This window comes from the organism of the source record quoted next, unplaced genomic scaffold (genome assembly GCF_019419815.1).
Source record: "Pyrus x bretschneideri cultivar Hongxiangsu unplaced genomic scaffold, Pyrus_bretschneideri_v1 Contig5, whole genome shotgun sequence".
Classification (NCBI taxonomy): domain Eukaryota; kingdom Viridiplantae; phylum Streptophyta; class Magnoliopsida; order Rosales; family Rosaceae; genus Pyrus; species Pyrus x bretschneideri.
The window spans coordinates 7029387-7149071 of record NW_025999787.1 but is presented as its reverse complement, the minus strand read 5'-3'; the positions used below and the strand labels follow the sequence as shown (position 1 = coordinate 7149071).

Sequence of the window (119685 nt, the reverse complement as noted above, 5' to 3'; positions counted from 1 at the left end):
CATTGGATAGTAGACATGAATAAACTATCAAACCAAACAATGTGGTCAAGAGTATTGTATTAGAGAAAGACCGTATTGCATTTGTAATCCTAAACTGAATAGGTTCTCCACCTCTTCTGATTAGCTTGGGTAACCATGATATGCTGCTAGGTGTCACTCATGGTTTGTGGAAGCCCTAAAAGTGTATTATCACTAACGGGAGAATTGAAAGTAAGTTTCAATTCACAATCGATTTGAAAGAGTTTGAATCGCCCACTGCCTCGCTAAAAGGAACCTAATGGATCGTACACCGTGTAAGGTAGAGTTTGAAGATTCAACGGAGATGAGTAAGAATAATTAAATGGTTTAATTATTTATCTAAGGCTAGGATTAATTAATATGTTAATTAATCAAACGAATAAGTTCGTTAAAGACCTCGGGTTAGTTTTGGGCCGCAAGGCCCAATGGGATTTGAATGTCAAGCCCATTAACTCAAGTTGTATGACAACTTGAATAAAACAAAGGGCTTGAAAGCCCAATAAACCTATAGGCTAGCCATGTGTAAAAGAATAGGGCTTTTGGTCCATTAGGTCACTTATTTGAAGGGACTATATAAAGGACTTTATAGCCTAAAATTTACTAAGGGTTATTTTTGGGGGAAAGGATGAGAACACAAGCTCTCCTTTCTCTCTAAAATTTTGGCCAATCTAGAGGGGAAAATCTAGCAATCTTACTTCCTCTAGGTCACTCATTTCTTCTTCAATATACCTTGGTGTGGAGACTTAGAGGTTCTCAATTTTGGGAACTTGGAGAAACCTTTTCATCCATCCAAATCCATGGATCCAAGATGCAAGGAATGAAGGCCCTCTCTTTGGGTGATTAGCCTTTGCTTATGCAAAGAGGAATCTACAAAGGTATTGATTTCTCAACTCACTTTGTTTTGAGTTGAGTCTTGATTCACCTATCTACTAGGCTTTGAATTTCATGGGTAAATGTTTTGTTTTAAGTGCATACAAGCATGATTCCGCCTTTAATTGTTAATTGCATGCTATTGATGTTGCTTAAATGAACATGTTTTTCACAAATTTTCCTTCAAGTGGTATCAAGAGCCTAAGTCTAGTAGTTGGTGAATCCTTTTGGGTTTTGTAATTCATAGTTTGTGATTTGAATGTTGTAATTGTTACAAGCTTTATTCTTGCTTCTTTGAATGTAAATTTTGTTAGAAAATTTGCCATCTCAAATGTTGTAGATGTAGTTCATATGAGCATGAATTTTGGAGCTAAAATTTGGTGCCATGTTTTTTGGGAAATTCGGCCAAATCCAAAGGGTGGAATTTTGGGTTCTTGTTTGACTTGTTAAAATTGTTTTAAAGTGACTTTTGGAACCCCTATGTACCCTAGTATGGTTGTATGTTATTTCCCTTAAGTTTGAGTGGTTTTGGTATGTTTTTGGGTGAAGAATGTTCATGGAGCTCTTATGGGTTTTCATGAATGTTCTTCATTGTTCTTGATATGTTCTTGCCAAGAACAAAAGGTTTGGTGTTTTGATTCAAAGTTTTGATTTATTTCATAAAGTTTTTGTTTTGAAATATTTCTTATGTTTAAATATATTAGATATTTATTTTGAAAAATTAAAGAAATTATAGTGGGTTTGGTGTGTAATGATTTATTCCATTACACACACCCCACTTACAAAAACTTTGAAATTTTTTTTTATTACTTTGCTTCAAAATCAGCCACCCTAATCAATTAGGGTCCTTGTGGGGCTTTCATGCAATTATATAAAGTTTTGATACTTTTGTGTATTTGCATTTTGACCCAAAAGTTTACGTTTTTACGTAAAGGTCCAAAATCACTAAAAGGACAAATTGTTTTGCTCCTTTAATGAAGTTTTATTTTTTGTTGAAAATTTTGGGTTCTAGTTGTAATTACATGAAGTAGTGGACTTTTGTGTTTTTACAAAGTGACCCCAAAAGTTTAAGTTTTTGCAAAATAGCCCAAAAGTTGAGGTTAATTGCACTATGGCCCAAACAAGTTGAGGTCATAGCATTTTGGCCCAAATTAGGTAGAGAACAAAATTGTTTTGTTTCTTTAAATGAGAATTGGATTTTCATTTCATTTAGCTCCATTTAAATCAATTCTATGGATACAAAAACCAAATGAAAATGTTGCATTCAAGTTTAATTAGTTAAAGCGTTAATTAATTAAAGAAAGGGTGATTATGAACCTTAGCCTACGATAATTGAGCTATGTGAAAGGCCGTTTCAAATTTGTTTGAACCATGGGAATGTGTAGATTAAATTTTGGTTGTAATTTGATATGATCAATTGTTGTAAAAGAGCATAAGCTCTTCTTTACTTTAAAGTAATTTGATTTGATCAATTGTTGTAAAAGAGCATAAGCTCTTATTTACTTTGAAGTACTCCTTTCTTGTTTTATTCGATATGCATGAAATTGGAGTAGTTGGGTCCAACGCCCAATAAGACAACACGCCTTAATGTGATTAAACGCGTAACTAAAATCAATCACCATCCCTAGACCGAGATTCAACACTAGGCTCGTGTTTGAATCGAATCAAAGGTTCATAGTCATCCTAAGGCCCTAAGGCAACTATATAGTCCATCAATGAATGCAAACCTTATGTTAGTAGTATCATATACTCTTGCTTTAAAAACCGTTTTAAAAGCTTAGTGGGAGTATTATATACAACTAAATCAATCAAATGGACCAATAGTTGTAATAGGATCAAAATGTTTTAATTAGATTAAAATGTATGTTTATATGTGATGAGACCTAAAACCCTCAACAAATCAATATTAAGTTGATAAGCGAGAGATGCTTTGAATATCTCTTCGTGGCCTTCCACCGTGGTAGGCTTCAATCGTTTGTGACTTGTACACCGGCTTCACCCTATCATGGGGGAGTACAAAGTGCATGCTTACACTCAGGAGGAGTCTATACGCATATGATGAGGTGAGTGTAGGCAACGAGGATAGCCAACATCGTATCATCGTGAGGTTATTCTTGAACCCCTACATAAACTAAGCATGGTGGGAATAACTTAACTAAGTGCAATAGTGCCAACATCGTATCATCGTGAGGCAATATTCTCTAGAGGCCAAACAAGATGGGTAATTACAAACGTTGTAAATGAGTAAAGCGTTATTCTCTCATCATTATTTTTGCTAACCAACATCGTATCATCGTGAGGTGGGCTTGGTAATAGTGAGCCTCCCATACCCTACTAAGAGTTTCCTCCAAAACTCTCGAATTCCGATGAGGGATATGGAATTTGCCAAAAATAGTGGGTGGTGCTAATTGATTTAAAGACCCGAATCAAATAGCTTAAAATCAATCAATTTATATTCGTTATGTATTTGTTTACCAATATATTTGCAAACGCTATCCAAAACTTGACAAAGAAAAACCAAACGCTTTAATTTCCGGACTTAGTTCTACAATCCCATAGATTGTCTTTAATGGCTTGTAGATGTAACTAAGTAGTCTCATTCTCACAATCTTCCTATTGATAATGTATCATTGGACGAATATGTTAGATAAGTCTAACATGAGAAGGACAACACTTTTAATGTCATAATTCTTCAAATACAAATGTTGTATGAAGAAATAAGAGTTGCTTTGAACAACCCTTAATCAACACAAACTTTAGTGCTTGTCTCTTTGTTACACGAATAAGGAACTTGAGAAGTAAGCACAAGGGCATGGACACTTTATGTGCCATGATTCTTCACTTACAAATTGTTGTATGAAGAAATGAGAGTTGCCTTGAACAATTCTTGAAAGTTTGTTATTATGTTTAGAACATAATGGTTGGTTGACAAAAATAGTCCATTTATATGGACTTATGATGATTTTGAATCATTGAGTGTTGAAGTGTTAAACCACTTAACGAGACGGAAACTAGGCAAGGACTTTACCTTTGTGTCCCTATCCTAATGGTTCACTAAGTTTATTGTAAACTATATAGTGAACAATAACCGCACGCTCTCCAAATCGTTTGATGTGTATAACACATTTGAAATGAGTTTCAAGAGAGATAGTGGGAGTTTAGGGACCATGACTATTGTAGTCAAAAGGGAAGTCAAATGAAGAAGGCAAAATAACTCCAAGGGAACAAACTTTCTTTATGAAAGGATGGACATTGGAAGGGGTATTTGCAAGAAATGTCTTGCAAGTGTCAAGAACACACCTTTCGAAGGTGTTGTAATATGTTCTTGAAATAGTTCAAAACAGTTGGTTCTTCTACTTGAATGCTTGATTCCGTATTAGTAACTATGTTTTACAATTGTTGTAAAAGTGTGCTAATAAGAAGTAGAAGATTAATGAGAGAAGAGAAAGTACTTCACATTCGGAAAGTGAATAAAATATAGATCTCTGCGAAAGCGGATTGCACTTACTTCCTCATATGAACTACCAAAGAAATTGGAAAATACTAAAGATTGTCTTTACATTCCAATTTTAAGGAACTTAAATCCGTCACTATAGTAGAGATGGATAAATGTTTTGTTTGACAAAAACATTGTTCTTTATTAATCAATAATTAGATTATTGTAATTTAATTGGTTGTCTCTATAGTAGAGATGATGTGGTAGTTTAACTGTTTAGAATACGATGATGCTTAAAACCCAAAAGGTTGCAAGGTAGTGACTAATCCCAACTGAGTTGTGATACCTCTAAAACATAAGTTACGAGTTGGTCATAGATGGATGCTTTGGATCGTTAGATCCGGATCCAATACCTTCTTGTTAAAATTGTATAGAGGCGAAATGTTCGAATCTTTATTCTTTTGGAAAGAAGAAAGAATCACAAAGTTGTTGAGGTTAATTCACTTAGATGTTAGTGGCACTTGTCCACAACATAATACTACTCATGTTGTATGACATTCACCGAAGATCACTCTCGGTTGGACTATAGTTTATTTTGAATAAACACAAGTCCGAATACTTTGCAAAAGGTTTCAAAGAATTCAAGAAATGTAAGTAGATGAGTAAGACGTCTAAAATATTTACCTCCTTAGATTTGATCCAAGGAAAAAGTAACACTTTAGATTAATTTCCTTGAAAAACATCAAGGAAAGTAGCATCATAAGATAATGAATTTCTCCATTAGGAGAAGAATGAACATAAATAAGATTTAGTTCGTTGGACACTATCAATTACCCATATATATATGATATATACTTCTAAGACATGTTAGTTGTAGAGATCCATCCATCATGGATCTTAGCAAGCTAGTGGGAGCCATAAACGTCTTATGAGAAAAGATCAATTGTTTGATTTCTCATAAAGATGTAAATGAATCTTTTGTTTACTAGGTTTACAAAAGATTAGTGGGAGTTGATTATATTCCTAAATTGAATATATATACATGATATATATTAATTTTGAAAATGAAAGGAATTCTTCATCGTTAAAGTTATGACTTTAAACATTCTATAATGATAGAATGTATATGGGAGACATAGTCTATATACATGGGATGGAAATCTATAATGATAGATTTCAAGATATAATTGGATTATATCAATCCCTAAAATAGACAAGAGATGCTAGGAAGTTTCTCATATGATGATAAACTTCAATTAGAATGACAATTCTAGTGAGACTAGGAAGTTGTTCTTCTCAAAGGGAATGTACCCTTTGACTCCCAAAGAAATAATGCGTAAATAGAATCCTTTATGCATACGCAGAAAGGTGATTTATGTATTTCATATTGTATGAAAACATTGATATAAGTCGTACCTAGAACGGTACAAGATGATATCAGTGCAAGCCCAGGATCAGAACCATGGCAACTGTCAAGTGAATCCTTAGGTATTTAAGAAATATTAAGGATAGATTCCTCAAGAATGAGGAAGAATTAGAGTAACGTAATGGAAGCGTAAATGTATTAGATTATGAATCTAATCCATCATAGAATATCTCTTCATTATGACTAAAGAGATATTTGGGTGGAAACGTTAAAAGTAAATGACTTTAATGTGTTCCATCATGTATGCAAAATATATTGCCATATAGAAGCTTACAACATTGTTGTTTGGATGGGAAAGTTCATTCATGAACTCTTCATTCGGTTCCAACCAGAAAGTGTATGACACTAATGGGGCGATAGCTCAAGCCAGGGAATCAAGGTCTCATCAAGGTCCGAACTCAAATGAGAGACTGAACCACATGATTGAGAATCATGTATAATGGTGACGTCGTTATTCTCAAAGTTGCTTCTATGGATAACATATAGATATCCATTGTCTAGGCCTACTACTCAGCCATTTATGAAATGAATTACAGAAGAGGTATCATCAATGATGACTAAGCTGATTGGCTCTAGTGCAAGTGGGAGATTGTTGGAAATGTGCCCTAAAACCAATCATATGATGATACTTTACGGACATTTCAAACTAATGTAGTTTAAAGGGCAAACATTATTGTTTGAGCCGTCTCATATAAATGTTATATGCTTAAACGATAAGTCCAAGGAATATGTGATTGGAAGAATGCGATCTAAAGAAGTTAGATTCATGAGACCATTCTTTCGTTGACACATCCTAAACGTTCCTGATCATAGGATTGTCAATTGGGCATTGACAGTCCGTTAAGATCAGTACGTGCTATGTCTTCTCTCAGGGAGAGTGACTAGTCTCGAGTCATTGGTGTGTGTGACATCAAGACAAGTACGTAGGTGCTCAATAGAGAATGAGTTCACTGAACACGATCAACGAAGAGTTCTCATATTCATGTCACATGAGAACTCATGGTTGGGATAATGCAAATTAGTCTTTTGACCTGAGGCATCACAGTTGTCTTGTGGTTAGGTCCTTAATCTTTGATTATGTCAACGTCACTCTATCAGGGTGTCCACGGCATCGTTGGGGTTAAGCCACTTAGCCATGGAGGCAAGTGAATGCGCAACAAGGGATCTCTAACCTTCAAACTGTTTGAGGGAGAATACTCTATGATATGATTTAGAATCTCTGGCCAGAGTATGAATGAAATGTTGGAATGCGTTCCAGATCACATTCAAGGTAATCATATAAGCACAAGATTCACATTGGATAGTAGACATGAATAAACTATCAAACCAAACAATGTGGTCAAGAGTATTGTATTAGAGAAAGACCGTATTGCATTTGTAATCCTAAACTGAATAGGTTCTCCACCTCTTCTGATTAGCTTGGGTAACCATGATATGCTGCTAGGTGTCACTCATGGTTTGTGGAAGCCCTAAAAGTGTATTATCACTAACGGGAGAATTGAAAGTAAGTTTCAATTCACAATCGATTTGAAAGAGTTTGAATCGCCCACTGCCTCGCTAAAAGGAACCTAATGGATCGTACACCGTGTAAGGTAGAGTTTGAAGATTCAACGGAGATGAGTAAGAATAATTAAATGGTTTAATTATTTATCTAAGGCTAGGATTAATTAATATGTTAATTAATCAAACGAATAAGTTCGTTAAAGACCTCGGGTTAGTTTTGGGCCGCAAGGCCCAATGGGATTTGAATGTCAAGCCCATTAACTCAAGTTGTATGACAACTTGAATAAAACAAAGGGCTTGAAAGCCCAATAAACCTATAGGCTAGCCATGTGTAAAAGAATAGGGCTTTTGGTCCATTAGGTCACTTATTTGAAGGGACTATATAAAGGACTTTATAGCCTAAAATTTACTAAGGGTTATTTTTGGGGGAAAGGATGAGAACACAAGCTCTCCTTTCTCTCTAAAATTTTGGCCAATCTAGAGGGGAAAATCTAGCAATCTTACTTCCTCTAGGTCACTCATTTCTTCTTCAATATACCTTGGTGTGGAGACTTAGAGGTTCTCAATTTTGGGAACTTGGAGAAACCTTTTCATCCATCCAAATCCATGGATCCAAGATGCAAGGAATGAAGGCCCTCTCTTTGGGTGATTAGCCTTTGCTTATGCAAAGAGGAATCTACAAAGGTATTGATTTCTCAACTCACTTTGTTTTGAGTTGAGTCTTGATTCACCTATCTACTAGGCTTTGAATTTCATGGGTAAATGTTTTGTTTTAAGTGCATACAAGCATGATTCCGCCTTTAATTGTTAATTGCATGCTATTGATGTTGCTTAAATGAACATGTTTTTCACAAATTTTCCTTCAGTGTGGCCTTCTCATTAAGAATGTTTTGTTTGGTCATTGTTCCTCATCGAATAGAACTATTTGTTTGTCAATTATTTTTCCCAAACATTGTATCGGTGTCACTCTCTGACTCATTAGACAATGTTTCGTTTGCAGGATTTTGAGAATATATTAATTAAGAAATCTCAAATTACTTTTGAAATGTCTAAACTGAAACAACATTGGTCCTTCAAAAGAATTAAGTGCAAAAAAACATTGATTAAGTAAATATAAGCTGATGAATTTTCTTCACAAAGTGCAATTACCACAAGTATTTACAAAAAGCAGTTTCATTGCAGAGGATAAGAGCTCGTTTGGATGTGCTTTTAAAATAACAAAAAGCGCTTTTTGTGACATCCCACATCGCCTAGGGAAGTGATCCTTATATGTATATTCTCATCCCTACCTAGCACGAGGCCTTTTGGGAGCTCACTGGCTTCGGAGTTTATCGGAACTCCGAAGTTAAGCGAGAAGGGGGCTAGAGCAATCCCATGATGGGTGACCCACTGGGAAGTTGCTCGTGAGTTCCCAAAAACAAAACCGTGAGGGCGTGGTCGGGGCCCAAAGCAGACAATATCGTGCTACGGTGGTGGAGCGGGCCCGGGAAGTGATCCGCCCCGGGCGGGGATGTGACACTTTTAGTGAAAATCTTTTTGGAAACAATCCTTAGAAAAAATGTTAATAAATCCTGAAATGCACTAAAAGTGCTTCCTGGAAGAATTACATAACCGGTGCTTCTTTGAAACCCAAGAACATTTTATTTAAAAACATTTTCAGTCATTTTAAAAGTACATCTAAATGAGCTTTAAAACACAAGACAAAGAAATTAAGGTGGGGGTGGACCGCAGAGAAGTAGTAGAGATCCAGTTGTTTTGTTGTTGTTTTTTTTTTTTTTAAAATCAACGGATGATTTTGCTACAACAATACATCTTTCCAAGAGTCAAAAAGACTTGAAAAGGCATTTCAGTATCTTCCGACAACCATCGTGTAATTCAATAGTACTATAAATCGAACCCAATACCTGATATATTACCGTGTAAAATACGAACCTAAAATTTATATTCAAATGCTGATCTAGTCGTTTAAGTCGTTTAAGTGACCACTATTTTATTCCTTGCTTCCTTCTAACACTAATCCCATCCCAAATCTCTCTCTCTCTCTCTCTCTCTCTCTCTCTCTCTCAGATCTAGAAATGGTTCTCCTCGAACACGGATCCGAACATTCATCAAGGGCGTATCAGTCATTTAACACCATCGTAAATTGTTAAGCATGCGTTAATCTTTGTTGTATTCGTCGGAGCAGTTATCCCGATAAGCATGTTGCGCGCTTTATTCATCGTTGCCAAGAAAATTAAATCAATTAAAAAAACAAAAAAATAGAACCGGGGTGGGAGTGACGTAAGAGGGAGACCCCCGAATCCTACGTGGCGAAAAGGGAGGTCCCGATTGGTCGCTTTTCGGCGAGTGTAATTATCTCCACCGGAGAGGGAGAGCTGCATACGCGAAAGTTTAAATTTTTTGAAACGAGTGGGACCCGGGGGAGGATGTGACGGAGAGGAATCTCCGCTAGACGCGACGGCGACGTGGCTTGTGGAGAGCCACGATAGGTAACGGCGTTGAGTTCGGAGGATAAGGAGGGGGTCGCGGGCTCCGCTGAAAAGAAAGGAGCTTGAAGTTTTTTTGACGATTAATTGAAACATCGTGTGGAGTCGACGCGTGGCGAACGAAAGAGTGGGAAGCCATGGACAAGGCGCTTCTCTTGTGTTGTACGGGAACGTGGGGCTTATCGTCACATGTGGCGTGGAGGGAGTGGCTGGAACTAACTCGTAGAGAAAAACAGGGTTCTGTTTCCTCGGTTCTTTGTTTAGAAAGTGGTGGTTTTTTTTTTTTACCAAAAAATTAAAAAAAAGAGAAAGTGGTAGTTAGGAACACTAGGTGGGAAGGAGTTTGGTTCCAATGTTTTTCCCCCACTTTTTTTAGGGTTTAAAAAGGCGAAGAAGATGGTGAAACGAGTGTCTACAACTAGGTTTGGCAAATGAGTAGTATTTGTCTCGTTCGTGTATTTTCATGTCATGTCAGTTATCTTAACGAGTCGTATCGTGTCAAACTTGTTATTTTAATCATTAAAAACAATCGATTGAAGAGTTAAAAGGTGTTTCGAAAATGAGGGTTTCATCCAAAATAGGGTAGTTACAGAATGTGAGTAACTAATCAAACAATAAAATACAATCAGCCGACTAACTATTTATACCCCGTAGTGGACAAATTTTGTTTAGAAATATTAGTGGACGAATTAAGTAACGTGGTTGTTTTCAAATTTAACAAGCGGTGAGAAATATGTCGATGGGATTAGCATTTTGTAGTGATATATCGTTTGAAAGTGTTTTTAAAATGACTGAAACCGTTTTTATAGAAAATATTTTTAGATTCCAAAAGCACTTGAAGTTTTTTTTTTTAAGAATTCATTTGTATTTTTATTAATGATTAGTTTAAAAAAAACGTTTTCAGTTATTTTAAAAGTATTTTCAAATGAGCCCATAATTGTTAGTTAACTTAGTTCTAATACAACATATCAAATGCATATGTGTAGCTTTTTAAAAATATAGAACACGCCTCATTGGGTGCCCCCATCTTTTCATCCCAAGTCCTGCCCTACTCACCTCCCCTATCACCTCCAACCCCCACCTGCCCTTCTCATCTGGCCTGCCTCCGTCGCTATCTACCAGAAATAGTAGTATGGATAACAAATAGGTTAAAGTAAGAAAGCATTGGAGAGCTCACAGCCTCACGCAAAGGAAGAAGCTTCACCTTCTAGCTAGCCGCATCTATGAATGCATGGTTAGAAAAGAACGTGTGGGTGTGAGGTTACCAAAAAGGTAAACAAAATTTGTAAACTTTGTTTGGCCTTAATAGTTGTGTCGATAGATAATCCAAACTGCAAAAGACAAAGTGTTAGGGAATGAAACATGCAAACGGAACCTTGTTGAGAAAGATATGTAAAATGGGACCACGTTACACGAAGTCCTACATATGTAGATGGGAGGGCGAGGCGGAGCATACGTGGTATTAGCAGTCTGTTGCTTTTCAGGGGGTCTCATTAAGATTTTTTAGCGAGGCCTTTAGTCGAGGCGAGTCCCTCCTAATTTCATTAAAATTAGTTCTAGCAAATATGGGATTACAGTACCCTTTAGTCCAATTTAATCCAGTTAAAGTGAGAACAAACAAACGCACCCCTAAAGTACAATTAGAGCATCCCCAATAGTAACTTGAATAATATGTTTGTAAAAAATCTAATTGGCGATCAAGATGAACTCAAAAAAACTTTAATTGATCAAGAACACCAGTTCAAGTAGCATGGAGACAGAGTAGAGACGTGCACGTACAAGATCCTAAGTTTAAACCCTTAATTCGTCGCATGTAATATGTAAATTGCTGTTTATTGACTACTCCACAGCTTAGAGGACCAATAAAAAGGGAACAACCAGCTTATTCTAAGTCTGGCAAATGAGTGATCATGATGGGTCAAGATTTGTTTTTCACTTGTAATTAACGTAGGTTTTTATTGTATGATCATGACGTTTTGCTGAATGTCGACTACCTTATAATCTACCAAATTTTATGCAGTTAATTAATGAAATAAACAAATAAAAACAATTGACTTCTCTTATTTGTGTCCAAGTTTAATTAATATTTTTGGTAGTACTATTTAGTATATGTTAGGTACAGGACGCTCTTTTTCTCTTCGATCGGATTGAAAATCTCCGACAAAATTTTTATCGAAACCCATGTTATGCGCCATATCCTCATTATTGTACTTTTTCTAAATTTCATTAATGAATATCGTACTGTAAAAAAAAAAAAAAAAACATTTTTGAGTTTCTTACCACGCACCGGAGTTTTAGACGCTTTGATTCTTGGGACTTTTTTGACCCAATATATAAGGAAAACATATTGACCCTCCATTGCAATACACCCATAACAAAATCCCAGATATTTTGGTAATGAATTTTGAATATTACTATATATACCCGAATATAATAAAATGTCGGATATTTCTTATTGCTAGTTTATTGACCTTTATAATTTTTAATCAATTTGATTAGCAAAAGGCCATATACTACTTTTTCATTGTGTTGCTAACATGCTACCTTATGAACTAAACCCCTCATAACGTGACAGTTGCTTAAAACACAGTTGCTCATAGTTAACAGACACAACCAAATCACATTTTTTAGTTAATCTTTCTTGACATAAATTCACATGCTATTTTTGCATATAAAATTGGCATCTTAAAATTATGGTCGTGTTTTCTTGCTGATATATTTGATTGCCAGCTAGATTACCGTTTGGAAAAAGAAAATGTTAGCTAGATTACCAACTTGTCATTTGCACTCTGTATTTATATAAATAAAAAAAATCACAAAACAAATAGTTTAATGGTCTAACGAAGTAGAACATAATATTTATTATCGAGCAATACCTAATTCATGCATTAATCAACGCATATTAGTGATTTAAGTATTCTAAATGTTATATATATATATATATATATATATTTCCTGTAAAATCCTTTCGATCTGGTGGAACTGGAAAGAAGATGTTAAGGTCTTCGGTTGAGAGAGAGATTGAGATAATGATATGCACATAAGGGATGTAGAATGCACATGTCAAAGTAAGACGGTTTTGCTTTGGCTGCTTGCTAAGATAAGCTGGCCCATGCATGCATGCATCATGAGCAATTGCGGCACGCGTTTAAATAATAAGGCTAAAAATGCTGCCCCACGAAAGCTGGAAAAAGTGCATGCAGATAGCAATTTGTAGTTTACTGGATGTATAAAATCTGGGAACAGCAAATAAATCTGTGATTCCAATTAAATTAAATTAATAAATCAGAAGGAAAAGGAAAATTCGCAACGTAAGGTCTTTTACATGATGCTGGTAGTGGTAGGCTGTTCGAATTAAGATTATGCGGTTGATTGTTCTCGGCCTTGTTCAACTGCCAGCTGATCATCTAATATTTACCCATTGGAATTCGGAGTCCCCAAAATATTAAATGGGACCACAAGCTACCTGTCGGTTTATGCCAATGAATTGTGTACTCCTTTATATATATAGGAAACCTTAAGAAGGGATCCCCATTTTTAAAAAAAAAAAGGATTAGGTGTGGGGCTCACTTCATATCGAACTTTAACGATCCGAACCGTTTATTTTTCAAGTTACACCTCATAGATCATCCTTGCAAAGCATTAGCCAAATTAGAAATGTTTAAAACATCTCATTGAGTTCAAAGAAATTAACCAATACTTTGTTATATAAGAAACAATGAAATTTTATCTTAATAATTAAATAGACAAATAGTTTCAAATTAATTGAATTTTTGTAAGGATGATCTATGAAACGAGACTTACAAAATAAACAGTTCGGATCGTTAAAGTTCGATATGGAGAGGGCCCCATACCTAATCCCCATTTTTTTCAAAAAATGGGGATTCCTTCCCTTAAAAAGCCTGTATGTATATATATTGGTTATTTTATGAGAAATCTGTTAATATCTTCGTTAAATTACCACGTGAACAACTACGTGACCTCCTTTATAAAGGTATTTTTGTCAAATCAACTCCTCTGCTTAACAAGGATATTAATAGTTTTTCACAGTTTTATGGTGAACGAACTCATGGACTATTCCTATTGATTTTCATTGTTAGGGACCAAAGTGATGAGTTATGTCAATCATAGAGACCATTTTAGCTTAAAAAGCCCATAATAATGTGATATGTAGAGAAAAAAATTACACATTGTATTATTGAATAGAAAAATCATACTTGCCCAAAAAAAGCTTGATCTTTCTGTATCAGGTTTATGTCATAATTTATGTGAATGAGTTACACTAAACACAATACTTTAGGTACATAAGCGATCGTAAACTCTTAAGTCAGGTAAATTCTATTCAAATCAAAATTCATCGACACTTATTAATGTTTACACATACATAAGCGACTCATGCTAGCCGTTTCCTACTTGAACAATGACGGTAAAATATAAAGCACAAAAGAGTACAAAACACACCAGAATTCTATATATCCCCAATGTTCTATGCAAATAGGGGAAGGAAAAAAAAGTGTTCCATTCCATGTTTCTTTTAATTCAAAGCGAAAGTTTGGAGGATTGAAGTTAAATTGAAGTTCACGTAACATGAAGGGGTTTCTTGACGTAAAAGGGAGCATCAGATTTCATTCATTTGTTGAGAGGTGGGTGGGAAGGATGAATGGTTGGAGAAATTTTTTAGTGTACCGATAATACAACTTTGTATATCAAGTGTTATAATACAAATGGTTAGAAATTTATCTTTAAGTATCCAATCACTTATATTTTAACATTTGATATACCTAGTCGTATTCTGAAACATAAAAATCTCTCGAATGGTTGAAGTGGCGGTTGAGAAACTCTTTGCTACTTGCTTTCTTGTTCCGGGGAGCCTTTCAACCGAGACTTAGTAACCCAACAATATTATTACACAATTATCTACTAATCATTATTAGTTTCTTATAATTAAGTGGCAGCAGATTCTATTTGGTCAACAGTATATCAGAAGAATATTAAAAAGAACAAAACAAGGCATTTTTAAAAGATATATTCATTGGGTTGGTTTACATTACACGCTACTCAAACTTATATCTTGTTAAACTTCATCTTGTGGTTTTTGACACAACAAAGTTGATGTTAGAAAAAGTCGAGTAAAATTCACATATCATGTCGTTATTCATACAAAAAAGCAAAGCTTTTGCACAAATAATATAATTGTCGAGTTTTTTTTTCCATGCAAATTCAGATTTCGCATACTTTTAGGAGGGAATAATCAAGTTGCTGGTTGTTTAGCCAATTATTAATCACCTCTGTGTTCTTTAGGGGGATTCATGTACTCCTGCGTTGCATCGGCTTATTCTTACATAACATTTCTCAACTTCCTTGTTATAGGTTTTGTTCAAAGTGAGTTTGTTTTTTTTATTTTTGTTCATGACTTCTTTCAAGGTCACATTTAGGCTTCTATATCTTTTAAACTTCAGAAAAATTAACAAAAAATCCAAAAAAACTTTAGTTTTAATGAAAAATGACAAATAAAGGTGTAGTGAATAGTATCAGAAAAACATAAAAATATAATTTTTCGTTCAAAGTGAACAATATCAAAAATGTTTGGTTAAAACTTCTCTTTAACTTTTTGTTTATTCTACGCAGGAGACTGCGTAGACTGAAAAACAAAGTAGAAAAGAAAATGAATTAGCCAAAAGACCAGATGGACGGAAAGAGAGAGTTCTAAATAGCAATGTGATTTATGACCTTTTTATTTAGTATTTAAAATATAGTATAAGAGGTACTTTCCAGTTCCAACCAAGCATGAAATAGTTGACTGTGATATGTCATCACCACATAGGTTTAAATTCCAATCAAGAATTCAAACTATTATTTCCTTGCCAAAACAATCCCCAACAATTATTCCCACGCGCATTGGAGATGGAGAACTTATTCGGATTTGCTGGGACTAGAGTGGTGCAACAACCCAAGTTGTACAAAATTTCAGAGACATTGAAATGATGCTAAAATTATTTATTTAAAGTTTAATTGGATTAATAGTTTCCGGTGATGGGTTGTAGAAATATAGCACATTTGATAAAAAAGTTAGGATTTAAATCAATGTTGTGAAGTTTGTTAGGATTTACACTCAAAATTAAAAGTTTTATCAATTATCTGTTAATTGTTAACACGTGAACCTCCAAACTAAAAGTTTCGTTTTAGCCTCACATGTATGGCTCACGTGCTAACAATTAACGAATAGTTGATGAAATTTTTAATTTTGGATTTAAATCCTAACAGACTTCATTTCATAAGTTTAAATTCTAATTTTTTTATCACATAAGTTATATTCCGATTACCTTATCACCATGTAGACTAATAGTTCAATTATACCTTTATTTAAAATTGAACAATATTTGGTTACTCAAAGATGAGTAGGGACTCCTACTCAAAATTTCTCAAAATTGTTTGTTGTCAATTTATAGAACCTCATGTTTTATAATTAGAACTGTTCATATTATAAATCACCATATAAAGATAGCCTTTGCAAAAAAATCAATTAAAACTAAGGTCATTTAATTATCAAACTGTTTAAAAACAAATGAATGGTATTGGTAAAAACATTACACACTGTCTATGTATTTGTTACAATAGATTGACTAAACGACCTTAGTTTTAATTTTTTTGTTTTTTTGCAGAGATGATCTTTACAGTGTGGTTCATAGTATGAACAGTTATGATCACAAGCACAAAGCTCCGTGATTAAAACAATAAAATTTTTATGTAGAAGTTCCCACTTATTTTTGAATAGCTAAGTATTTTTCTTTAAAATTTTGCAAGACTTTATGACCACTATCGTCCAAGAAAGTATGGCCCGACTAGCATTGAGAATTACTGATGAATAGAAAAAATATTGTGTGATTACGACGTGTATCCTAATCTAACATTTTGAATTTAAAACTTTTTTGGTTACTGTATTAGAAGTCAAAATTTATTTTAATCACTGCATTTTTAATTCAGTCAATTAATCGCTATGCTGTTAAAGTTAACAATTTTAGTCACATCCTTTAGTATGCAGTTTATATATTATCCATTAATTGAATAAAATTAAGAAAAAAATAATTTACAAAAAACTTAAAATTCATTTTATAAATAGAAATATTGAAGAAAAAAAAAAGAATTAAGAGATTGGGGGCATGGGGGGAAACTTACAGAGGATAGAGTGGAAAGCATTTTGGCTCGGATTTAACTTTGTTGTTGAAGAATTCAGCAGCAGCTAAGTCCAGTTCTTTTGGGTCACCGACATATAATCAAAGCAAATCCATTGAGTTAAAAAAAATGTGGCCTTTATATTGAAACCCAATACGATATAACCTTTATTATTATTTTTTTGGTAAAAAATCCCAATATAATCAAATTAAGGCTCATTTGGAAATATTTTGAAAATGACTAAAAACACTTTTAAAGAAAATGTTTTTAGGTTTCAAAAACACTTGAAATGCTTCAGCAAAAAGTTTCAATTATGTGTTTCTTGTAGGAAACACTTTTAAGTGTTTTTTTTTTCTCTCTCTGCAGAATTCACTTGCAAATTTACTAAGAATTGGTTCTAAAATATTTTTGTCAAAAACGCTTTCAACCATTTTATGAGCATTTCCAAACCAGCCATAACTATAAGATATTTGATTAGAATAGACATATAAACCTAACAAGCAAGTAAAGTGCAAGTGCAGTAGAAATGTTGGGGGAGGAGTGGTAGGACCACCACTCTTTGTCTAATGCATTGTACAGGAAGAATCTGGTAAAGTCGCAAAATGTATATCCAATTGAGAGAAGGAAATGATGAGACCCTCCAATTTGGAAGTACCATTTTTTCTGCTGGTTTTTCAAGTTTTAAATCCAGAGGGCGGAAAAGCTTGTTGATGATCATGAAGCCGACAAAGTTGTTCAATTGGTTATCTCTTCACCCGGGCCCATAACTGATGGGGACATTACTGTATTAACACCCATGGGCCATTGATTTGAATTGGATGTGGGGCCATGATTTCTTGGGCCCAAGCTGCCACTGTGCACGAGCTATATGGTATTCGAGTTGCAAGTGGAAGCCATGGTTTTTGTAATTTTTGTTCAGTAGTCTGGACTACTCAGTAGTACAAAAAATGAACGGTTATAATTGAATTAAGAAAATATTATTTTTAAACTACCAAAAAATATACCTTTTTTTATTATTTTCCAATCAAATGGATATAAAATTGGACTACTATTCAGTAATACGAAAATGAACGATTATAATTGAATTGAGAAAATACTATTTTTAAACTACCAAAAAAACATACTATTTTTAATTCTTGGCCAATCAAATGGATATAAAACTGTACCACCCAATACTCCGGACTTTTGAAGACTTACTCCGATTTTCGCATGCAATGGGGAATGAATGTAAAATGAAAATTCGACAAAGTTGCCTAACTAAGACAACTTTCATGTAGGAGAGCAATTTACATAGAGCATCATGTTTTAGTTCAATAATATGATGATGTGAAGAAAAAGAAAATTACACATAACATTGCATTATTGGACCAGAATGTCAAAATAGCGATGAACACTTTCGCATGCAAGTCCTCCAAACACTTGGTGGGATGAGTGTATTTCGTATCCCGCGTAAAGTGATACACATCAACTTAATGAAGAGAGAAGAAACATGGTCCATGTCTAGTAGGGAAGGGTGAAACCACTACCAGTAAGATAACATGACACCAACTCTTACTTTAGGCTCAGAGCAGTGATGTTGCTCCATGCACATAGCTGTAATACCGCACGTCAGAGGAGCTGGCAATGCATCACCAGGATATCATAACGTAATGCATCACCGGGATATCATAACGTTTGCCAGAAACTCACGTAACCTTTTCTACGTCTTAGCTTCTTTCTTTTGTAGACTACAAGATCTTAGTAACAAACAAGAAAATATTTGGGGGAGGGGGAATGAACATAGAAGAGCAAATACCTCATTCTGCAGATAGGTTTCCATACTGCCATGGGTTGAATTCAATTGATGTAACATCAACCGTATCAATGGAGTCAGAGCTATCAATTGTGGCTCGGTGTTCAGTGTATTTATTGTTATATTGATAGACTTCCAAGTCACCCCAAGGTGTAGGTGTAACTTCCTCTGTCAAGTCAAACCATCTTGGCCTAAACTGATGCTGCTTGGCCTCTCGCTCTCTCTTTTCAGCTCTCTGCCTCTCCTCCAATCTGAAAAGAAGAAAACTGGTAATCAAGGGACAACCAGTTTTTCGGGGGAACAAAGACTCAATATGCATTATGACCAATTATGTTAAATTGAAACAAACTGATGGAAGTTTTGCTAAAAAGTTCCAACATCATCTGATTCCTTAATGGAAATAACACAAAATCCTTTTTTGTTTACAGAGAGAGAGAGAGAAAGCGAGACCTGCCCTTTTCTGCACCAGATTTGGACAGATCCCCCTTCTCAAGTGCATATCTATCAGGCCGCAAACGAGAGTCTGATGCCAACAACTTTTTAGGAGCAGTGTCAAAGCTATTTATTTTATGTGCAAAATAAGTGTACTGAAATTTGTCATTCTTTGGAACATCGGCAACATGCCAAACCTGCAGAAAAGATAAATGTATACTCTTCAGCATCTTGCCCAGCGAACTTAATTGAAATCATAAAAGGTATGATCCACTTTAAAATAAGGTTCCAGAAACAGAGAGCCTAGCGAACAAACTACTCATTATCTTATTGAAACTTTTGTTTCTGTACCAAAGGACGCAGCTGAAACCTGACATACAAATACTAGTGACGACTTTCACTAAGCATGAATAAGTAACACGCTTTTACCACACTGGTGGGACACTAGTTGTCTTTAATTAATCACACACTAACTATAATTGGTCATCCAAGAAATAATAGCATCAAAATCTCTTAATTATGGTCAATATATGCATGCGTGTGTGTGTAATGTGTATGCGGGCGTGTGTGATTTAACTCCAAGAAAGTAAATGTACATGTTGCAGATTAAACTTAAACCGCCTGTATAAAAAAAAAATGTCACGGCCAGAGATTTCACCCTTTCCACAGCACCTACTCGAAAAATTAGTACAAAATTTCAATAACAGACCAAATTATACAACAAAGACAGATTCCATGAGCAACCTCTTTTAATTCTGTGCCTGGAAGGGGTTCCCCTTCCAAATCACATGGTTGATAACTCAATGACTCGTTCCATTTCCCAGTCATCAATATCTGAGGTTCCTCTGCAGCATTATAAACATATCCATCCACTTCATAGCGGCCAGCTCTGCAACCAAATATAACTTTTAATTGTACACCACTAGCATGGTGACAAGTGACACAAAAGAGAATGGATAACTACTAAGATGGTCGTATTCACTAATTTTGGGAGCTACCGATGGACATTAAAAAAGTGTAACAAATCTTTTCTAATTGTAGTTGATTGTATTGGGATAGATTATTTACAGATCCAATAAATCATTTAGAATGAAGCAGCCTTCTTGACCTTGTAATTTATAGTGACATTTGAAGCCATACATTAAGAGAAAAGGCAGGGTCCGAAATCTATAGAACATTGTAGATAGTTCTAATCCCTCTAGACCAAAGAATGTACCAGCAAGAATTAACAAGGCTACAAAACAATTGAATAATTCATGGACAAACGAGCAGATGTTTCATGGAATTCAAAGAAGAAAATATACCCAAACCAGCCACATGGCTGAAAATATATCACAACTTTGTCCCCAGTCGTCAGATTGGTCATGACCATCTCCCCTGGTGAATCAACCCACGTCCGGCCAAATATTAAGTTGTTTACCTTTGTGGGAGGTGGCACTAAATCTAAGACAACACCATTTCTTTTAAGAGTCACACGTGTTCTGCAAACAAACCAATAGTACGCAATTATATATATTTTACCAAAACTTCCAGCTTAAAACGATTAACAAGATATAGGAAACATGATGATGGAAAATAAAAGTACACTTGAAATTAATAAAGTTTCACAAAACAAACCATCTGCATCAACAAAAGTACAAACCAACAAATCGAATCGACAAACAAATGTCCATAATAAAAAAACAATTCACCTAATCTCTTGATATATGAGTCGCCATGTATTGATATAAAAATACAACTCTTATAAGAGCAAAGCTAAAGCAGGTCAATCCCTCACTAAGAATTAGCTTTAGAAATCGCTCAAAAAACGGAACAAGAGGGATAAACGAAAACCCTTCTATTCACACACGGTAATGGCATCCAAAATGCAAACTACAATGTTTGGGAGAACATAAAATAGGTTCACAACTAAATATTTGTTAAAGGAAACATGAAAGCTGCATATTACCTTCCAACAGGGTAAACATCCAGCGAATTCCCTAAAAATTTAGTTTTAAGTTTTGAAGTCACATCATAAGTGAAATGCTCATTCTCTGCATGCCCAGCACTCATTGGTGGATGATGACTCACCTGGAATAATGATGTATGATGAATCATTTAACATTATTTATAGTGTTAAACGGAAGACAGAAGAACATGCAAGAAAAACTAATGAGGAAGCACTTGAAATTCTACAAATGATTACTCAGACGTATAGAATAGCTTTAGGGTTGGTCCATCTCTTGAAGGTTCTCCCAAAATATCTTTTGCAAAGTTCTCGCAGAAAGGGTCTTTTTAGAGAGGTTCTGAAATCAAGCTTCTCCAGGAAGATGGTACTTTTGCTTATTGAGTAGGGCAAAGGTCTAACGACCTCAAAACTCTCAAATGCTCATACTCAGGACAACTAAAAGACTTAGGACAGTGGTATCCCCCAAAAGCTCACCTGCTCTGCAATAAATGTTACCCCTGAGTGATTAACCATTTCATAAGTCTCCCCAAGGATAGGGTTGAATGGCTTCCATGTCCGCTGGTAGGCATAGTAGACCGATATAGCCCATGATGCTGCAATGAATAACATACAGTCATGCAAACAGTAATACTTGCACATGAACTGCAAAAAAAAAATCAAATGAAAGGCACTCACTGGCAAACACCAACTGCATATAAGGATCCTCACATTCATCAGCACGATCCAACAAGTGTGAATACTCCATTAACTGTCACAGACATTGCACAATTTATACAATAATCAACTATAAATACAGTGTGCATAAAATCCCAGGCATACCAAACTGTGCAGATATTAAGTAGCACAAACCTCAGCCATCTTCTGCAACATTGTCATCGGCTCAAAAATAAGTACAGGAAGAGTCACCATTGATGTCACATCTGAGCCAATATACTTCTGCATCATCCTCCAGTAACTATCTCGTTCCTTAAACAGTGAAAATGCAGAGAGCTCAATGTTTCAGGATGAATAAGCCATGCAGGCTAAGAATAATGAACAGAATTTCATATTTGAAGAATAAAATCAGAAGCGATGCAGTTTATTAATTAATGTTAGGATGCCTATCACAATGGCAAGACCACCTAGATTCCACAAGCTTTGCACTTTAATTGCTGGATTAAACATGAAAATGGCAAATTACAACACCTATATATGAATATATAAAATAAAGATGACATGCCTTCCCAAACAAATAGCCAACCAACATATAAAAACACAGTTGAAATAGACAATACTTTAACTCCTAACAACCCACTTATCAGCAAGAAAATGGTAACGAAGAGCAACATATCCCTTGAAAGATAGAAAGTAGAAACAAAAAAATCATAGTACCTCCTGCTTCCATCTTCCTCTTTGAGCTTCCTCCTCTGCATCTTCTTTGCCTCCCTCTGGATTGATGACTTCCACCCCTTCATAACCAAGCAACCTAAAAGCAACAGGAAAGCCAGATTCTCAACCAACAGAACTCACTCCTTAATAACATATCATAAGGACTAGGGCATATTTTTCATAATTAGTAAAGTACACAAGAAAATGAATGTAGCGCACAAATGTACAGAAAAAGCACCCACAATATAAGTAGCACGATGACGATGAACATAAAAGTTATATATATAATGGCTCAATCAGAGAATTAATATGATGCTTACTCTCTGGTATATCAGGAAAATTCATTATAATTTTAAATGTTTTAAAAACATAAGTAAAATCGAGTTTGTACCAATATCTATAATAAGAAGAATTTCATTCCCAGTTAAAGACCTGCCTCTTTAATAACTAGTGGAGTATTATCCAAGGCACCCTTACCTAGCAAGTAATAAGCACTTCTTTGTTCAAATACTTTATAGCAAGAGAATTATGTTAACGACTATAAGTCTATAACATGGAAGAACCATCTAATACTGGCAGACTATCTGTGCATAAACATCAAAACTACATGACCAATTTTTTTTATACAAATCTAAGTTTGTAGGACCCTAATGATCTTAGATCACATGCGAACACACATACACAGAGTACTCGTTCTAAACTCCAACATAAGACGTCTCATCAGCTGATTAAAACACTAGCTCAACTGTCCCCTAGCAAGGGAGACACCTGAGGCTCGATCAAACAAAAAAACAAAAAAACAAAAAACACTAGCTCAAGTAAAAAATCCAACTTGTATCGTAATTCAAAAGCTGATACAACCACATTGTCTCTTAAACCCTTCTAAACCAGAATTCAGTATCCTGGGTATGATCACTAATCAAACCACGAAATGCTACTTGGTGAAAACCCAAAATTTCCATTCACTATCCTTGTTACGACATCTAATCAAAACCAAAACTTTCCATTCAACAATTCACTATACATCACAGTCATCAAATGCAGTCCGAAACCCCGAAAGAGTGACACATTTCGGTAAAAGAGTTGGACCGAATCCGATCACATGAAAAATAAAAAATTCACAGCTCAATCAAATTACAGAACCTAAACCAAACCAATAACTGATTACGAGTATATGTACAGAGGAAACAAACAATCAGGGTTTGACGAAGACGGCATGAGTTTAATTCCAAAGGAAGAAAATTTCAAGTGCAAAAATGAATTACGAGAAAGGAAGAAAAAAGCTAACCCGCCAACGGATCGGTGCATGGCGTTGCCGAACATGGAGAGGCCAGAACTCATGGCTGCGAAGAAGCCCTTGCTCTGATCCTTCTCTGGGCTACCCATCTCTCTCCTCTCTCTCTCTCTCTCTCTAGATTCTGTGCCAAATGTTAAAACCCTAATTCGAAAATTGGAAAATGAAAGGGAAGAAAAGTACGAAAAACAGAGGAAAAGCGTACGGAAATTTTGCCAATAGGATTAAGAAACGAGGAACCTAGAAACGGAGAGAGGGGAGGCAGGTGGGGGTAGAACTGTAATTTCAGGATAACAGCGAGGACCTGACGCATTGGCGATTACCTTTGGACGTTTGACGTGTCATTAGTTAAAAATAAAAACTCTACTAATTTATTAATTAATAATCACGTCATATAATTTTAAAATTTAATGTACATCCTAACATAATTGAAAATCAAACGGTTTTAGAAGCCTTTAACAAAACACACGAATTCTACGTAGCCATGTATATTTTTACGAAAATACTCTCAACTTATACTCGATATAAATTCATATATTATAAAATTGTAAATCAACTCAATACTATATATTGATATGGTATCAATGTATTGTTGTTATTATATCAAAATATTATTAGTATTGTATTAATATGTTGTTATTATGGTATCAATAAAGTTAGGGGTATTTTCATGTCTTTATATAACCATTTTGGCAAATTAGTACAAATGAAGTATTAGTATACTTCTAGATGGTATTGTGAAGGTTGTTAGGACTTGAACTGTTTGTATAAATTATTTTGTTAGACATTGTTCCTTGTTTAATGTTGTGCTCGAACCCATAATGTAAATATATTGTTCGTTCTATTAATAAAATTACCAAAACATTTTGCTCGGTCTTGAATCCAAATATGTAAAAAAAAGAATTAGAATAAGATCAGAATTCAATTTCTTTCATCGTGACATTAAATGGAGTTAGGAATAAGACCGAGCTTCTTAATAACAGTAAACGGTGTCGTTTTGGGCGTTGGTCTTTTAGAACAATCTGGATACCTAACTTTACCAGCAGCAGCACCGAACTACTTACTCCCAACCAAAAACCCAATCGCATCAGATCTACAGCGAAGCTCTTCCATTTTCTATTCAATTATTTATTTTTCAAATTTAATCTCTCTCTCTCTCTCTCTCCGCCCAAATCCAAAACCCTAGCGAGCTCTGATCGTCCGTCTGCAAGGTCGGCAGAAACCCACTGACTTGTGTGAAGGTTTGCGGCGGATTTTATTGATTCCAGTAAAAGTTTTGCGCTTTTTCGAAGCATGAAAGAAGGTAAATCAGTGAAATTGAACGGTCAACAGCAGCAGTCGCAGCAGCACCAGAACGGTCACTTGTCGCCGTTCAAATTCGCCAAGTTGTTGGATCCGGAAGCTACGTGGGACAAGGTACTACAACTTCCCCATGGTTGATCACTGAGATTTGTTTGGTTGCCGGGAAAGTTTGATGGAGAACGAACTAGAAAAAGAAGTTTAAATCTTGGGTATCTATTGAAGCATTGCAATTTATAATGGGTTCCCGAGATTTTGGAATTTAAGGGCAATATTGAAACGCTCAATAATGAGCAGAAACTGTTGGGGAGGATTAATAAATTCTGCTTTGGTTAATATTTCGCATGGCTTTCTGATTGCCCTGTTAGTAACTTTGACTTGAATGATTTACTTTGTGTGTTTGTGTATGTGTGCAGGATCAATTGGGAGATGTCTTGCATTGGATTCGACAAGCAATGGCCCTCGCTTGTGGGCTGCTGTGGGGTGCAATACCGTTGGTCGGAGGTATATGGTTCGTCATGTAAGTTGATGATTGCACACCTTCTTCATTGTTTATCACAGTTTCCATTTACTCGACGCCATCATTGTTTTGTGTTGCTAATCGGTGATCAGCTCGTTTGGCGAGAATACTCATTCGGATCATTAGGAACCCATCAAATCAAATCTTAGGCAGGAATTTCCCAATGGAACGTTGTTAGCCTAATGCTAAGAAATCAGTAGTAACGGACTTTAAAACTTGTTTGGGGCTGCCGTTATTTGGATCGTCAAAGATAATTACAATTACGCAGAGACTTAGATTCTCTAGGCTGTAGGTGTTACTTTCAAAACGTAAAACAATTCATTCATGATTTGTATTTAATCGTTAGGGGTGTTGAGTTCAGAAGCTTATTGCTGCTGAGAATCTTAATAGCCTAGATGAACACTAGTGGATTCTAATTTTAGAAAGTTGTTCTCCGAATCAACATATTAAATGAAGAGCTAGTGAACTATTTGAGTCTTGCCTTCTTTGGGGATTATGTGAAGAAGCCATATAATGTCATAGAGCAGTTACAGCAGCTACCTTATTGAAACGTATGCTAGAAGAGTTACCCAGTTAAACTTTAGTTTTTGTAAATCATATTGCTTGACATGGTCATGGCCTTGGTGAGTTCAACTGTAAAGCTGGAGCATTCATCAAATTGCTTCTGCAATATTGTAGTTTTCAAAAAGAGATAATTGCCATAACTTGGAACTCAGTGCAGACAGTTTTCAGTTTACTGTATCAAGTTGATAGGTTTACGCAGAGTTTCAGGCCAAGAGAAAGGAACATGTGCCCAAATTGGATGTCATTACTTCCCACATAATCGTTTTATCTTTTGATGGTTTTGAGTTTTCACTAATGTAGCATATGCTTCCACTGTCTTCTGATAACATTTTTCTTTTTCTCAAAATTATTGTCATATATAATCATTTTATGGTTTTTTTTTTTCTCTCTCACAGTTTTCTGGTGATATCAACTGGAATTATATATGGCTACTACGCAATGATACTCAAGGTTGACGAAGAGGACTTTGGTGGTCATGGAGCTCTTCTCCAAGAGGGGCTTTTCGCTTCTATAACTCTTTTTCTGGTAATTTTCGTACTTTTACGGCCTCTTTCCCCTTGAGAAATTACGACCTTGTATAAATTAAGATTAATCGGTTTCCTTGATTCATTGACCTTTTTCTCATATCCCCTTGTTTCTGTTTTTCAGCTTGCCTGGATTCTAGTATACAGCTTGGGACACTTCTGATTCGCTATCCATCCATTATCGCCATCATTTCCATTGCGGTGGTGTTCAGCTATAGGACTTTGGTTGCATGAAGAACGATAACCTTGGATACGATGAGAAAGTTCCCTTTAGAAGTCGTTAAGTCATTACTGTTTCCTCGTTTCTCTATGATTAAGCAAACGTTATTAGTATGGTGATTAGATGTTCGGGTCAATGTTCCTTCAAACGTCCACGCAATGTAGCAATGTATGGCCTGCACAGAACTGATGATAATCAAAATTGTTTTGGCAGCCTCAAATAAAAGTACCTGCAAGCATTATTCTTGTAGATTTAGCTGACAATCATTTCTGTGCTTGAGCAATTTTTGAGTGTGACGAGACGACGCGCAGAGTACGTTATATGCAGGATTTACAGTCGTTATGGACTGTATTGCTCAATGAGTAGTTTATCTTCAAACTCGGCCTAAAAAAATCGGGCCCCGGTTTCACGAAAAGCAGGAACAACTTTTGTGGTTAGTCCCAAAATTTGGATGTGAAACTTTGGGAGTCTTCATTTCAACACAAATAAACGAAAGGCATCATATTGTCAATTTGGACTACACACGCAAATAAGAATTTATGCAATCAGATCGACAATTTGATAACGTAATATGTCATATTTTATTCAAAATGAACATTTCCATTAGGTGGAACTCCCTACTGTATATACCGAACGATAATATCAGAATGCGATCGAAGAAACTCAGCTGTCGAATGACCAATGACAATAACTTGTGAGAAATACATTCGGACTGGCTCTATTCAGGTAAGATTGAGGTTTATTACATTATAATTTGGAAAGAAGATGACTTGAATGAATTGTCCTACTGTATATAAGCTTCCAATATGCATTTGTCCTTTGGAGTTCGAAGACATTTATAGCCGTCTTCGGAGTTGGCTTCTGCCTCTTCGCGAAACAAGATAGATACGGCCGTAGACCCATCTTCTACCGAGTGGTGAAACAGATTTCTGCACAAAAATAACCTCCAATGTGAGCAAAAAACATACTCAATGATTTGATTCTATAAAATGGCAATGGAACATATATCTTTTCGAACTCCTACATCCATTCAGTAATCAGAGAACCTATCAACATTTCAAAAACATAAAAACGGAAGTATCAACAGAACCAAGGATTTGACCCGGGCAGTTTAGCACCATGAGAAGAGGGAAGGAGGCACTTTGCCAAGTGAGAAAGTGAGGCCATTTACCACAAAACCTCACAATACCTAAGATACACAATGCAAGAGCGATGCTATATATATCACATTTCTGACATATCTTACATAAGCAGGATCGACTTCCGTAAGAGATATGATTAGCAATGTTTTAAATAAATGTAGTTTTATTGAAATTGCCAAGAATATTCGGTGCGAGGATACTTTCCAATCCTGCTCAGTTACCCTTTACAGAAGCCATTTACAGTAATAGGTTCTGGGTGTGTACTGGTTAAGATTATGAATCCTCAATTAAATTACTGATATTTGCTTTGGATTTTCTGATAATTGTTTTCAGACCTTTACAAAATAAAAACAAATGTTAAACATATGAATTTTCGGATGTGAGAAACAAAAGAGAACTACGTTACCTCAACCTTGGTACGGAACTCTAACAAGCATTCACACACATGACAATTTGCTCTATGCGGTGAGTTATTAGACTGATCGGATTCCACAAATGCAAACACCTACAGAAATATTATGTTGAAATCAGAAGAAGAAAACGGATGCCTAAAAAATTAATTGTTTTTAGAGTTCTCAGACTGAATCAACTGACCTCATCGCCACAATTTGGGCATACCCCTTTTAGTGCCACTAAGTCATTTCTCCATAGGCCTTTAAGTACTTTAACTGTGAAAAAGGTCACTTTAGAATATGCTGACACTTCAAACAATTATAATATCATTGAAATTTATACATATTCCTAATCGATACCCAACACCCACAGTACATAGCAAAAGAATTTGACATCATATTTGAAAGAAAAAAAAAAGGAAAGAAAAGCAAAATTCCACAACATCTAAAATTCTTAATGCTTTAGAAGAGAATGGATGCAGGTTTACTTACCGGAAGCTGATGCAATTGGGTAACCGATAACACAACCCAGTGTCATGAAGAGAATGGAATTTAGAATGGAAAGAGCAGACGCTTGGTTTATATAAGAAAATCCCGGATTGAAAGCATCTTCATAAGCTAGTCCCACAGAGTAAACTATGGGCACAAGACACGCTGAAGTGCCAAAAGCAAGAAAGACGATCCAAATGCTCGCTAATGCAAAAACCTGTGATAAATCTTCCTGCCCTACATCCATGTCACTCAATATTCAAGGGGAGAAAGAATGACAGAATCCACTTTTTCTATTCACCAAATATCATAGCATAACAAATCGTCCAATAACAAAAACAGTTTGGTTTATAACTAACGTCGCAGTTGGTAACTGAGCCACATACATGAAGGGACGATTGTCAACAACTGATGTATGTAGTTCTGCGCCAAGTCTCATGAACATACATCAATACTGACAATCATCCAAACGCACGAGCAAACACTTTGTTTGCTTATTTAACCAAATGAGTGGCAAACTATCAAATCCCAATTACCCTATCGTCAATTCGAGCATAACTATACTTTCATTTCCTCTTATCTTCCCATATTTTAAAGCAATATTCATGAATTAATGCCAAAATTAGAAACAACACTTCAAAAAAAAAAAAAAAAAACTCAATAAAAACCAATTACCTCAGCATCTGCATAAGTTGATTGTCTCCTAAGACTACAACGTGGGTATTTCATGACGCATTTCGAGCCGTACCATCTTAGCTTCAACTGTTCTTCCAATCAATTGCAAAATTTGTCAACAACAAAAACCAAAACTTGAAACAAAAAACATTGGCCTGTCAAAAATCTATGAACTCATAAGTCACAGAATCATACCTCTACTCTATCAAACATGTCATCAACTATCAAAGGGTCGCCACTGTAATACGCATCACGTGCCTGCCACGTGCACCACCAATCAATCAAATTTCAAAATTCATCCAAACCCAGAAAATTAAATTTAGTTAATTGCAGGAAAAAAAAAATATGGAAGGGGCTTACTTGGCTGTAGAGGGCTTCGAGGGTTTCCTTGCTGGCGGTTTCGATGGGGCCGACGTAGATACAGTAGGGGCCCTCGCGAGGGTATCGCGGGTCGTCGGATAGTTACCGCCGGAGGAGATTCGAACGGAGAACGGAGCTCCGGCGGTTCTAGGGTTTACTCTGGACCCCACTAAGCGCGGAGTGAAGGAGGCGCTCGTGGCCTGCCATGGAATTGGAGCTGAAGTAAGCGGTTGAGAGAGGGGAGAGAGAGAGAGTTTGGGCCACGGAAATGGTTTTGGCGCGTAAATATCTGGGTGGTTTGATTGGCTGTGGTTTGACGGCTTTGTGGTCGAAAGATGGAGAGGATGCTTTTCACGGAAATACGCGACGTCGTTTTCATGAAAGAAGGACAAAGCAAAAATGGAAAATTAAAAAAGACTGCGTTTGCCGGGAGTCGAACCCGGGTCTATTGCTTGGAAGGCAATTATCCTAACCGTTGGACTACAAACGCTTGCTGTTAAGTTCGTTTCTGAAAAGTTCCTAACCGTTAAAACTTGAAACATTGCAAGTTAAGAACTTTGCACAAAAAATTGGATTATTACTCACTTAAAAAAGAGTTTGTGTATACACAAATATTTTGAATTCCTTACCCAATGTATGGTTAGTGAGAAGGGTTAGGGCTGGTTTAGCATTGTTGAAATTATTTTAAAGGCTTTTTAGCCAAAATGGTCCCTGAGATTTGTATAACACATCATTTTGGTCACTGAGATTGAAAATCAATAGAAATGGTCCCTGAGATTGTCCACCGTCCAGTATTTTGGTCCTTCCGTTAAAAACTCCGTTAAGTGTCCCAGAAGTCTTGGCCGAAAGTTTGGGCAATTTTCAAAGCTTCGTAACTCAATCGTTTCTTAACCAAATTCGACCCATAATATATCAAAATGAAGATAGGAAAGTGTAGAACAATATTATACCTATATGGAGCCCAATGGTTGCCGGACATGGCCGGAAAATAGCCTGAAAGGGGACTGGTCCGCGGGAAAACTAGAAAACTCGCCAGAAACTGGGTAAACTTTAAATGTTCATAACTTTTTCAATACTCAACAAAATCGAGTGATTCAAAACAAAAATCATACTTCTCGACGAGACGAAGAGAATGTTACCTTTCTTGACAGCTAAATCGTAGTGGTTTGGCCGGAAAACGGTTTGAAAGTGGCAATCACTCGATTTCGTTGAGTATTAAAGAAGTTATGAACGTTTAAAGTTTACTCAGTTTCCAGCAAGTTTTCCAGTTTTCTCGTGGATCAGTTACCTTTCAAGCTATTTTTCACCCATCTTCGACAACCATTGGGCTTCCAAATAGGTATAATCTTGTTCTACACTTTCCTATCTTCATTTTGACATATTATGGGTCAAATTTGGTTAAGAAACGATTGAGTTATGAAGTTTTGAAAATTGCCCAAACTTCCATCTAAGAGCTCTGAGACACTTAATGAAAGGATCAAAATAATGGATGGTGGACAATTTTAATAGAAGGACCAAATTAATGGATGGTGGACAATCTCAGGGACCAAAGTGATGTGTTATACAAATCTCAGGGGCTATTTTGGCTACAAAAGCCTATTTTAAAAGCAACTTGTTAAAAAAGATGAGGTTCAAATTGTGTTTCGTAAATTAAGAAAATAAAAAAGTGATTTTTGTCAAAATCATGGATCCAAAACAGCAAAAAGCAGAAGCAACTCTACCTCTACTTTTGAAAACAACGTTTTTTTTCCCAAACTAGCCCTTAGAAGCTTTATTATCTATCATCACTCATGTAGGGTTATTTGTGTAAAATGCACAATGATTCTTTTTTCTAAAAGTTTGAATTTTAAATGCATGATCTTCGTTGACAGTGTGATCCAGATTAGTAAAATTCTACTCTTTTTATTTGGCAAAGGAATATGGAGTACTTTGCAATGTGATTTCAACGAGTGAGTTGTTGTTGCACTCTAAACAAGTCATCTTACACTTTCTTTGTATAAAAATACAAGGAAAAGATTGCATTGTGAGAAGTGTATGACAACTATTCTGGAGTATTAGTGACAGTTGGCTTTCGAGGAGCATGTATATTGACGATATATTGTTCTTGCCAAAGTACCAATGATGAAAGTTGAAGCTCTGTGATTCCAAATACCAATAATTTGTGAGTGAAAAAGAATAACCCTACAAAAGAAGGGGAAAAAAACTACAAAACAAAAGGTAATGCACACTACACCTCTCATCTGCCTAAGGCAAAATTTAAATACGCTGTCTCTCAAAGAAAGGATCCCACTCATGTTCCTCCACAGTCCCAAACAAATTGTACTTCCAACTCACTTTCTCTGCATAATCAAAGCTTGTGTTCTTCCCTTCTCTCATATCCTTCCTAATTGTTTCCACTCTCTCAAGAACCCCTTTAACCGCAATGTCAAATGCATCGTCAAGCGTCTCCAATCTAGACCCTGGATCTGCGTATATCACTCTCGGAATCAGCTTCACAACCTCCTCTCTCATCTCATAAACTTTCTGCCTCGGAATCTTTTGCAGTGTCCTCTCAATGCTCACCTTCCCGTTTTTTATGTCGAATGCTGGTATGAGGACTGAGTATTTGGTGTAGTCCTTAGGGAGTTGCCATACGTATTGGACGTACGCAGACCCTGGGTGGAAGAACACCGGAATGCAGCCTGCGAGGATGGAATCGAAGATTGATCTTCGGGTTAGAGAGTCTCCGGGAGGCTGTAGGCAGAAGACGGAGCCTTGGAACATTTTCATGACAAAAACAGGCTTGTGGCACTTGTCCGGACCAGTTGTGCATTCTAGGAGCTTGCATTTTCTCCTTGCTGCCCTGCATTGGTCTATGATTTCGTTGCGGATTGAATTTTGGAGATTAGGCCTAGGACCGCCTGCGAAGGAGAACAATATCCGCCGCTTCTGCCTCCTCATTCGGTTTTGCCATTGGAACACCTCATTGTCTTTTGAAGGGTGGAAGTATGTTGGATATGGTATGGCAAAGTCATTGCTGTTCCAAGGGCTGGATTCTATTGCCAACATTGTCATGTTTTTCGATTCAGGCAAAAGCATAAGCTTCGTCCCCCACTCCGAATCCTTGTCAGTCCATCTCCGAAAATCCCATGTAATTCTTCCTGCCACCATAAAATGATCTCTCCCCCACATTTTCTTCCACTCTGGTTTTTCTCTCAGCCATTTCGCAATTTCAAGTGAGCCAGAATCTCTCGTGGATATGCTCGATCCCCAAAGGTAGCGCGCCACGTCTAGGCCAGCGTAGTAAGGTACGAAAATTGCTGAAGCTAGTGACGAGTTTTTTGTCAAACAGTTGTACTGCTTCATTCGGCTGTGGAATATGACCTCTAGCAAGAACTGATTTGTAGCAAACCAACCAGTGTTTGAATAAACTTTTTCCAAATTCGAAAGACGGGGACCAAGGCCAAAGTTTGAAGCGAGCTCACACATGTCAGTCCAATTGCTAAGTGAACCACATTTCTTCAACAAGTCCTTGTTAAATTTGCTAGGGATGTCATGAACATATATGTACTTACCTGTGCATGATTCAGAAACGGATTCCGAATCCGATTCATCCCTTTTATCCAAATGTTCTTCTGGCTCAGCCTCTTCATCCCCGTTCTCAGATTCAGCTTTATTTTCTCTAGGATAGCGCTCTTGGTCATTACGGTCATGAGGCTCTGATTCCTTCTTAGATAGGTGCCCAAATTTTTCAATGCCGTGTTCTTCGATTCCGAAAACATCTTTCGTTCTCAAATTAAAAACCCCACCACTTCGGTCATGGAAAACGATGTTCATATGACCTTCATCTCTTGTTTTTGTGTTCCTACTTTCATTGGTTTCTTCAGGCAGAGAAACTGAATCACCGGAATTTTCAGACTCATTAGCAACAGTAACAGAAATGTCGATATTGTGATTACCTAACACTGCAATCAAGCTCTTTCCTACCATGAACTGCGAGTGGTATACACAAAGCAATAGAAACCATATAAGGAATGAGGCACATACAAACCAATATTGGTTGCGGCAGGCTGCGAACGTCACGAAAGGCCTTCCCATATTTTCACGAAAGGCCCTCAATCGTAACCTTTTTCGATTCGTCGTCGTAATTGTCTCCCTTGTGTAAACCTTGGATCAATGAAAATTAAGAAAACTCAATGGAACAATGTGAGAGGTACAAGAAATGGAACCAACCCAGGTAAGAAAAAAGGGAGAAAAAGAAACCCCAAGAGGAATATCAGAAGATTAATGGTGTTTTTGATTGAAAAAAAATGAAAATTTAATGTGGAATTAGATGCATTTGAGAAGCAAGAAAATGAAATGCATGGGATCCGAAAAGGTTTGCATGGCATGACTTTCTGCAGAAGAAATTAATGTCCGGTTTGCTTGGAAAGTAGACTGGAATTTCGAAGAGAGAGGGAATGAGATCTAATGGGGGACGTTGCTAAACAATTCATTGTAGCGTTCTAAATATACACAATACTCAATCAGTTTCTTGAAAAACCATCACACTTCATAGAAATTCACTTCAAACTTAATACTTTAGCAAAATTATTTTGTTCAACAATATTTTTAGAGTTTAGTTAGTTCAACATTTGGACTTTGTTATTTAGAATTAAGTATCAATCTTGCTATTTAGAAAAACTGAACTTAATACATTTTCACTTGCAAATTAAAAAAAAGAAGGTATTATTAGACTATAGCGGTATTGAATAATATCAAATGGTTAGTAAGTTAATGAGAATTGGTTAAGTTGGTAATAATAGTTTTCTTTACTAGATCAAGGCCTAAATTCGAGTCGTGCTAGTATGTCCTGACCCGAAATGGAGTAGACTCCCTTCTATATAATTTGTGTTTTTTTTTTTTCACCAAAAGAAATAATATCCAATGCCAAATGGTAAATAAATTAATAATCAATGTTTTATTTATTTTTTTATTTTTTTAACTTTTACAATGAACAACCAACATTTTAATTTTATCGAAGTAGTCAACCAGAAAAGCGGAAATACATAGTACAAATTTAGATTGTTGTTTCTCTTCTTCGAATTCTTTATCCACGCTCTATAAAATTAATCAATTTAAGTTCAAGAAAACCATGTAAACTTGCATGATAATAAACAATTCAACGTATTATTGCATGAATATTTTAGGCAACATTCAAATTAAAACCTATCATAAAATTGACTATGCAAAGACTAATTAATTAAAGAAAGTGTATGAAACAAATGATCATTTACTACAGTGGTGAAAATAAGTTGAGTCTTTGTATAAACGTCCAACCAACATTTTAATTTTATCAAAGTGGTCAACCAAAAACGCCAAAATACATGGTACAAAATTAGTTTGTTGTTTCTCTTCTTCGAATTCTTTATCCACACTCTATAAAATTAATCAATTTAAGTTCAAGAAAACCAAGAAAACCATGTAAACTTGCATGACAATAAACAATTCAACGTATTATTGCATGACAACGTATTATTGCATGAATATTATAAGCAACAATCAAATTAAAACCTATCATAAAATTGACCATGCAAAGATTAATTAATCAAAGAAAGTGTCTGAAGCAAGTGGTCATTTATTACAATGATGAAAAGTAGTTGAGTCCTTGTATGAAAGCGCTTAAATCCCGTTGGTGACTAATTTAACAAAATCTATCGTTTGATCGAGAAAAAAAAAAAAAAAGTGTCTGAAAAACTAGCATGCACGAACATTAATCCAAACAATTTAAACCACCACATATACTATAATATAAACCTATGCTGGCACTTCTGTTTTTTTCTTCTTCCTTCAATTTTTTATATTTTAACCTGAAATTCTGTGTTTTGTTTCTTAAGCCTGCAGATGCTTAACCTAAGGTGGATATATGTCTTAATCTGCAGCCAAAAACAAAGGATAAAATGATTTACATAGTATAAATAAAAATTTAGCTATAATATCTGCTGCCAGTTCTGTTTTTTCTTCTTCCTTCAATTTTTTTAACCTTAAATTCTGTGTTTTTATCTTAAGCCTGCAGATGTTGGACCTAATTAAGGTGGATTACATGTCTTAATCTGCAGGCAGAAACAAACAATAAAATAATTTATAACAAATGGAGTCTTCAACTCCAATTACTTGTTTGGTAACGTGGTTTTTCTAATTCCTAAACTATCCTCGTTTGGTAGGGTAAGTAAAGTAATGGCGTGACGTGATGGGAAGGTTTGGACATTACTTTTCCTTCCATTTCCTTCTTTGTTCAAAATTATTCAATTAATCAAATTTTGTCCTAGTACTTGTTCCACCTTAAAACCAAAAATCATTTTCCATTTTCAAACACCTTGGTATACTTTTGGAATTTCTCAATCGTCAAGTCTTGAAATTATTACCCAAAGAAGATCCGGCTCTGAGATTTTAGGTCTTGTGCAAGACTCAAACAGAGACCCTTATAAGGTCTAAAATTTTAGTTGTTATATATATATATATTTTTTTTTTCTTTGTTTTATTATGTGTAAATTGATATAACGCAAAAGAAAATAAATAAAAATGAAGCATGGCGTGGTGGTTAGGGTACCTATCTGCATCCCCTATGTTTTTGGAATAGATAAGAATTGCAAGAACTACACTAGTATCTGGTTAACAGATGCACCTTTAGGTAGAATAAAATTGTAAATCAAGAGTCTCTCGAACTAGAGGCCCTATGTGATGGCACTACTTACACACCCTTAAAGTCGGTTGTTCCGAAAGAGAGCATTTGCATCATACAATGGAATTAGTTTGGAAATTAAATATGAGGGGGTTGCCAAAAAATAAAAAACATAGCAAGTTACCAACTTTACATGTAACTAGAGTGATGTCGATGTTGAATACTCAAATGTTGAAGGTGTTCATATGCTTGATAATAGTTAATACACATTTTTCTTTTGACATCACTTGCTACCTACTCATGGAGAGTGGTGATTTAATTTTTTTTTTCCGAAGATTAAAATAATAAAACTACGTGACTTTGTTGCAATGATAAAAAAATTTATCCTCACACTCGAAGTCATAGAAAACGCTCTATTGACCAGAACAATCTACAAGGTGCAAGCACGAATTCTCTCTTTGCGCAATATTATATGTGTCAAATGATCCCTTAATTAAAATCTCAACAACAAACATAAAACTTGATAAATAAATTTACACAGCTCTTAAATAGCACCACATGGCAATCTGCATAATTACAAAAATGGCGATGTAATTAACCAACTAATAAGACAATCAAACAAGAACAAAAGAAAAAGGAAGGCAAAGTAAGAAGCAAAGGTTAACAAGACTACGTACCAAAACATCAGTTTGTTCATAACTTGGAACCAAAGCAGATCCCTCCAACCCAAGAAACATAAAAAAAAAAAAAAAAAACAAACACAAAATCTCCAGAAAGTAGAAAAAAAGAGAGGCAAAAGTAAAAACCCATTTCATTCAATTTTGTCCCACATTTTAATTTCGATGAGATTGCAATCAAAACTCAAATGGGTTTTCTGGGTCTGAATCAAAATCAATACACCGAAAAAGGGGAGATTTTTATGGAGAGCGGCCAATCTGCTGCGCCGAGCAGCTTAGATATAAAGGTGGTGCGTCCACGGCGGAGCGACAACGTTGTGCAACCGGCGGGGCAAGGTTCGGTGACGCCGCAGCCGCGGCGGTCGTTCAGCGACTACAACCCGTTCAAGAGTTGGGTGTCATGGCTGGTGCCGTTGATTGTGGTGGCCAACATTGTCGTTTTTGTGGTGACAATGTTCGTGAACGATTGCCCCAAGAACTCCGGCAGGTGCATTGGTCGGTTCCTCGGCCGCTTCTCCTTTCAGCCCTTCAAGGAAAACCTGTTTCTTGGGCCATCTTCAAACACGTAAAGCTTCACTCCTTGATTAGTTTCTATGCGTATGAATTTGTTGGGATTTGCAGTTTGGATTGAAATTTGTGTTTTCGGATTGGCTGGGTGTTTGCATGTCGAAATTTTGAAAATTTTAGTTGTGGATTGGGGTGGAACTGCGGGAAGCCACAGTGGCAGTGAACCTGTTTCATGTAAGTTGATCTCGTTTCTATGTTTTTGGTGAAATTATGATGAGAAGGGTGGGATGGTTGGATTGATTTTGATTTGAAATTAGAGTGGGATCAATCAAGGATGAGACTCTTTAAGGTAAAAGTAACTGAAAGTTATGTATTTACACTTTTTGTAAAAAACTTTTGACTTGGTGATTTGGAATTTCGGTTAGACTAGATATATTTGTAAAGAAAATGGTTGAACAGTACGAAGATTGATGTAATTCTGCTTTTAATTAATGTTGGACTTAGGAAAACTAATGAATACAGAAGCGAATTTACGATTAGTTTAGAAACTTAAAGGAGATGGGCAACTTTAGTTTTAACTTTTATGTATTTATTAACATTCAGACAATACTTGATGTCTATTTGATGTTGGCATATGGGAAATGCTTGATCAAAGAAGAAAGGTGCTCGAAGAGCTGCAAGTGTTGAGCTGCCTTGTTTGATTAGATTGTTGTGTTATTCAAAATGTCCCCTGTAATACGTTACAAGGTTAAAGTTTTACATTAGTGTTCTTTAGCAACTTACTTGCAAAATTTTTGTTCGATTTTCCTTGCCCTGTGAGGCCAATGGTAGAATGATTATGGAAAAATGAATTTTCTTTTTGTCTTAATATTTCTGGTAAGAGGGAGTATGCATTCTTCAAGGACTTGTTTGTGATTCTTTTTAGCTGTTTAATGTGCTCATTTCAGTATGCATCATCCAAAGTCTATGAATGCTAGAACTTGTAAATTTGTGATTTAAGGGGGAGGGAGCAATTGGAAATAAGAGCCATAGACATGCCCCATAAGGGTCAATAGGTCTCAGTTGCATATCTAACTTGTTTCCCATGTGTTTTCATCCTGAAGATTAGAAAAGATGGGTGCTCTAGATGTGCAGAGAGTGATTCATCAACACCAGGGGTGGCGGCTGATCTCATGTATGTGGTTACATGCTGGAGTTTTCCATGTGCTTGCCAATATGCTGAGTCTTTTATTCATTGGAATTCGGCTTGAGCAAGAATTTGGATTTGGTATGCCTCTGGATTTTCAGCTTCATGTATGTCATCATGCATGTACAGCCACATTTACAGATCTTTGTAGTAAAAGATAAAGCACAAAAGACAGTAAATTATAAAATATAAATTAGGTACCAAGTGCAAAACTTCTTTCATAATTCTAGAAGAGAAATACTTTCCGGATGTCTTTAGCTACCTTGCAATTAATCTACAGAGGATTTCTGAGCATGAATTTTGTGAATTATAATCGTAGAGTAGTGGTCAGTAGTGTTGTTTGCATTATAACTCACACCAGTATGTTGATAGGTTTGATGGAAACAAGAGGACATTTTATTTGAGCAAAGAAGAGAGTTTATACACCTAAGCTGGGGTTCAAGAGAAACCTTTTTGTGGAAGTAGCTTGGCAGGCTATTCAAACTTTAGTTTAGACATGGTATTACATTTTAGAGAATAAAATTGCTTGGAACAAAAGCTGATAGATTATTATATCCTGTACGTGTAGACATAGTGCCTCAATATTTTGAAATGTCTAAAAAAATAATAGTTTGATGCTGATCTATATCATGTACAGTTGTTTTGACGAACTTGATTAAATTTTTTGGTTTGAAACTAATGTTTTTCTGATTTGTTTTTCTGCAGTTCGAATTGGTGTTCTATATGTCATGTCCGGTTTTGGCGGGAGTTTGCTTTCAGCTCTTTTTATTCAATATGGTATTTCTGTTGGTGCTTCTGGTGCACTTTTTGGTTTACTAGGAAGCATGCTTTCGGAGCTCATATCAAATTGGACAATGTATGCAAACAAGGTAAATAAAGTTTCTGTATATTCAACGATGCACTCTTTATAGTATATGCACGACCCTTTGATCTTACAGTTTCAGATTTCTATCCGCAGTTAGCAGCATTGCTTACTCTCGTTTTCATCATCATAATAAACTTAGCAGCGGGGCTTCTACCACACGTGGACAACTTTGCTCATATTGGAGGATTTGTTTCTGGATTTCTTTTTGGATTTGTGTTTTTGATCCGCCCCCAGTTTAAATGGCTTACCCAACGGAATGCTCCCCCAGGACTTATTACTACTCCAGTTAAATCCAAACACAAGACGTATCAATATGTATTGTGGGTCCTCTCACTGATACTATTGACTGTTGGGTAAGCTCCTCCTCGATCCCTGAAATTTAATTATTTGACTTCATAAACCTAATGCCCTGCATGTGGTAGGCACAGTTGATGCGTGCGCAGTTTCTGATCGAATCAGGGTACTTGATTTTGTACAGATGTGAAGATATTATGCATCCTGTAATATTTCTTCGTTACTGTCATTGTGAATAGTCTCTGTATCTGCTTGTTTCTAATCAGAATGGTTTGGAGAAGGCCCTTGTGTTATTGCTGTTCTCTATGTTGTGATACTAATTGGTCACTCCGTTGATAGCAGGTTCTACTTTGTTGTTTTGGGTTGTATGTGTTGGCAGTACTTAGTTGTTTTGTTATTGGAAATAAAAGTTCAGTTTCTTTGTACTTGTGTAGTATCAGTATATGCGGGCATTTTCTGATAGAAGTCATGTTTTTGACAGGTATACTCTTGGCCTGATTACCCTTTTTCGAGGGGTCAATCTAAATGATCACTGTTCCTGGTGTCAGTATATGAGCTGCATCCCTATTTCAAAACGGAGTTGCAAATCACAAAATGTTTATTGTTTGGTAATATGCTGTACTTTTCTGCGCATATTTACTTCTGCCTTAATATTTGATAGTTGGAATCATAGAAGTGCTTGCTTATTTATGTGATTATGGTTGCATTCAATCCTTCTAGTTTCGGCATTCCGTTTAATCTAATGTCTTCAGGAAACTTAATTTAAGAAATGACTCGAGAAATTCTGAGTTGGAAATTGCTTCTTCAAGTTAGTACTAGAAATTGGTTTTGTACTGACATATTGTTCTGTATGTGCACCAATCTTGCAGTCGAGCCAGATAGGGAATCAACTGAACTTAACGTGCGTAAGCAATGGTAGAAATGGGACATATTCGTTGTTGGATCCCAGCGCCTCCCGGGCTCAGCAGCTATGCACTGAGCTTTGCAGTTGACCATACACGTACAAATTCCCGAGTTGATAGAACGTTGATTCATATGATTCATTCTTATATCTGTAGGAAGTATTCTTTTTTCTTTTGTTTTTTGTTGGGTAAACATAGTCTTGTGTATTCACCAAGCAATGGTTATCTTGCCATTATTCTTTTCTTCTTTTACTGCCTTTTGTACCATCTTTCTACTATTCATGACAGTTGAAACACGTACCGAAACTATGAAATTTACTTGCCATATCCAACTACTTAAACGCACAATTTACTCATCATACCTAAGCTTGTTTGAATGTGGAATGTTACCAACCCTCTAAGTTGGACCTTTGCGCTCTACTTCTCGGCTCTTCCTCTCATTTTGCAATTTCTGAAAGATGATCTGACATGTCTTATCTAGTTCACTTTCTAAAGATCAACTTTGTGAAAAATCAACTAAATCAGAAATCGTTTAACCATTTGATTTAGTTGTTTTAATAAATTTAAATCGTTTAAATTAGAAATCGTTTAAATTTAAAATGGTTAAATCGTTTAAATTTCAGAACTCATTCTTTGCACACAATTCTCGGAAATCGAAATTCTGTTGTGGCTTATGTAAATTGTTTAGCTTTGTCATGCATGACCAAAAAATTGGACAAACAAATTCCCATTATCACATCACCTGTCTCTCTCTCAAATGAGGATTCTGGTTGTGTAGCATGCTTGATTGCTTGAACAAGGCATTCAATCTCTTCCTTATCTTCCTAGAACATTACTAAAATATGAGCAGCCAAGCCTGTCGGCTTAATTATATTAGTTAAGTGGCTAATTACATCGCCCACATGTCTCCATGTTGTAAAATCTTTGATCCATCCTCAAAAGTCAAGCCTTTCCCGCCGGCCGGCTTAAATGAACTCTTCTCTTAACTTCATGCCATATATACATAAAGAGTTGCTAATTTCTCCGGTTAACATTTGAAGGCAATGAAATAATTTACGCTTTATGTGGATGTCATATGCTTTTTATCTTCTTATTCTCTGTCACTAGTTGACTTTATACACTTTCTATTTGAATTAGCCATGGGAGTCCAATTACAATACAAAAATACATTTTTGTCCCTCATACAGTTGTTATGTGACGTCCGTCTGACCAAAATAGATGAAAAATTAGATAATTTTTTTTTAAATCTAACGCCGGGTTAAAATTGACTATTTATAAAAGTTTAGGAGGATAATCGGCTAAAATTAAAGTTCAAAGAGAAATTGGCAACTAATAAGTTATCTTGTTATTGTGCGTGCTTAATGATCCAGGTTCTTCCAGTCATATGTATAAATTAGCTTAAGCTGAAATGCAATTTACCAATTTCACATCGCGCAACCGATAATTCACAATGGAGATTTTGGTTGTGAAATTTATCCTAGCTTACTTATCAGTTTGCAGTGCAGTGACTCTTGCATGCTGTGGGAGCTCCAATGAGACGGACAGGCTTGCATTGCTAGCCATCAAGGATCAAATCATGGAGGATCCTCATCAAATCATGAGCTCCTGGAACGAATCCGTTCACTTTTGCATGCGGCGTGGTGTCACATGCGGTCGACGGCATCAACAGAGGGTGACAAGGCTGGAGCTTCAAGGTCAAAATTTGGTGGGATCCCAATCCCCACACATAGGTAATCTGAGTTTCCTAAGGATACTACAGCTGCAAAACAATAGCTTTAGTCATGAAATTCCTTTAGAAATTGCGCATTTGCACAGATTGCAGGCACTATATATATATTCAATAACTCATTCACTGGCTCTATTCCAAGCAACATATCATATTGCTCCAACCTCGTCTTTTTGAATTGGGTTTCAACAGGCTGGTTGTGGAACAATTCCTCCAGAGATTGGGTCCTTGTCGAAGCTTCAACAATTGGTTTTACAAAGTAACAATTTAACAGAAGAGATCCCTCCTTCCTTGGGTACCCTTTCGTCTCTCGAGGCATTTGCTGCCTATGGTAATAACTTGATGGGAAGCATCCCTAGTTCTCTAGGTCAACTGAAAAGGTTAACATTTTTGTCATTGGGCATAAACAACTTGTCTGGTGTCATCCCTCCATATATAACCTTTCTACTCTCCAAGCTTTACACGTAGTATTTAACCGAATTCAAGGGACTCTTCCCTCGGACTTGGGAGAAACTCTTCCTAATATCCAAGTTCTTAACATTGCCCCATATCAATTTACCGGATCCATTCCTCTCTCAATATCCAATGCTACAAGTGTACCGACCTTTCATGTTGGCTTCAACAATCTAACTGGGCAGGTACCCAACCTCCAGAAGCTTCATAACCTCCAACATTTTAACATTCAAAATACTCATCTCGGAAGCGGCAAGGAAGGTGACTTGAATTTTCTCTCGGACTTGACGAATGCCACAGAGCTAATATGGCTGATTATGCCTGTGAACAACTTCAGAGGAACGCTTCCCACATCAATATCCAATCTATCACCCACGATTGAAAGATTTTGGGTTTACACAAAACCAACTAGATGGAAGCATCCCAGTTGGCATGGGGAAATGGATCAACCTGCAATCGTTGGCTATGGAGGACAATAACTTCACAGGTGATATCCCCTCGGACAGTGGGGAGCTTTCGAGACTTGCAGAATTAGACTTTTCAGCAAATGAATTAACTGGAAGCATTCCGTCCTCTCTTGGGAACTTAACCAAGTTAGGCAGACTCTTCTTGCAAAGAAATAATCTTCAGGGAATCATCCCTTCAAGCCTAGGCGAAATCCAGCGGAATTGGGATCTTTCATATAATAACCTTAGTGGCACAATACCTCCAAAAGTTCTCAGCCTCTCCTCCTTATCAATATATTTGAACTTGTCTGCAAACCATTTTACAGGTTTCCTTCCCATGGAGGTTGGAAAGATGACCAGTCTAGGTGAGCTGGACATTTCTGATAACATGTTAACCGGAGAGCTTCCGAGCAGCCTTGGTAATTGCGAGAGTTTAGAAGTTCTACACTTGCAAGGAAACTTGTTTAAGGGGTCTATTCCTTCATCTATGGCAGCGTTGAGAGCTATTCGAGATTTAGACCTTTCTCGTAACAATCTTTCAGGTGAAATTCCACAATTTTCAGATGATCTTGTATTCTTGGTGAATCTGAACCTGTCATTCAACGAGTTTTGGGGGTCCGTACCAACTGAAGGTGTATTAAAAAATGCTTCTTCAATTTCAATTGTTGGAAATACAGGGCTCTGTGGAGGGATTGCTAATCTTCAGTTGCCTAAATGCAACTCTAAAGGGTCCACAAAAGGAGGATCATCTCGTAACCTTAAATTAATAGTCCCACTAGTATCCGGACTTGCATTTCTAGGAATAGCAATGGCGCTGTCCTATTTCTTTCTTTGCTCGCCAAGAAAAAACATTGAAGAAACTCCGAGGAGGACTTTGACGAACACTTATTTGCAAGTGTCGTATTCTACTCTCCAACAAGCTACTGGTGGATTCTCTTCGACTAATTTGATTGGTGTGGGTGGTTTTAGGTCTGTATACAAAAGAGTTCTTACTGATAAGGATGATAAAACTGATCAACTTGTTACTGTGAAAGTGTTTGACCTGTTACGCCATGGAGCATCAAAGAGTTTCATAGTTGAATGTGAGACTCTAAGAAATATCAGGCATCGAAATCTCGTCAAGATTATAACTGCATGCTCAAGTGTTGATAATCATGGCAATGATTTCAAGGCTCTAGTTTATGAGTTCATGGAAAATGGGAGCTCAGAGGAGTGGTTGCATCCACCTACTGATATTGAAGCGATAGGAGATCATACACCCAAGAATTTAAATCTTCTTCAGAGGCTAGACATTGCTATAGATGTTGCTTTTGCAGTAGATTATCTTCATAATCATTGTGAAACACCAACAGTTCATTGTGACCTCAAGCCAAGCAATGTTTTTCTAAACGCCGAGTTGACGGGACATGTTTCTGACTTTGGATTAGCAAGGTTTCTCCCACCACTATCAAGTAATGTCTCAGCAAATCAAACCCAGACAAGTTCAATTGGAATACGAGGAACAGTTGGTTATGCTGCTCAAGGTCCGTATCCTCATATCCTATATGCATAATACAAGTGAAGATATTTTTGTTTTTATATATTTACAATTGTGGTCACATTGTTGTTTTCTTATATTTGTATGTAGAGTATGCTATGGGAAGTGAGGTCTCAACAAATGGAGATGTCTACAGCTTTGGCATTCTCCTATTGGAAATTTTTACAGGGAAGAGACCCACTGACAACATGTTTAGTGACAACCTGAACCTCCATAATTTTGTCAAGATGGCTGTCCTTGGACGAGTTTCCGAGATTACAGATGCACCACTTCTTCAAGGATACACAAATGAGACTCCCAATCAAAGCAGCTCGAATGTTCAAAAAATTGAGACATGCTTGAGCTCCATATACAAAATTGGAATTGCATGTTCTGTTGAATCCCCAAGGAATCGACTACAGAATATCAATGATGCTGCATCTGAACTCCAATCCATTAGGAACACTCGTCTTGCATAGAAACTTCTTTTACGAGGTTTTGTGAGAGGGAAATGGTCATGTGCTGCGTGTGAAGTATTCTATCTTGTTGGAGCTACAGTAGATGTGGTAATTTGCATAGTGAATAATGAACAACGACTCGATGAGGTTCTTGTGTGAAAACTACACTATTTCTTGTATTGCCTAGATCCCCCTATGTTACTTAAAAGGAAAAGAAAAGTCTATCACTTTTTGTTCTATTATGTATATATTCTGCATAACATTGCATCTAATTTGTTATCCAATTCAATCCAAATCTCGACTCTAACCGAGGCTTATACATAAACATAATAATTTGCTTGGTTGGGAAGCTTCTGGATTATTTCATGGAGAGTTAAACAGTCTATGTATTTGCTAGAATAGATTAACTAAACAACTTTAGTTTTAATTCATTTTTTACAGAAATGGTTTTTACAATGTGATTTTTAATATGAACGGTTCTGATCATAAGCACAAACTCTGTAATTCGAACACGAAGAGTTTTTGAATAAGAATTCATACTCATCTGTAACCAAATATTGTTCTTGTAATAATATAAATAAATTTAACTGACTTAGTTTATAAACATTTTCTTTATTCACTTTCTTGGCAGTAAGGGACAGTAGTCGTTGGAAAGAAATGTCAAAGACTCAAAGTTTAGCTCGTGCCACGAATTTGTTGATTAAATTTAAAACCAATTGATTATTCCTATTCACTCTTTCGATATTGACTCTCTGGCCCTCAAAATCTACATGGTCTTCAAATTAGACTAAAATTCTCTCCCCTGTCATTTCCTTCCCATTTTCTCCTTTCTTCAAAATCTACATGATCCCACTCCCTTCAAATTTATTACCGCTTGCATTTCTCTTCAAGTTTAGTAGTTGTTCAATGTTCAGGGCCGACTTGCTTGACATCTATTTTCCAGGATGATATTATGTTTGGTTAATTTCTGGAGTCAATTTGCTTCCTTGTCCCGTTTTGGAATAGTACATCTTGGTCCTTGGAGTTTATAGAAAATTCGGACCTGCTGTTGTCAACATTGTAAGCATGCATTTAAGTTTCGTCTACGGAAGAACAAGTCAAAGTGGTTGTCATTTGAATTTTCACGAACCAGAAACTGCAATGTAGGTTCCTCTTATCTTTCTACAAACTTTTCTTGTCATTTGCATCTCAAATGAAACTTACCAATTTCACAATCCAATTCAGAAATGAGGGTTTTCATTGTGAAATATGACAAAATAATATACAACTTATACATGGGATATTCCAACCCTAATATTATCAAGGTTTGTTGTGATAAAACTCAACATCTAGCAATATGAGGTTAAGTTAGGACAATATCGGTGATATTGATGGTGGACCATGCTAAGTCTACAAAGTTTATCAGTGATGGATCCAGGGATCCTCTTGGTTCCCTGGGACCCTACGAAGAAAGTCGTCAAAGGACCCTATGACCATCTGGTATGAGACCTGAGTATACCCACAAATTGTTCGATGAATACCTTTTAGGCAGAAAAAATGCCCCCACGTGCTCGACTAAATTTCTCAATGAAAAGGCTGTGCGTGCTTGAATCTTAAATTGAAACCCCATGTGATTAGAGTCTTGAATCTGCCATTGCATATGTATACACATACATTTGGATGGAAGTGTTCACAGACTATATTTATCTGGAACAGAATGATATTTTTGTACATAGTTAATCAATTTAAAATGAATTAAAACATACCAAATTAGTGTTCACAGTTAAGACCCCTCATAACTTACAGACTTCAAATTCCCATTCATAACTAGGGTTGCTCTGTTAGGGTAATTTTTATATTGGGTGATGCCAATGTGAGATCTAATGTGAGTGAGACGCTTCACATTGGATGAGATCTGAGGTCAGATGAGGCCAAATACATGATCTTCCACCTGGTTAGTAATGTGTTTTTTGTTCTCTCTCCGATACTAATGATTGTTGTGTGAGCTTCTCGATCCCTCAAATTCAATTATTTGACCTCATATACCTTAAATTGATTCCCGGCCGGCCTTGTGAGAATTTTGAAGGCTTATTTGATGAGTATTTATTGCATCGCTGTGCAGAAGAGATATGCTAGGCAGATTCGCCTCAAAAGCAAGTTTCTAACAATTTGCTGGACAAGTGTCCCTTCTATCGCAACAATTAATATTCATGTTTGGGTCCATTAAAATAACAAAAAAAAATGTTAAAATTGTTCTCTCTCTCCTCCAACCTATCGTCTCTCCAACCCGATGAACTCAAACAATCTAAAGAGACCAAGAAACGAAGATTGTCTCATAGCTTGAAACTAATACGCCCTTTAGTATTTGGACTTAATCTTCTAGGAATAGCTAGCCATGGTGTTCTCCTATTTCTTTCTTTATTCGTCAAGAAAGAAAACGATAGAAATTTCACTGAGCACTTTGGAGAACATTATTTTGCAAGCGTCATATGCTACTCTACTTAAAGCTACTGATAGGTTCTCAACGGCTAATTTAATTGGTGCCGATAGTTTGGGGTCTGTGTACAAAGGAGTTCTTGATAATAATGATAATGCTCATGATAGTTTGGGGTTTGTGTACAAAGGAGTGATCGATGATAATGATAAAGCTCAACTTGTTGCCGTGAAGGTGTTTAACTTGTTACGCCGTGGAGCTTCGAAGAGTTTCATAGCTGAATGTGAAGTTTTGACAAATATTAGGTGTGGTAGTAAAAGTTCATCGTCTTCACTCTTGAAATTGTACTTACAAATAATTAAACATCTTTGGACAAAAACCAAAGCCACACGCCCAAGGAGTGGAGAGAGTTTGGCCAATGGATCTTTGATGCCTAAGTTTCTCTAAAAAGAGCGAGTTTAGAGCTTGAGTTTATGGTTTCAACTTACTTGAGAAGTGCAGAATAAGGAGTATTTATATGGTTTGGCTGGGCACATAGGGTGAGGGATCTCACGCCACATGTCGGCATTCAGTTGGCTAAGTTGTGTCATCCATTGGATGAGGAAGTAGTCTTTCATGAGGAAAGCTTAAAGGTAGGATTTAGTTATTAATTCTACTTTTAATTCCCTTGTCTTATCTCTTTGCCATGGGCAGAGGAGTTTGGAGATAGTGTGTTCAACAACTCGTATCTTTTTGGTTGTTGATATATGCATGGAACAGATGAGGGCCTTACCAATTTAATAAAGGTTATTCTCATCAATCATGAACAAAAGTCCATGTGTCAGCTCTAAGATTTTTTAATTATTTTTTACTCCACAAATGGAAGGTGCATGAGGTGTAGAAATCCCAAGTTGAGTGGGCTAGCAAAAAGTGGATTCCTTGTCTGCTTTGAATTTTGAGCTCACGTGTAGTAAAGTATTGTGGGTGATGAATACCAACTGCCTCTAGAATTTATTTAACTATACCTTAAATAAAGGATTAAATAAACCTAGAGAGCAATTATTTTCCAAACACGAAAGATAGAAAACCAGAGAATTGTTCCCCTTCTCCCAGTTTTTTCTTTGCTTGCTTCATGAAGAGTTGATCATCGTCATTGGTAGCGCCTCCAAGGAGTTTTTGATGATGATGATAATAATAGAGCTCAATATGTTGCAGTTAAGGTGATTGATTTGTTCCGCCGTGGAGCATCAAAGAGTTTCATAGCCGAGTGTGAGGTTTTGATAAATATTAGGCATGAAAGAGTTTAATTCTAACAATAAGGTTGACTAGGGACCAAAACCTAAATGATCATATTATAATTCTGTGTTCAAATGTTGATTTTCAGGGTAATGATTTCAAGGCTCAAGTTTACGAGTTCACGGACGACGGGAGCTTAGAGGAGTGGTTGTATCCACATTATGGAACTAAAGAGTTAAGAGGCCAAATAACATGATTGACTGGTGGAAATTTTATTTTGAAGAGTCATGTACCCAAGAATTTAAATCTTCTTCAGAGGCTAGAAATTTCCATTGGTGTTGCTTGTGCATTGGAGTAACTTCATAATTATTGTGAAACGCAGATAGTTCCTTGTGATTTCAAGCCAAACAACGTTCTCTTGAACAACGAATTGATTGGACATGTGTCTAACTGGATTAGCAAGGTTTCTCTCACAAGTAACGAGAAATGTTTCAGCAATTCAAAGTCAGATAAGTTTCGTTGGAATAAGAGGAATGGTTGGTTATGCAGCTCTAGGTAAATATCTTAGATATATACTTCATTATATTTCCTCTTTTATTTTGGAGTATTGACTTTACAAAATTCAAACTGAGCTATTAGAAGAGAATGTTTTGAATGATATGTTTATTCTTCTCAAGAAGAGGTATAATATACAATCCTAAGCCTAATCAAATAGGGAAGAATAATTACAAGAGATTACAAAGAGATTTCTCCCAGATTACACGGGATCCATCATAAACTAGGAAATCCTAAATTATAGAAAACTATACAAGTCAACACTCCCCCTCAAGTTGGTGCATATATGTTACACATGCCCAACTTGTCCAAAAACTTGGAAAATTTTTCACTAGAAACTGCTTTGGTGAGAATGTTAGCTATTTGATCTCCCGTTCTGATTAAAGGCATTTCAATTATTTTACCCTCTGGCTTTTCTTTAATAAAGAATCTGTCAATCTCTATCTTCACCGGATTATGAACTATTTGCGAGTAGCTTTATTATCACAAAACAACTTCATCGGTTGACTATGTTTGACACCTAAATCTCAGTAGTAGTTTAAGCCATAAAATCTCACAAATACCAAGGGCCATACTTCTGTATTCTGCTTTTGCACTTGATCTTGCTACTACTCCCTGCTTCTTGCTTTTCCAAGTAACTAGATTTCCACCAATAAAGGTAAAGTAACTTGATGTTAAACGCCTATCATCACTCGAACCGGCCCAGTCAGCATATATATAACCTTCAATACTAAAATGACCATTCTGCTTAAACAAAATCCCTTTTCCCCGAACTTCCTTTCAAATAACTCAATATCCTCATAACTGCATTCATGTGTTGTTCTCCTGGATTATGCATGTATCGACTAACAACACTCAAGGCATGAGCAAGGTCTGGTCTAGTATGTGCCAAATACATTAATCTTCCCACTAACCGTTGATACCTCCCTTTATTTACCGGTACTTGGTTTAAATCAATGCTTAACTTCATTCCTTCTGCCAACGGAGTAGTCACAGGTTTGCAAGCTGACATGCCAGTTTCTTTTAACAGGTCAAGAATATACTTTCTCTGTGACAGGAAGATTCTTGACTTGCTCCTTGAAACCTCAATTCTAAGAAAATATTTCAAAGACCCAAGATCCTTCATCTCGAGTTATGTACTTAAATATTTTTTGTAAGGCTGCACACTCATCCGGATCATTACCGGTAACTACCATGTCATCCACATATACAATGAGTGCTGTAAGCTTTCCGTTCCAACGTTTCAAGAATAACATGTGCTCACAGTTGCTTTGCTTATATCTAAATGCTCTCATGGACTTAGTAAATCTACTGAACCATGCTCTTGGAGACTGCTTCAACCAATACAATGATTTTCGAAGCCTGCACACCTTTTGTCTATGCATCTTTGGAACGTTACTCCCTGGTGGGAGTTCCATGTAAATCTCTTCTGTCAAGTCCCCATGCAAGAAGGCATTCTTCAAATCGAACTGCTGTAATGGCCAATTAAGATTTGCAGCCAAGGACAACAAAACATGGACTGTATTGATCTTGGCCACAGGGCCAAATGTATATGTATAGTTAATTCCATATTTTTGAGTGTATCCTTTTGCTATTAGCCTTGCCTTGAAGCAATCCACTGTCCCATCAGCTTTGTACTTTACTGTATAGACCCATTTGCATCCCACAAGTTTCTTGCCGACTGGCAAGTCTATGATCTCCCAGGTAGCATTCTTCTTTAATGACTTCAACTCTTCATTCATTGCTGCTTGCCAACGTGGATCAACTAAAACCTCTTGCACATTGTTAGGAATATATACAGTAGATAATTGATGCACAAATGACTTATTTGATTCTGACAGGTGACTGGTAGACACATAATTACTTAACGGGTATAACACATTAGACTCAGGGTTGGGCTTACTCATCGGATACCTAGTTTTGCATTTACGGTCGACTTCATAAACAAGTTTAGAAATACCTCGGTTGACGCGATCAGAGAGACGACATGGTGGTGGTGCATCCGGGATTGAAGACGATTGATTATGGTTATCGGGACTCAAGATCGACTATGAGATAGTTGGCGACATAGGACTGTCCGGTGGTGAGGAAACTGGCAGTGAGTTATCTGGAGATGTCGACTCGTCCCTTTTAAGGTTTTCAACATTATTTCCATGTGAATGATCACCACTTGTCTCCAAGACATTACCACTTAGTTCCAATTCATTCACATCATTATTTTCGTGTGAATGATCACCACTTGTCTCCAAGACATCACCACTTAAATCCAAATCATTCACAGTATCTATATTTGGAATAGTATAATTAAGAGTTTGAACTTCTGTCTAATTCTCCCCCTGAAGTGAAGACTCGAGATTGGCAAAATACATATCATTATCATGAAATGCAACATCCATAGTGACAAACAATTTTTTCGTCGGAGGGTGATAACAACGATACCCTTTTTGATTTGAGGCATACCCCACAAACACACACAGTAAGGCCCGAGGCTTAAGCTTACTTCCCCGCTGTTTATGCAAGTGAACGAAGGTCATATAACCAAACACGTGAGGGAGAAGATTAGGAACTGTAGTAACATCAACATATGAAGAAAGAGTCTAGAGCAGTGTTTGAAATTCGACTGATCGGGATGGAACACGATCCATGAAATACGCAGCTGAGGTGAGAACTTCTCCCCAAAAAGATAACAGGAGACTCGCCTCAATCAAGAAAGGCATGAAGTTTAGAGTTTACATATTTGCCGCCATAGTCACTCATGAGAACCTGTATTTGTGACTTATATTGTACTTGTACCATTTTGTAAAACCGCTGAAACAAAGAAGTAACTTCACTTTTGGACTTCATCACACAAACCCAAGTCATATGTGTGCAGTCATCAATAAAAGTAACAAACCAATGAGCACCACCAAGTGTAACAGTTTTAGATAGTCCCTAAACATCAGAATGAATGATCATAAATGAGATTGAACTTTTATTCAAACTAGGCGGAAACAAAGTACGATGACTTTTAACCATTTCGCAAACACCACATTTAAAGTTAGAAATATCATGCTTACCAAACAAGCTAGGAAACAACCTCCGCAGATAACCGAACGAAGCATGTCCAAGTCGATGATGCCACAACCAAATCTTCGAAGCTTTATTCCTATCCCCTGGATTTCCTTCCACAACAAGAGCTTGAGTCAACATTCGGGAATTGTTTGATGTCAGCTCCAAGTAGTAGAGTTTCCCTTTCCTAATACCATTACCAATCGTCTTACGAGTCCGAATGTCCTTAAAAACACAAAAAAAAAGGCCAAAAAAATCACAAGACAATGTAGGGCGACAGTTATTTGAGCAACAGATAATAAATTATAGTCAAGAGAAAGAACAACAAGCACGGTATCAAGACTATGGGTATCTGAAAAGGAGATGGTTCCTTCCTTGATAATAGGGGCAGGATTATCGTTGGCGACACTCACGACAGTTTTGGTGGATGGTTTTAAGGTTTTTACCTGCCTAGAATCACAAGTCATATGTTCATTAGCACTATAATCAATTATCCACGTGTTATTCGTAACAGAGGCAGAAACCTTTAAAGCCTCACCATTGTTACATGTATTAGTAGAGGCAAACACTTCCGTAACTATATTTCCAGAATCTACCTTTGCATCAGCAAACGAGGTACGCGTGGTCGTATTCTCATGTCCGAGTTGATCGGATCGATTTGGAGACGTACAAGTCCAGTCTGCCATTCCCAAGCAACTTTAATCAATACGTCACTCAATGGTCGGTAAAGCCCAAATTTCCAAGCAAACCAAGCCCAAGAAGCTTCAATTTGCACGGGCCACCAAGAAGGATAGCCCAACAACAATTAAAAATAACAATAATCTCAAAAACCGCAATTTTTTTTCCTTGCCGTGTGGTCCTTAAACAAACTGCCAAAAAATAATGTCTTTTTTTTTTTTTTTTCTTTTCCTTATTTCCTTTTTTTTTTTTCTTTTCTTTTCTCATTCCTTTCGATCTCTATTTCTACGAACCAGGATCCTCGCCGGATCCATTCCTTAGGGATCCTAAGGATTATGTAATCGTGTCCGTTTATCGTATATTGTGCGGTCAGTTTTCGTTAGGTACTATTTATATTTAAATTTTAAATTTTAAATGATTTATGACCGTACGATATACGGTGAACGGACACGATTGCGTAATCCCTACAATCCTAGGGAATGGATCCGGCGAGGATCCTGGTTCTATTTCTGGGCAGTGTTCTCCAGAGAAAACAAGTCCGAGTGCAGGTCTGGGATCTCAATTCTGGGATTCTGGATGCGATGAGATAGCAGCAGCGGTGAAGTTTGGATCAAAGTGAAGTTTGGATCAAAGCGACGGCAAAGATGCGGGTACAGGGAGTGCAGCAGATTCAGAGAATAGTTGCAGCGGCAACGTATAGGTTTGTGGGTTGCTGGTCAAGCTAATTTCGATCTGGGCAGTCGAATATGTCCCCGTGATGCAGTAGCGGGCACAGGTCGATGAAGTGAACTCGGGGTCAGCAACGATGGAGTCGCTTGCCGGTCGAACAGGCGCGAAGCACAACTGGCTACCCGGCTGGTGGTTCTCGGGTCAGCAACGACGGCGTTACTCGCTGGTTGGACAGCTCTGCACAACTGGCTGCGCAGCTGATGGTTGTGGTTCTGCGCACAGCGCATATGTTTGTTTGTTTGTTTTTTTTTTTTTTTTTTCCCTAACCTAAGCTTTGTGCTAAGAAGAGAATGCTTTGAATGATATGTTTATTCTTTTCAGGAAGAGATATAATATACAATCCTAAGCCTAATCAAATTGGGAAGAATAATTACAGGAGATTACAAAAAAAAAAAAAAAAAAAAAGAAAGAATGCAGTGCTAGAGTTCATAAAGTTGAGGTGTGCTTAAATTTGATATTTAGAACTGGAATGGCTTATGGTTTGAACCAAAAAAAAAAAAAAAAGAGAAAGAATTGGAATGGCTTGTTAAATGCTAAATCCGCAACAGATCGTCTAAAGAATATCAAATGATGTTGCATCTTAACTTCATTTCAATACGTTTCTTGGATAGAAACTTTCATATACTGCTTGTGAAGTGTTAGCGTTTTTGTTGCCATAGTAGATGTAGAAGTTTGCAATGTAAATAATGACCAATTATGTTCATTGCCACACTTTCTGTTATGCGTTCTTTCAGGACTTGATAGATGTGTTCTCAAGCTTTTAAAAGGTGTACTAGACACTAGTCAGGCGGCGGGCAGAGACCTAACACCTAGACGATTTTTTTAAAATTTAATTATATTTAATATATAACATATAAATAAATGTCTAATTATTCTTAAAAAATACATAATTATATTGGAATACACAAATTACAAAATAGAATGACATAGATTACAAAGTATTAGAACATATTGAAAACATGAGGAACTGCATATAATGAATGTTCATCCAAGTATTTAACAAGTCTCTTACCATTTATTGAAAAAATAAAATATAAAATGAAATTATCTATTTCCTATCTAAGTAAGAGTCGCGACCTAGACGGGGGTCAAGGCCAGCTAGGCGAGCTAGAGGGGTGCCTTGGGGGGCTAGACCGGTGCCTAGGCATGTCTAGGCGCCTTTTCCTAATTTCAAATGCATAGGTATTATTCGGAGCAGTGGTCGGTCGTCTAGTGCCTAGGTGGCGCTATGCGGGGACTTTTAGAATAGTGTACTCTGGCAGAGATGAGGGTCATTAACAGTTCTGACATCCATTTCCAATAATATAGGAAGCTTTATCTCTATTAGTTTTTATTAATATCTATCATACCTAGGATGACAATATTCTTTACTTTCGCTGCACTTTTATCTACTCTGACATTACATGCATTGTCATAAGGGTATCACCAACACTGCGCACTCGTGGTTAAGTTTAATTTCAGACTTCAATTTATTCGTACTTTTACACTTCACTACATGCTATGGTTTCGTCAACTTCCTAATGTCAACCAACATACCTTGATTTTCATTGTCCTCGTGGATATCGGGATCAGAGTGTTTTAGTTTGTATTACTACTTGTTGTACTTGGTGATTTGTGCAATATTCACATTGATTAAAGTCTAGTTCGTGCCACGAATTTGTTGAATATTCACATTGACAGATTCCAAATTTTTGAAAGATTTATAACCTCAAGACCCTCAACATTCAACAAAATTCTTGGAAGTGGTAAAGATGGTGATTTGAGTTTCCTATCAGACTTGACCAGTACCAGTTTAAGGTGTTTTCCAAAATCAAAGTGCAATTTCAATTGTTGACAACACTAGATTCTGCGAGGGAATTCCTAATCTCAAGCTGCCCGATTCCAAGTCTATAGAGGTCCAATAAAAGAAGATTAACTCATAGCCCTTCTCTCTCTTTCTTTCTTTCCAAATTTTTTTAATAGGATGATAATGGTTTAGGCTAGTCGAGTTTCACATAAGGCTTGGTCATTAGTCTACCAAAGTAGTCTTACTTTCTAAACCAGCACAAGACGGTCATAAAGAACCAAGACCCTATGATTTAGTCATCAACTACAAAGTAAGTTACTTCCTTCTTGCTCAGAGCAATTAGATTAGTTCATAGCTTGAAATTAGTAATCCCTTTTAGTATCCGGGTACTTCCTCTATTTTGCAAGTGGCATAGCTACTTTCTCAAAAGCCACTGATGGGTTTTCTTCAGTTAATTTGATTGGTGTTGGCAGTTTCGAGTTTGTGTACGAAGGGGTTCTTTATACTGACAATAGAGATCGGCTTGTACTTGTAGCTGTGAAGGTGTTTAACACGTTATGCCACGGAGCGCCGAAGAGTTACATAGCCGAATGTGAGGCTTTGAGAAATATCAAGCATATCAAAATCTCGTCAAGGTCATATCTGCATGTTCAAGTGTTGATTTTTGAGGTGATGATTTAAAGGCTCTAGTTTATGAGTTCATGCAAAAAAGAAGCTGGTTGCATCCACCTCCTGTAATGAAAGAGGTAAGATATTGTCATTGGTTGCATCCACCCAAGAATTAAATTGTGACATCCCACATCGCCCAGGGGTGATCCTTATATGTATATTCCCATCCTTACCTAGCACGAGGCCTTTTGGGAGCTCACTGGCTTCGGGTTCCATGGGAACTCCGAAGTTAAGCGAATAGCGCACGAGAGCATTCCCATGATGGGTGACCCATCGGGAAGTTCTCGTGTGAGTTCCCAAAAACAAAACCGTGAGGGCGTGGTGGGAGCCCAAAGCGGACAATATCGTGCTACGGTGGTGGAGCGGGCCCGGGAAGTTGTCCGCCCCGGGCCAGGATGTGACAATTTGGTATCAGAGCCTAACCCTGGTCGTGGTGTGTCGACGAGGACGTCGGGCCCCTAAGGGGGGTGGATTGTGACATCCCACATCGCCCAGGGGTGATCCTTATATGTATATTCCCATCCTTACCTAGCACGAGACCTTTTGGGAGCTCACTGGCTTCGGGTTCCATGGGAACTCCGAAGTTAAGCGAGTATCGCACGAGAGCATTCCCATGATGGGTGACCCATCGGGAAGTTCTCGTGTGAGTTCCCAAAAACAAAACCGTGAGGGCGTGGTGGGAGCCCAAAGCGGACAATATCGTGCTACGGTGGTGGAGCGGGCCCGGGAAGTTGTCCGCCCCGGGCCGGGATGTGACATAAATGTTCTTCAAAGGCTAGAGATTGCTATTGATATTGTTATTGTGCACTGGATTATTTCCTCAATCATAGCGAAACGAAAAGGTTGATCATTTGATTATTTGTGACCGAAAGATCATAGGTTCGAGTCGTGAAAATAGCATTTTTCCAAAAAGCAAGGGGAGTTTGCATATGATGGACATTTGCGTCCCTCCCCCCAACCCTGACCCTTGCAAATCGGGGAGCCTTGTTAGTTTGGAATCGCCCTTTTTATAGCGAAACACTGATAATTCATTGTGATCTCAAGCCAAGCAATGTTCTTCTAAACACCGAGTTGACTGGACATGTTTATTGAAAGTAGACTAATCTCAGACTTATTTATATGAACTCCTCCATAAAGTGTTACCGAGCCATATTATTAGAAATAACGAAAGCATCTCTAAATACTCAAAATTTCATATCCGAAACGAGTTTTAAGGGGATGGGGTTCAAGTTCGTTGGTATGGTTACTGACGGCCATTTTAAAGCCCATGGGCTATCACAAATCAAGGTTTTCTAGCATTGTTTATTCTCCCATGTGTATTCTGAATTCTGGTCGAATGGTTTACGAGTTGTTCTACCAATCTTGACGAATGGAAGAGTCCTAATAAACCCGCAAAAAATGAAAAATCTTAGCCGTTCATTAATTTATCTTAATTCAGATTTGTTACAATTGATAATGATTTGTTTTTGGACAAACAATCGGTATACTTACAAATATGTTTTTACAACAAAGGTACCATGTGTTAATAATCTTTCAACTTACTGCTCTATCTTTACCGCACACCAATTAATGTCGTCTACTTATTATTAGTACTTAATGAATTTCATCATAAATTGTTACCCAAAATATTAATTATGAAAGTAAATAAACTTGATTAATTTATAAATTTATCGAGACCCAGTTGGTATGGTTAGGAGATGAATCAATTTTGTTCATTATTTTCCTGCCTTTAGAATGAACCAAGGGACTAGCTGTTTTTTTTTTAGTACATTGATATTTTTATACTTGGAGGAGAGAGAGTTCAGCTAAGCCACACAATGGGCAGCCTAATTTGGTATCGAATTTGTCATCCACCAGATTTGAACCTAAGACCTCTCCCTTCTAAGCGAAGATGGATAGCATAATACCGTAGTACTGAGTGGCCGGCTATCAGCTGTTAAGTTGCAAAGGATACGGTGGTGTAATTTGGTCCATGAATTGCCTTGTGCAATTTGCATGCATGCGGTAGGTGACTCCCAAATAATTCTTATCAACAAGCAAATTAAAGACTATTAATTACTAAAACTCTTTAATTATTACCTCTCTATTTTGCTTTTGGAAATAGGATTCTTGACCCTTTTGTGTACAACAATTTAAGGGGCAGTTAAGTTAGTTGCTGTGGTGGTTGGTCATTAGGGTTTTGGCCGTTTTGCAGAAGAAAAAGAAAGGAATGACCATTTGATATTTGGACAGACATCGTGATGGTGCTAGCTGCACCTGCATGTTGGTATTTTAAAAGAAAATAAAAGAGTGAGAAAAGGGTACGTAAATTGCTCTCTTTGGACATTATGATGCCAATTTGCTTGGTTGAGAAACTTGTGGCTTTTCTAATGGGGATTGCGTAAAGGTGCAAACAATTCGTTTTGTTTAGTATAAGCATAAAGAGTGATTGTGCAAAATATATTTCATATTTGGGAAAATTATGGTCCCTACGTCCAACCAAATAATAAGGTTTTTGACGATCCAATGCATGCGAACTTGAGCTTTATAATGTTCATGATTTTGCTTGGACCAAAGTTTAGGTTGGTTGGTGAGGACAATGTGTTTGCTTTTTGCATTCAAATTTAGATTCTTCTTCTGTAAATTAATTTAATATCGCTTTATCAAAGCTAAAAATAACTTAGTTTTACTGGAATTTTGCTTAAATATGCATGTTTTCCAAGATTAAATGGAAACCTCCTAAACATACGTAGTATTATTGAATTCTAACCACCACAACCACCCTCATAAAATAAGGGCAAAAGGCCAATTGAGAGAGCTCCCTTAAATCATTTTGTACCCCTGCATATTATTGCGATTCAATGAAACTTCCCTTTTAAATGAATTGGGCTTTTTAGCAAAAATGATTTTTGAGATTGTCATAACTTCTCATTTTGGTCCCTGAGATTTTCATAACTCTTCATTTTGGTCCCTGAAATTTAACAAAAATACTATCAATTTAATGGAGATTATTACGGAAGAATCAAAATGATTGACGGTGGACAATCTCAGGGACCACTTGTAATGATTCTCAATCTTAGGAACAAAAGTGAAGAGTTATGCAAATCTCATGAACTGAAGTGAAGATTGATGCAAATCTCAGAAACTATTTTGATTAAAAACTCACCAAATAGGGTAGCTTTTCTATTGTGAATGCAGCTATCCCCAAAAATAGTGCTCTACCTTAAGTACAACTATAACCAAAGCTTTTATGAGGGGTTGCTCTAAAATTGAAACCTCAATCTTAAATACGGTTGCACCATGAATTAATTAAAAACTGTTTGACAATAGTGTTTTGTACTTCAACGAGATTCGTAGAAAGAAAAAAAAAAAACTGGTTCCTCAAAACTGGCTAACAATATAACGTTACTTTATTATTAAACATTTATACACAAACTTAAATTGACGAAATTTGTACATATACATAGTGGCCATTGATCAAATGAGCTGTACAAACAGTAAAGTTCGAACTCAGGACACTATTCAACTTCTTCACAATTGATTTAGGCGTATACACCCCATTGTTGAAAATTCTATTATGTTCATCAATTTTTTTGACTAAGATCCTTGACCAAACATCTAAACGCCAAAAACTCGTTGAATAAGTATACTGAAAGATACTAGAAAATCACCCATCGCACCAAATCTATTTCCTCTCACTTTCGACATATCATGTTGATTTCTACAAAAAGCAGCCCTGCTTCCTGCTTCACTGGAAGCCTTGTCCTCCTCCTCTCCCTCCAGTCAAACTGCCTTACAGTCCCATGTCCCTCACCACCACCACCCACCCCACCACCACCCCACCCCCCCCCCCCCCCCCCCCCCCCCCCAAACAATCCCCGGTCCACTCATTCCCAAGTGCAAGACTTTGTTCCAGAAAATTATTCAGTTATTCTATTAAGCTTTTGCAACCCTTCTGCTGCTTTACTGCATCGATGAGAACCTTCATGTCAGTACACATGCAAATCAACCCTACACATGATCTAAACAAATAATAATAATTAAATAAATGAATAAATCCGAAGAAAATTGGGTTGTAGATAACGAGTATGCATGACGTTGCAAATTATTTTCTTCATTTATTTTTCGGGGTCACACTCATGGGTCACATAAGCCTCAAATTTTGACAAACAAGATGTCGTATGAAGGATCTGTTTAGATTAAGATCATATGGAGGAAGATGGCAGATACGGATAGGAGATGTATATGTGTGCTATCACTAAATATTTTGTAGGGACATATTTCAGTTGTTCCTTTTGCCAAGTTTCTTCCCTGATCTACTTTCTCCTCCTACCCACATGGATATATGGGTATATATATTTATCTTTCTTTAATTATCCCACATGGAGTGCCAGTACTCCATTAATCTGGAAGATGTGGTTATCGTACTTGAATTCTTTCTCACCCATCTTTTAATGTGACATTTTGAAGCTCCTTTCAAACCAAGTCGAAGATATCCAATAAGGAATTGAACCACATCCCATTCCCATTTGGTTATCACAATTTCGATTTCTAGGTGAGAAAATGTTATGTATATTAGGAATCTCATTCTACTGTAGCAATAACAAAATAACAGAATAAGTTATCACTATTTATCTCTTATGTATTTTATATATTGATTGTATATTACTTGTTTAAAGTTTTTAGGCCCGTAATTTGGATTAACACCTGGATATTATATGACCGGTGTATAAGTGAAAGGAGTTAAATTGAGTTTATCTTTTAATATGAGAAGAAATAACTAATAGACTAGGAGCTAGTTAGTGTAGGAAAAAAGTTAACAACCTATTGACTTCAAGAGTGTCATGTTCTTTTTTTGAGCTTAAACGGAAAAAGTTTCATCTAGGGTAATAATTTCGCTTACGATGAAAACTATTTATAATAACCGCATTAGGCTACATTTTGTATGTATTAAATAAAATTTGCGCAACATTCACTTACACAACTAGATTTTAAATAAAATGTGATCGATAAATATGCTACATGTTCGTTTATCCACAACTACGACATTCAACCTTTTGCATGCCTTCATGAGTTAGAGACCGCCAACCAAATATCATATATGAGGTCAATATTCTTGATGTAATCCGCCTACATATTGTAGGCCATGCAATTGCATTTTGTCTCAACAAATTGCAGTTTACAAGTATGACTGGATTCTTCACTTCCAATTAATCCCACAATCAAGGCTAAATTGGAGTCGCGATCGGAATTGTCCATATCACCAAGCCATATTCTCCCATAATTGTCTACAAACCATGAGGGACAACATCATTAGCTTGGAATTGTGTTGGAACGAGGAGAGAACAACTGAATGCATGACATAGATACGCCATCATATGACATTTCGTATCAATGAAATAACAAATAAGGATGCATGGATAAAAATTTACACTTCTCTTTATTTCATTGGCATGAGACGTCATCATAACAGTATACCTGTGTCATGTAAGTCATTATCTGAAATGAGAGCCTTCCAATATTCAAGATTTAATGCCACTTAGTACTACGGTCTAGTGATATTTCTCTTAACTTGTAAGTGAGAGGTCTTAGGTTCAATTCTCGCCAAAAGAAAATTTGAATCACATTATTGTTAGCCTATTGTGAGGCTAAGCCCAAACCCCTCCATTTGGTGTGGATAATATGGTATTCCTCTTAACTTGTAAGTGAGAGGTCTTAAGTTCAATTTAGGTTCAATTCTCGCCAAAGGAAAATTTGAACCACATTATTGTTAGCCTATTGTAAGGTTATGCTCACCCCCTCCCTTTGGTGTAGATAATATCGTTTGTTAAAAAAAAAATTCAAAATTTAATATCTACCAATGAATTAAACGTTAATTGCATAATTGATTGCGAGTTTTATGACATATTCAGAAGCCAACCATAGGTTGTATGTAGTCCTTAATAGAGAATCGAAATTGGATACCAAACGGATTCTATAATATTGAGTTGCACCATTCACTTAAAAGGGACAGTTAGTTTCAGTGTTTGGAATTGAAGTCATGTAATTTTCGGAAGATTTCAATTAAGGACAATTTGCTATATCATGAAACGAGATATTTTTATTTATTTTAGATTTACTATTATTAAGAGAGAGAGAGAGAGAGTTTGAAACTATTATAATCATAGAAGATGAGAGTTTCAAACCTGGGATGCATGAGTACAAGTCCAACACCCTATCCATTAGAATATTGAACCACATACATGAAACAAGATTTGATGTTTTGGTCACAAGATAAAAAAAAGTATTTTAGACATTGAAATTTCAATATGGAATGGCAAATTGACCATTAATTAATTAGAGCATGGTAAGTACATGAATACTTTTTTGAAAGGGCCTAACTGATTCTTCTTAGTGGACGAGGATACTCTCCGAATCTTCTTTATGAGGATTTTGAGGATCACTTCATCATTTATGTTCATCGTATATCGTGTAGTTAATTTTCATCGGGTACTATTTGTGTTCAATTTTAAATTAAAAAAAAAAACTCAAAATGATTTTTAACCGCATGATGGTAAATGAACAGACACGATAAAGTAATCTCCGGGATCCTCACAAAGAGAATCTGGATAGGATCCTATTCCCTTCTTAATTGAAATCGTAAACTTACTACAAGTCTACAAGGCCTCATCTGCCATTGTTGAAACTACAAGACCCTATGTTAAATAAATGTGAAACTGGAAGGACTACAATTTAATTTGGCCTTTTTTCCTTTTCTCATTTCTGAATTTAGAGGTTAATCATTTTTTATGGATCAAGTGACATTAGTGAAACTTAAAAAAAACACTTAAAACAAATAGAAATGATTTCATAACAATTAAATGTTACGAGTAGCTTCATTATGTGATTACATTAGATTTTAACTAAGGAGTCGTCAGATAATTATTTTGTTTTTTCTTTTGTTTTTATTGTTTACGAAACTAAAATGTTGTTTGGTAATTACTTTCAGTTTTTGAAAAAAAAATGCAAATTGTAAACTATTTTCTTGAGTTTTCAAGATTTGGCCTTGAGTTTTCACTTTTAATTTTTAATTTTTATTTTTATTTTATTTATTTTTTAAATTGAAAGTAGTTATGAAACAAGATTATATTTTTTAATGCGTGGTGCATGCTACACACCTATTTTATGTCTCACACACTCCTTCTAAGTTTCGACTGTTTGATCGAATGAATTGATAAATATCAATGGATAAAAATTAACAAGAGTGTGTGAGAGGTAAAAAAAATGTGAATAGCAACCCCTTTGAATTTAAAAAAAAAAAAGAAGAAAAGTAAAAGCTGAAAACGAAGTAATTATCAAACAATTCCTAAACTATCAAGAGAACACAGTGATTTTTCTTTTTTATTTTTATTTATTTTTATTTTTTTTTCCCCTAACAACCCATAATCTATTGATGATTTGTAAGACTCAAATTCAATCAAGTGTGACAAGCCTAAGGTAAAGAACAAAAGGAACTGCTTGGTTGATATGCTTGAGCTATTATAAGCCAAATTGAAACGTTCCAATAGCATAGGTCAATCACCTTTGATTAGTTTATTTTTTGATATATTTTTTAATGAGATCACCATATTACATAACATAAACATGAATACTAAAGAAGCGAAAAGAAGATGTCAACGAATTCTTAATTGGGGCTGAAAAAAATAAAATGAATCAACCAAGGGCATGATCAAATATCAAATATCAAATAAATTGAATGCTTGTTCTACCGCCATGGGTAGTGGAAGATTTAAGATTCGAACATTATCAAGTTTTAGTGTTAAAGGTTTAAGCTTTCAACAGAAATAGAGCGCGAAGCATGTAAAAGAAATTTTTAGTTATTCATTGATGCATTTTGTCGAACGCTTGGTGGGTTGATTGTTGTCAATAGAACTATGTTGTCCACATGTTAATAGATATTGACATATGCTAAAGCAATTTGATAAGTGAAATTTTGTTGAGTGTTCTCGACGCAACCTGCTTAGTAATGTCTAGAAGACATTACATCACAAACTTGTTAGACACAAAAAAGACTCATACTAAACAGTTGAAAAATCCATATAAAGTCTTCACATGTATATTTTTAGGACTACAGATAGTCCTAAGACCACCTTGGTCCCTAATATACATCTATACTGGGTAGAAGTTAACATTGATTTTTTTTTCCTTAAACGATAGAAGATTTTATTAGACAAATTGATACGTGTGGTTGTTCGATCCTCAATTCATGTTTCTTTAAAGGTTTTTATCAAAATGCTCCCTAAAAGATTGACGAAACTGTTTATTTTTGTTCATCAATTTTAAAATCAATCAATCTTTTCTCAAAAATTTACCACCACACATCGCAATTGATGTGCGCCAGTGGTATAAAAACTTATTCAAACTAATTTACGCTCTCCAAAGATACCAAATTCATTTTTTAATCTTCTTCCCACCAAACAAACACACAAGTTAAACAAGATGAACAGAGCTTAATTGACTATTAAATCCAAATTTCCAAACCCACTATAAACCCTCGAGACAAAAGCAAAAATCCTGATTGAAATTCACGTGGATGGTAGGTGGCTAATTTTCCTTTTAAATTTATTTTATTATTATTTTTTGACTTGAAGAACTATAAATCAAGCAACAATGATGAAAGGCACATGGCTGCGAGTGAATCGCACGCTCTAATCAGAGATCATCATGCATTGGTCCCGCACGCATCCAATCCCAACCCCCAACAATCTACGTGGTCAACATCCTATGGTTCCACGTTTGAGGTCCTGTCTAGAGCAGAATAAAATGTGATGTGGGAGGCACATGGGGAGCTAAATTCATGGATGTGACCCATGGCCCGGATTTTATATTCTTCCTACATTTTTTAACAAGAATTTAATTTTAATTCAACTTCCTTGTGATTATATTGGGTACATTTGTCTCAACAAAGCGAGAGTGTTTCAATTAAAAAGGTAATTGAAATCTCGACGACAAAATTCACGAGGAAAGATATAGAAATCAAGATTATGTTATTTTATATATGTTTCGTAGTGATGATAATATAGTTTCTATTTATAGTTGTTTTTTTAATTAGTTAACGACGTTTACTCTTACATAGGAAATCTTATGTTCAATTTCGTCTTGTAACAAATTGAGCTTCCACGTAGTATTTGAGGATAAATATATAAAGATTTTAACTAATTTCAAAATGTACAGACTCAACATTAATTCAACAGATTACAGCTACCCATAACAAATATAAATACTCTAAAAAGTGTTTTGGTGTGGCTGATATCCAGAGATCAATCAGTAAACATGCATTACTGCTTTCATCTCTCCTCAAATATCGCTTGTTTAAAGAAAACGACCGTTTACTTGGTGCTGTGAACTTATACGTAGGTGAGTTTCCTTTGTACCTTTCATCGATGGTTTCCTTTTTCTCTTCAAAGGCCATGTATGAAGCTGCATTGTTGGATACACTTCTTGTCATCTCATTTCTTCACTTCTCTGCTGTATAACACAATGACAAAATATCACTGTAAATGTAAGCTTCCCACCAAAATTTGGCCTCTACGGGATTCGAATTTTCTTGCAAAGTCCACCACAAAATCCACCCTTCCCCTTCTTTTGATGTGTGCAGTTGATACTTTGATGTGTTGACAAACACAGAAGGTTCCTATATTTTCCTTTAATTAAAGCAAAGGAGGGAAAATGATAATGGGTAAGCTTAATCCTAATCATTTCACCGTCTTGTTTCTGATATCACGGGTATCCAATGTAGTAATAATTTGCATAGTAGCATGGAGAAAAAATGGCACTACTGATGCATGCAACTAAAGAAGTAAAACTTTACGTCGTTTCTCTCTTTTGCGATGGCTTTACGTGGCTTCGCTTTTCAGTAATAATTTGTTGTCACTACTGGTATAAATTTGTTGCGTCTATTGTTTTGTGACAAATTAATATAAGTGGCGTTATAGTTTTTCATACATGTGGTAGCCGTTTAAGGGTTTAATATAATTGTATGTTTAAGCAAATTTACTCTAGATCATTTTCTTGATCACCAAAACAATATACCCAATTAGCACCTCTGTATGTAGTTGGGATAATCAAATTAACACAATATCAATCTATAATTTCTTGTCAAGAAAGGAAAACGTAAAATACTACAATTCTATCTATCATTCCCTTCGAATTGAAGTAGCCTGTAGCAACGTTGATTACATACAATCATCTACAACTCACATAATATGTTAAAATTTTGATATGTACCTATGACTTGTGTGGGATTCGCTTCTAAAATGTGAACTATAAATACCTATATAACTTAAAAATATTATTCTTACCACATATTTCATGTAAACCACACGTATGTTGTTTTCGCTCAATAAATATTCGAGCCTTAAACATCTAAGCTCACAACTAATCCCGACGCGAGCCACCCATGTGGTTAGGTTGCATTCAGCCAAAGAAAGTTATAAGCTAAAGGGAACTTACATGTTTGAATGTAATTATTTAAAATAATGGAGTTTAGTCTACGACTCTACAAAAACAATGGGGTTTAGTCTGTTATATTACTGCTTGCTGGGGTTGTGGCTCGAGATTGAGAGGCATAATTATGTTATTTTATAATTAATTAGCTTATTGTTATGTGCTGCATGCCATTGTGTTTGTGATTGTGCTTGAGCCCCCACTCACAGTTAAAGCCAGCGGAGTCTATGGACCGATGATTACGGGATTAAATGGGTCCTACAACCCACGTTGGATGCTCTCTCAGTTCCAATCTCCAATCTCACGAAATTTCTGTGTATTCTCGTACAAAAATTTTAAGAGGACTCTTTTAAAAGTGAGATACTCTATAAACTCTTTGTCACCTTCATATTTTTAGCACAATATTTCATAATGTTTGACATCAAAATTGACTTTAAATTGAGAGGTGACGAATAGTTCATGAAGGGCTTCACTTGTTAGAGAGTTCCCTTAGCATTTACTTTCCAAATAATAAGAATGACTTATATAGAATATGTATATTGTTATTTTGACGTTTTGATTCAATAGCACAATATTATGTATTGCATTATTGAATTTGAACACGACATAGTGATGAATATGTTCTATGTAAGTTGTTCTCCCAAATACGAACATGTAGTGTTACTATTTTACCCAATCACAATCTCCAATATAATGAGAATTACTGTGAAAATAATACATTCATAAAAAAGACATAGATCAACTCTGTCGTCTACTCATATTATAACGTGGAATGTATCAACATATGACAATATCCAAAGTACACACAAAATTTCTCTACTCTTAAACTCTCATTAGTTTCTTCTTCTAGTTGGTCATTAGGGGTGTGAATTTTGCTTTGGGCACCCCCTTGCACCCACTCTTTTCCGATACACCCATATGCAATGCAATATTTAGCTGAGTGGGTGGGGGCTTTTAGATTGTGTTTGCATAACTTTCTATCCCTCTCATGCCCCATAAAATATTTTGATTGGTCCCCCAAAGCTAAAGGAATGTCCTCGAATCACAGCCGCTGATCACGGCTCAACTTCAGAATGACTCAAAGTTGCTCTCCCATTGAGTCCAGATCTAAACAAACCCTTTTACTTTTCTTGTGTACCCAATTTAAGGTTCAAAAATTTTATTTTCCACAAATTGCCCTTTGCCCTAATTATCCCTCTCTCTCTCTCTCTCTCTCTCTCTCTCTCTCTCTCCATTTGTGATGTCACATTAGGTATACTTGCTTCGCATGTCATTTAAGTTCCATTACGTACACGATTCAAAGACTAGGGATACTACCCACTCTTGGGTAGCCTAGTGGCTAGGGCGAACTTATCCCTGTGTAGCCAAAGATCATAGGTTAGATTGGATGAGACTAAAGTTTTAAGTTGGAAACTATGATGGTGAGTTGCTATGTTAGTAATCGACAAGTAACGGGTGTACCCGATAGAGTCGATACACAATAAACTTTTTCGTTAAATTGCAATAAGAAAAAATTTAGAATTACAGTTTCCAAGGAGGAGCCAAACAGTATCTAATCTTTTGTTCTCTCTTAATCAAGAATGCATACATGTGTGTGTGTGTGTATATATATATATATATCTATTCATAATTAATTTCTATTTGGAGGTATATATACTTCTTTTGTGGTTACTTATGAAGAGCATGTGCATGGTGAGTATGTGCCTTTGACAAAGGACAAAGCAAAACGAGTTTTTAGGTGTGGAACAAGGAAAATCGAACAACCCCTAATAAATTTTCCAGGAAAAAAATGAGAGGAAAAAAATAGCAAGAAAGATAACCACTCGCGCGTAAGAGCGTGCAAACTCAACCTCCCACCGATTGGGAAATGGGAGAATAACGTATGCAGGTCCCACGCTTATCCGTACAAGGCAGCCCGATTGGCTGATAATATGCACGCTCCAAAAATTGAGAATGGGATTGAGTTGATTGTTGTTTTTTCATTTAATCTGAAATTCCAAAATTAGCCCCTGATGACGTCCCAAGTCTGGAACCAACCTCCATAAGTAGTCCACCACCCCCTCCTTCAAGCCCTCACCCAATCAGTACCTCACTGACTCTCTCTCTCTCTCTCTCTCTCTCTTTCTATTTTCTGTTTGTTTCTAGGGAAAATTAGAAAAAGAAAATGGGTGTGGTGAGTGTTTCTACTTGCATTGCCACTCTACTAATCTCGCTAATGTGGGTGGCTGAAGCAAGAATTCCGGGCGTCTACACCGGTGGCGCATGGCAAGGCGCTCATGCCACCTTCTACGGTGGCTCCGACGCCTCCGGAACCATGGGTACGTCACCAAACCCTGCATTTGCCCTTTGCCTCAAAATTTTTTTTATTTTTTTTTCGCAATGTTCACAGAAATGCCGCATTCTAATATCTCAAGCTTATCATGCACTGCATGCATTATGGCATTCTCTCGTGATACTGCCTGATTATCATGCACTGCATGCATTACCGCATTCTCACGTGATAATGCCTGATTGGTTTAAAATATCGTCACATTGACAGAATCGAACAAAACCCCTTAAAGATCTACGACAAAGATATTAATCAAGCTTAATTGTCAACTAATTAACTAAAAAATATTGTGTTTTTAAGGTGGGGCTTGTGGATATGGAAATCTATACAGCCAAGGGTACGGAGTTAACACCGGAGCCCTGAGCACGGCACTGTTCAACAATGGCCTCAGCTGCGGAGCCTGCTTTGAGATCAAGTGCTCAAACGACCCCAGATGGTGCCACTCTGGAAGTCCATCAATTTTCATCACTGCCACTAACTTTTGCCCTCCCAATTTTGCCCAACCAAGTGACAATGGCGGATGGTGCAACCCTCCTAGGCCCCACTTCGACCTCGCCATGCCCATGTTCCTCAAGATTGCCGAGTACAGAGCTGGGATCGTCCCTGTTGCCTACCGTAGGTTAGTAAAGCTCACATCTCTGTTTTTTAAGCTCTGTTTTTGTTCTCTGTTTTTTATGCTCTGTTTTGTTCTCCGTTTTCTTGCTCTATTTTTTAGGTTTGGCTATTTTGTTTAACAATTTGAGAGTAAAAATCTTGGATTTGGAAGTATTTGAAACTTTTTTTTACTAAATTAATTACTATTTTTTACATAAACGGATTTGACCGTGAGTTTAAAGAGCTAATTGACCTAACTTACGTGGATCTGGTTTCTCTGTCCTTCCACTTTCCATATATTCTGATTCTCTTCTATTTGTGTGGTCACGGATAAGTCATATCAATATTTTATATTACTATTTTTTTTTATCTTATTATTTTTATAAAAAATATTGATTTAACTTAACCGTGATCGTATAAAATAGAAGAGGATGAAAATGTACGAGAAGTTAGAAGGGAGAGAAGCCGGGTGCAACTTGCGTGTGCGATTAGATGTCATTATTATAAAACACTACGTCTAACTTTTTAGCCCAGTGAAAATGCAGTTTCCGGAATTTCCAATTAGACCACTTTTTGCTATATAGTTGTACTGGAAATCCATCTATTTCCATCACTGCCACTAACTTTTGCACTCCCAATATTGGTAGTGCGAGTGTTTCTTTTTCATTTTTTTTAATTTACCATTATTAAAAGGAGGAGGAAAAGTTCAAAATATTTACAATAACTTAAAAATAAGAGTTTCAAATCCGAGAGACATTGTAGAAATCTAATACTCTATTCAGTAAGATATTAAATTTCTAATTTAATTTCTTTTCATATGAAACAAGTTAGACTACTTTTCTTTTTTTTTTTCCTTTAAAGCTTTTTCTAACCTTTCTCAGTCTTGTGGGTCACACTTGTGGTACAAGTGAGTTGGATCCTGGTCTGATTTTTAATTGCTTTTGTAGAATGTCTATGGTATTCTGAGTAATATTCTGGGCTTTTTAATCGTTTTTATTTATATTTTTGAACAAATATCAAATGCATAAAAAACTCGAACTATGTGATACTTGAAACGCTATATAGAGAATTTGATCAATCTGTTTAATGACCATGTGGAAAGAGCTCACTTGAAATTGACTTGTTGCCCCAAGTTCTTGATATTTTTAGTTGATTCTTTCTTATGGTAGTTAATAGGTTAGTCAATTTCGGCTCTTTGGTCGTTTTTTGGTCACTTTCAAAAGTTTGAAGTTTTCCCAATTGGTCCCAAATGCTGAAAGCAAATTAATGGGCATGGCATGAGGAATATTTAACTCCCCAAAAAACCCTAGTTTTTAACATATGCTACTAGATTTCAAGAAAGTGTCTCAGTTGCTATTATGTCATCCTTTGGCCTAACTCTAGGCCTTTTCTTATCCACTAGATCACACGCGCGTCCTAGTCGTGCAATTAAACGTATTTTATCAGATTGTCTGACATGTTGTGTTGCAAAACAATGCTTACATCGCTTGTGTAAACAACGAGCCTAGTAATATAAGGTTTAAGAAAGTTGTTATGCAAATGTCGATTAAGTCTGTTAGTCAATGTTGTGTGTCTGCCCCGTTATCCAAGTTTAAGTCCAGTTGAATGCCTTAAAAAGTAGAGTTGTTATTAACATTTCAAATTATAAATAAAATTTGACTTATAGTTCAACTAAACTTGCATTAGCTACCAAACCTACCCCTTTTTCTTGGATTATGGTCTTTTTGGTCCACGACAAGATCTGCACCGTACGTACATTTTTGACCAGTAAATCTTACGATTAAAAATAGTTCACAGTTTCCTATGTAGAAAAACCAGAGACCGTACCAAAGCAGTGCCCAAAAGTCCGAGACTCGTTGATCAATGTGAAAAGACCAATTTAGTGGTCAATTTTGATTCGCTCATTTATTCGCGCCCACCATAAAACACGGTCCGCGATCCACGTTAACATTCCCAAGTTCGAATTCCGAACATACCCTCACGTTTTTTGACTTTTTTCCGCAGGGTGCCGTGCCGGAAGCGGGGAGGAATCAGGTTCACGATCAACGGCTTCCGTTACTTCAACCTGGTTCTGATCAGCAACGTCGCGGGCGCAGGGGATATCGTGCGGGTCAGCGTGAAAGGCGCCAGGACTGGCTGGATGAGCATGAGCCGCAACTGGGGCCAGAACTGGCAGTCGAACTCCGTTTTGGTTGGTCAGTCGCTGTCCTTCCGGGTCACAGGCAGTGACCGACGCACCTCCACCTCCTGGAACATCGTCCCGGCCAACTGGCAGTTCGGTCAAACATTCACCGGCAAGAACTTCAGAGTCTGAAAAACCAACCCCAAAAGTCAACATATTTTTTATGATTTTCCCGCCACTTTAAAGATTTTTCTACTAGATGCTGTTTTTGACTAGGGGTGTTGGAGAATGTGAGAGTGCTTCAGGGGCAAGTTTGACTTTTTGTTTGGTGGGATTTGGTGTGACTTTTGTGAGTGGTTGTGATGTGTAGTAATATGGGTATAACAAAGTAACTAAGTGAAAGGGGTAATTTGGGAATTAAATTTGTAGGAGGAGGAGAGGTTGAGGCGGCTGCAGAGAATTTGTAGCCCGCACCATATTAATATTTTGCTAAAATTAAAGTTGTAATATATTCATATCCTCATTATATATTTATATATGCATGAGATGTGTATTTGTAGTAATCTTGTTTTGTTCATTTGGTTTCTTTCAGTTGGCATTTTGCTAATTTTAGCTTAATTCAACAAACTTTACATGATTGTGTTTATCATGGATAAGCAAAGCATTTGTAAGATTTCGGAGTTTGCTCGAACGATGAAGAGATTGGAAAAATGAATCAGGATTAGGATAGGCCGATGATTCGTTCTCTTTCCAATGTAATCGAAAGACATTAGAAATAAAAAAAAAAACTCGAATGGGAAATTTCCGGTTCATTTCAAAAAGAGTTTGCAAACGAATGAGTAAAACATTATATTTGAAAGTGCAGACAGCCTAAAAGAAGAGCGCCTAAATCGCGAAACATATGGTGAAGGGGAAGCTTCCCATTAGTGAACCCATGACTCCAAATGGGTCAAATCAATACCAAACCTGCACATGGGTGGGGTTGGGGCTGTGTGTATGGTGAAGTTATTCTCCATCTTCTTCTGTACTTTACAGGACAAACATCTTTGGATTCCATTCCAACACCAAAAGTAAAGTTACAATGCAGTAAGAGCCAATTTCCTCCTCTCAAATTGGTTGAGCTTCAACTTCAAGGTTTCGCCTTTTGTTTCAATCGTTTGTTTGATAAACATTTCGTTTTGGTTTTTGGTTTTCATTTTTTGTGCTAGATAAAGACGGGAAGTATATGTGAGAAATTATAACGAACAAAGGCGGAGGGAGGGAGGACGGAGAAAGGAAGGAGATTAGTTGCAAACCAAACCTTGAAAGTGAGGTTTTTAATTGTCATTTTGTGTATCATTCCCGACACATTTGTAGCAGAGAAAATGAAAACTTGAACCGAAAACTGAAATGATTACCAAATGGGTCTGAAGTTTGAGATTTAGAATCTTTTAGGCAATTAGTTACAAAAAGTAAGAAAAAATAATTTGGTTATGAAGCTCAGAGCCTCACTGCAGTCCTACTAGTTATGAATTCCAACCCTGATATCTCCACTGCGACTGCCAGTGGCTGCTTGCTCCACTTGTTCCAGCACCATGTCTCCTCGCCGCAGTAGCGGCCTCAACATGCCTTTGTCCGGAGCGATGATTATTGAAATCCGTCTCAGTAAGACAGACCACATTACATAAAGCGCAAGTCCTTAAAGCTTCGGGTGCTGCCCCGCTTTCAAGAACCTTCCTTCTCTTAGTTTCTAAATCCTCCCGAGGTTGATCAGCTGCTCTCCTCTTACTGTTTTCTCCAGGGATCTTTTTGCCCTTCAACTTATCCAAATTCATCTTGTGCTTTTTTCCCTGTTTATGCTTGTTGAGTACATCCTTGGTGTCGCAATAAATATTGCATACCTCACAATGCAGTTTTGGAGTACCGTTTCCAGAAGGACGAGGAGTAGCATTTCCAGCCGGCCGAGCACTAGTGTTACTCCATGAGGCAGCATTCGGATTTGCAGAAGCATAGTGATCTGTCCCATTTGATGGTATTGAGAAACCCTGAAAGAAGGTGATTAACTTTGACATGAACAACAATACATTGAATACAACACATGCAATGCATCCACTGATTGACATAAACTCAATCCATAATAAATATTCTCCCATCGGTTGAATTTGATTGCTAACAGCTATTTTCGGATCCTTGTACCATGCAGGGATAAAAGTCTCTATGGGTACCCTGAAAGGTTGCGGACATGCAGTACGTAACTGTTGTCTACCGTTTGAGATTAATTTTGAAATAACAAGCATACAGCACGATATGCAATGCATGCAGTGATCAATGTAATCTGAGTTGCTGTTTTCAGAATTGCAGGGGGACACAAAGCATATGCTTTGAACCATAATGATCAACCCCATACCAAATAGCTTTTCAGCAGAACAGAATATCAGCACATCAAAATAAAAGCAGTGAAAACGCCGTAGACCTGATAAATGGACTAGCAAAGAAAAGCTCCAAATAATCACAAAAAAAACAGACCAAGTAATACTAGAAGAATGAAGAAGAAACGTGAAAAGAGAAAGGTAAAAACAATAAAGCTTCCTCTAAGCTAGTGGGATGATACTGAAACCTCCTCCAAGCTAGTGTGTTGGTGCCAAAATCTTGTCCAAGGCACTGTTTTTCTTCAGAAATATCATGTGTTGCAGTGAAGAGCTTTCTAAATTCCCAACAGGACACCTAAAAGGAAATTTTCTTCCAATGTTTTCAGACGATCTGGGGGATAATGGGGTTTTCCTCCGGCTTCTTATGGTTATTTTTACATTTGGAAGGTGCATACCTAATGCTGTTATGTAGGCCTGGAACACGGCAAAAATATAATAGTAAAGTCATTGCATGAGAGGTTTACACCCTTTCTAAAAGAATTAGGGATGAGGTGTACACGACAACAGAAAGGATTATGCCTTTGGGGCATTTGGCAACTAATGAATGCCTTAGCCCTTTTCCAATGGACTAGCCATGAGTTTATTTCTTGAAACTCATTTTGTCCCCTAAACTCATTTTCCTATGGACTAGTATACAAGCTAACAGCTAAGGAATACAGACCATTTGCTATCTTTGGTGGTCAATCTATCAGTACTACACAAGGGGAGAAAAGAACACTAGAATGGAGTGGTAGTGGAGTAGGCTGGGTTAAAAAGCTGCCAGAAATGATTTTTTTTTATTTTTTATGCCTGAGATGACCTGGGCTACGCATCGTTCCATTCCTGCTCTCTTATGTGTCTGATTTTCTAAATAAATAGGCACATATTTATTCTCTTAATTTTGTGGGGTTTCAGCCATTTTAAGCAGCCACATAAACTTTTTCTGCCCCTTCGATTATTTTCCGACAAAGTGTAGAAGGGGAATTTGTCACTATAACATGAACTTTGAAGCTAGCTAAACATATCTGGGGTCTTTGAAAATGATAACGAATATTAGAAAAATCGATGCTGACAAAAGTGTTATATTCAAATGCTTTAGGGAAGTACATTGAACACCATTAAATACCACAAAGAAACACAATAAGGAAATGAAATAATAACAAAATGTCCATAAATTTTTTCCACGTAAATGTCACATCAACTTGGTTAACAAAAACACAACAGACTTGATGGAATGGGGTATTTTGAAACACAAGGCATATCATAAGGAGGGAAAGAGGAGGGAAGAAAGAAGGAGAAGCGGGGGTGGTTGGGGAAGCTAGACGCATATCATAACTGTAACAAAGCCTAATAAATATTCTTCCATTGATTGAATCTCCCCGCAAGAAGTTTTAATTGGGAAGGCATACAACATGCCATATTCAGATTCTTCTACCATACAGACAGATTACACAGGCCCTGGTCCCAAAAGCTTGATGTTAGGGAATGGGTGAACAAGGGATGCCAAGCTTACACCCTCCCTCACATGCAGCATGGGCAGCATGTGGAGGTACAAACAGATCGAAGGAGAAAAAGAACATAATATTGCAGCCTGACCATGCACCATTCACACAGCATAGAAGCAAGCATCGAGATCAAAAGTTTTGAACCCAATACCTCTTGCAAACAAGACTCTAATACAATGTTAGATAACCACTCGCCCCAAAAGCTAAGTGATGAGGGAATGCAACCGCAAGAATTACAAGGATTACAACAGCGACTAAACATCCATGGGTTGACAGAAGTTAACCCACCACTGCATTTGCCTCAACACGAACAATAGATGTACCTATACAGTCCTGATATGATAGAATAACCCTAGATATTCAGTTATGTCTTTTAATTGGAATATGTTCAGATAAAATTTGGATTGACAAGGTGTATGATCAAATTTCTATATAAAAATCTCAGTTCATTTATTTCTTTTGTGTTTGGAAAGTTCTAAAAACTCAGTTCAACCATAGTTTTCTATTGGAAAGATTACTTTGTACAAGTTTGATGCAGAACCAAGCAGGAGAGGAGTATCGATAGATCCTTTTATTTTCGTTGAACATCAAATAAGTACTGGAACAACTAGAAGTCTTGAACAAATGTGAAAAATCCCAATGGCAATGCACTAACTTAAAATTCAGATCACATTGAAACTGCACAAAAATGCACCATATGCAAAACCAAAGTTAATTGATTTAAGTTGAGAGAACAATAAGAATATACCATTTGTTGCAGGTGAACTTGCCGCTGCTCGTTTTCTCTGCTGTGATCTTTCTTAAGATCTTTCCACTGAGCTTCAAATTTCAACAGGGCCCTGCCCTGCTCTAAGAACGACTTCTCAAGGTGGTACCTCAATTCCTGAAAGTTTTGATGCAATTTTGCTATTTAACAGCATAAAAAAAAGAACAAAAATAAATCTAGTAAGCTACTACAGGCCAATCAAATTGTAACAAAAAGAAATGAAATTTAAAACATGCAGCCATTATCAAAGGCAAATGGAAACATGGGTACCTAATAAAAACTCAAAACTCACCAATTGCATTATCCAATTCCTCTAAGCAGTTGGCCATTTCAAAACTCCAGCACAAAAAACCCACCTGGGTTTTGTGCTTTTCTGGCAGATTAAGCTTGTGGGGAATCTGGGGATCTCTGAAACTGCAATTTTCTGGGAATTAGAAGATCCCACATGCAAAAAAAGTGCTTTTGACAATTGGGCAGAAAGCAGAAGCAGATTGAAGAAAGAAGCAGAATTTACAGTCAACTATGTGACTGTGATGGAAATTGAGGGCGGTGAGGTGAAGGGGGCTTCGATTCCCCAGCCCACCAATTAGCTCTGTTGCATGAATTCATAAGGAGAGCAGGTTTAATATTATTTATTTATTTATTTAATTTCCATTTTTGGGGTGAGATGAGAGCTGGGTTTTGTGAGAGAAGAAAATCTGAGAAGTGTTTGTTTGACCTGGACAGTAGAACAGAGAACTCGGAATTCTCGGGAGGATTTCTCAACGAAGAAGAAGAAAGTGGACTACTTTGCTCAGGCCCACCAGCAAGTATATTGGTGGGCCGAACCCACTTTTCATCTCTGCCACATGAAAATAAAAACAATTTGAATTAGCGTTTTTTCCTAATATAAACGATATTTTACAGTAAGAAGAATAAGAGGTTGGAATTCAGGACACCATGAGTTGAAGAAGAAAGACTAATAGATGTGATTTAAATCAACTCTTTATCACAACACACAGTGGCATGAGCGGGTGAATTCAACACCATAAGGAGGAATTCATAGACCTTCATATTCTACTATGTACCCTAACAGGAGGCGTATGGCAATAGCCAAGTTTATGATAAAAGGATAGGACAAAGGGAGAGGCTTGTAGCTTAGTTGGTTAAGAGCATTTACCGTTGCACTCGAGGTCCATATATGTTTGTCCATGTGATTCTCATGACTCACTGATTAAGGAGTTGTTGATGTTATCAGTTTGTTTGTATCGTCAGTTTTGTTCTAAGTACAATGTGTTTGGATTAGTATGTGGAGGAGAAGTATCCTCTGAGACCGTCATTGCCTAATAACCCTCGGCTAAAAGTTGTTAATCTCCAGGTAAGTTAAGGAACTCGTTTTTGTTCACAGCTGGGACACAGCCAAGAAACAGAAATTTGTATTGCATCAAAACTTGTGCAAGAAGATTCTACAAATGCTACAGATTCTATAGCACTTGAAGGGCTTTCGGTTTTATTTGTTTTAGACAAAATAAAGAATAGGAGTTATCTTTTCTTTGATCGCAATAGGATGCTGCATACAACAACACCACACCCCTAAAAGTTAAAAGTAAGGCAAATTCAGATGAAATACCACCCTTCAATAAAGATTTTAAGGAAAAATACCACTATTCATTTCTAAAAATTGTGAATAAATACACTTACATAGAAACATTTATATTTTTGTCCCCATTGCACGTGATACACATACCACCAATGCCAATTTCAAAAATTGTTGTCGGCCAGAGTCCTTGTGGTTATAAATTTTTTCTAGTCGCTGAAAATTGTCAAGTCACTTTTACACAATGACTTAAAAAAATACGTGCAACTTTTTCATTTTTAATTATATTTTGTTGTGTGAGTTTTACTTTTTTTCACATATGTAAATACAATAAAATTAGAGAAATTATGAGAAAATTCATTACTTAGCATGTTCTTTTGAAGGTCATTGTTAGAGAGTGACATTGAAACTGAAAAAAGTTGTCAGTCGCCTGAAAATTTGAAGGTCATATTGGTCACCGGAAAATTTGATCAATTGGTTGCAAGAAAAAGTCGCTCGGTCGAAAAACATGGTAGAATTAAGTGATAATCATGTAATTAATTTGAATTAGTAATATTTCTAGAATTGTTTTGGTTGACTTTTCCATTGATAGCTAAACTAAAAAATCATGGTATTTTGGTTATTCATATCGGCATCAGACCTCCTGAGAAACGAGAGATTCCCCAAGGAATGAAGGATCTGTCCTGTTAAATTATACTTTTCTAAATTAAATACTTCAGACGTCTGCTATATTGTTTTCTGTAATCCTTGTCCTGAGCTAACCCGGCCTATTCAGGTCTATCATAACCACCTTCCACTTGGCCGGTGGCAATGCCTCCATCTTTGCCCAGCAGCAGCTCATCTGCTTCTAAAAACCAAGTCATATCCCGTCTAATGACCAATCTACTACTTTCATGCAGCGTCAAACATTCTACGGTCACGGTCTAAACTTGCAGGCCAGGCCGTGCGGCGGAGCATGGATATGTCATCTAACACCTCATCGGATTATTTGATGACACTTGAGGCTAACTATTGTCCTAATTTGCTTCATGGTGAATATAAACTCAATCAGTGGGCCGTATAGTATCACAGTTTCAATTGTTATTTCAAACGGGACATGCAAATAGTTCTATTTTTGTAAAAAAAAAAAAATGCAGGCAAGTTGATAGACAAATAATAAATGCGTAAATGTGTTGAACTTGCAACCACCAAGCCACCAAATGTCTAAGTGCAGAGGTGGAAAGGTAACTACACGACGCCGCCTACCACTTTAGATACATAACAGAGTTTAGTTTGAACTCTGAACTTGCACAATTCCGTATATACCTCGCCATTTTTCTCTTAGATGGAATTATTGTTGAAATCCCAGTGGGTGAAAAAGAAAATCATGGGTTTAAATATGATTGCCCTACTTTAATTAACATTGTGGTTTTTTGTGGTAAAACTTCACACCTGACGGATTTGACAGGTGATAAAGTTGGAGACAGTATTAGAGTGGGACTCACGGGCTCGCCCATCCAAAAATCCAACAATTATGTACATCGATTTAGAGGATACGTGTCACATTCATCAAGCTATACATCTCAACTACGTAACTTCTTTAACATTAAAATACTATAATTAAGTTTTGATATGTTGGGATAGGTATGAGAATGACCACAATTCCACATTTGAGAACATAAACCAAAAAAAACCTTACTGAAATTTATCATAAAGTATTAGAAAATCTCAAACAAAATTGAATGACAATTGATAAGATAATAGGCTAACATTTTATCTACGGTACCTCCTTTTGTATATAGCCCTAGAAACTCTAGGAGACCAAATACGAATACAATTAACAAAATTAAATGACAATTGATAAGATAACACGCTAAACATTTTATCTACGGTACCTCCTCCTTTATATAGCCCTAGAAAATCTAGGAGACTAGCTAAATACGAATACAATTAAACAAGTAACAAAAAAATAAAAAACAACAGTCTCTTTGAAACGTCAACACATTATAACAATGAGTTTGATGTGCATCGTCAGTCTTTTTGAAACGACATATAATGATTTCAAATCAAACACTAAAGCTCAAATTAATCTATAAAGCTTTATTCTTGCTGCTCGATTTGCACATTTCGACTTGATTTCACCACCAAAATGCAGAAGGGCATTAGGGGCTAGAAAGAACTTCATAGTCGCAGAGAACGCGGTATAAAAGAAGGATACCGGCATGTCGCATTCATCAAGCTATACATATCAATTACGTAGCTACTTAAGCATTAAAATACTATAAGTTAATTTTGATATGTTTGGATAAGTTATGAATGACCACAATTCCACATTCGACAACATAAACCAAAGAAAACATTACTGAAATTTATCATAAAGTATATCAAACAAAATTGAATGACAATTGATAAGATAACATGTTAAACATTTTATCTACGGTACCTCCTTGTGTAGATAGCCCTAGAAACTCTAGGAGACTAAATAGGAATACAATTAAACAAGTAATATAAAAATAAAAAACAACAATCTCTTCGAAACGTCAATACCTTCTAGCAATGAGTTTGATGTGCATCGTCAGTCTATTTGAAAAATGTAATGATTCCGAATCAGACACTGAAACTTAATTAATTAATCTATAAAGCTTTATTCTTGCTGCTCGATTTGCTTTCGACTTGATTTTCAGTGTGTTCCGCAATCTAATTTACATCAGTCCCTCTCATATAGAGGAGCCCTCTCCTACACTTGTGAGACAATTATTTAGTTGACCAAACTCATTATAACACGTGTAACTTCTCCACTATTATAATAAAAATGCCTGCCAACTTCATGACCAAATTAAGGGTGAACCGGATAAATGCATAGCGTTGTGTATCCTGGTCGGTATTTAATCGCCGCCCCCTTCCATGTCTTACATAACTGTATATTTCAGCTGTACGTTTGTTCAAAACCAACCAATTAGGACTCATAAGAACTGAAGAAATAAAATTCGGACAACGACAGATGCCTAGCTAAAATTTGGCACCAACCATATTTTCAGGTGCCTATCGGGCACCTATATAAGAAGGAATCGGAGTCCTTCCATATCAAGATCTATCCATTGTGAAGTATACCCACAAATTGTTCGATGAATACCTTTTAGGCAGAAAAAATGCCCCCACGTGCTCGACTAAATTTCTCAATGAAAAGGTTGTGCGTGGTTGAATCTTATATTGGAACCCCATGTGATTAGAGTCTTGAATCTGCCATTGCACATATGTATACACATATATTTGGATGGAAGCGTTCACAGACTATATTTATCTGGAACAGAATGATATTTTTGTACTTAGTTAATCAATTTAAAATGAATTAAAACATACCAAATTAGTGTTCACAGTTAAGACCCCTCACAACTTACAGACTTCAAATTCCCATTCATAACTAGGGTTGCTCTGTTAGGGTAATTTTTATATTGGGTGACGACAACGTGAGATCTGATGTGAGTGAGACGCTTCACATTGGATGAGATATGAGGTCAGATGAGGCCAAATACATGATGTTCCACCTGGTTAGTAATGTGTTTTTTGTTCTCTCTCCGATACTAATGATTGTTGTGTGAGCTCCTCGATCCCTCAAATTCAATTATTTGACCTCATATACCTTAAATTGATTCCCGCCCGGCCTTGTGAGAATTTCGAAGGCTTATTTGATGAGTGTTTATTTATTGCATCGCTGTGCAGAAGAGATATGCTAGGCAGATTCGCCTCAAAAGCAAGTTTCTAACAATTTGCTGGACAAGTGTCCCTTCTATCGCAACAATTAATATTCATGTTTGGGTCCATTAAAATAACAAAAAAAAATGTTAAAATTGTTCTCTCTCTCCTCCAACCTATCGTCTCTCCAACCCGATGAACTCAAACAATCTAAAGAGACCAAGAAACGAAGATTGTCTCATAGCTTGAAACTAATACGCCCTTTAGTATTTCGACTTAATCTTCTAGGAATAGCTAGCCATGGTGTTCTCCTATTTCTTTCTTTATTCGTCAAGAAAGAGAACGATAGAAATTTCACTGAGCACTTTGGAGAACATGATTTTGCAAGCATCATATGCTACTCTACTTAAAGCTACTGCCAGGTTCTCAACGGCTAATTTAATTGGTGCCGATAGTTTGGGGTCTGTGTACAAAGGAGTGATCGATGATAATGATAAAGCTCAACTTGTTGCCGTGAAGGTGTTTAACTTGTTACGCCGTGGAGCTTCGAAGAGTTTCATAGTTGAATGTGAAGTTTTGACAAATATTAGGTGTGGTAGTAAAAGTTCATCGTCTTCACTCTTGAAATTGTACTTACAAATAATTAAACATCTTTGGACAAAAACCAAAGCCACACGCCCAAGGAGTGGAGAGAGTTTGGCCAATGGATCTCTAATGCTTAAGTTTCTCTAAAAAAGCGAGTTTAGAGCTTGAGTTTAAGGTTTCAACTTACTTGAGAAGTGCGGAATAAGGAGTATTTATATGGTTTGGCCGGGCACATAGGGTGAGGGATCTCGCGCCACATGTCAGCATTCAGTTGGCCAAGTTGTGTCATCCATTGGATGAGGAAGTAGTCTTTCATGAGGAAAGCTTAAAGGTAGGATTTAGTTATTAATTCTACTTTTAATTCCCTTGTCTTATCTTCTTGCCATGGGCAGAGGAGTTTGGAGATAGTGTGTTCAACAGCTCGTATCTTTTTGGTTGTTGATATATGCATGGAATAGATGAGGGCCTTACCAATTTAATAAAGGTTATTCTCATCAATCATGAACAAAAGTCCATGTGTCAGCTCTAAGATTTTTTAATTATTTTTTACACAAATGGAAGGTGCATGAGGTGTAGAAATCCCAAGTTGAGTGGGCTAGCAAAAAGTGGATTCCTTGTTTGCTTTGAATTTTGAGCTCACGTGTAGTAAAAGTATTATGGGTGATGAATACCAACTGCCTCTAGAATTTATTTAACTATACCTTAAATAAAGGATTAAATAAACCTAGAGAGCAATTATTTTCCAAACAAGAAAGATAGAAAACCAGAGAATTGTTCCCCTTCTCCCAGTTTTTTCTTTGCTTGCTTCATGAAGAGTTGATCATCGTCATTGGTAGCGCCTCCAAGGAGTTTTTGATGATGATGATAATAATTGAGACTTTGCTCAATATTAATCTAATGTTAAGCGCTGCATGATAGAAATTCCCAGCAATTAATGAAATGTAGTGGAAGTTGGAAGTAGAGGTATTATCTAGAGAAATGTAGTTATTACAAGATAAGAAAAGGTTGGCAGTATTACAGGATAAACGACTGGTTCCATCTTCAACACTTACCACAAATCTTGATTGAAATTCTACAAACTCCATCTATTAGACCAATCATCGTCGTAATTATATCCGCTTACAAACATCAATATATAAAAGCTAAAGATTAAGAAGGCTTGTGTTGGGCCAGGTACGCAGGAAACTGAACCATCCATGAGAGGAGCAAGGAGCCCTACTAGGAAAACCGTGAAGAAAAATCCCGTGGCATAAACAAAGATGCGAAGCCATAAAACGTGATACACTGTCAGTGCAACACCAGCCAGGAATGACGAGGACATCATGATAAGCGTTACGCCTAGCACCGGTAAGGTGAATCTCATGACAGCAGAGATTACATTAGGGTCATGCGTTTGTGCCCACATAAGGGCAAGTGAAACAGTAATGGAGCCGCACATCGCCACGGTATTGCATATCAAGAAAATTTTGAATAGCCAATGCGTAAGAAAAATTGGGGGGCCCTCATCATTTCCAGAGCTTCTGTATCCACCTGGTATTGTGAAGCCTTGAGCAAACGTTATACCAACCACCAGCGTTGACACCAATAGGAGAGTATTGACACTCTCTTTCGAAAACATTAGGATATCAGAATTGTGCAAGGACTTCGAATCAGAATCCTCTATCACTAGCTTTACTTTGGAGGCTGTTCTTTCTTCAGATCGTGGAGCATTAGCCAAGTTCAAGGCCATCAGTGTCAGTTTCTGCAAGAAAAACGAAAGTTTCAGTTCTTGACCAAGTTGTTATCAATACGTAGATCATGCATGACAAACAAGAGAAACGATTATTAAAATAAAGGCCATAAGGGTTAGCTTCTGCATGGAAAAATCGTGTGTAATCAGGATATCCTCCCCTCTTTATCTCTCTCATATGCAATGAGAGCGGCAAGAAGGGGATACATATACCTCTGGTTAATTAATTACGTTGTAGAATTCTCTCCTATGTACGACATACTTGTAGGTAGTTGTAGTGTCACACTGTGTAGGTAAAGGAAACTAATCAAAAGATGCGTTGAGAAATTACGTACTCTCCGAAAGAACATCTCTTTATCTACCTCGGTCTTCTCTGCAAGGTCCAATGCCGTCATACCTGCACTGTTCAAACTATTTAAATTGGCTCTCTCATACGCATGGAAGAGGGAAAGAATTCTGACAATCTTAGGATGCCAGTTTTGGACGGCTTCATGTAGAGGGGTATTTCCACTTTTATCTCTTTGCTTGCTAAGCACTTGAAGATTGCGCTTTCCAATAATATATCGGACAACATTGACTCTTCCATGCGCAGCCGCAACATGAAGAATATTCCGGCCTTCACCGTCACATGACTCCCTCAAGTCGGGGCAATGATTGAGAAACTCTTCAACAACCCTCCAATGGCCTTTTTTGGACGCCACGTGTATGGGAAGGAACTGATTTTCTTCACCTTTGTATGCCAATCCAGTAAATTTGTGTAACAATACGCGTACCGCCACAAAGTTACCTATATAAGCCGCAAGTGTAAGAGGAGTCATCCACTCTTGGTCCGTTGAATTGATTAGATCAGCTGAATCCATTTTGTTCAATATCGTCTCTAGGAGATCTACATAGCATATCCATTTTAGAAGCAACTCTGTCAAGAATAAGTTTATATGAAGAGAGAAATAAACGAAAGGTAAATTGTCATAATGCCATATTACAAAGAGTTAGAGCATCTCCAACAGTTTAAGAAAATGATTTTGATGAGCCATGTAGATAAAACGTTGCTCCTGCTCCAATGGTATGGGCAATTGAGTAGGAAAATTTTGCTCATTCCCACAAAGTAAGCAATATTATTGACTACTTCAATATTATATGCTGATGATATGAAAATGGCAAGGACAGAGCCATACTTGTATACTTCTTTCTGTTGGTTCTGGACAGCCACCATTGAGAAACTATACGCTTAAAATACATCAAGCATACAACCCCCGCCAGGAAAAAGAGTGGATTGATGAGAGTGCATGACATGAGCAGGGCCAACACTAACACTGCATTAATTTTCTTGAGTCCACCTTTTGCTATATATGTACCCCATGCCAAAATTTAAAAAGAATACTCATTACTAGCTATATGTACCAAAAACAAAAAGTACTCGCGAGTATACCCAAAAGGAAAAAGGTAACTGCAAATGCTTAATATTTACCCTGTTTCCTCCATATGATCGCACTAAGAAGAATTGAGTTGCCGTTCGATCCTTGCCAAAAATTACCAGAATTAGCGTCTGCTGTTCTATTTGGCGTGTTGGCTACCATTGCTTTAACGAGTTCAAGATTGGCAGTTTCAGCGGCCATGCACAAGGGATTCTTACTGGAGTTATTTGTAGAATGCGACGTGGATCCATCTTTGCCAACCAAAAACATAGCCACATCTTGGTGATTATTTTCCACAGCGACATGCAACGCAGTGTTCCCTCTCCCGTCCTTTTCAATAAACGTATTACCTTGAGCCGTGTCTACCAAACAACGAACTGCGGATAGATGGCCAGCGGATGCGGCTACATGTAGCGGAAGTTGTCCATCATCATTTTGTTTGCGGAGAAGCCCCGGGAAATTTAGGGTAATTAGTTGGATAAGCTGCACGTGGCCTGTATTTGCAGCAAGGTGAAGCACCGTGTTCCCACCGGTGCTTACTTTGTTTTCACTACTTAGGACCAGCGATACTATTTGATCAGGAATATTACATATAGGTATTGCACATGTGGCTCTGGCAAAATACTTTGTGCGCATAGCCCATACAAACTCTTGACATCCTGATTTAGGCATCGTTGCATACCTGTATAGTTTAGGATCCATGCGCGTGTCGCCTGCCTCGGTGTCTCCTGCAGCGTTCTCATGAGCACCCTCGCCAGTTATTTGATCATCTTGTCTTGAACTCCAGCCAACATCCTCCATTGCTATTTCACCTTGTCTTAAACTGGAAGCAGCCATTAATTTGCAGATTAGCTACATAGGTGCTTTTTCCACGGAGAAAATATGACTTTTGTTTACTGTACGATTTCTGGAATCTTGAGTCTTGCGCATTTAATTTTGAGGGGGGTCCTCTATGTGGAAGACTATTGTTGCCTTCCAACGCAAGTTGCGGAACAATCATATACGACAACGTGGTTGACTGACCAAAAACGCAGTTTCACCCTTAAGGATTTTGTGTGAGTATCCAGCTCATTTATCCACTTCAGTGAACAATAATATACTCCAATGAACAGTAATAGACCAAAGCATTTCCACCCCTAAAAAAATGCGCTGGCACCTAGTCTAAAAATGCGATGGCACAAATGATTTCCATCCCTACAAAATACTCTGGCATCCAGCCTATTTAAAATATTATTAATTTTTTTATAAAATAATAAATAAATAAAATTGTTTTAATTTCGGATAGGATTTTTAACCAATCTCGTCACGTTACGTGTCATTAGGCCTGGCAAACAGGTCGTGTCTGTCGTGTTCGTGTCGTTTTCGTGTAACACCTGTTATCTTAACGGGTCGTGTCGTGTCACACCCGTTATCTTAACGGGTCCTTAACAGGTCGGGTCACTTTACCCAACAGGTAAAGTGACATGACCCGTTATGACCCGTTAAGAAAAAAAAAAAAACTTTTTGAAATTTGCACATACCACACATTGCCACATAAATATTACTTCAAAACATTAAAACATTTATCGTTTAAGTACTATATCTACACTCGAAAATAAGAGCTTAATAAAAAAATAATACATACACTACTAATCTATTACAAATATTAAATGTGCAAGGATGTGCAAAATGAAAGAGTTTTTGTTTTCAAGATTGTAAGTCTTTCTCAGAAGTTTACACCTCCATTTACAAAATCTTCAATTTACATCGATCATCATGAAATTGCATTGGAACTTTGGCTTGATCGATTGCCTTCAAGAGTTATGTTGAAGATAATGTTTTCCACGTCATAACTCTCTTCCGCATAAACTAAATATAGAAAAACCAAACATTAAAAATCATTCAAATTATGAGAAGTTTACCAAAATAATTATGAAAAGAAATAAAATAATAATACTATACCATATAAAACTCTAGCTTTTTTCTTTGCCGGACTTGTATTTGTATCTTTTGTATTATCACTTCCATGATGAGGTTGCATTCCCATTGTCACTTCCACTGACCCTCCATCACTAAGATTCTTAAAATCTTGCTCTACAACATCCATTGCTTCAAGAAAGAAAAACAAAATTTTAAAATCTTGCTCATACCATATCCATTTCAAATTCACATATCTATTTCAATTTCACATATATAACTGCACTCAAACAGTAAGCAAATAATGGAATATCGAATGATTTTGACTAAATTAGTAGGCCCTATAATATAAACCACGATGGCAAGAGAAGATGCTTTATCATCATGATTGGCAATGCAAGTGGTGACTTTTGGAATAATATTATATTTCAGCTAGGGCTGTTGAAGCATGCATGCAATGTATGTAAGCACTTCCCTCATTTCCCACTCCGAAAAAGGTTAGTCTTAGGCCATACAAAATGCATGCCCACTTCTATAATGAGTATATTTTCTTCCTACCCTACCATTTATCATCATTCCTTGTTACTTGGTAGGCTACATAGCCAGCAATACATCATCGATTCACATGTAATAATGATTAAGATAAGACTTGTAAATGAATGTATTGGCAAATTTAACTAACACTCCAAAGAAATCACCACACACTCCTTTCTTATAAGAGCACAAGAGAAAGATGACATTTACAATCACTACACACTCTTGTTTTGCAGTGATGCTGATAGCAGTGTGTAGATAAAGCAAATGGGTGTTAAATGTTGAGCCATTTCTTTGTTGCAGAAAGCACAAATCGATCAAGGAGTAAAAGTGAAATCATAGCTTTACATTTTTTGGTAAAAAAAAAAAGTAATGGCCGTCCTTAATTTGATTAATATTTGTTCAAAATCGTATTGGAGTCCTTTGAGGACCTGAGATGACATCTTGGAGTCAATTGCGATAAATTTGTCCCTAACATCTCCTCTTTCTATCTTAAACCATTAAAATGAAAAAGAACAAAGAAGGAAATAACAAAATCCCAAAAGCCCTAATTCAGAGTCCCTATTCAAAATTCCTAATTCAGAAACATGAATTTTAGAAATTCCGAATTCCAAAAGCCCTAATTCAGAGTCCCTATTCAAAATCCCTAATTCAGAAACTTGAATTTCAGAAATTCCTAATTCCAAAAGCCTTAATTTAGAAACCCTAATTTCAGAAATTCCTAATTCGAAAAACCCTAATTCAGAAACCCTTGAGTTTATTGTAGGAATTTCTTATGTTGTGCAGTGAGGAGGAGTGCGGACTGAAGAGTGAGGAGGGTGACAGAGTGGGTGAACTGGTGAGGAGTGAGGAGACTGACTGAGTGACTGAGTGAGGAGGGTGACAGTCTGGGTGAGGTCGAGACTCGAGGACGACGAGGAGAGTGAGGTCACTGATCTGAGACTGAGGTGAGGTGAGAGGGCCCGTGAGGAGGGGGAGGCGCCGTGCCCTCGTGACAGCGTGAGGTCTCGAAGTCAAAGACGAAGTCGATCGAGGATTTGAGAGAGAAACAGAGAGTGATTTTGAGTCTGAGTTAATGAGAGAGAAGAGTAATAGCCTACAATGGACGGCTGAGATTAAATCTCAGCTAATCCAATGGTTATCAATTTTTTAAAATTTAATAAAATATATATATATATATATAATTATGAAATGGATGGCTGAGATTTAATCTCAGTCAATCTAATGGTCATCAATTTTTTAAATTTAATTTAATATATATAATTATTATAGTTTTTACTTTTTAGGGGTATAAAATTGTTAAATTAATGTATATAATTATTAATATTATAGTTGATTCATACTTCTATTAAGTATATAACATAAGATTTTGAGATATCCACATCCACTAGTGTAAATATTTTAAATTGAAGATCAAATTCATTCTTTGTATTCATATAGGGTTAAGGAGTGTAGCTGTAAAAAATCATCAAAATCGGAGTTAAAATAACCGTTAAATCGTGATTTTTCGTTTATAACCGTCGAAAAATTTTATCCCGTTACTTGATCCCTGAATGTTTGTTTTTTGCAATTTTTTGCTGATGTGATCTCGAAGCATATAGAAACAAGTTTGACGGTTTAGATCGTTGAAATTAGTTTCGGAGAATTCATATTCCATCAAAATGATAGATTGACTAACACTTAGAGTTTATTTATACTTTCATTAAGTATAACATAAGATTTTGTGGTATCCACTTGTGTAAATATTTTAAATTGAAGATTGAATTCATTCATTGTATTCATATAGGGTCAAGGAATGTCGCTTTAAAAAATCATCAAAATCGGAGTTAAAATAACCGTTAAATCGTGATTTTTCGTTTGTAACCGTCGAAAAGCTTTGTCTTGTTACTTCATCTCTGAATGTTTGTTTTTGTGATTTTTTGCTGATGTGATCTCGAAGCATATACAAACAAGTTTGACGGTTAGGATCGTTGAAATTAGTTTTGGAGAATTCGTATCCCATTAAAACGATAGATTGACTAACACTTAGAGTTTATTTATACTTTCATTAAGTATAACATAAGATTTTGTGGTATCCACTTGTGTAAATATTTTAAATTGAAGATCGAATTCATTCATTGTATTCATATAGGGTCAAGGAGTGTGGCTGTAAAAAATCATCAAAATCAGAGTTAAAATAACCGTTAAATCGTGATTTTTCGTTTATAACCGTCGAAAAGCTTTGTCCCGTTACTTGATCTCTGAATATTTTATTTTTTGTGATTTTTTGTTGATGTGATCTCAAAGCATATACAAACAAGTTTGACGGTTGGGATCGTTGAAATTAGTTTAAGAGAATTCGTATCCCATAAAAACAATAGATTAACTAACACTTAGAGTTTATTTATACTTTCATCAAGTATAACATAAGATTTTGTGGTATTCACTTGTGTAAATATTTTATATTGAAGATCGAATTCATTCATTGTATTCATATAGGGTCAAGGAGTGTAGCTATAAAAAATTATCAAAATCGAAGTTAAAATAACCGTTAAATCGTGATTTTTCGTTTATAACCGTCGAAAAGTTTTGTCCCGTCACTTGATCTCTGAATGTTTGTTTTTTGCGATTTTTTGTTGATGTGATCTCAAAGCATATACAAACAAGTTTGACGATTGGGATCGTTGAAATTAGTTTCGGAGAATTCGTATCCCATCAAGTTCCAACGGTGTGTGTGTGTGTGTGTATTTATTTATTTATTTATTAAGTAGATTTAAATCTATTTATTTTGTATGTATAATTGACTGGTACACGGAGTAGTACATCACGTGTGTCATTATAAAAATAGTAAGATATGTCATATGTGTGATAAAAAGTTAATAACTTAAAAAAAAAAAAATTCTCACCACTTCTATTAATTTTCATTTTTCCCTCTCTTTTTTGTTTCCTTTTTAACTTTTCTTATAATATTCACTTTTCCCTCCGGCATCTTTCCCTACTTCCCTCTCTTTTTTGTTTCCTTTTCAACTTTTCTTATCATTTTCATTTTCCCTCCTTTTTTTTTTCAAAAAGGGCGGCAGAAATGGAATGGAATTATCAATTATGGAATCAAATCAATGGATGCATATTAATTAATAATTATTATAGTTTTTATAAAATTTAATTCAAAATTTAATATATATATATATATATATATATAATATTATTATAGATAGTTAAAATTTTGGGGGTATAATCATTATAGTATATATAATTATTATAATTATTATAGACTTTATAGTTAATTTAATATATATATATATATTTATTTATTATAGTTTTTGGGGGTATAAAATTGTTAAATTAATATATATAATTATTACAGTATTTTTTTAGGGTTCTAAAATTATAAAAATAATATTCTGCTTATCGTGTATCATGTTACCCACACGTGTATACCCGAATCAACCCACTATCTTAACAGGTGCTTATCGGGTTACCCGATAACGACCCAATTCGTTATCGTATCGACCCAAACACCTGTTAATTTCGTGTCGTGTCGTGTCGGGTTATCGGGTAGTGTCAGAAATTGCCAAGCCTAATTGTGATTAAGGAGTTATTGGAAATAGCTTCAAAACCAAAGGCAATATTTTGGCCTACGGTAAATCTTGTCTCTTGTTTATGATATGATATATGTGCGTGCTTTAAAACAACTTACCGTTAATGTTGAGTCATCTGTGAGCATTGTGAAATGTTCTCAACTAAATCATGGCCAAGATTTCATTACTTGTTCTCCAAATTTCTTTTTTTTTCTTTTTTTCTTTTTACAATAACCAGATATTATCAATAAGCATGGTATTATTTCTATATGAAAAAACCTGGCATGAAACTAACCTTTTTTTTGTATATATTTTATTTTCAAAATAGAAAGAAGTATATTTAGCTTCGAAAACAAAATGGAGAAATCAACAACTGCTGCTATATTATTGCTCTTGTACTTTTTTGGGTTCTGCCCTCAACCAGGGGTTCCCTCATTCGCCAATCCATTCGATGACCTTGGTAAATATAGTTTGAAAGTCTCATTGGTTTTTCAAAGTAACTTACATGACAAATAAATTTAATAAAAAAACAGTTCTCCTTATATAAACTTTTTTCCTCATCTCTTTTGTTCATATAATGCAGATTTTAGCTACTTGAAATTTGTACAGTAACGCAACTGATATACCATTACAAGAAGAATATGACTACATTGTTGTGGGAGGGGGCACGGCAGGGTGCCCTTTGGCAACAACTTTATCTGCAAACTACTCCGTGCTCCTTCTAGAAAGGGGAAATATTCCATCAGCATATCCAAATGTGTTGCGTGTCAATGGGACATTTGCAAATTTCATGCAAGAAGATGACGGTAAGACGCCGGTCCAGAGGTTCACATCAGAAGATGGTGTAGCTAATGTAAGAGGACCGGTTCTAGGCGGGTCAAGTATGATCAATATTGGTTTATACTCAAGAGCCGACAGTGAATTCTACGAGAAATCAGGAATTAAATTGGACATGAACTTAGTCAATAATTCATATGAATGGGTTGAAAACACTGTAGCATTTCGTCCGAATTTAGCACACTGGCAATCTGTTGTGAAAGATGCGATGTTAGAAGCTGGTGTTCGTCCAGACAATGGACTGACTTTGGATCACATTCTGGGAAGTAAAGTCACGGGTACGCTCTTTGACAATCGTGGAAAAAGACATGGAGCTGTGGAACTGCTGAATAAAGGACATCCAAAAAACCTGAGAGTTGCAATTCATGCCACCGTAGAGAGGATCATTTTCTCTTCCAAAGCATCAAGTATCCAAACACATTTGATATATACAATTATAGGTCATTTAAATTTGAAGAAAGTTGAGGTTCAACCATAAAACCAATTGACTATACGGGGAGTAGCTCAATTTACTCATTACTCATATTTGCTTGCCATGTGTCATTGGTTAATACCTCATTCCATCAATATATGATTTATTCTCAACAATATTTCCATAAAACAAAAATTGAATCTATCATGGCATTAAAAAGAAAGAATCTTTGATATATTTGAAGGATTTGAATCTATTCTGTTTACTTGTAAATTAAATATATGTCCAATTCTAATATCGATTTTATGTAGGTTTGTCAGCTAAAGGAATCATATACAGTGATTCTAACGGGAGGTCTCATCGGGCATTGATACGTGGTAAGGGTGAGGTTATATTGAGTGCAGGTGCAATTGGAAGTCCTCAACTTCTACTGCTTAGTGGTGTTGGCCCAAAATCTTACCTTTTATCTCTTAAAATCCCAGTTGTTCACCCACAACCTTACATTAGGCAGTTTATGCGTGATAATCCTCGTAATTACATTACCATTTTGCCCCCGTTTCAAGTAGAACCTTCTCCTACACAGGTTGTTGGTATCACAAGTGATTATTACATAGAGACTAACTCCGGCTTGCCATATTCTACTCAGGCCCTTAGTTTTTTCCCTAGTCCAACCATTCCCATGACCATAAATTCAAGTTTCGGGCAAATTGCTGCCAAATTTCCAGGACCCTTGTCCTATGGTTCTCTTAAACTGCAATCATCCTATGATGTCAAAGTTGCTCCAAATGTCAAATTCAACTACTTCGCACAGGAGGCAAACCTTTCTCGTTGTGTTAGTGCTGTGAGGAAAATGGGTGATTTATTAAAAACAAACTCATTGAAACTGTATAAGGCTCAAGATTTGCCAGGTCTAGAAGGTTTCAACCTTTTTGGACTGCCTTTACCAGTGAACCAATTAGACGATGCATCATTTGAAACCTTTTGTCGAGATACAGTAGCCACATTTTGGCACTACCATGGTGGATGCCTGGTCGGAAAGGTAGTTGATGAAGATTTGCGGGTCATGGGGATCAAGGCATTACGTGTTGTTGATGGATCTGTATTCAATTTATCACCAGGGACCAATCCTCAAGCCACTCTTATGATGTTGGGCAGGTATGCATGTTACACATGTACATTTAAGTACACAACCACAAGAAATTGCCTGTACATAATACAATTACTTAGTAAAAATTTAACTAAGTCCTTAAATTGCTTTTTTTATTTATTTGTGTAAGAATATATAGTTGTTCTTTTCCCAAGCCAAATTTTGTTCTTTGGGCAGGTATGTTGGCGTTCAAATGCTGGAAGAAAGATCAGAGTGACGCGTTTCTTCGAGATTATATTCAATTTGTCATGCAATGGATTGAAGATTATTCAACAACCTTTAGTGTTATGGTGTTTTTACTTAAGATAAACTTAGTTAATAAGGTCATGATGTAATTCAAGACTCAAGTGGTAGGACAGAAAGAATAATTGAAAATCGAAGGTAAAGGCACATTAGTTGTATCAGTTGTTTCTTCTTTTAGAATTGTAATTGAAAAAGCAGAAGCAGAGTGTATTCAACATGTATAATATATTTAATAAAATGTGGAGTGTGAATAAAAAACTCTTTTGAAAATATGTATCTGATATGAACCGAAGTTTTGGATTGAAACTTTATTTCAATTTGATCCATCTAAAACTCACCCCAACTTTTAAGTCATAGACATGTCCCACTATTCATTGTATTATCAATTTCGACTCAAACTTTGAGCTAGACGTGCTCAATTGGGTGAAATTTTTGAATTGTCCTACTTTGAAGTCCAATTTGGACATGGTTTGTGTTTGGGAAAGGAATTTGTGGCGATCATCCTATAAAGTTTATCGTTTTTAACCTAACAGAATGTGAGAGATTACGTACCTTACCGTGCACTCTCCAACAAATACACTTAGGAGTGTATAATAATTTTTTCAAATTGTCAATGACGTCACCTTAAGACAACCCTAAATAATTAAGAGAACATCCACCGTAATTACCCAAATTAATCACATAGTCCACACTCTCCACATAAAGTTTCAGCATGTATCTACCAAAACTGTACACGTTTCAACAGGTATCTGTCAAAACTATATGTAGTTTCAGTAGGTACCTACCGAAGCTGTGCGTATTTTCAGTAGGCTCCAGCCTTAGAGTACATGAGCCTGTGACAAATGAAAGGATTCAATATTTTGGCATGTATGCACTGAAATAACTTAACCATTCGGTCAAGACCTACCAAATCGTTAAAGTTTCGATAGGAACCTACAAAAAACCTGAATCAAGGTTTAGGGTTTTCCAAGCATTATGACGCCGTTCAAATTGATGCGAAATTTAAAAAAAAATGTGGTCATATTATGCAAAATTAAGAAAAATGAAGTCATACTTCATGCGCAGCATTCAAACAACGATTTCAAATATATTTCATTCGCAAAAAATAAGCTTTTTTTTTTTTTTTTTTTTTTCAAGGTGTGCTCTTGCAGTCTCCATCTCCCACATTGATGACAAGTGAAGATGTGTCATGGAGCCTACCACAATGCTAGGATAGTTGTTGGAGAATGAGATTTCCCGAATTTTTCCATTCCAAAAATTAGTGCACTTGAGTACAAATACCCTACATTGATATGCTACTAGACAATATTGTTGAATTATAAGGAGTGAGCTGATTGGTATTAGTGAATAATTTATGTGTTTAATTGTGTATTCACTTATACTTAATATTGCCAAGTGTAAGGCTCAACTATGTAAGGTCATGAGTGTCATGTATAATGATCCTAGTTATTAACTAGATGAGTGGCTGAGATCAATTTCTAGAGAGAGATCCAGCTAAGAGTTTCTAACGGTATTATTCCCTTTTACACAACTTTTGTGGGAGTGAGAGTAACAATCAATGAGAAGAATATTTTCCTCTGTGATTTACAGATGGGAAATTTTATTTGACCCCATATTTTGTATCTCAACACCCAGCTTACTTTTTATACTCACATTATATTTGATTTATCTATTATTATCTCTTTACACCCAAGGTTATTTTCGAAACCACCTTTACTTATCAAAACTCAACTCAATCAAACTTCTTTTTACACCCAACTCAATCTACTTAAAAATAAAAATAAAATAAAACCCTAACCAGTCCATCATCTCCACGGAGTAAAGCCCCTTCTCTCTCTCTTTAAAAAATCCTTCCATGTCCCATGGTTTTCATTATGCACCCCCATCTACTCCTCCGTAGTCATCCAAACCTCTTCCTCTTCCTTTTCTTCATCATTTGACATCTCTAAATTTCTAGAGCACTAATTAGCTTAATAATTTGTATGTGTTCAATCGATTGGTTCAATTTTTACGTATTGATTCATTTTTCTTTTCAATTAAATGAGCTCCTGGTTAGAGTGTTTAATGAGTTTGTTATGTTTCAATTAAATGAGAATCTTCTAGACTCTATATTCCTATCTGTGGTAGAAAAATAGGTACATCCATGATAACTTTTGGTAGATCAATGAATATTTTTAATCGTGGACACACACACACACACACACACACACACATATATATATATAGTCGAGACCATGGATATTTATTAGATACAAAAGCTGTGGACAACTGTAACATCTCACATCGCCCAGGGGAGTAGATCATGTAAGTCTTATATGTATATTCCCATCTCTACCTAGCACGAGGCTTTCTGGGAACTCACACGAGAACTTCCCAATGAGTCACCCGTCCTGGGAATGCTCTTGCGCAAACTCGCTTAACTTCAGAGTTCCGATGGAACCCGAAACCAGTGAGCTCCCAAAAGGCCTCGTGCTAGGTAGAGGTGGGACTATACCAAATTGTCACATCCCCGCCCGGGCCCCACCACATCCAGGGCTCGACTCCATTGTAGCACGATATTGTCCACTTTAGGCCCCTACCATACCCTCACGGTTTTGTTTCTGGGAACTCACACGAGAACTTCTCAGTGAGTCACCCATCCTGGGAATGCTCTCGCGCGAACTTGCTTAACTTCGGAGTTCCGATGGAACCCGAAACCAGTGAGCTCCCAAAATGCCTCGTGCTAGGTAGAGATGAGAATATACATATAAAGCTTACAGGATCCACTCCCCTAGGCGATATGGGATGTTACAATCCACCCCCCTTAAGGGCCCAACGACTTGTTGGCACACTCGGCCAGGGTTTGACTCTGATACCAAATTGTCAAATCCCGGCCCGAGCCCCCATCACATCCCAGGCTCGACTCCACTGTAGCATGATATTGTCCGCTTTGAGCCCCTACCACGCCTTGTCCGCTTTGAGCCCCTACCACGCCCTCACGGTTTTGTTTTTGGGAACTCACACGAGAACTTCCTAGTGAGTCACCCATCATGGGAACGCTCTCACGGGAACTCGCTTAACTTCGGAGTTCCAATGGAACCCAAAACCAGTGAGCTCCCAAAAGGCCTCGTGCTAGGTAGAGATAAGAATATACATATAAGGCTTACAGGATCCACTCCCCTAGGCGATGTGGGATGTTACAACAACAATTCACATTACATTGAACTATGGATATAAAATAAGCTGGGTGTTGAGATACAAAATATGGATTCAAATAAAATTTCCCTTTACAGAGCGAAAGAAGCAACCATTTTCTCTTCCTTGTACATTCATCTCTCTTCAATTCCTTCTTCTTCCAAAATATCAATTGACTGAGCTATATTTCAATTTACACTAACAAGTATACACACAACATAGGCAAAAGCTTTCCTACCAAGTTGTTAGATAACAGTGTGTGGTTAGAACCTATATATGATGGGTTAATTAATAGGAGATTTTATTCTTAATATTAAGAATAAAACTATTAGTGGCACCGGTTAAACTAAATTATGATACAGGAGAAAACATGAGGAATTGATCGAAATCAAATCTACCGTCAGCATATCTATATCAGTGAAGTGATGAGTGATCTTCAGAAAAACATCTCTGTGTTTGGCATATAGGAAAACAATCAACATGAACTACCTTATATATGTTAGAACCGGGTAATTCTGAAGAAACCATAGGGTGCTCCTAGGTGTGTGTAGGGGTTGTGTGTGTTCACGAGAACTTCATAGAAATTAGAAAAGAAGTTGTCAACTATATACTTCCATCCAAATCCCTCCAGCTAGCCCTTCCAAATTCAGTGATGTGAAACACGTATGGTCAAACAAAACAAGTAACAAGGGAATGTACGACCAGAATAATTTATGAAATGTTATATTGGCGAGAAAAATAAACTCAACTAACACATGTACCAACAACAACCTTTGACAAAACAAGAATTGTAGAGGTTCTTTTGAAGCTTCGAACCGAGATTTAAAACTGGCCCTTAGGCATAACAAGGAAAGATAAGACGGGAGTCCAATTCAACAATAAACCTTGCGACACACAAACTATAACATGGAACTGAACAATAGAATAACCAATTCTCCATTAACAAAAGTCCTACTATCCAACTTTTAACATAAATTTCTACATAAACTTCTATCACCCAAGTTGAGAGCTCTACCTAATTCAAAATCCATTTTTCTATAGCAAGTCAAATTGCAATAAATGGACCGTCAGCTTCTTTTCCTTTTCTGGAGTTCAAACTGCTTCAGTAAAGCTGAGATACCCTCCTTCAGTGAGGCCCTCCTCTTTTGCTCAAAGTTCCATAATTCTGGTATTGCGTACCTACCACTGGCATTATACTCATTCAATTCCAGCAAGGCAGTTGTCATAGCATTGTAAACATGAACACCGTATTCATCCTTAAAATTTTTCACTTTGTCATCTTTCTCATCATCAATAGTTTGCTGTATGGTTAAAACAAACATAATCCAGTTAGAAGGGCATGAGAAATGAGATGTACTGGAACAAATCAATTGAGTACAACAAAGTTAGAGTATGATAATGATGAGCCAACTGTGGGTCCCCTGTATAAATGTTGTAATCTATGCATGTGGCTAACCATAAATTCCAACATTTGGTATCAGAGCATCGGGTAGCTCTTCATAGATTCTTTTGGTGATTACTGGCAACGTATAAATTAGATTATTGCTTTTGCTTGCTTCTTTAAGTTTTTATCAGGTACAGGATTAAAGTTAATGTGAAAACGCAAAGCAGAATGAAAGGCATAGGCTGCCTTTCCGTGCCTTAATTTAAGGGAAAAGAAATAAAGGTTGTTACTTTTGGTTGAATAAGAATAGAGCGAAGCAGAGTGAGAGAGATGAGAGCATCCGGCTCTCCCAAGAAACGAAAAGGGGCAAGCGTCCACAAGAGAAGAGAGTTGATACACGGCAAGGGAGAGAGAGCTCCTAAAAAAAAAATTGAGGGATTTTGCTGAACCTCAGCCATGGCACAACTTGAAGATCTTAATGGCGTCGTTCTCGGCCATGCTGGGAGAGACGATGATGTTTCCGGTAGACGTAACAAAGACGTGGTTTCCGCTGCACAGCAGTTGGCGTGCCAACGTGCGTTTCGGGTCACCTCAGAGATCGTGCGAGAGCAAGGTCTGCTGGGATTGTATCAGGGCTTGTCGTCGGTGATTCTGAAACACCTCTGAAGAGCAACGGTGGGTCCCTCTCTCTCCCCGCCAAAGCTATCTCCGGCGTTGTTGCTCAAAATGGAGAGGGATGCTCTGTGAAGATAAAAGGATGTTGGTGATAAACGTAAAGGTTAAACATGAACCATTAATATATGTTTTGTTATATTACTAACATCTTCTGGCTTCTTAAGATTAATATTGTTAAAGACACCAAATAAAATAATCTTCCCAAGTCGGGATTATCAGGAATTTTATTTGACAAAAATTTAGTTATGGTTTATGGTCGTCATTATTAATGGTTCATGTGTATAAAGTTTTTCAAACACAGGTTGAAAGGCATGGTGATAAAGATAACTCATCTCAGAGGTTACTACAGCCATGATAAAGTATTCTTGAACAAATGTTTATATAATTTTTTCACCAAAGTGAGAATCATTGGGAAGTTTTGTTCAAGGTATTTTTACTTAAAATTGTGAGTAACAGTTTATTACGTGAGACTAATCTTTCCAAAGAAAGAAATAATGATTGGTTCAAACTGTGACTCAGTGTATAGTATTTCATGATTTCATAAGCCAACTTTAGTCTCTTGTCCAAAGATGTAATCCAAGTTGGAGTGTGAAGTTTGTGAAATAGCTATACAAATAAGGATGCATAATGCATATTTGACAGTTTATGTTTCTTGTCCAAAGGTGTAACATAAATCTATGTTGTTTGATGCTACACGCTTTGCATACCAGTAATGTCTTTTTGACTGCATTATAATACATATTGATATCTAAATATGTATTGGCACATAGCCATTGGTGTAGTGCAATTATAGTTTAGTAAGTTTTTGTTGTCTTATTTTAATATGTCTACCGGTGATTGTATACATATATTCTGAATCTCACTCTAGTAGTGAGTGGTAAAGCAATATATTTTTATTGTGCATATGAAATATGAGCTTGATTTAATTGATTGTTAGGCTGGATAACATACAACTAAATCATTGTTGCATGCACTTGAATTTGAAAACGAAGTTGGAGTGCTATGATGAAATGTAGGCAATTTTGATAAAATCTTATACTTAGGAAATCTGTATGAATCTTAACAACCAAAGCCAGTAGAAACACGGATATAAACCACTATATCGCACATGATATTTTATTCTTTGTACTTGATAATATATGATGTGATCATTTTCAAGCATGCTGAAAATTGAAATTAATTGAATATCAAAGTGAGTCTTATCTCTTCCACTTGTTTAATTGTAACACTCATTTTTGCTTGCTGAGTTGGTTCTTATTATAGTTTTTACTTAAACAATTATTTGTGTGCTTATTGCATACTATTTCAGCTGCCTGTGCTTCTCATAACATTCTGGAAATAGAACTTGTTTTGAAGTGTGTTTAGGTGTGATGGCTAGTTATCTATTCTATAGTCTACGCTATGCTACTTGCTTGGCCTTTGCAGCATGCGAAGTGCTGGCTTTGAAGCATCGGAAAGCATGTCTGATCAAATGCCTAATTTGGTGAACTTGGAATACAAAATAATGGAACATATCATTGCTTTCTGCACCTAAATCACATATACCTGCCATTCACTCTATGTGCTTGTTTTTATTTATTTATTTAATTTCAGGTTGAATTTGATCGAAGTTATGACACACACTTGCATCAACTAAGCAAAGTGCAATGGTTTTAGTTGATATTAGGACCGGTGATGTCAAAGTTCTTTGATCAAACTTGCATCTTAATTATAACAAAGGGATGATCTTCTTGCCCAAAGGTGTAGATCGTTATTTTTGGTTCAATTAAGATGGCACAGTATGGATTCTATTTCACCAGAGTTTCTGAAAGCTTCATCTTGTCCAAAGGTGTTGAAAGTTTTTCATAAAGGTAACTCATGTAATGTATGACCCAGGAATAAAGTTATGTGTTTTTAGTTACAAATATTTCCACTATGAGTCGCATTATAGTTTGTGGTTTTGTGCATGGAAATTGGTTGCATCATGATATATGTTTTGTCTCTTCATGAGACTTGTCGATGCAAATGTATTGGACCCATGAAGGTTAACCAAAGATTACTTAGGTGCACATTGTTTGAGTTTTAAGCTTTTAAGTCTCTTCAATTTTGAATCATGATGTCTATTTGGACGTTGTCTTGTAATATTAGATGATAAAATTAGACATTCTGGTTTTTTCCTATGGGCACCAAATTAAATTGATATGAAATTGAATTTGTTATGAATATATATTCTTGGCAAATGCGCAGAGTTTCCGGGCAGATTGCATGTCTTGAATAAAGTTTGATGAATGACTCATCTAATGATTAATATTAGATGATAAAATTAGACATTCTGGTTTTTTCCTATGGGCACCAAATTAAATTGATATGAAATTGAATTTGTTATGAATATATATTCTTGGCAAATGCGCAGAGTTTCCGGGCAGATTGCATGTCTTGAATAAAGTTTGATGAATGACTCATCTAATGATTATTATTATTATTATTATTATTATTATTATTATTATTATTATTATTATTATTATTATTATTATTATTATTATTATGTGTACATTGTCAATTTTCGTCTCTTGCATATGGTTACCTTGGATGGTTGCATGTTGATCTTTTATAATGAGTATGATATTAATAAGACCTAAAATTAATACCTATATCTCTACTGGTTTCATTAGCTCTTACTGTTTGATTATTTTCGGTATGATTTTGTGTTTCAATCATACATGGTTAAGGAAAGTCAAAAGGAAAAGGAAATTTTATGATAATATGCTTTTGTTCTACAATCAAGTTATGATGTTGTAGATTAATGGGGAGATAATTCTATATTGTTTAGCCTTATATCTTGCATATTAACTTATAATGTATGCTTATGTCGTAAGGATTTCTTTTGGCTTATTTAAAGGATGCAAGCAATAAAGAATCCTTGTGGCTAACCAGTTAGAATAATTATCTAATTCTATTGCTATGAGAAAGTCTTTTAGTCATTACATTGTTAATATGCTGAATTAGTGGGAGTGTTGTTCGCACTATGTTGTTTTTGTTTAAGACTTTCAATTAAATTCATAGTTGCATATGGCAATATTGATGCTTCACTGGAATTATTTAGGCAAACTCATTGGAGTTTGATAAATGACCAAAGTCTCTGTGTTTAAAGAACATGTTGCAAGGATGGGAGTGCAGGAATTATTCGATTCAATAGCTATGTGACAGTAAACTTATAATTTAATTTTGTTTACTTTATAGCCATTTCTGCAAATAAATGTGAGAAAACTTGCTGATTTAGTTCTATGTGTTGGTTTTGACATGAATTGTTAGTAATAAGCAAATGTTTGGCTGTCGGGGCTTCTATACATTTTACTATCCCTTGTAGCATTGTTTGCTTATTTGAAACTTCAGGTGGTTTTAACTATTTCAGCGTGAAAGATAGCTGAAGATGCTTTGTTAAAACTAATCAACGATAAGGTAATGGTTTATCCAGTGGGAGTATAAAGTAAAACTCCCTTCTGGCCAACATGTTTATGCATCATACGTGAATGGTTTTGTGATATGGTGATTTCAGAGTGGCTGTGCTATGATAGTGCATGTCTTTTCTGAAGTTCTATGTCTCGAATCACTCATGGTGGATGTGTGAGGAATTGGTTATTCGTTTATTAACTCACATGATCACTAAGGAATTGGTTTTGGTGGAAACATGGCTCGAAACAAGGATGATCAGTTTAGGTCCAAGTGGGAGAATGTTGGAACCCTATTGGACTCTAAACTTATCTCATTAGGGTTTTGAGTTTAGTTGAAACTGGAATCAGTTAGAGTTAATATTTGAATAAGTCTTCTTTCCTTTAAAGTAGGACAATAAGGTTAAACATGTTGGTGAGTGGATATCCCACGTTGGAGTGTAAATGGGCATGCAGTTTTGCCAAGCAGTTTCTATGATAGGTGGAAACGGTTGTGGTTATACGTCTATAAAATGGTTTAGTCCTTGCTCAAGAGGAACAAGTTCTTTTAGTAACTAGCCCTATTCTAGTGAGAACATAAGGTCCCCATTGAGTAGAAGACTCTTCCTCGATCATTCAGTAATGGCTTCATCAGATTTGTGTGCTCTTTCGTCCCATGTATAAATGTTGTAATCTATGCATGTGGCTAACCATAAATTCCAACAAATACCTCTTCCAAACAAGGCTCTAATACCATGTTAGATAACCACTGGCCCCAAAAGCTTAAGTGATGAGCGAATGGAACCGCAAGAATTATCAGGATTACAACAACGACTATCCATGGGTTGACAGAAGTAAACCCAACACTGCATTTGCCTTGACAGTAACAAAAGATGTACCTATACAGTAACAATATGACAGAATAACCCTAGATATTCAGTTACGCCTTTTAATTGGAATATGTTCAGACAAAATTTGGAATGACAAAGAAAGTGCTTTTGACAATTGGGCAGAAAGCAAAACCAGATTGAAGAAACAAGCAGAATTTACAGTCAACTATGCGACTGTGAAGGAAATTGAGGGCGGTGAGGTGAAGGGGGCTTCGCTTCCTCAGGCCACCAATTAGCTCTGTTGCATGAATTCATAAGGAGAGCAGGTTTAATATTTTTTGTTTATTTAGTTTCCATTTTTAGGGTGAGAAGAGTGCTGGGTTTTGTGAGAGAAGAAAATCTGAGAAGTGTTTGTATGACCTGGACAGTAGAACAGAGAACTCGGAATTCTTGGGAGGATTTCTCACCGAAGAAGAAGAAAGTGGACTACTTTGCTCAGGCCCACCAGCAAGTATATTGGTGGGCCGAACCCACTTTTCATCTCTGCTACATGAAAATAAAAACAATTTAAATTAGCGTTTTTTTTTTAATACAAACGATATTTTACAGTAAGGAGAATGAGAGGTTTGAATTCAGGACATCGTGAGTTGAAGAAGAAAAGACTAATAAATGTGATTTAAATCAACTTTTTATCGCAACTGTGAAACCCTGTCCTGCATGAACTTATGAAATTACCATTTTTACCCCTTATTCCCTACCCAATCCGAATCCCCTTTTTAGATTTTCCCCTAATTTTCCTCCTCTCTCTGCCTGTTACGTTGCAGTTCCCTATCTCCCTTTCTCTTCTTCTCTATTCCCCCCCTGAGACACACACTCTATCTCTATTAGCTCACTCATTTTCTCTCAGCTCTCTCTCTCTCTCTCTCTCTCGAACCCTTCTCCCTTTTCCTTCCCGGTGACATACATACCCACACACCCAACCGTGACACCACAACGAACGACAACACCACCACCACCGTGATGGCTTTCTCTCTCCCTCTCTCGTCTCTGTGAAGCATAGAGAACCCAGGAACCTAGATCCGGCGAGCCCCTTGGCTTTTGAGCCAAAATCCAGCCAACTCCGGCCACTACTTAGGAAACCAAAGGTATCGTTCTAACCTACACTCTTTTATCTTCATTTTGGTAGTTAGTTGTAGGTTGTAGTGGATAAACGAGGTCAATCAGAGCTCCAGAAGCTCTGGCTTCCTCCTTTGTGAATCCGGCCTGAGAACTTGGTCGTTTTGACCCAAACTCGGAGCCCAAGTTCTTTTTCAACCCCAACCCTTGGGCTGGGCTTTCAAGCCTAAACCCTTTAATGCCCAACCCTTTTAAACATTCGGACCCCGAACCCAAAGAAAACCAGGTTCTTGGGCGGTCCAAGTTGGGCCTTAGGCCCGTTAAACCCTCAGTCCAAACCCTTTGAAACCCAACCCAACCCTTAACCTGAAACCCAAGGGAACCTTGGCTTTTAGGCCATAGAACCGGCCCATTTGAGAAGCCCAATAAGCCCAGCCCAGCCCACTAAGTCAGCCCAAAACCCTCAGGCCCAAACCCAGAACTGGCCCAAACCCTGAGGCCAGCAGTGCGTGGACACGCGTGAGGCCGAGCCAGTGTTATCGCGTGGAGTGCATGCGCCGTCGTCCACGGCAACACCGGCGATTTTTTTAGCCAACTTTTCGACGACCCACGGCAGCGCTGGGTCCCCCCTTATGTTTTTCAACGTCCTGAATCCGTTTATGACATCTGTTTTCTAAAATTCAATCGTTATGTTAGAGTTTTATTAATTGGAGCCTTTATGTTCTTAGGTACGATTATTAGCAGTGATTTCGTCTTTCCTATTTCGCACGGCTCTTCGACGACGGAGTATCTATGACTGGACCCCTTCTGAGATGCATATTTTAATAGTAGAAATGCATACATTAAAATCATGATTTAATGGTTACGTTTTATGAGTAAATTAGATTTACACTTTATGATTATCATGCTTTATTGAGAATATTTTGGAATACCATACTTTATCAAATTTATGTTCTTTGTAGTAGATATGATGGATGACTATATACTATTTATGAACATGTTTTTACACTCTTTGTAGTATATATGATAGATGACTATATACTATGAAGATATTTTGAGATATATGTACTTATGTTGGAAAGATTATATTCAATGTTTTGTGCTTATCTAGTGATCATTGTTTTGCCTACGGGCAATTATACTTATATTGGCTTCGGTTCGGTGGTGTAGTGGCCTTTGGGTTGGCAGATATTTATTGGCCTACGGGTCGGGTGATGTAGGGGCCTACGGGTCGAGTGATGTAGGGGCCTACAGGTTGGAAGGATATTCATATTTTTGGCTTACAGGTCGGGTGATGTAGGGGCTTACGGGTCGATTATGATACCACTATTTAGCACATTATATACAATTTATGTTTTAAGAAGTTTTATGGCATGCTCGGGTTTTCGGAAAACCTATTACATATTATACTATTGAGTTTTCATAAAACTTTGGGGGTCAGTACGTTGATGAATATCTGTTTTAGTATTATACATATCAACTTGGTTCACTCATATTTGTTTTGCGCCCCCTCAGGACATAGGAACGAGTCGTACAATCCGAGTTACGAGGCATTCCCCTACCAATGACATCGTGCCATCCTTTCTAACATCATTGTAATAGCACATTCCGCTTGTATTCTGAATTAGATGTATGCTCTGAACATGTCATGCATTATCACTATCATTATCATTGTTGGCAATTGAATATTATTATATTATCTTATAAGGTATATGTTGGAAAATTACATTGCGTAGTACGCGCGAAATTTACATGCACGTTTCACATGTTCTCAACATTTGCAATTATTAAATGGCTTGCGTCATTCTCGGGTGTCGACCAGCACATGGCCATCCTGATGTCCCCCGAACATCGGGATCAGGGTGTGTCAGCAACACACAGAGGCGTGAATGAGGGAATACAACACCATAAGGAGGAATTCATAAACCTTCATATTCTACTACATACCCTAAACAGGAGGCATATGGCAATAGCCAAGTTTACAATAAAAAAATAGGGCAAAGGAAGAGGCTTGTAGCCTAGTTGGTTAAGAGCATTTACCAGTGCACTCAAAGGTCCATATATGTTTGTCCACGCGATTCTCAAGACTCACTGATTAAAGAGTTGTTGATGTTATTAGTTTGTTTGTACCGTTAGTTTTGTTCCGAGTACAATATGTTTGGATAAGTATGTGGAGGAGAAGTATCCTCTGAAACCGTCATTGCCCGATAACCCTCAGCTAAAAGTTGTTAATCTCCAGGTAAGTTAAGGAACTCGTTCTTGTTCACTGCTAGGACACAGCCAGAAAACAGAAATTTGCATTGCATCAAAACTTATGTAAGAAGATTCTACAAATGCTACAGATTCTAAAGCACTTGAAGGGCTTTATGTTTTTGTTGTTATAGAATATAGACAAAATAAAGAATAAGAGTTATCTTTTCTTTGATCGCAATAGGACGCTGCATACAACAAGTAACACCACACCCCTAAAAGTTAAAAAGTAAGGCAAATTCAGATGAAATACCACCTTTCAATAAAGATTTTAGGGAAAATACCACTAATCCCTTCTAAAAATTGTGAATAAATACACTTATATGGAAACATTTATATTTTTTTCCCCATTGCACCTGATCCACATAGCACCAGTGCCAGTTTCAAAAATTGTTGTTGGCCACAACCTGGTGGTTACAAATTTTTTCTAGTTGCTGAAAATTCAAGTCACTTTTACACAGTGACTTAAAAAAATACGTGCAACTTTTTCATTTTCAATTATGTTTTGTTGTGTGAGTTTATTTTTTTTTTCCACACATGTAATTACAATAAAACTAGAGAATTTATGAGAAAATTCATTACTTAGCTTGTTCTTTTGAAGGTCATTGTTAGAGAGTGACATTGAGATTGAAAAAAGTTGTTGGTCGCCAGAAAATTTGATCAATCAGTTTCAAGAAAAAGTTGCTCGGTCAAAAAACATGGTAGAATTAAGTGACAATCATGTAATTAATTTGAATTAGTAATATTTATAGAATTGTTTTGGTTGACTTTTCCATTGATAGCTAAACTGAAAACATGGTATTTTGGTTATTCATATCTGCATCAGACCTCCTGAGAAACGAGAGATTCCCCAAGGAATGAAGGATCTGTCCTGTTAAATTATACTTTTCTAAATTAGATGCTTCAAACGTCTGCTATATTGTTTTCTGTAATCCTTGTCCTGAGCTAACCCTATTCAGGTCTATGATAACCACCTTCCACTTGGCCGATGGCAATGCCACCATCTTTGCCCAGCAGCAGCTCATCTGCTTCTAAAGACCAAGTCATATCACAGCCAATGACCAATCTACTACTTTCATGCAGCGTCAAACATTCCACGGTCACGGTCTAAATCTGCAGGTCAGATCGTGCGGTGGAGCATGGATATGTCATCTAATACCTCTCATCGGATTATTCGATGACACTTGAAACTAACTATTGTCCTAATTTGCTTCATGGGTGAATATAAACTCAATCAGTGGGCCATATAGTATCACAGTTTCAATTGTTATTTCAAACGGGGCATGCAAATATTTCTATTCGACAACTTTTTTCATGGGTGGATATGTCATCAAATACCTCATCGGATTATTCGATGACACTTGAGACTAACTATAGTCCTAATTTGCTTCATGAATGGGTCAATATAAACTCAATCAGTGGGCCATATGGTGTCACAGTTTCAATTGTTATTTCAAACCGGGGCATGCAAATAGTTATATTTTTGGAAAAAAAAATGCATGCAAGTTGATAAACAAATAAATAAATGTGTAAAATGTGTTGAACTTGGAACCACCAAGCCACCAAATGTCTAAGTGCAGAGGTGTTGAACTGTAGATACGTAACAGAGTTTAGTTTCAACGCTGAACTTGCACAATTCCATATATACCTCGCCATTTTTCTCTTAGATGGAATTATGTACAACGATTCAGAGGGCCTGTCGCATTCATCAAGCTATACATATCAATTACGTAACTTCCTTAACATTAAAATACTATAAATTAAGTCCTGATATGTTGGGATAAGTTATGAATGAGAATGACCACAATTCCAGATTATTCCACATTCGAGAACATAAACCAAAGAAAACATTACCGAAATTTATCATAAAGTATTATTAGAAAATCTCAAACAAAATTGAATGACAATTGATAAGATAACATGTTAAACATTTTATCTATGGTACCTCTTCATGTATATAGCCCTAGAAACTCTAGGAGACTAAATAGGAATACAATTAAACAAGTAACAAAAAAATAAAAAATAACAATCTCTTCGAAACGTTAACACCTTATAGCAATGAGTTTGATGTGCATCATCAATCTATTTGAAACAACATGTAATGATTCCGAATCAGACATTGAAACTTAAATTAATCTATAAAGCTTTATTCTTGCTGCTCGATTTGCGCCTTTCAACTTGATTTTCAGTCTGTTCCGCAATCTAATTTACATCAGTCCCTCCCATATAGAGGAGCCCTCTCCTACACTTGTGAGATTCAATTATTTAGTTGACCACACTCATTATAACACATGTGTAACTTCTCCATTATTATAATAAAAATGCCAGCCAACTTAATGGACCAAATTAAGGGTGAACCAGATAAATGCATTGCGTTGTGTATACTAGTCAGTATCTAATCGCCGCCTTCCGTGTCTTAATTAACCTTTATATTTCAGCTGTATGTTTGTTTACAACGAAGGAAGTGACAGATGCCCAAAATTTGGCACCCAACCACATTTTCAGGTGCCTACCGGGCATCTATATAAGAAGGAATCGGAGTCCTCCTATATCAAGATCCATCCATTGTGCTTAAGAAGTTATTGGAAATAGCTTCAAAACCAACGGCAATATTTTGGTCTGAGGTAAATATCGTCTCTTGTTTATGATATATATGCATGCTTTAAAATAACATACCGTTAACGATGTGTCATCTGTGAGCATTGTGAAATGTTCTCAATTAAATCATGGCCAGGGATTTCATTACTTGTTCTCCAAATTTCAATTATTTTTTTTACAATAACCAGATATTATCAATAGCATGTTATTATTTCTATATATATATATATATATATATATATATAAACTGGCATGAAACTAACCTTTTTTTTTGTATATATTTTATTTTCAGGATAGAAAGACGTATATCTAGCTTCAAAAACAATATGGAGAAATCAACAACGGCTGCTATATTATTGCTCTTGTACTTTTTTGGGTTCTGCCCTCAACCAGGGGTTCCCTCATTCGCCAATCCATCTGATGACCTTGGTAAATATAGTTTAAAAGTCCCATTGGTTTTTTAAAGTAACTTACATGACAAATAAATTTAATAAAAAACAGTTCTCCCTATATAAACTTTTTTCCTCATCTCTTTTGTTCATATAATGCAGACTTTAGCTACTTGAAATTTGTACGTAACGCAACTGATCTACCATTACAAGAAGAATATGACTACATTGTTGTGGGAGGGGGCACGGCAGGGTGCCCGTTGGCAACAACTTTATCTGCAAACTACTCCGTTCTCCTTCTAGAAAGGGGCAATATTCCATCAGCATATCCAAATGTGTTGCGTGCGAATGAGACTCTTGCAAATTTCATGCAAGAAGATGACGGTAAGACACCGGCCCAGAGGTTCACATCAGAAGATGGTGTGGCTAATTTAAGAGGACGGATCCTAGGCGGGTCAAGTATGATCAATATTGGCATATACTCAAGAGCCGACAGTGAATTCTACGAGAAATCAGGAATTAAATTGGACATGAACTTAGTCAATAATTCATATGAATGGGTTGAAAACACTGTAATATTCCGTCCGAATGTAACACGCTGGCAATCTGTTGTGAAAGATGCGATGTTAGAAGCTGGTGTTCGTCCAGACAATGGACTGACTTTGGATCACATTCTGGGAAGTAAAGTCACGGGTACGCTCTTTGACAATCGTGGAAAAAGACATGGAGCTGTGGAACTGCTGAATAAAGGACATCCAAAAAACCTGAGAGTTGCAATTCATGCCACAGTAGAGAGGATCATTTTCTCTTCCGAAGCATCAGGTATCCAAACATATTTGATATATACAATTATAGATCATTTAAATTTGAAGAAAGTTGAGGTTCAATCATAAAACTAATTGACTATACGGGGAGTAATCCAATTTACTTATAAGTCTATGCAAGGTTCATTATTCCATCAATATGGCATTTTCATTCTCAACAAAATTTCCATAAAACAAAAATTGAATCTATCATGGCATTAAAAAGAGAGAATCTTCTATATATTTGAAGGATTTGAATCTATTCTGTTTACTTGTAAATTAAATATATGTCCAATTCTAATATCGATTTTATGTAGGTTTGTCAGCTAAAGGAATCATATACAGTGATTCTAACGGGAGGTCTCATCAGGCATTGATACGTGGTAAGGGTGAGGTTATATTGAGTGCAGGTGCAATTGGAAGTCCTCAACTTCTACTACTTAGTGGTGTTGGCCCAAAATCTTACCTTTTATCTTGTAAAATCCCAGTTGTTCACCCACAACCTTACGTTGGGCAGTTTATGCGTGATAATCCTCGTAATTACATTACCATTTTGCCCCCGTTTCAAGTAGAACCTTCTACTGCACAGGTTGTTGGTATCACAAGTGATTATTACATAGAGACTTTCTCCGGCTTGCCATATTCTACTCAGGCCTTTAGTATTTTCCCTAGTCCAACTATTCCCATGACCATAAATTCAAGTTTCGGGCAAATTGTTGTCAAATTTCCAGGACCCTTGTCCTATGGTTCTCTTAAACTGCAATCATCCTATGATGTCAAAGTTGCTCCAAATGTCAAATTCAACTACTTTGCACAGGAGGCAGACCTTTCTCGTTGTGTTAGTGCCGTGAGGAAAATGGGTGATTTATTAGAAACAAATTCATTGAAACCGTATAAGGCTCACGATTTGCCAGGTCTAGAAGGTTTCAACCTTTTTGGACCGCCCTTACCAGTGAACCAGTCAGACGATGCATCCTTTGAAACCTTTTGTCGAGATACAGTAGCCTCATTTTGGCACTACCATGGTGGATGCCTGGTCGGAAAGGTAGTTGATGAAGATTTGCGGGTCATGGGGATCAAGGCATTACGTGTTGTTGATGGATCTGTATTCAATTTATCACCAGGGACCAATCCTCAAGCCACTCTTATGATGTTAGGCAGGTATGCGTGTTACATGCATTTAATTCAGTACACAACCACAAGAAATTACCTGTACATAATACAACTAAGTAAATATTTAACTAAGTCCTTAATTTGCTTTTTTATTTATTTATTTGTGTAAGAATATATGGTTGTTCTTTTCCCACACCAAATTTTGTTCTTTGGGCAGGTATGTTGGCGTTCAAATGCTGGAAGAAAGATCAGAGTGACACGTTTCTTCGAGATTATATTCAATTTGTCATACAATGGATTGAAGATTATTCAACAACCTTTAGTGTTATCGTGTTTTTACTTAAGATAAACTTAGTTAATAAGGTCATAATGTAACTCAAGACTCAAGTGGTAGGACGGAAAGAATAATTGAAAATCGAAGCTAAAGGCACATTAGTTGTATCATTTATTTCTTCTTTTAGTATTGTAATTGAAAAGGTAGATGCAGAGTGTATTCAGCATGTATGATGTATTCAATAAAATGTGGAGCGTGAATAAAAAAACCCTTTTAGAAATATGTATCCGATATGAACCGAAGTTTTGGAATAAAACTTTATTTCAATTTGATCCATCTAAAACTCACCCCAACTTTAAGTCATAAACATGTCCCACTATTCATTGTATTATCAATTTACCTATTTCGACTCAAACTTTGAGCTAGACATGCTCAATTGGATGAAATTTTTGAATTGTCCTACTTTGAAGTCCAATTGTGTTTTTCATAGCAGTCAAGGGGTTGGTTTAATTTTGGACATGGTCTGTTTTTAGGGGTGGAATTTGTGGCGTCATCTTATAAAGTTTATCATTTTTTCTCTATCAGAATGTGAGAGATTATGTACCTTACCGTTCATTGTCCAACAAATACACTTAGGAGTGTATAATAATTTTTCAAAGTGTCAATGACGTCACCTTCAGACAACCCTAAATAATTTAGAGAACATCCACCGTACCCAACTTAATCACATAGTCCACACCCTCCACATAAAGTTTCAGCATGTATCTACCAAAACTGTACATGTTTCAACAGTTATATCTGTCATAACTATATGTAGTTTCAACAGGTACCTACCGAAGCTGTGCGTATTTTCAGTAGGCTCCAGCCTTAGAATACATGAATCTGTGACAAATGAAAGGATTCAATATTTTGGCACATATCCACTGAAATAACTTAACCATTCGATCAACACCTACCAAATCGTTAAAGTTCCGATAGGATCCTACAAAAAACCTGAATCAAGGTTTAGGGTTTTCCAAGCATTATGACGCCGTTCAAATTGATGCGAAATTTAAAAAAAAAAAAAAAAAGTTGTCATATTATGCAAAATTAAGAAAAATGTAGTCATACTTCATGCACAGCATCCAAACAACCATTTCAAATATTTCATTCCCAAAAAATAAGCATTTTTTTTTGTAAATGTGTGTTCTTGCAGTCCCCATCTCCCACATTGATAACAAGCGAAGATGTGTCGTGGAGCCTACCACAACATTAGGATAGTTGTTGGAGAATGAGAGTACTCGAATTTTTCCATTCCAACAATTAGGGCACTTGATTACAAATACCCTACACTGATATGCTACTGGACAGTATTGTTGAATTATAAGCAGTGAGCTAATTAGTATTACTAAATAATCCATGTGTTTAATTGTGTATTCACTTGTGCTTTATATTCCCAAGTGTAAGGCTCAAATATGTAAGGTCATGCGTGCCATGTGTAATGATCGTAGTTACTAACTAGATGAGTGGCTGAGATCAATTTCTAGAGAGATTCAGCTAAGAGTTTCTAACAGTATTATTCCCTTTCACACGACTTGTGTGGGAGTGAGAGTAACAATCAATGAGAAGAATATTTTCCTTTGTGATTTGCAGAGAGAAAGAAGCAACCATTTTCTCTTCCTTGTGCATTCATCTCTCTCTCTTCGATTCCTTCTTCTTCCAAAATATCAATTTACTGAGCTATATTTCAATTTACACTAACAAGTATACACACGACATAGGCAAAAGCTTTCCTACCAAGTTGTTAGATAACAGTGTGTGGTTAGAACCTATATATGATGAGTTAATCAATAGGAAATTAAGAATACAACTATTAGTGGCACCGGTTAAACTAAATTACGATACAGGAGAAAACATGAGGAATTGATCGAAATCAAATCTACCGTCAGCATATCTATATCAGTGATGAGTGATCTTCAGAAAATCATCTCTGTGTTTGGCTTGTAGGAAAACAATCAACATGAACTGCCTTAACTATGTTAGAGCCGGGTAATTCTGAAGAAACCATAGGGTGCTCCTAGGTGTGTGTAGGGGTTGTGTGTGTTCACGAGAACTTCATAGAAATTAGAAAAGATGTTGTCAACTATATACTTCCATCCAAATCCCTCCAGCTAGCCCTTCCGAATTCAGTGATGTGAAACACGTATGGTCAAACAAAACAAGTAACAAGGGAATGTACGACCAGAATAATTACGAAATGTTACATTGGCGAGAAAAATAAACTCAACTAACACATGTACCAACTGCAACCTTTGACAAAAACAAGAATTGTAGAGGTTCTTTTGAAGCTTCGAACCGAGATTTAAAACTGGCCCTTTGGCATAACAAAGGAAGATAAGACGGGAGTCGAATTCAACAATAAACCTTGCGACACACAAACTATAACATGGAACTGAACAATAGAAAAACCAATTCTCCATTAACAAAAGTCCTACTATCCAACTTTAACATAAATTTCTACATAAACTTCTATCACCCAGGTTGAGAGCTCCACCTAATTCAACATCCATTTTTCTATAGCAAGTCAAATTGCAATATACGGACCGTCAGCTTCTTTTCCTTTTCTGGAGTTCACACTGCTTCAGTAAAGCTGAGATACACTCCTTCAGTGAGGCTCTCCTCTTTTGCTCAAAGTTCCATAATTCTGGTATTGCGTACCTACCACTGGGATTATACTCATTCAATTCCAGCAAGGCAGTTGTCACAGCATTGTAAACATGAACACCGTACTCATCCTTTAAATTTTTCAGTTTGTCATCTTTCTCATCAATAGTTTGCTGTATGGGTAAAATAAACATAATCCAGTTAGAAGGGCATGAGAAATGAGATGTACTGGAACAAATCAATTGAGTACAACAAAGTTAGAGCATGATAATGATGGGCCAAAAGAACGGCAATCAAAATGTGAATAGACTGTACACTACACCACTGCCGATGTCATATAAATGGAACCTGACTCAACACACAGAACAAGCTCCTTGTTGTACAAAACCTAGCCAGTACGAGCTTCAGAAGCCTAAACCTTCAAGATGAAACGCTATAGGAGGCATAAATGAAGGTGCAAATTCACAGGACTAAACCTAAACCTTGAAGAAGAAAGGTCATAGTAAATATGAAAATGCCAATTCAGGGGACCGGTTGCGCTTAGATATATCCTGAACAAAAACTGGATATGGAACAATAACATGGATAACTTTTTTAAGTGAAACCACATGTAAGCAGTAATATAAAGAATCAAACTGCAACTGCCTAGCAAACCAACACGACACTAGGATTACCATAAACATATACGCATCAGCAACAGAAAGACCATCCCGTGCAGTGCAAGAAACCAACTTACCTGGAGGTATCGCCATTCTGAGATCAACAGATGAAGTCTTCTACTTCCAATACTCGTTAATGCTTCTCTCTAAGTGAATAGGGTTTTAGATCTTTCGGAAGCCTTAGTGTGGAAGCAGGGACTTCAACTATTTATACAGTCATTCATCGATAGAGATCTACTCAGTCCAGCCTATTAACAGAAGGAGTGTTGATCTCTATCTCTAAGAGTTTTAGTCCCATCATGACTTGATATACTAGTGTATATCAGATAAGGATCGAAACTAGGACAGCTGCAATACATGTAACTCCATGACTCTTATCGCATTAGGGCTCTCAAACTTCCTGTGTTTCACATAACCAGTTATGCGCCACACAAGTAGTTCAGTTGTGATCTCATTGTCATTCAAACAAGGTTTTACATTCTCCCACTTGAATGTCAATGATATGCCTCAACACAATAAGAATCACGATGATCATTGAGTTCACAAACAAAATCTGCAACTGATCCTACTCAGTGACTTGTCATTTTTAAGAAAAATATAGGACCACAGAAAACAAAGCACGCATTGCTTGCACTTTGCACTCTGTGATCACATACATATTTATCATGAAAACACTATGTCACCTTTACGAGTCATGATGTTGAGAACTGATAATTTGTACCGTCAGATATCAGTTCCACATAACAAACTGAAATGATTCCAGTACCAAAGTAGTTTGTCAAAGCATAATCAGCTATTCAAACAATTCAATAATAAATAACAACTGTCACAATAACAATAAAGATAACAGCAATAAGACCTACGTAGTTCATGGAGTGCTTACTCCCACTCATTAGCAGAATCAAAGAGTTCTTTCACTCCCATGTTGAAAACATGTTTCTTGAATACTCCCACTGGTAAAGCCTTTGTCATCGGGTCAGCTACCATTAAGCTTGTGTGGATGTACTCAATTTCGACAGTCTCTTTCTTCACTTCATCTCTCACTTTTAAGTACTTAATATCCATCAATCTACTAGCATATGACCTTTTGTTATTCTTTGAAAAGAAAACTGCAGCTTTGTTGTCACAATACAACTTGAGGGGCCTGTCAACATTGTCAACGATTTCCAATCCTCTCACCATGTTTTTGAGCCAAACAGCTTGTTGAGTTGCTGCATAGCACCCTATAAACTCAGCTTCCATGGTTGAAGATGCAATACTCTTCTGTTTTGCACTTTTCCACGATACTGCACCATTAGCCAACAGGAAAATGTAACCATTTGTCGATTTTCTGTCGTCCACACATCCTGCCAAGTCTGAATCTGTGAATCCCACCAACTCCAGCTTGTCCACATAACTGTAAGTTAACATGAAATCTCTTGTTCTTTTAAGATACCTCAGTACCTTTTTCGCTGCAACCCAATGTGCTGTACCAGGATTTGATTGAAACCTTCCTAGTACACTTACTGCAAAAGCCAGGTCCGGTCTTGTGCATACTTGGGCATACATAAGACTCCCTACAAGAGATGCATAGGGCTTATCCTTCATTCCCTCCTTCTCTAATTCATTTTTGGGACATTGATCACTGCTCAGTTTGTCTCCTTTGCCAATAGGCAATTCACCATTCGAACACTTGTCCATATTGAATCTTTTAGTGACTCTGTCGATGTACTGCCTTTGGGAGAGACCAAGAGACTTCTTAGCACGATCTCTAACAATTTCTATTCCCAAAACGAATCGAGCTTCCCCCAAGTCCTTCATGTCAAAGTTTTGAATGAGCATACTCTTAGTTGTCTGTAGTAGAGACATATCGGAGCTAGCTAATAATATATCGTCCACATACAACACTAAGAATATAACCTTTGACCCAAGAACTTTCAGATAAATACACTCATCCATTTTGTTTTCTTGAAACCCTGAAGCTGCCATTACCTGATCAAATTTCTTATTCCATTGCCTCGAGGCTTGTTTTAAGCCGTATATAGACTTATTCAACTTACAAACCATCGTTTCTTTCCCCCTTTCAACAAATCCAGGTGCTTGTTGCATGTATATATCTTCTTCAAGGTCTCCATTCAGAAATGCCGTCTTGACATCCATTTGGTGAAGCTCTAAATCAAAGTGTGCCGTGATAGCTAGGATTATTCTCATGGAATCTTTGGTTGAGACGGGGGAAAACGTTTCATTGTAGTCAATTCCTTCCCTTTGTGTGAAGCCCTTCGCTACTAGCCTTGCTTTGTGTTTGTCAATGTTGCCTTGTGAGTCACGTTTTGTCTTGAACACCCACCTGCAACCAATGATTTTTGTTGTTCCAGTTGGCTGTGGAACTAGACTCCACACATTGTTTTTCTCCATAGATTCCAGTTCTTCATGCATGGCTTGTTTCCATAACGTTGATCGTGCACTTGATATTGCTTGATTGTAGGACAAGGGATCATCTTCATCACCTATAGTGTGTTCTGCCTCATTTAGATATACGAAATCAGGCAATAATACTGCTTTACGTACTCGCTGTGATTTGCGAATATTCGATTCCAACCTTGTAGTGACTGGAGCATTTATGAGATCTTCTTCAGTTGTTTGTACAGGTGCATGTACTTCACTTTCTTGGACATTTGCACAGGCCATGTGTCCCTCATTTGCTGTCTCATCTTCATAGGACATATGTAAGCTGCTATGAAGAGGACGTGGCTGCATGGGAATACTGAGAGTGGATGCGTGCTGATCAGGCAACTCACTGTCAAGTGGGATTTCTTCAAAATCTGGGGATAGAGCTGCTGAGTTACTGTAATCAGTCTCATCCTCATCTTCAAGAAATCGTGCATTATGTGTTTCCATGACCCTCGAGTGACTGTTAGGGCAATAGAATTTATACCCTTTAGACTTCTCAGAATATCCAATGAATTGGCAACTGATGGTTCTTGGATCAAGTTTCTTCTCTGTTGGATTATAAAATCTGGCCTCGGCATTGCAACCCCATACATGAAAGTGGTTAAAACTCGGTTTCCTTCCAGTCCAAGCTTCGAATGGAATCTTGTCCACTGACTTGCTTGGTACCCGATTCAATATATAGTTTGCAGTTTTCAGTGCTTCTCCCCAGAGAAACATTGGAAGCTTTGAATGTGCAAACATGGATCTGATCATGTCCTTTAGGGTTCGATTTCTTCGTTCAGCAACTCCATTTTGATGCGGAGTCCCAGGTGTAGTGTACTGAGCCACGATGCCATTTTGTTCAAGATAAGTTGCAAAAGGTCCTTTGTGTTGTCCTGCCTCAGTGAACCTGCCAAAATACTCACCACCTCTATCGGATCTTACAATCTTAATGTGTTTGTCCAGTTGTTTTTCAACTTCCAAATGAAAAGTTTTAAAACATTGCAAGGCTTCAGATTTTTCAGAAATAAGGAAAATATATGCAAAACGTGAAAAATCATCAATGAAGGTTATGAAATATGATTTTCCACAGATGGTTTTAATTGGGAAAGGTCCACAAATGTCAGTGTGTATGATTTCTAATAGACATTGGCTACGGTTTGACCCTATTTTCCTAGTATTAGTGAGCTTTCCCTTAAAACAGTTAACACACTCTTTAAAATTGCTGAAATCAAGTTGTGGCAACAAGTCTTGTTTTGTAAGTGTGATGATCCTTTCCTTAGAGATGTGCCCCAACCTTTTGTGCCAAAGCATTGAGGTTTTTGCATGAGAGAGCACTTGTTTAGAACCAACACTTTGAACATTAAAACATTCAATCTCATAAGTACAATTCATTTGCCACATATCAACTTTGAGATTAGCTTCACCAAGCAATTTATTCGAGTCATTTGAATGGAAAAACTTTACACTTTGACTGTCACCCACAAATGTAAAGCC

General features: G+C 36.7%; 9 protein-coding genes, 1 long non-coding RNA gene, 1 other non-coding gene and 3 pseudogenes across 14 annotated transcripts in view; 7 read left to right on the top strand and 7 right to left on the bottom strand.

Moving 5' to 3' along the window:
• Positions 1–18239: 18239 nt before the first annotated feature.
• LOC103954294 (oxysterol-binding protein-related protein 3C) lies at positions 18240–24006 on the bottom strand. Of its 2 annotated transcripts, XM_009366107.3 has the most exons (10): positions 23741–24002; positions 22456–22549; positions 21934–22050; positions 21760–21832; positions 21559–21677; positions 21085–21206; positions 20441–20617; positions 19881–20025; positions 19155–19333; positions 18240–18955 (listed from the first exon to the last, which is right to left on the bottom strand). In XM_009366107.3, exons 1-10 carry the CDS (start codon positions 23836–23838, stop codon positions 18709–18711), a joined length of 1371 nt encoding a protein of 456 aa, XP_009364382.2. In that variant the 5' UTR covers positions 23839–24002; the 3' UTR covers positions 18240–18708. The 2 variants fall into 2 exon arrangements, with proteins under 2 accessions (XP_009364382.2, XP_018504690.2); XM_018649174.2 differs by lacking the exon at positions 19155–19333 and having other exon boundaries at positions 18821–18955; positions 23741–24006.
• Positions 24007–25018: 1012 nt separating this feature from the next.
• Positions 25019–27136, top strand: LOC103954296 (respirasome Complex Assembly Factor 1-like). Its single transcript, XM_009366108.3, has 4 exons — positions 25019–25162; positions 25462–25565; positions 26525–26654; positions 26778–27136. Exons 1-4 carry the CDS (start codon positions 25040–25042, stop codon positions 26814–26816), a joined length of 396 nt encoding a protein of 131 aa, XP_009364383.1. The 5' UTR covers positions 25019–25039; the 3' UTR covers positions 26817–27136.
• A 392-nt stretch (positions 27137–27528) lies between these two features.
• LOC103954297 lies at positions 27529–30329 on the bottom strand (annotated as a pseudogene).
• A 20-nt stretch (positions 30330–30349) lies between these two features.
• TRNAG-UCC lies at positions 30350–30421 on the bottom strand. Its single transcript has one exon. It is a non-coding gene; the product is annotated as a tRNA-Gly (tRNA).
• Positions 30422–32187: 1766 nt separating this feature from the next.
• LOC103954341 (probable xyloglucan galactosyltransferase GT11) lies at positions 32188–34008 on the bottom strand. The gene has a single exon (XM_009366156.3). The coding sequence runs from the start codon at positions 34006–34008 to the stop codon at positions 32188–32190; it is 1821 nt and encodes a 606-aa protein (XP_009364431.2).
• Positions 34009–36904: 2896 nt separating this feature from the next.
• LOC103954298 (RHOMBOID-like protein 1) lies at positions 36905–41329 on the top strand. Its single transcript, XM_009366111.2, has 6 exons — positions 36905–37813; positions 38859–39022; positions 39647–39810; positions 39900–40159; positions 40582–40708; positions 40970–41329. Exons 1-6 carry the CDS (start codon positions 37437–37439, stop codon positions 41090–41092), a joined length of 1215 nt encoding a protein of 404 aa, XP_009364386.1. The 5' UTR covers positions 36905–37436; the 3' UTR covers positions 41093–41329.
• A 1123-nt stretch (positions 41330–42452) lies between these two features.
• Positions 42453–45622, top strand: LOC103954299 (LRR receptor-like serine/threonine-protein kinase EFR). Its single transcript, XM_048569326.1, has 4 exons — positions 42453–42707; positions 42921–43059; positions 43519–45150; positions 45255–45622. Exons 1-4 carry the CDS (start codon positions 42453–42455, stop codon positions 45620–45622), a joined length of 2394 nt encoding a protein of 797 aa, XP_048425283.1.
• A 2353-nt stretch (positions 45623–47975) lies between these two features.
• LOC103954342 lies at positions 47976–50291 on the top strand (annotated as a pseudogene).
• An 18929-nt stretch (positions 50292–69220) lies between these two features.
• Positions 69221–72766, top strand: LOC103954300 (expansin-A4). The gene is made up of 3 exons (XM_009366112.3): positions 69221–69476; positions 69788–70106; positions 72086–72766. Exons 1-3 carry the CDS (start codon positions 69323–69325, stop codon positions 72393–72395), a joined length of 783 nt encoding a protein of 260 aa, XP_009364387.1. The 5' UTR covers positions 69221–69322; the 3' UTR covers positions 72396–72766.
• An 809-nt stretch (positions 72767–73575) lies between these two features.
• LOC103954302 lies at positions 73576–77767 on the bottom strand. Of its 2 annotated transcripts, none has more exons than XM_009366113.3 (3): positions 77154–77767; positions 76844–77001; positions 73576–74227 (listed from the first exon to the last, which is right to left on the bottom strand). In XM_009366113.3, exons 1-3 carry the CDS (start codon positions 77188–77190, stop codon positions 73709–73711), a joined length of 714 nt encoding a protein of 237 aa, XP_009364388.1. In that variant the 5' UTR covers positions 77191–77767; the 3' UTR covers positions 73576–73708. The 2 variants fall into 2 exon arrangements, with proteins under 2 accessions (XP_009364388.1, XP_048425096.1); XM_048569139.1 differs by having other exon boundaries at positions 76844–76978; positions 77154–77760.
• A 5872-nt stretch (positions 77768–83639) lies between these two features.
• On the bottom strand, positions 83640–86675 carry LOC108867723 (protein ACCELERATED CELL DEATH 6). Its single transcript, XM_018649176.2, has 4 exons — positions 85892–86675; positions 85599–85766; positions 84759–85309; positions 83640–84435 (listed from the first exon to the last, which is right to left on the bottom strand). The coding sequence occupies exons 1-4, from the start codon at positions 86673–86675 to the stop codon at positions 83767–83769; spliced, it is 2172 nt and encodes a 723-aa protein (XP_018504692.2). The 3' UTR covers positions 83640–83766.
• A 5140-nt stretch (positions 86676–91815) lies between these two features.
• On the top strand, positions 91816–94438 carry LOC103954343 (annotated as a pseudogene).
• Positions 94439–109768: 15330 nt separating this feature from the next.
• Positions 109769–112644, top strand: LOC103954303 ((R)-mandelonitrile lyase 2). Of its 2 annotated transcripts, none has more exons than XM_048569052.1 (5): positions 109769–109917; positions 110191–110327; positions 110450–111109; positions 111408–112251; positions 112421–112644. In XM_048569052.1, exons 2-5 carry the CDS (start codon positions 110225–110227, stop codon positions 112458–112460), a joined length of 1647 nt encoding a protein of 548 aa, XP_048425009.1. In that variant the 5' UTR covers positions 109769–109917; positions 110191–110224; the 3' UTR covers positions 112461–112644. The 2 variants fall into 2 exon arrangements, with proteins under 2 accessions (XP_048425009.1, XP_018504694.1); XM_018649178.2 differs by having other exon boundaries at positions 109769–109924.
• Positions 112645–119598: 6954 nt separating this feature from the next.
• Positions 119599–119685, bottom strand: part of LOC125470468 — a 577-nt gene continuing 490 nt past the window's right edge. The window contains exon 2 of the long non-coding RNA XR_007252737.1: positions 119599–119685. This exon is cut by the window's right edge and continues 195 nt beyond it. This is a non-coding gene — a long non-coding RNA (uncharacterized LOC125470468).

Bases quoted from the DNA above. Each gene is read 5' to 3' on its own strand.
- LOC103954294 (XM_009366107.3), bottom strand. From the start codon at position 23,838: ATGGGTAGCCCAGAGAAGGATCAGAGCAAGGGCTTCTTCGCAGCCATG. The intron at 21,207-21,558 runs GTGAGCTTTTGG...TCATTATTCCAG, and splicing joins TAACATTTATTGCAGAGCAG to GTGAGTCATCATCCACCAAT. The intron at 19,334-19,880 runs GTTGCTCATGGA...TCTTTTCTGCAG, and splicing joins CAGGCACAGAATTAAAAGAG to GTTTGGCATGTTGCCGATGT.
- LOC103954296 (XM_009366108.3), top strand. From the start codon at position 25,040: ATGAAAGAAGGTAAATCAGTGAAATTGAACGGTCAACAGCAGCAGTCG. The intron at 25,566-26,524 runs GTAAGTTGATGA...TCTCTCTCACAG, and splicing joins GGAGGTATATGGTTCGTCAT to TTTTCTGGTGATATCAACTG. The intron at 26,655-26,777 runs GTAATTTTCGTA...TCTGTTTTTCAG, and splicing joins CTTCTATAACTCTTTTTCTG to CTTGCCTGGATTCTAGTATA.
- LOC103954341 (XM_009366156.3), bottom strand. From the start codon at position 34,008: ATGGGAAGGCCTTTCGTGACGTTCGCAGCCTGCCGCAACCAATATTGG.
- LOC103954298 (XM_009366111.2), top strand. From the start codon at position 37,437: ATGGGTTTTCTGGGTCTGAATCAAAATCAATACACCGAAAAAGGGGAG. The intron at 37,814-38,858 runs GTAAAGCTTCAC...TTCATCCTGAAG, and splicing joins CTTGGGCCATCTTCAAACAC to ATTAGAAAAGATGGGTGCTC. The intron at 40,709-40,969 runs GTAATATGCTGT...CCAATCTTGCAG, and splicing joins CACAAAATGTTTATTGTTTG to TCGAGCCAGATAGGGAATCA.
- LOC103954299 (XM_048569326.1), top strand. From the start codon at position 42,453: ATGGAGATTTTGGTTGTGAAATTTATCCTAGCTTACTTATCAGTTTGC. The intron at 42,708-42,920 runs GTGGGATCCCAA...GGGTTTCAACAG, and splicing joins AGCTTCAAGGTCAAAATTTG to GCTGGTTGTGGAACAATTCC. The intron at 43,060-43,518 runs GTAATAACTTGA...GAACAACTTCAG, and splicing joins CGAGGCATTTGCTGCCTATG to AGGAACGCTTCCCACATCAA.
- LOC103954300 (XM_009366112.3), top strand. From the start codon at position 69,323: ATGGGTGTGGTGAGTGTTTCTACTTGCATTGCCACTCTACTAATCTCG. The intron at 69,477-69,787 runs GTACGTCACCAA...TGTGTTTTTAAG, and splicing joins CGACGCCTCCGGAACCATGG to GTGGGGCTTGTGGATATGGA. The intron at 70,107-72,085 runs GTTAGTAAAGCT...TTTTTTCCGCAG, and splicing joins GTCCCTGTTGCCTACCGTAG to GGTGCCGTGCCGGAAGCGGG.
- LOC103954302 (XM_009366113.3), bottom strand. From the start codon at position 77,190: ATGGCCAACTGCTTAGAGGAATTGGATAATGCAATTG. The intron at 77,002-77,153 runs GTGAGTTTTGAG...GCTGTTAAATAG, and splicing joins GGAATTGGATAATGCAATTG to CAAAATTGCATCAAAACTTT. The intron at 74,228-76,843 runs GTATATTCTTAT...ACCTTCTTTCAG, and splicing joins AAGTTCACCTGCAACAAATG to GGTTTCTCAATACCATCAAA.
- LOC108867723 (XM_018649176.2), bottom strand. From the start codon at position 86,675: ATGGCTGCTTCCAGTTTAAGACAAGGTGAAATAGCAATGGAGGATGTT. The intron at 85,310-85,598 runs GTATGGCTCTGT...TATGCTATGTAG, and splicing joins CAACAGAAAGAAGTATACAA to ATCTCCTAGAGACGATATTG. The intron at 84,436-84,758 runs GTACGTAATTTC...TTTTTCTTGCAG, and splicing joins AAGAGATGTTCTTTCGGAGA to AAACTGACACTGATGGCCTT.
- LOC103954303 (XM_048569052.1), top strand. From the start codon at position 110,225: ATGGAGAAATCAACAACGGCTGCTATATTATTGCTCTTGTACTTTTTT. The intron at 110,328-110,449 runs GTAAATATAGTT...CATATAATGCAG, and splicing joins CAATCCATCTGATGACCTTG to ACTTTAGCTACTTGAAATTT. The intron at 112,252-112,420 runs GTATGCGTGTTA...TTCTTTGGGCAG, and splicing joins ACTCTTATGATGTTAGGCAG to GTATGTTGGCGTTCAAATGC.